Source organism: Embiotoca jacksoni, unplaced genomic scaffold (genome assembly GCF_022577435.1).
Source record: "Embiotoca jacksoni isolate LCO1_2020_lvr unplaced genomic scaffold, fEmbJac1.0.p SCAF_11, whole genome shotgun sequence".
Classification (NCBI taxonomy): Eukaryota; Metazoa; Chordata; class Actinopteri; family Embiotocidae; genus Embiotoca; species Embiotoca jacksoni.
Window position 1 is genome coordinate 14,936,474 of NW_027185241.1, and position 140,412 is coordinate 15,076,885.

Sequence of the window (140,412 nt, forward strand, 5' to 3'; positions counted from 1 at the left end):
ATTGTTTTAAATATGTTTTGTTCCTTTTGACTTATTAGTGTCTTAATGGAGTCCACCGTCTTACATACGCTGGCACTGTCTCTTTTGTCATAAGAATACCAAATGACATTGTTAGACTTGTTAGATTTAACGTTAACATTGGAGGAAGACAGTAGATTGTCTGCACAATAAATTACAGCTCAAACATTTATTTGACTAAAAAGAGACACTGTTTTGACCCTTTTGGGTCTTTATCAGTCCAGTTTCACAAAAATGTCTGTTGAAGCAAAGCTGTCCTTTATAAGAGTGTGAGAATTATCAGGGACTACATTTTCTTGTCGGCCTTTCAAATAGCTCATCTTTGTTTTTAGATGTCACCTTTGCCATGTTAACTGACTCTTTCAAACTTGCAAGACAACAAGACTGGCTCTTCACAAAAATGTAGGAAGAGTCACTGAAAATTCTCCTCTCATTTGTTTCCCAATTGTCCCATCAGGTTGGATCTGGACCAGGGAGTCTCAGAGGGAGATCCAGAAGGTCAAAGCGCAGTATGACATAGATGTGTTCACAATAAAAAACGACATGGAGACATGTTACCGGGATACACTGACAGAGAGGCGCAAGGCAGTGGCAACACTGGAGCTGGAGCTGGAAAAAGAGAAACAGAGGGTTAAAGGCTACAAGCAGGCCATGATCTCACAGAGTCAGCAGGTTATGGTAGAACGGAAACAGTTGCAGCAGGTAAAGATGTTACCTATTGTTTGCATCTTGCTTATATAAGCACCTTAAAAGAGAAGAGGGTGTCTCCCCTTTATTATAACTCGAACCCTGTCTTCCTCTCACTTTGTCTACCGTCCCACTTCCACTATTGTGTATTTGTCCTGTTGCATCTTCTCCTTAACACAAAACTCTGTCTTCTTCATCCCAAGGAACGAGAGGCCTTGGAGGAAGAGAAGCAAAGGTTGGTGAAGTCTGGAGCTGCAGGTGCTGTGCTGCATCACGCCCTGAAAAGAGAGAACGACTGGCAACAGCGAGCCACCGCCACTCTAGCGGAGCTCGAAGGTCAGCTGGTGGAGCGGCAGAACGCCTACTGCTCCCTCATCCAACCTCGAGATCAACGGCTGGAGATGGAGAGGAACATGCTGCTGAAGGTCGTCAAAGAGCCCATCGGTGGAGAACTGGATCTCGAGTCTGACCTGAAGGACATTTTTAAGAGAGACAACCATTGTGCGGACCTGCTAAACACGAACAAGAGGAAGAACGGAAGTCTCATGTGGGTGTACCTAAAGTACTGGCAGCTGCAGATCACCGTCCAGAAACACAAACGAGCTGAGGACGCCATACTAAGAGGGAAAATCCCATCTAACACAAAGTGACTGAAGACAAAGAGAAGCAGGTGCTTTCATTTTACTTGAATGTTGAAAGTTTGTGGATCAGGAATGAATAATACTTGTATTTTTCAACCATGTGTAATTATCTTCACTTGATAGGAATGACATGCAAACACACAATCAGTCATCAATAATGATCTTATTGTCTCAATAAGATAATGTTCAATATGCTCCATCTATTATCTCAAAACTTATAAAAGATGGAAGATTTTGATCGGGCAACATTATCATAACTGAGGAAACGCTAACTAAGACACGTTAACCTTAAAAGAAGTGTGTGAAACCTTAATGCAACAGGATAATCCAGGTTACACATATTGAATACACAAATGGTGGTTAACTAAATATAAAGATATGATTTATTTGTTTTAGCGCCCTGATAAATTGTAAACTTACATTCCCTAAATGCCATGAATTAATGTTAATTATTTCTGGAAAGAGGATATTTTTATATCCATTCATCTTCGACACAAATTCAGGGCTTTCATAAACATAAACATTGTCCCATGTGATAATCCTCCTTTCTGGGAAAGCACTCTTTCTCATCAGGAAATTACAAAATTAATATTAGATAGTAAAAATGAGTGTCTAAAACACACTGTAATCACTGTTATTGCATTTTTCACAGAAAAATCTTTTATTTTGGAGGGGATTTCTTTTACATACATGTTGGTTGATTGGTGTGGGAGATATTTATTAGTAGGACCTTATTTGTTTTTTACCAACTCTTCTGTCTGTCTTTGCAGTCTTATCTGCTGCCATCTAATGATGTAGTAATGCCTCCAGAATAGCCTGACTGTCATTGCTGGTTTATAACTGTCAGGGAGACGGGACCTTACTGAAGGTGCATGTGTACAAAGTAGTGCTCAGTACTCCAACATCTCGCAACAAAAATACTATTAACCAAAACGCTCAGTTCATTTCACACTGTGACGCTCCAGTAATGAAAGGATTAACTGAATCAGTAGCATTTTTGTTTGGTTATCAGGCCTCTCCTCTCTGTGCTGTTATGTTTTTGTTTTGACCTCGGTGAATAAGTGCTGGATGTAATGCCATGAACTCCAATATAATCACACTGAACACTATGTACAATCTTTTGACTATATTCTTGGTTTAAGAGCTTTTCAGGTTGTCTGTTTCTCCTTAAGAGATGTCCCTTTGCAGTGTTGTTGTCTTGCCACTGGGGGGTGCTGCTGCTGCTGTTGGATTTGCTGGAAAATGATCTTTTGCTCAGACTGCATAAAGTACAAAATAAAAAAGAATGAAATAGAGAGTAATGAATAATAATTAAAATAAAGGGTTTGTCTGGGTACTATAGGGAAACACATTAACGCCCATCTAGTTATGTAAAACAGTAGGAAAAACAAGCTTCCAGTGTTTAGTGAAGCTTTAATGACATAGAAATCACTGACAATCATGACAAAAGTGTGTTGTCTTCCTCAAACATAGTTTACAATCATTGTTCAGAGTGAGTCAGAATGTGTTTATATCTACAGTACAGTAAATTATTACACTTTTTTGCAAAGTACAGCACATAATTTATGAGTTATTTATTTACCATTTTAAGTGTCTTTCTTGAATGATACTGAAAATGCCAAGTCAGCAGATGAGATATCCATTAGCTTGATGTACATAAAAACGATATTTGTTGGATTCATAATATCATCAGGAAGAATATATTTTTCCTCGGTCACAATTTAGAGGATTTTATTTTACTAACACTAATATATTAATTACAAGAACAAAGCCTCTGTTACATTTTCTGAAATACAGTTTTAAATTCTCTTCCGCCTGCTTGCTTCACTCCCTCCTCTGCACCCGATGAGAGGTTTCCCTTGGAGAGGACATCAGACTCGAGGCTCTGAAGTTCACTTTGATTGGCTTGCTGAGGTCCTGAGTTACGCCAGTCATTTCCTGTTTATCCACACCTTTATCCCCCTCCCCTAGCATACACTCAGACGTGGCAGTGGCATGAAGTGGGATCCTGCTGGTGTTGAAGAGGGGCAGCTGGTGCTTTGTCTTGGCTCCACTGCTGCCGCCCAGCACCAGAGTCTGGCTGGGACTCCTCTCGACCGTCAAGTGGACCACCTGCTGCTGCTTATAGCTCTCCCTACGAATGCTGTCTGTCTCTGACAGTGTCAGCCTGGAAAACATCATGTACAGATGCATGATTTTTAAACAAATCTTTGAAAGACACTTAAGTAAAGTTCTGTCATCAATTCACTGACAGACTTAAGGGGAGTGCTGGAAGTGAAAAAAATAAGAACTAGTACTTATTCACGTGTTAGCATGTGCTTCGACAGGTAATCACCAAATCATATTGTAAAGTAAAAATGACTTATGTTCACACAAAAAAATGGTTTAATCAAGGGGACAACCATTTCAATGAAAGAGTAACAAAATAAGATCAAAACCTAGTTTATGGTTAGATCAAGTATGAAGTTCTGGAAGGCTTTTAATTTTAAATGCAAGCACTTAATTTGAAAAGGATACAGGAAGCATTATTTAGCCAACCAAGAGTGACTTCAAGATGACATCAACAGGCTCTTCACTTCACTTGCTACTCTCCTGCAGTTAGCGCTGGTTGGGGAGAGCTCGACGTTCAAAGCTCTGTTGTGTCTGAGCAGACTGTGTGATTGTTTGGAGCCATGCTGACGTCATTGGGAGGTTAATGTATTGTTACTTTGACGAGCTGGCAGCGGAGAAAAGCAGACAGGTAAAAAGGAAGCAGGTGAGAGTCACTTAGTGCCTCCTGGTTCGGCCTAACGCAGTTTTTTGGGGGGCCATTATGGATCATCCAGATAACCTGATATGGACAGATTGCTAGAAGTGCTGGTTCCCAAGAAAAAGTCGTAATACACCAAATAGTAAAATGTAGAAGTGCCGGTACTGTGTACCGGTGAGTACCGGCCCACTTTGACCTCTGCTTATGAGTAAATCCAAACTCAAAAAAGAAAACTACTGCTTCACTGCTCTTTGTCACTTGAAACTTTGAAGCTGGGTGTATTTTTGACCGCAGGACTTCACATATTAGATGTGTTTTCCTTTAGCTTTTCACGACGCCACTGATCAGGATGAGGTTATGAAGTGCAACTCGTCTGAACGCAGCAGATTTTACCTTCAGTTTACAGTAAAAACACAATGAACACAAAGCGCTGCTTCATGTCTTTTACCTCCATCACACGTGCTGCATATTACAACACCACACCAGCCTACAGATACTTAGTAACAGCTCACATTAACGTATCAAGAGAATATAGTAGAAAACAGCAATAAAGCATGTCATGCAACAGTTCGGATATATAGAGCAAAGCAGAATTTGTACGACTTACTTGTACTGTGGTCTCGTTTCAAGGACCAGGCTCAGCCAGCAGGCTTCATAGCTCTCTTTCTTCCACTGGTTGTACTCCTGAAGATCACAGTAGGAGTTCACCAGGTAGCAGCATCCTCGGCTCACACAGTGCATGGTGGGGTTGTGTCAAGAGTGTAATTGTATATCTGTGCCAAGAAAAAAGTCTTCTGTCGCTCAGATCCTACTGGAAGTGAATAAAACTGAAGTGAAAAGAGCTGTTAAATCATGTGTCGTCATCAATGTGTGTTTCCCTGTGTGTGTATCAAGCAGTCTGAGATGTGTGTGTGTGTGTCATGCAATGACTTAAATATCAAGTCTTGTTTCTATTTTTACTCCCCTGTGTCACATTGTTGTGAATGTGGTGAACGTCCTCTCTTCAAACATCCTGAAGGTTGGTTTTCAGCTGAAAAGGAATTTAAACTCTTTCCATGACGTGAGCCAATCAGACAAATGCAGCTTAACATGAAATCCTCTGAATTCATCTACTGAACATGCAACATTTTCAGTCCTTTTAATCTAATCATGGATCAAATTGAGAAACCTTATACATATCATTTATATGGCAACATGTTTATTTATAGTCACTAGCAGTGCAACTTACACTTGAGTACTTTTCTGTGTAGTTGAATGTGTTGGCCAGTGTGCGTGATCATTGGTTTGGGGACATGTGAGCGTGTGAGTGTGTGTGTGTGTGTGTGTGTGTGTGTGTGTAATGATAGAAGTATGAAATGACTAATCTGTGTTGATGAGATGGATCTAAGACTCATATCATCAAGTCAGAGAGTCTATCCTCCCGCTCCTCAAATGTCTCTCAAATAGAGAACACGTTGCAAGAAGAAAACAGCTGAAGGCAATCGGAGTCTGGCTGACAGTCACGATCTAGCTCAATAAACTCAAAGCTACGTCAGCTCAGGGGCCGAAATCATGTTTTTAGCGACAGCAAAAATCATGTTTACGACTGTTTGTTCTTTAGAAGAAGAGCTCTGCCACAGTTCTCACCAGCAACGGCTTAAAATATCAATCAAGCAATTATCTTACTGGTGCCTGGAAGATGTGATCACCTGTGCTACATTTTAAGAGGGACGTATCTCACGCATAAACCATTTTACATGTTATTCAAGCAACTAACCAACAATGTAACTGACAATTTTCTATACCACCTTCCCTTATGAGTCATAGTCTGTTTTATGTATCTTTGTCTGTATTGAAATGTTACCAAACTGAATGATTTAAAAAACAAAAAAAGGTATTTTTCTATCCATCTCAGTTCTATTTCAATTGGCTGCTTTATTCTCAAAAGTTACAAAGAAATAATTAATGCTGGGAAACGTCAGCTTGTCTTTCTAACAACCTTGCTGACTGTCATTTGTACAAACTTGTGATGACATCTTGGCAAGTCAACCTTTTAGCAAGAAGCTCTTCAGCAAAGTGAAAAGAAGTCAGCAGCATAGAATAAATGTTTCGGCAAAAACAACAATATTTGCACTGGGGCCAATCACAGTTGTTACTCACCATTACAGTCGGTGTGATGGTCAGTAGAGCGAATTGAATCTGTGGTTGCTTTACTTTAACAAACAGAAGAATGGACAGTGAGCATTGACAATGATCTCAACAGATGTGCTCCCAGTATCCTTTAATTTCAGCTATACAGATGTGAAGGAAGGTTGGAAGGCAGATTAAAAACCTCGCTGAACGTGTGCTGAACGTTCACTAAAACAGTTACTGTCTATGTGTGTAGCCATTTACAAGTCGCATCAATCAAATTAAACACTCTAGCAAGATGTATTTATGTGATTATTTGTTATTCTTTTTGTTTAGATTGCTCACTGCCCGCAAGCTCCCTTGAAGATGTGACTATATAACACTTTGTCACTTAAAACCCTCTTGCACTCAGGGGGACGTTGGCAACCCCGGCTTTATAAATCTGTGAGGGTGAAACTGAATCAGAGGGAGTGTGGTGGCATGACGGAGTCAGCGGAAGGTATGCTGGACTCATCCCAGCAAAAACAGTCTGTTCCAGCAACACAAGAGCCGGTATCACATGACTTCGGTTTGATGCTGAATCCTGACTAACAGATGTTGCTATGGTAACACTCATGTACATTCACAGAACAAATAAACAAGTAAACAGGCATCTCATCCTGTTCTGGCGTGGCAGTTTTTCACCACAGGCAACTCTGCAGCCAATTTATTAGTTTGTAGGGATTCATATATAATCTGGATAAATATTATTGTGACACAAATGCTCATCACTTGTCGTGTTGATTTGGCATCAAGTATTTCAAGTCTTAAGACATTAGAGTCCAGATGCATGTAGTTTCTCCATTAATGATGGAAGCACTTTTTTTTTTTTTACTAATGAGATTGTGTCTATTTTCCATTCAAGTTCAGAACAGGAAAAGACCACGCGAATTAAGTTTAAGCAGAAGGTGATACAAGTTTTCTTAATAAAAGCAGATTTTTAGAGGGTGCGAATAATTTACATGAATTAATAAAAAGTATGAATCCTTTACCCACAATGCCACTAGCACTGGAGAACATTTCACAAGCACTTTTTTTTTAAACTGTGTAACGAAGCAGAAGCAATTGTTCACCTTCACCCGAAGCATTTAAGGTGAAAAAAGCAGATAACTAATACATCTCTTTTTAAAAGAATGAATTTATTGTCAAACATTGAAATATTATGCAGTAAATGATGTGCCAGACTTGGCTTGAAGTCTAAAAAAAAACAGCTCAAACAGTTACAACAAATAAACCATGATGTCAACAACTCCAAAGACTTGGTGGATATTTTCTACAGTCCCCACCTTAATGATACACTTTGTTTACAGAGATAAGTGAGAATATCTGCCGGATGTTTGGGTATTTATGGAGACTCTAGTTCTGATCAGACAAGCAGACTGCTTTATGAATTGTAGAAACAAAGCTGGTAGATCAGCCACTTTAATTTATGCTGTTTACCCTTTTTCAAAGTCAAGGGGTGCATCACACAGCCTCAACAGCACCTATCACACGCAGCATTAGTAGCTGAACCAGGCCGGCCTCTTCCTGGGCCTCTCCACTATCCTCTTGTCTTTGTCCTGCTCGCTTGGTGTTTCACCCTCGTACAGGACCACAGTCTCCACAGTCGAGGCCCTCAGCGGGCCGCCTTCCATTGTTTTAATCTGCTGACGAATCACAGCGGTCTCCCTGGACACTTTAGCGTAACAGAAGCCACACAGGATGTGTTTTTGCTTCAAGTGGCCACACTCTAAACACGGCTCGATGTTGTTCTGGGACGGAGGAGACAAAAACATTAGCTTAAACAATGTCTGACTATTACTGAGTTTTTCTTAAATACTTGAGATATATATATATCTATATATAGATATATATATATCTTGGCATTTCTGCACTGCAATTGTTTGTCACCTTTTGGCCAACGTTGCTCACACACACACACACACACACACACACACACACACACACACACACACACACACACACACCAATACTGGTTGAATCATATTGGAGATATTAATATTTAAACATCTTGGTTCTATTGCAAGATGCTCTATTGTTGTTCCAGATTACTGGGATGAGGTCATGCTTTAAAATAATATCAATTACACTTTTACACTGGAAAAGTTATCAATACTGCAAAATTTGAAATGTGAAAACTAAATTTTTATTTACACACAGACTGTAGTTTACACACCATTACATAGTTTAAAAAAAAGGGGGAATTTCGCTCATAAAATTGCAGTGAGTGGAATTATTGTTTATTGTATAGCCTTAAAAATAAATAATGATTGTTCAACAGCAAGTGTTTCTGTAAACAGGATCATTGCTTTCGACTGAGGAACTGAAAACTGTCCAGTGTGTTGTTCTTCAGTGTACAGGGGTGACTGATCACATCCAATCAATCATCTAACATAAGTGGTACAACAGAAATCAAATCATTCACCGTTCAGATTGGGGGTGAAATGACCCTCTGAGATGACCCGAGGTCAATCAAACGTACCTGGACCTTCGGATGTTTGCTGTCGGATCTCCTTCTGGTGCGGTTCACCTCGATGGTCCGTCTCTTCTTGGGCGCTGCCATCCACAGGATGCTGTCGAGGAGGCCGGGAGGCTGCTCGGGGCTCCGCTGCTCTTCTGGCTGGCGGTCCTGGTCGAGCTGAGGCAGAAGACCGGGACCGTTCACCGCCAGAGCTGGAGCTGCACACACCAGGGGAATCATGTGACATCCACTACAGAGCAGGACAGACCGGGGGACCAGGACACACAGAGCAGGACAGACCGGGGGACCAGGACACACAGAGCAGGACAGACCGGGGGACCAGGACACACAGAGCAGGACAGACCGGGGGACCAGGACACACAGAGCAGGACAGACCGGGGGACCAGGACACACAGAGCAGGACAGACCGGGGGACCAGGACACACAGAGGAACACCACTGTTGACAATGGGCTAAATAACTGTGTGTGTGTGTGTGTGTGTGTGATTTAGTAGTAAGATGAGCAGTAACTAACGCGTCACTAAACTCACCCAGGTGCCCATCGAGTCCGGCCGCCTGCAGGAGTCTGCTTTCAATGTGGAGCAAAGAGCACCTGAGGCTGTGTATCAACGGAGCTAAATTCATCATTGTTGTGAGAAGCACGCTTCTTCTCCTTTCACCATGTCAAACAGCTCACGGTCACCGAGGCGAACACGTCATTAAACAGCGACAACGAACTGCACTTCGTCTGTTTAATTTCCGGTAGACGAGACGGGATTTGGCCTTTGGTTGCCATCTAGCGGCGAATAGCAGAAACTACACATCAGAATCAAAATGAGCTTTATTGGGCCAGGTATGTTTACACATACAAGGAATTTGACTTGAGGTTGTAACTTCATCCAAACCAAGCCTGTTCTCAAAGAGCTCTTACTACTACTACTAGTACTACTAATAGTACTACTACTACTACTAATATTACTGCTACTGCTACAACTTTGAGAGCCAAATTATGAGGAGCATAGAAATGTAAATCTGTGTCTTTCAGTCATTATATTCTGTCTATATGGTTATTTTTATATCTTGCTTGATAATATGGAGTTTTAACGTTCAATTAAAGTATGTTATGATATATATATATATATATATATATATATATCAAACAGTATATATACATATATATATCAATCTGTCTGTCTATCTATCTATCTATCTATCTATCTATCTATCTATCTATCTATCTATCTATCTATCTATCTATCTATCTATCTATCTATCTATCTATCTATCTATCTATCTATCTATCTATCTATCTATCTATCTATCCAGTATAGTTCATCAGCACCATAAATTACAGTCTCCAAAATGACCATTCAAATAAATCAACACTTCTCTCAATGAGATGGAATAATAAATGAACATTGTGATCCTTATTAAGGTGTGTGTGTGGGGGGGGGGAGGGGGGATTATGTTGTATTATACTTAACGTTTCGCCTTTTTTAATGTTTTGTCTGATCGGTGTATCCATCTAATCATTGTTGTTACATGAAGTTCCCATACGGGCCGCAGGGCGGCGCTCTGCATCAATAAGTGATTTGCATGTTTCCGGTCCACACGGAGCAGAAGAAGAAGAAGAAGAAGAAGAAGAAGAAGAAGAAGAAGATGGCGGAACGAGGCTACAGTTTCTCCCTCACCACATTTAGGTAAACTTTGTCAAAAATATTGATAAAATCTTAAAAACGCACACAAACTTAAAGCAGACAGTGTTTGTCGTCCAGCAGCCGTTTGATCACGTGTATCATCGCCTCGTTGAACGTGAGGTTTGGAGCCGCTGTGACGCGTTGTCATCCCGGCTAACGTCGCCTGTTAGCACGGCGGCTAACGGCTTTATAAACTAAACAGTCAAGAAACCCGTTTCTGAAATATCAACATTAAAAACTCTCCAACTTATTTATCGCCGGACAATAACGGAAGTGACCAAAACGGCTCTATGAGCGGACATGTTGACCTGCTACCGACCAGTTTAGCTGAGCGGCAGGTTAGCTCCGATGAGTCGGTTGTTTTAGTTTTTACTTTCTGTTTCGTCTTTGTTCTTGTTTTCTCTCTTCTGGTTCTCTGGACTTAAAAAACACTTGTTGTGTTTGCGTGTGTTCCGGTTCTTCATCCGTCCGTAAACTCTCCATCTCCTGTTTCTCCCGCAGCCCTTCTGGTAAACTGGTCCAGATTGAATACGCGCTGGCAGCCGTCGCAGCCGGAGCTCCTTCAGTCGGCATCAAAGGTACGAAGTCCGGCAGACCTCCGGACCTCCGGGTCCCCCAGATCCCCTCCGGACCTCCGGACCTCCGGGTCCCCCCGACCCGCTCCGGGTCCCGGGGGGGGGGGAGTCTGAGCACCGATACGTCACTGATGGATACGTGACATTTTGAATATCGTGCTTTTAATGAATGGGATGTAAATAAACAATATTACAGGTTTATCCTCTTATTCAGTGGATTAAATCTATCACAGATACATATTGATGGAAAAAGGTGATCTGGGAAAATAGCAAGAGAGAGAGAGAGACGTATAGAGAACAGCTGCTCTCTGCTGTAAAGTTATATTTCACTATTAATTGTCAAACACATAATTGTGATTGCCTTTTTCTGCCGTAAATCTTCTGCTATAAAGATTATAGCTTTATCATAGTTTAATTATACACCCTAAGAAGAAGGACGTATATAGTATTATTATACAGTCTAATATAGTATTATTATACAGTCTATTCATCAATTATATAAGGAAATTACTGACAATGACAGGACCAGAAATCAAAATAATAATTTCACCATGGTGGTGCTAATTCAATCCTCATGTACCATTAAACTACAGCAGAAGAAGACATTCAGTGAGACAACGGTATTAAAAGAACACCTGCCTGACCTCAAACAGGTGAAAACAACATGGAAGTATTGATGGAAATGTGACATTTCTGTTAGTTTCATGCCGTTGTTTTTATACAGATGAATAGAAACGATTCTCACTATAACGTGGAATGATTTTAGTCAGCTCGTATAATTCTTTGCACCTATATTGCTTTGTAACTAATGGAGGATGTGAACACTTTCAGACAAAGTCTAAGCGCATCAAAGCGGAGTTGAAACCGGCTGTAAAACGTGATGATTGGTTAAGATTTGCGGAGACACTAACTGTGGTTTTCTCTTTTGTTTTTCAGCTTCTAATGGAGTTGTCCTGGCAACAGAGAAGAAACAAAAGTCCATACTGTATGACGAACAGAGTGTCCATAAGGTGGAGCCCATCACGAAACACATAGGCATGGTCTACAGCGGCATGGGGCCCGACTACAGGTGGGCGCTCTTTGTGGGTCTGGAAGCAGCTTGTTTTTCTTTCCTAACTTAAGGCCAGAAGTAAAAGGATGCGCTTCACATTTCTCGCCGCATATTATATTGTATATTACTATTTACATTAGAGAAGTTTGCATTTATTATACTGCATATATTTTGCAGACCGTACTGTAAGTTTGAGCACTGCAAGTCTTTTTTTTAGATTGATGTCCTTCCTGTCTTTTATGTAGCTGTTGTGATATTCTGGGTGATTGTGGGTTTGGAGAATATCCTTGTCTTTGTTGGCTCTATGTGAGAACTCTAAAAGATGTCTCACAAATACATGAATGAATTGTTTCACCCTGGCAGGGTTTTGGTGCGACGAGCCCGGAAGCTGGCGCAGCAGTACTTCCTTGTTTACCAGGAGCCGATTCCCACAGGCCAGCTTGTCCAGAGAGTGGCCTCTGTAATGCAGGAGTACACACAGTCTGGGTGGGTACATACAAACACACACTAATAACACACACTGCTGTTAAATGAGGGCTGAATGAGGAATGTATTCAGTCAGATTTGTTTTACATTTTAATTATGACCATGACTGGATTTTCCTCTGATGTTTTCTCAAAATATCATTCTGTGCTCCTAAAACTGTGTTACTCATTTTTTCATTTAAACATCTGCAGAGATCAATAAGTGGCCTTCACTTTTATCAAATTGTGCCAGGTAATTAAATCTGCATTCCCCTCCCCCCTTCAAGTGGAGTGCGTCCCTTTGGCGTGTCGTTGCTGATCGCTGGATGGGATGAAGACCACCCCTACTTGTTCCAGTCAGACCCATCTGTATGTTCTGTTCTTTATTTTCACAATTGCAAAGACACAATTTTGCAAACTTTTACAGCTCGAAACTAAATGATGTTTATTCTTCCGTCTGTGACTGGCAGGGGGCGTACTTTGCATGGAAAGCCACAGCAATGGGGAAGAATTACGTCAATGGCAAAACATTCCTGGAGAAAAGGTACAAGCATACAATTAAAGGCAGTATTTGAAAAATCTAAATTATGCTCTATGTGATAAACATATAGATGTGGATTGTGTATCAGTCAATCTCCCACAGCAAGAACTCTGTGTTTACTGTAGTCATCTCAATGATTAAGACACGGGTGTCGGAGTGTACTTGGAGTGATATATCTCACTCGTGGTTCATTTTGAAGCATTTTTTTACAACATGGTTGAGTCACTGAGCAACAATCGAACCTTGTGACAAATGTCACAATTTGTCTATAATCTCTTCATACAGTTTAATTCCTGGAATATTGTTTGAATGGTTAAAATATGGTTATGAAAAACACCACGAATGACCATATCTAAGGTGTATGACCATTTTGTTTTCGGTCTGCAGATATAACAACGATCTCGAATTGGAAGATGCCATCCACACAGCCATCCTGACACTAAAGGTATTCTGTTTATAATGAAACATACTTTGAGCATCAGAATCTGTCTTGAGTGCGACTGTGTCTTCCCTTTGAGATCACTTATTTACACTCTCTAATCTTTGTGTTTCAGGAGAGCTTTGAGGGTCAGATGACAGAGGAGAACATCGAGGTGGGGATCTGCAACGAGGCCGGCTTCAAAAGACTCACCCCAGCAGAGGTGAAGGACTACCTGGCAGCCATCGCGTGAACACAGCCTCCCTGGTGACGGAGCTATCCGGCCACATTTCAACACAAAGATTTAACAGCGCAGTAGCCAAAAGCCTCATGACACATTTTTGGGAGTCCCAGTTATTGGGATAGTTCGGCCACACTGTGTTACGGTCAAACTTTTTCTACCCTAAAAGAACGAGCAGACACCCACTGTAACTTCACTGTATTCAAATGAATGCGGTGTGAATCGGACCGCCTGTCGAGCACCACTGTAGGCTTCCCCTACTCGGTTAACAAACAGCCCTGGAGTGTGTGCACGGCTAATGTGGCGGCCTCTTACAAATGCATTTACTAAACTCCCATCAGAGGCTGAGATGGCCCGTGCATGGGATATAAACTAATTAGGCTTTGTTGTTTAGCATATACCCCGGGACTGTGAAATGTGGCTGTTGGCTATTGTGCGATTGAAAAGAAATGTGGAATCTGATGAGTGAAATCTCAAGTCCTCCATTGAATCCTAGTTTTCTTTTTGCTCATTACCCTATTAAAAATTCTGTTGCTTGTTAAGTGTGATATTTGGCCTCTGGTTGCACAAAGAGCAAAATATTCAAATAGTAATGAGACTTATACTTACAGGAGGCCATGGCAAAGCCTTAGGGTCACATCTGTCAGAGGGTCATTTATTCATCTTGAACCCTCAAACACACTAGGAAGGAGGGTAAACAAAAAGATGCAAGTAGGGAGGGTCTAATGGAAAGTTTTGAGATTTTACAGTCAGGATCTGGTTGCCTGTGCAGCTGTTTTACATGATGTACTTCTTCTTTTTTTTCCCCAGACTAGAAATAATTCTCGTTTGTATTTTCTCTTCTGGTTTCTGTCACTTATTCAAATAAAAGATGGTGAGTAGGTGTCGACTCCGTGTTTTAAATCAATGTGCTTTTCTTTGAAAGTGAAGCTTTATTGTTCATACGTCCGCGCAAAGAAACGAGCGCGTGTTTAGAGCAGAAACGCGCGCTCTAACACGTTGAACCGGAACACCTTTCCAAACGGCCCAGGTATCCCTCCGCGTTGTTTATACTTCAACAAAACACCACGACGGTCGCGGTATCGACACTAAACGGCGACCATTTAAAACGCGCTGCGTTGTCAGCGGGCTGAAAACACAACGACGGCTTCAGTTTGTTGTGTTTTACAAGTTTCGCCAAGAGATCTATTTTTCCCAGCGGCAGCTCGGAGCTGCTTTCCTCACAACCCCCGGTGACGTTTATGGCGCCAGAAATCAAGGGTGTAGTAGGACCTGGTGTGTGTCAGCTGGAGGGTATTTACCGCTCGCTCTGCCATGTCGGAGGCACCGTGAACGTACGGCATTTTCACATTTTCAGTCGGGGTGGGAGGGTGAGGTGAGGTGGGGGTGTTAGCCGTCGTCCGTGCCGCGATCAGGTCGGTGAAGAGTGAAGATGGTGATACTACGCAGTAGCAGCGGTGTCGGAGCGGAGCCCGCCGCGACGACCCCGAAGAGAAGGCACACGGAGCTGGATACGAGCTCCGAGTTCCTGTCGCTGCTTCCCGCCTCGCAGAGAAAGTCCGCCCGCCTGACTCGGTCCTCCCGGGCCCCGGACGACAGCTTCAGCAGCCCCGAAAACAACACGGCGAATGTAAGAATACGCACCGTGACAGCTGGTTCGGAGGAGCGGAGCTCCGTTTGTCCGATGGATAAAGCGGTCTGTGAACGCAACTCCGCTGTGCTAATCCAGCTAGCACGCTGAGCTAACTAGCGAGCTATCTTGTTAGCTTGTCACTTAGCAACAGACATAATGTAACGTGCGCTCGTGGTCTCACTAATGTTCGGCTGGAAAACACGTGGACATTTGTTGATTCACGTGAAATGATTATAATCGCAACTGTCGAAAGGTTAAATCATTTCAACGTGTTGTTGTTAAGCATCATGACTAAATAACAGCATTATAAGTCATAAGACCAGTTTGTCGGGTAAATGTCCAGAACTGTGTACAGGTGATATACGTAGTTGTAGAGCATTGCGGGGGCGTGTGTCGGGTCATTCATGATTATATTAACTCAGTCATTCATTAACCTTAATCTCAGACCTGTTACTTAACAACAAAACATACATCATTGCATGTGCTTATCAGACCTACATTTTCTATTTCGCATCACAGGCTGCTGCAGCTCTCTTTAACATTCAAATTGACCTCAGTTTAAAATGTGTGATTTATCTAGTTCATGCATGGCATTGATGTCTAAGTATATTGACCTCAAACTAATAGTTAAAGCATATTCTGAGAGTAAACCTGTTATGAATAAAAGTGTTATTTTTAGGAAATTGTATCTAATATCAACAAAAACAACCCTCTGATACATAACAAGCCTTTCATCAAAGTCGCTGCAGGGATGGAGGTCTGCAGCAGCAGCACTGGGGCAGACAAGTTCACATGCTGAAGAACAGTTGACACATTTACTGCAGCCTGTAGCTTTCCAGTCATGGGACAGCCACTGCCACCTTGCAGGCTTGTGTTTGCATTTACATAAAACTTATGTGTTGTAGAAAGGAAAAGGGTTTTAGTTAGTTTTACCTTCAAGTCCTAACTCATCAGAGCAGGGACTCATGAATTCCTGCTATATTTGCTGTGAGCTTTAAACACATTGTATCTGTGTCAGGGACATGCTGATATGAAGCAGGAGGAAGGAAGTGGTTTCCATCGGTCTCTGAGGACCAGAGGACGGGTGAAACTGGATGTCTCTTTTGTCGACATGGGGCCAAAGAGCAGCCCCCCTGTGGATGAAGACATGGGTGGAGGCTGCTGCACCAGGTAATGCAGGATCAGTGATGACTGTTATTTGTGGTATTATTGAACTGACTGGCCTCTATCAGCAGACTTGCAGGTTAGGTATTAAATGTGGAAAACTTGTCACATGCTAAAAATTAGCCCACGGCCATTTAAAAAAATAAATTCCATTCAGACTTTGTTACAAGACTGATGTAAAAAGATTCTTTGTTTGGAGCCTGACTGTCATTAATTATATGGTTCATTATAAACATATGTTTACTAGTAGACGCATGCCTTTGACCTACATTTTATAGTTATATTATGGAAAAATCATCCAGCAGAAGGAGGGATTTACAATCTACTGCATGATTTACATCAAAGTTATACCTTTCAAAATATAAAAAAATTTTACACATTGGTAAAACAGACATTTTCAATAATGTTAATATAAAGAACTATTTTTCAAATTTCATATGTGCTTTCTTTCCTCCAGGAAATCTTCCCGGCTGCAGAGAGAAGGAAAAGCATCCAGTGGCAAGCAGCAAGCAGGTACAGCACACTTTAGATTTCTGTGCAAAGAGCGAAGAAGCTGTTCGACTATATGACCCATGCAGCCTATTGGGCAGCAGTTAGTTTTTAGGAGGGTTTCTACTGCTTAACAAGTTGACAAAAGCTCCTGTTCGTACCCCAGATGTTCCAGATGAGGTGGAGGGGTCATCCACTCCGAAGAGGAGCCGGTTTAACCTACAGAGCCGAGAGGTGGAGGAGGAGGAAGAGGAAGAAGAGGAGGAGGAAGAAGAAGAAGAAGATCGCTCGGTGCGACGTAGCTCTCGAATCACCAGATACAAACTGGGTTCTCGTAACCAGTCGGTGCTCTATGACCGCCTCATCACCAAGTGAGTCCAGTCCCTTTTCCTACACTTCTGCTTCAGTTAGAAAAAAAAAGTCCAATTATTTAACAAATACGACAGTATGCTGTGGACATGGATTTTACTATAATGAGTGATTAATTTAGTGATAAACTTTGGAAAAATGTGATAAGTTGTTGCTGAAACTGCCCCTCAGCACCGCTGAAGCTGTTCTCCAAAAGATGGATGACATGAAGAAGATGAGACGCAGGCTGAGGAGCAGAGACAGGGACAGAGACACTAAAGAAGAGGTAATAACCCACACAGGAAACCTCTTACTCTGTCGTCATGGTATGATGTTGACAGTGGGCCGTTATGCTCACACACTTCAAACGTGAATTAATCAGTATTTGTCCTGTTTCGTGGGAGCAGCTGGCCGTCTACACCAGTGGCAGAATAAGAAGGTCTCTGAGGACGAACATTGAGAGTAAAGAACCAGAAAAAGAGAACCAAGGTGACGTGGGTTTCAGATTGTGACCACTTCAGGGACATCGCTGGGGAATACTGTATAAAGATGCTGCCAACAGCTATCTTCTTAAAACCTCACTAAAAACACATTTGTTGAGCTTTAAAACATTTTGGTCAATTTGCTGAAATGATTTCAGTAATTCAGTGGCAGTGATGTTAGTTGTCAGACCAGCTCTCCAGTGTGTCTTTTTTAGGTAACATAGCACCACGACTACTTTTTATGTCATACATTTTGTATTCCGATCCTTTGATAACAACATAAAAACCGTTTGTTCATTAAGATTTGAACAGCAGCAGCATTTCGATATCTTCTTACTCTACTCACTATTTTTTGTTTCACTCACAGGAGGGGATGAGCATGATAATGATGAAAAGGTGGAGGAAGACGGCGAAGATGAGGAGGAGGAGGAGGAGGAAGAAGATGAGGATGGCGAGGATGAGGAAGAAGAAAATCATCAGCGCTATGACTTCAGACAGCGAAAGACTGTGGTTCGCTACCAGGCCCCACAAGATGGTACCTACTCTGTTCAGGGTTACGGGTCAGCTCATTGGTCAATACTGTGAGAGGTAGACGGAGGCGCCAACATTTGAAAGGCTTGACACCTAAAATCTAACATTTGTCCTAAATGTAAATTTTGCCAAATGAGATTTTTATTTTTATTCTATAAGACCAGTTTATGAGAATATTTGCTTGCATTACTTTGGTATCAATCTTTTGAGTGTTTGAGAAAGTTTGTTGATCAATTGTCAGAACCCAGAGAGCGCAGGAAGCGCAGCATGTACTTCAAGGACCACTCGTCTCCTGCCAGACGCAGGTTCAGATTCAGTTCCACAGCACCCAGGAGCCCCTACAACATACGCAGAACCAGCAGGTTAGTGTGACGGCACACACGCATCTAAAAGAGAGAAATAATACATCTGGTATCAAGGGATTGGTTTGCTCAGTAACATATGATGGTCTGATTAATACCTTCAGACATAGTTTTCCAAATTTACAGCAAAAATGCTCTGACCAGAATCACAACCACATTCAACTTAACTTCATTAGTAAAACAAATGTTTTAGCAATAACAGAAACTGTCCACTTTTTTACCCACTTAGGGTTTGTCCTGTAAGATAGAACTTAACTCATTAAGACCGCTGCCCAGAAAGATGTTCAACCAAAAGAGCGTATCGTTCATAATCGGACCTATTTGTTGATCAGTGGATTTTTTTTTTAATTTTTTTTAATTCGTTTATGTTTTCTCTCGTGGGGGTAAAGAACGTTTGTTGCTCTTCACAGCAGATGTGACTAACTCTCCAGCCCATGTGTCTATATTCATTTCTCTGTAACTTTTTCGTAAACGTGATGTCTCTGAGTATTTGCTGTATTTTCAGTGCATCGAATCAGGAGCTTCCCTGACTTTTATAAACATTTGAGTATTGTGGTTAATTTGTCACGCTGAGACTGTAAAATGACACGTGGGGGTCAGACCCTCATCGTGTGCAGTTCAGGTGTTAGTTTAGCGTTGTGTGTGTGGTGACGGTGTGATGCTTGTTGTTGCTGTACATGATGCAAATCCATGATGCAATTATTACCTTTTGTATTACTGTTGTATCAGCAGTCAGTGTTTCTGTAAAAGTACAACAGTGTTACCTACTAATGACTGATAGGAAACACTGATGTGTGATTTTGTTAGTCAGAATTTGTGTTGAGGAGTCAAACTTAGTTTTCTAATCTTAACTGTCTTTACTGATTAGCATCAATTGCTTTGTTGTTGCACAGAGTGACATACCAACCTTCATGCAGTCACATGTGTTTTTCAAATGAGGTGTTTTTGCATCTTTTGGCCTCACAGAAGGAGACATGCCATCCACAGCAGCGACTCCACGTCCTCCTCTTCAGACGATGAGACATTCCAGAGACGGAGGAGTAAGAACAGGAGCCGGTCAGTGAACAGGTGAGAACACAAGCACAGCGTCTGGTGGATGAAGGTGGATATTCAGTCAAACAATAAACCTTTTTTTTTTTCTTGTAACCTCATGATTGTCTTTATCAGATTTTGATGGTCTCACAACTTATTTTCCAGTTGCGTTAATAATCAATTCTTATGGTGATTACAGATTAAGTGGGACTAGTGAGTCAATTAAAATTGATTGAACTTTGAACTTCTTTTTTTTTTTTATGTTTTCTACATTTTTCCTTCAGGTGTCTGCCTATGAACCTTGTGAAAGAAGACCTACTGGGGATCCACAAGGACAGGATGAAGATCGGAGCCAGCCTGGCTGATGTCGACCCCATGCACATAGACAAGACGGTAAACTGCAGCAAAGGATGGATAGATATTCCCAAAGTACTCTGTTCAAACAGGGACTTGAAAACCTGATAGAGTACATTATTGTATTGACTGAACTATCAAATGATCTGGTATATAAAAAAAATAAAAATACTGTTATAGGATTGCAATTATCCCACAGAAATGAGAGAATAATCCCAACATAAATCTTTCTACACCTGATTCAGGTTCGCTTTGACAGCATTGGAGGTTTGAGCAGACACATCTCCTCTCTGAAGGAGATGGTGGTGTTCCCTCTGCTCTACCCAGAGGTCTTTGAGAGGTTCAGGATTCAACCACCCAGGTAAACAATGTGTGCTTGTGAACAAGTGACATGTGCTAAGTTTATCTAAAGTCACACATCATTTTAAAAAGCTTAAACACATTTTTTAAGTTAGTACAAACGTTAGAATTTGGTTGAGTTGTGAAAGTATTTTGTTACAATTTAATTTTTCTATATATTCAGTTCAGCCTCACTGTCTTTATCGTATTCACTTAATAAATTAACATAAGTCCAGTATAAATCTTTATTCAAATTTTATTTAACTGTATATATACAGTTCATTTATATCTTTTTGTTAATACAAATTTCAAACCAGTGACCCTCATTCTAATAGATGTTCTCTTCTCGGGCTCATTCACTGTAAAGGAAAGAATATAATTTTGCCCATATTTTGGATATAGAGGGTCTTCTTTGGCATTCTTAATTAAAGATAAATATTGATAAATGATTTCTAAGAATAACCCAGAAACAAGCTGAACGACAGTGGTCGCTGTAGAAACATGCAGAGATCAAATTAGCTCAGACTTGTACAATTCTTCATGACTTGTTAAACTCCAGAGGTGTATGTGCGTTTCTTGCTGTGTATTTAACTCTGTCACTCCTTATCTGCTGCACTTTTTTTCTGTGCCTGTCCTGTCTCCTCTCAGTCTTACCTCGGCCTCACCCTTTACTCTGTTTTTCTCTCGTCTTCAGGGGCTGCCTATTTTATGGTCCCCCAGGCACTGGGAAAACCCTCGTAGCCAGAGCACTGGCCAATGAGTGCAGTCAGGGGGAGAAGAAGGTGTCATTCTTCATGAGGAAAGGAGCCGACTGCCTCAGTAAATGGGTGGGAGAATCAGAGAGACAGCTACGGCTGCTGTTTGACCAGGTAAACTAGATGTTGCCAGTGTAACTGATTACTTTGAAAGTAATGCAGTGATTTAAAACTCTTACTGAATTCCTTCTAGGCGTATCAGATGCGTCCGTCCATCATCTTCTTTGATGAGATTGATGGTTTGGCTCCTGTCAGGTCCAGCCGTCAGGACCAGATCCACAGGTCAGCCTTGCTCCTTTCTTCATCCTGTACATGTGTGGTGCTTAATGCTGTGCACCACTTGGAATTTGAAATCGGTGTACATCCTCTTTTTTTACACGCAGGATGGTGTTAACCAGAGTTTAAAAACATCATCTTTTCTGCCTCTGTAGTTCAATCGTGTCAACCCTCTTGGCTCTCATGGATGGATTAGACTGTAGAGGAGAAGTTGTTGTGATTGGAGCTACAAACAGACTGGACTCCATCGACCCGGCTCTGAGAAGACCAGGACGCTTCGACAGAGAGTTCCTCTTCGGCCTGCCGGACAGAGAGGTGAGAATTATTCATCCTTGGCAGCAATCGTAAAAGAGAAAATTGACATTCAAGTTGCAAATTTTCAGAAAATAGCTGAAGCGTGTGATGATATGTAGAGTGTCGTAAACTGGTTCCATTTTTTTTTAATATATATATATATATATATATGTATAGCAACTTTTTGAGATGTAAACATGGTCTTTTAAAATCTACTGGTTCTGAGATTATTCATAGATCAAAGAATTGTGTGAAATATACTTTCTATTGGTAATTTTGGTTATATTATCCTGCCAGTGGATGTTTATAATAGAGCAGCATCTTCTGGCTGTAGAAGAAGAGCAGCATCTCTAAACTCACTCTGTTTTTTGAGCTGCAGGATTACAGTGTTTTTATCTTGCAAAGTTCTGAACATGAAATTCTGTGATCTAATTTTTATGGCAGGCAAGAAAAGAGATTCTGAAGATCCACACCAGACAATGGACTCCTCCACCATCTGATGCTTTTCTGGAGGAACTGGCAGATAAATGTGTCGGTATGTTGCGTGCAATGATGGAAAATTATTGTTCACCTACAGCTTGAGAAATGCACATCTGGCTCCATTGGTCCGCTCCCCGTGTACAAATGCATACCGTTTTGGATTATAGTCGTTCATGCAGTATAACTGGCTACGAACATTGATAATTGTTATCATTTACATGCACGTTCTATCGGATGTACTTCCAGGACAAAGCTTGTATCTCACAATCAAAATTATCATTCAGCTCCATCCATGAATTTCTTCAGGAAACTCCTAATCAAAGTTTTGTCCACTGGAGATATACAGATGAAAGTTTACTGATTACCTTGGTGGCCTTTAACAACAAGTTGTTTGTTTTTTAAGGTTACTGTGGAGCAGACATCAAGGCGGTGTGTTCAGAGGCAGCCCTGTGTGCACTGCGGCGTCGCTACCCACAGATCTACTCCTCATCGCAGAAACTTGTACTTGATGTCAACTCCATCACCATCACCAACAGAGACTTTATGTCCGCCATGTCCAAGATGGTCCCAGCTGCCCAGAGGTAGAACCAAGATACATTGTTTTTAGTGCTGTCTCTTGTTTTAGAGTCCAAACCTTATTCTGACTGCTCCTAAGCCTGGCGCTCTGCTTGCAGATAGTTGTGAACTAAATATGTTGATTGTGATTTTTAGGGCAATAGTGTCCCCAGCCAAGGCCCTGATACCTGCCATTCGTCCACTGCTGAGCACCGCCCTGCAAAACATCCTCCTCACAGTCAGCAGAGTGTTTCCACACGCTGAGCTGGGCTTAAAGAGGAAGAAAGAACAAGGTGCAGTCCTGCTTTGCCCTTTTTGCTCTGTTGAATGCATTCTTTCATTTAATCTAAGAATTTCAAGTTTTAAAGTTGCATCAGTTGGCCATGAGTTGTACCAGCTGGGGTTTGCGTTTGTTTCCAGATGTGACCTGTGGTGTGTTTGAAGATGATCTGATGTTCAGCGAGGAAGAGGACTCTGACATCTGCTCCAGCGGACAGACCTCTCACTCGCAACTCCAAACACCTGCTGCTAATGGCCTTTTAAACCTCAACAGGTGGGTCACTCATTCTCTCACACATGCTGCTAAATTCATGAATTATTGAACATTCTTAAGGTTCACTGAAAAACACCTTAAACAAAACCCATCACCTGTGTCTGTCATCTGTCCTGTACAGAAGTGTGTTGAGTCAGCCAACATCCTACCGTCCCAGGCTGCTGCTGGAGGGCCAACCAGGCTCGGGTCAGAGCTCCCACCTGGCTCCTGCTGTTCTCCATGCTCTGGAGAAGTTCACCGTGTACACACTGGACATGGCTGTTCTGTTTGGAGCCAGTGCAACTGCACCGGAAGAGACTTGTGCTCAGGTAAATGTGAAAAAAAAAAAGGACATTGGCAAATTAATATATGTATGTAATGCATTAATGTGATGCTGCATTCAGGTTACATTTCTTTAAAATCAGACTGGTAGTCCAGAGACACTATGCTGTCGCAGCCTTGTCAAATTCAGTGTGTCCTTTTCAGTGGACCTCACTGGCCAAAGTGGCTGCTACAAAAAACTGTAGTTTATGGGCCCTGCAGCCTTATTATGGGCGGTGGGGATAAATATGTGCTACGGACAAATACTTCTGTATGTATGAAAGATTTGTGTTCAGGGCATGGAGTCAGTGAGCCATCGTTTCTTACCACAGATTAATTCAATGTTTTAAAACTGCTTATTAGTTCTGACCTACAAGACAAAGGTATTCATTTGACAGTGCAGTGGAAGCAGTAACTGTAAAAAGTATCATTTTAACTTGACCTAAGTGATTGTTAAAGTTATTAATCAAAATTGTTGCAAGTGTTTCTAGAAATGTTTCTTTCCATCCATTTCCTTTTTTCTTCTTGATGTGATTTCCTTAGTGTTACTTAACACATAAAAACAGGACTCTCGTGGATAATGGAACAATCTTACAGGTTTATGTTATTGCCACCAGTTGTAATTATTTCAGTTTAATTTCTGAGAAACCATATTTTGGTAATCATTGGTGTTGAACTGGTCTTTATTCTACTAAACTCAGGAATCTGTTGCAAAGAAGCTGTCAGAATTCTTTGGGACAAATCGAAAGTATTTTTTTTACTTCCAGAAGCAGGATCACCTGAAATAAATAGCTCCTCCCACTTCACAACTTCCTTGACTAATTGTTCCAGCATTAATGTAATATGCTCATATCCTCTCTTGCCTGCTCTTTATTATCATAACTCCCTCTCGTTTGTACTTTAGCCTTTGTCATTCAACGTTGATTTCAAAAACTGGATGTCATCTTTTCATCTTTCATCCATGTGTTTTAGGTTAAAGTACTACTGTATACCACAACCCTCTGTAGATTTAAATTCAATTATTGTATTTACCCACACACCATAAATATCTCCTCCTATTTTGTATGTTCTGCAGATTTTTGTTGAAGCCAAGCGGACCTCTCCCAGTATCCTGTACATCCCTCACATCGGTCAGTGGTGGGAAACAGTGGGTCCGGCCTTAAGAGCTACCTTCCTGAGCCTCCTGAGCTCCATCCCTGCCTTCTCTCCTATACTGCTGCTGGCTACCTGCAACCTCAGTTATGACCACCTCGATATGGAGGTATGGACAGAAGAGTGATGCTCCGTTAGCATGGCGTTGCTATTTATATTGACTAATGTGTTAAAAAAAAAAATTGGTCACTCGGTGAAAATAAGATGTCGTAGCATGTTTTGGATTGTCAAACATCTAGACCTACATTCATCTACAAGACTGACTATCACCGCCTCTCACCTCCCTCGTCTCAGGTGCAGGAGTTGTTTCGGGTCGAGTACGGAGAGGTTTTCCATGTCCAGGTCCCCACCAGCAGAGAAACTAGAGGCTTCTTTGAAGATCTCATCCTCAACCAGGCTGCTAAGGCCCCCGCCTCAAAAAAGAAAGCTGGTAAGAAATGGAAGAGTTTGGTGACAAAATACAACATCTTATTTAGCTTTATGTGGTTGTTGGTGATTTGGTGCCTCTTTAAATTCAGAGTTTAGTTTTATAGTCAAGCAAGCAAACTCCAGACCTGAAATGTTCTTAAACATTTTTGAAGTAATGGAGATCAGTAGTGGTTGAGTTGTGTGATAGAAAAGTATAATATTTATTTGAATAAGTGCATAATATTTTATAATATGTGTTTTACTTTGAATAATGTTTTGTGTTACATAACACTCAGGTTTGACCACAGCTGAGTAGGTGTGAGGTCTCACCTATGAGCTAAACACAGTAAAGTGATGTAGTTAATTTCACTACAAAACACCTGACATTTTTAGCTGTGGATCGAGAGGGTGGGCAACAAAATGACAAAGATGGATAATATACACCAAACGTTAGGGATTTGTAGAGGGAGAACCAGGACATAGTATGCTTCAGATGGAATATTTTGGTGGATAAACAGGAGAGAATCTATAGGACATTCATGTTGTGAATGAAGGTGTTACATAGGTTTTTTTTTTCATTGAGCAGAAGAGGACAACCAGTTGCAAAGTGGAAAATCCTAATAGGTGTAGAAATTTGATTTCATAACTAAAAGGAGGTGATAGCGTACATCATGGAGTTTAAATGTGTAACATTTGTTCATTTGGTGGCACAGTGGTACTGATCACCTTATTTAATTTGCCAGATGGCGACTAAAAGGTGGATGTTTCCAAGATGTATATAAATTTTTACCTCTGAATGGCAATGTATTTCACTTCTGACATTGTATGAATCCGTCATTTTCCTTAGTGCTTCATGCATCGGAAGTGCTCCCGGTCGCCCCACCGCTTCCTCCACGTCAGCTGACAGAGCAGGAGATCCAGCGGTTGGAGGAGCAGGAGGAAGGCACCCTCAGGGAGCTTCGCCTCTTCTTGCGTGATGTCACCAACCGCCTGTCCCAAGATAAACGCTTCAAGGCTTTTACCAAACCTGTGGATTTAGAGGAGGTAGCTGTTCTTTTTTTAGTCTGTTCCTTTACAGCGCCTTACTTGACACTGACTTATTAAAGTATAAATGTTGTACTGTCTCCCATCAGGCAGCTGTTTTAATGTGTATTTGTAACATCTCTAATGAGAGGAGCCATGACTGCTGGTCAGATTTGCACTGCTAAAGAGTGTTTTTTGATACAGCCCTTAGAGCAGCATAGTCTGACTTTTATTTACAGATAGGTTTTAAATGTAAAATAAATGGTTAAGCAAATGCCATATGCTCTGGTGCTCAAAGCAAAAGATTTTACTCTCTAACATGCAAAGTTAAGTTTGATCTGTTCAATCCCTGTCAGGTCCCAGATTACGCTGAGGTGATCAACAAGCCGATGGACCTATCCACAGTTCTCGCTAAGATAGACCTCCACAAGTACGGGGCGGTCAAAGAGTTTCTCCAAGATGTGGATCTCATCTGGCAGAATGCCCTCGAATACAACCCAGACAGAGACCCCTCAGGTATACACACACACACACACACACACACACACACACACACACACACACACAGATCCTACATAGTGTTAAGTCTTATAGTAACTGGTTGGTACGATGCTACTGTTTTCATTCCAGATCGTCAGATCCGCCACCGAGCATGTGCATTGAAGGACACCGTCCACGCAATCATCAGAGATGAACTGGACGAAGATTTTGAGCAGATTTGTGAGGAGATCCAAGTGTCTCGCAGGACAAGAGGTCAGACTTGGCACAGTCACTGATATTTAGTGTCTAATTTTGAAATGAGGTATCTTAAAGTTTTTGTTGCTAATGTCATGTCGTTATACATCTTTTTTTAATCACCTGTAATGGGATTTAATTGATTTAAGGCACTCAGCTTTTTAATAGAAATGACTACAACCTTGTAGATCTGTGACTGTACAGGTTATTTGTACTAAAACAGCACTGCACAATTATACCTGGTTAGTTTTAGAATGCATTTATAATGGTTGAGTAATGATTTTTTTCTTTTTCTTTGTTAACTACACTGAGAAATAAAAAAAATGCAATCTGCATCTCTTCTGACCACCTCAGGTTCCTCCACTGCACAGTCTGCTCCTTACTTCTACCACGTCCTTCCCAAACAGCCCAAATCTCCAGCTGATGCTAAGATCTTTGACGTGACCCCACAAAGAGAGCCGGCAGCAAGCACAACTGCAGTTACTCCCACGACATGTTCTTCAATTGTTACAACACCCAAGCACACAGGTAACAGGTTGTGTAGTGAACAGAAAAAATACATCATTTCAGTAATTCAGTTAAAGGACGACCACAAAAAAACATTTTTCTCCCGTCTTTCCAGGCCACAAGAAGAGACGTCGGAAGAATCGCTGGTCCAACGGTTATCTTGCAAAAAAGAAGTATTCCTTGTCTCCTCATGTGTCCAGAGATGATGCACAGTTGGAGTCTGATGAGTATGAAGACGATGGAGATGATGAGGATGAGGTTGAGAGAGATGGAGAGTGTGATGAGGGTGATGGAGCTGACGGGGATCACATGGTGCTTGATGCAGAGTCCAAACCTGCAGCAGCTCAGGAAGGTAGTTTTGAACATGCTGTAAGGGAGGAGGAGGAGGAGGAGGAGGAGAGAGGGGAGACAGAACCAGCTGCTGAAGATGAGGTCGTCCTGTCTCGATCAGGGAAACCAGAAAATGACAACCAGACACGGAACGAAAGAGAAAAGGAGGACGAAGCTGTCACACATCTGTCAGGACACTCAGAAGAAAACGCTAAGGGAGAAGATGAGAAGAGTAAAACCACTTCAGTGAACTCCAACAAGGACAGCAACACCGAGACTGAAGGAGAGACGCAGCACCCCGACAAAGTAGAAACTTTCACTCAAAATCTGTCAGATACTCAGCCTGAAGAAGGTTCGTCTGCAGGACAGGAAGGAAACAGTCTGGTAGTTGTAGTGGAGGAAGCCGAGTTAAAAAGACCTGCTGAGGCAATGGAGGTGGAGTCAACTGAAACCCCAACCACAGATGCTGCTACAGCTGTCAGAGGAGACGAGGACACCGGCACAGGTAGGATATCAACAGTCTGATACTCAGCTTGGCTTCTCCTGTTTGATATTATAACACATTTAACTAACAGTGTATCGAAGAGAGAAATGTTCCCAGATAAAGAAGATTACTAGTGTGGTGCTTCTGAAGACAGCAACGAATCGTAGCTCTTGTCTGTCCACAGAGGGAATATACCGGTAAAGTATTATCTGTTAGTGCTGTAAACACTTTGTGTGTACTTTGTGTTTTAGAGCGGAGCGGGAGGCGAATCACCCGGGCTTTGAAAAGCGCTGTGCTGCAGCAGCAGGTGATTAATGTGGACAAAGCGTTGCAGATCCTGGACCAGAAAACTCCTCTTCTGGTTGTGGACAGAGATAAATTAAAGGTGCGGGATACCGTCTGTGTGTGTTGACTGTTGTGAGAGTCCAAAACAAACGGAGAACTTGAGACACAGTTTATTTCTTTGTCATCCTTCTCTGTCTATCCTGACATTTTTCTCTCCAAAGAGAGCTACAAGAGAACTATTAAGCTACAATTTCTAAGACATATAGTTTTTTTCTTTGTTCCTTCAGGAGCTGTTGGAGAGCGTCGTAACCAAGACTGAAGGCTACGAGGTCTACAAGTTGGAGAAACTCTACGCTCTGCTCTGTCAGTGCATCTACAGACACCGACGGGACTACAACAAAACTGCACTAACACAGGTCAGTGGAGGACTGTACTGAAGAACAGATATAGACTGTAGGAAGGGAAGCAGAGGTGTAACTGAGAACCTTAATGATGCCTGTGAGGACGAGGATTCGGTGACTGATGCCGTTGAGTGTCTTTCAGTATTATTTCTTCTATTTAATGTTATTTTTATAGACTTTTACTTGTGTCTAATCTACAGTTCTTATCTTTTTCTTTTATTAGGAGATGCAACAAGAGATTGAAGACTTCTGTTGACGTTTCCACAAGTCATGTGAACATTTTTAGTAATTATTCCCACCATCCTGTCAGCTGTGTAAATATACAAACGTCAATTCTATTTTTATAGAAATCGACAAGCACCTATATTTGTGCATTACCTAACACTTTTTATTTCTTGTTTATATTTAAATAAATGTTTTTCCTCCGGATGTAATTGTTTGCCTTTTTGTGAGAAGAACCACGGGAGTATAAAGAGTTTGTGAGGAATCATGTCATGGCTGATGGATAACAACATTTGAGAGTTCATCGAGAGGCAAAGTTTTTGCAAAAGTTACACTAACACATGACCAAAATTTGAAATGACGGAAGGATATCTTACAGTTCAAAAGTACATTTTATTGTACAAAATGACATCAGTGGTCTGAATTCTTCCTTCAACCACATCTTTATATTGCCTTGGCCTCCAGCACCACTACGAGGGATCTTGGAGTCATTTTTGATGAGGATATGTCCTTCAACTCGCACATGAAGAAAGTCTCTAGGACTGCTGTCTGTTATCTACGCAATATTACTAAAATCAGGAACATCCTGTCTCAGCGTGACGTGGACAAATTTATCCATGCAGTCGTCACTTTGGGCTGGATAAATGTAATTCCTCTTCAGGATAAAAGCCTGCAGTTGATCCAAAATACTGCAGTGAGAGTGGTGACAGGATTTAACAGGAGAAAATGGAATTTAATAATTGTAAAAAAAAAAAAACTAATGCAGAAATTACACACAAATAGAAAGAAATTCTGAATTACCCAAAGAATCTTTTATTATTATTATTATTATTCTGTAAAAAAACAAACTATCATATCCTATCAGACAACATATAATGATGTATCTGTAGGCAAATATCGGCAATATTTGTCAGATAAATCAGTCTACTGACTCAAGTTAGCTTCTGGTATTTGCTCTTCCACTTTATCTACCTACAAACTGCTATCTGCATTTTATTTTCACATTAGTGTTTATATACGTGTAAAAAGGCATTTGCACAGCAGCTTTAGACTGAAGCCTATGAAGAAAAGAAAAGGAAAAAAGAAAAAAATCACGTTTGAAATGGTTGAAATAACCAACAGGGAGCCTGAACGAGCCTGAAAGCCAACGTTGCAGTGTCGGTGTTGTCCTTAAGTAGCTCCTCATGCTGCCTCCCGGGTCATGTAAGGACATTTTGGCAGACAGCCGGGTCGGGAAACCGGCACGTTTTCGGCCCCTCTTCCCTCTCACTGTTTTGACAACCAGTTTCTTTCTCCCCCAGATAATAACCTTTTAAAGATTCAACCAAAAATGCGAGAATATCGGACCTTTTTTTTTTTTTTTTTTTTTTTTTTTTTTTGTTGTTTTTTTTTTTTTTTTGTTAAGTTGCCCAAATTTTTTTTTTTAGAGCACCGAGTCGCCGAGGAATGACGTCAGGACGTATCACATTGAACGATGACGCCGTTTGATCATTAAAAAAAAAAAAAAAAAAAAATCTGCCGTTAAAAAATATCAGAGAATTAGGTCAGCAAACAGCACCGACGGCCCCGCTGGGAAGGTCCCCGCCGAGCCTTTGGTGGTATAACTTCAACACAGACGCGCCCCCCGCCGCACAACAACCTGCTCCGACGAGGAGAGAGAGATGTCCGGCGGGTCCAGCATCTGCAGACGGGAGCTGTAGCCGCGGGACCGGTCCGTCCCTCCGTCCGTCCGTCTGCCTCCCTCGGCCGGGTGGTGGTGGTGGTGGTGGGGTTTTTTTTGGAGGGAGACCCGCGAGTCCCGAATAAACGACAACGCCGCTACGGTCCCCGGCCGGGCTGCTGGGGCTGAACGGTTCTCCCGGGTGGTGCTGGTGCTGGTGGTGGGGCGGGCGGGCGGCGGGGGTGAAGGAGAGGCGCCGACGGATACCAGCGGACACAACCTGAACACGGAGACCCAGGAAATCGGTCCTCGCCTCGCCGCCGCAGCTCGGTAGCAACACGGCGCACATTTCAGGAGTTCCTGTAAGTTTACCGCCAGACGCGAGCAGGAAGAGCGACCGGCCCGGCTAACACCGGCTCCACGGCCCACCTCCGGCACGCGCTAAATGCTCCGCGGCTAAATCAAGACTTTATTGTGTTGTTATTATTATTATTATTATTTAATGCTGCAGACGTTACTTTAATAATAAGCTAGCTCACACCTCATTATTGAGTTCATGATGTCATGATGGCAGAGCAGCTTTCCGTGCAGCATCGTTGTTGTTACCCGCTCGGATCATCTTTTACTCACGTTTTTACCAGCAGTTGAAGTTGGTCCAAAGCAGATTACAGCGATGTCTTCTTCTTGCGCGTTTTTTGTAGCACTTGTGTCCCAGTGACTGACCCAGTAACAGGACAGTGGACATCAAGTTGAGCCATCGATACACAGACACCAGTACTAACCGGCTGTTGATCACATCACTGTCTTCCCACTCTGTTCACCAGGTAAATTATTCCTGTGCTGAAATTGCACCTGTATGTTAATTTAATTAAACAAGGATTTATGTAGGGATGTGCATCATGTATCCACAGTATCGATTGAACTAACAGTCTTGACATAATTCAACTTTTTATATTCTTTGCGAGGCTCACAGGCATCAATGCCCTTTTTTTTTTTTTGTCTGAAGGTCTTAGACATGCTCTTTAGATTTTGGCATGAAGACACCACAGACCTCAGAGAACCAGACTCTAAAGACGTCAAGAGGTTTAAACATGACCAGCTTCACTTGTCATCTCCTAAATCTAGAAGAGTGACAAGTGAAATCTGTGATTATAATTTGATGAATTCAAAGGTGTGATAAATGTGAGGGCACACCTACTTTTTGGATGTGACTGATCTGATTTTTGTTTTAATTTGAATTATGACAATGTGTTAGAAAAATTTACTCAAGATGCTTGGTTCAAAATCAAACACATTTATTACACAAACACATTTATTGCACCCTCAAAGAGAGGTGTCCAGCAAAGAAGGGGCCTTCCCTCCTCCGGAGGTCAGCTTTTATACAGTGGGACAAACAGTAGACCATCACCCCCATTCCCTTCGTACCTGCTTTTGTATGGTAGTACAGAGTTGGTTGTAGGTCACAAGATAGTCGTCAAATAGATGCGGAAATAATCGCTTGCAAATAAGACAGAAAACATAGGAAACTTTTCGGGGCCTGAGACTTTCCGGAGCCACAATGCAAACAAGAGGAAGAGACAAGTCTTTCCTTTCCATCATATCCCTCCTGTTTATACAAAGTATAACATAACATGTACATAAAAAGGAAAAAAAAATAATAATAATCTTTCCATCATATAAAAGAATCTTTCCATCACAATGGCTAAAACATGTCCTTTTTTTGTGGTTGAGAATCACCAGAGGCTGCATGATAGCACATTACACAGCATTTAAAATGGCAGTGATGTCCTGGGTATTGTCACAACATATTTTCAGCTGCAATTTTTGTCCCAAAAGAAAAACTTTGAAAACTTTATTTTACCAGATAAAAGATGTTTTCAGTCAGTTAATCTCGCTTTAGTTATTTTATTGCAACAAAATGGGATTTGTCGAGCAGACAGATTGACCAACACTGCAATAAAGATCTGTCATAAATGTTGCATGCACGTGACACTTTTTTTTTATTGCTACATTAGAATATCGATACTGAACATCCATGTATTGATAAAATATTGCCACGCAAAATACTGAAATACTATCCACTATCAATTTCTTTTCTCCATCACTAACAGTCACTGTTTGATTGTTTAAATATGTTAAAAAGTCAACAACTTCCACTTCTACTTATTTTATCAAATGACTAAATAGTGAGGCAACGGGAAATACTGAATAGTGTTTACTTTGTCAAGTAATTGTTTAGTCTTTAAAAATAATGTCCGTCGCCTGCCACAAAGCACAGGAGCGTGAAGTGATGTCTGAAAAATTCTTCCTTTGTCTGAGTCACAGTAAAAAAAAAGACAGGAAGCACAAATCAGCAACACTAACAGTGTTAACTGGTTTTCATTGATGAATTTACTGTAAACTAGCTTGTTGTTTATGGGAACTATTTTAACATCTAAACTTTAAACTTATGTTGCAGCTGGCATTACAACTTCACTGAGTGTGAGCAGCTTTAAATGTCTTTATAGAATGCGGAAAGTCTTACGGACTTTTATGGGCATTTGTGTGCTTTTATACATGAAATATTAAGTACATGTACATATAGATAATGATATATATATTTTTACAAGAGACATGTTTATCAGAATTAAGAGAAAGGAATTTTCTTTTGTACTGCCACCTTTCAAAACTTATGTTACAGTTATCTGAAATCAATTATCAGTGATATGCACTAAAGACATTGTTGTTTTTACTGTCACTATTTTAAATATGTTCCACTCTCTTTTTCCTAAATGTTGCTGCAAAGTAAACCATCGCTGATATGAACAGTAAACCTTCAGGACGAGTGGACTGATAATCTGTACAACATTTGCATAATTCATTGTTTTCTTTCTTCTTCCAGAAATACATGATTGCAGGACTCTAGCATGTGAGCTCATTTACCTACGATATGTGAGCCTCGACACTTCTGCCACAGATCTTCTTTTCCCCGAGCAGACGTAAACAAGAGTTTGGGTTGAAGATGTCGAGCCGCCGGAAATCCACCACACCTTGCATGGTGCTGCCCTCTGATGTGGTGGAGACTGAGGAGGTGGAGGAGAAAGCAGAGAAGACAAAGGAGGAAGAGGCAGGGGAAGAGGAGGAGGGGAAAGTGAAGGAGGGAGCAGAGGAGGGGCCGACTGCCGAGGAGCTGGATCAGGCAGTAGTGGTTGTTCCTGCTCCACCAGATTCAGGTTAGACCCTTTTTTTTGTGAATGACCATGGTAGTTTTTAAGCTTGGAATTGACTCAAATTTACAGTAAAACTATTATAAACCTGAGTTAACAGGAAATGACATGAAATCTTTTTTACTTCTACAGATGAACCCAGTGTCTCCGCTGTAGAAGACGGCGAAGTCCTCAGTACGTCACTGAAGCGCAGCGCTGCAGATCCACCCGAGGATCCGAGCAGCGACCAGCCGACCCAGGAACAACCGAGTGATGCACCTGAGGAGGGGGGAGCAGACCCTGCGGCAGTTGCTGCCATCTCTCTGAGCAAGACCCCGATCATGAGGATGAAGACCAAATCTGAGCCCAAGAGGATCACCGTGTCCCTGAAGTCAGCAGACGAGGCAGCAGAGGGTTTTGGAGGAGGCAGCGAGGGCGAGCTGGGAGGAGAGCAGGAGCCCATCGAAGCTCCACTGGGGCCGATGACGCCTGTGGAGATGCTGCTGCACGACTCCATGAAGCTCGGGGGAGCTGGCTTACTGCTCAGCCAGCCATCAGAGCACCACAGGAAGTCATCCATTTTAAACCCCACAGTGCTGCCTGCTGGCCTGGCGCAGGTAGAGATCATCAAGTGTTCAGTAAACTTATTTCAGCAGTATTTTAGAATACCGTGTTGCCTGAAGACCTAAAATGTTGCTGGAAGTTTTTGGACAAAGGCTTGCTGGGATGTTAAATATCAGCTCCAGCGAATAAATATTCAGTCTTCTTCAGGAGCACGGCCACTGGACAGCAGCTTGCGAAACACGCCTCGGGCACAATCTCACACCTCTGCTGCTCTGTAGCATCAACAGTCTCGACGTTTCTCACCGCCCTCCCTTTCCTCCTTCCGTCCAGGTTCTTTCTGCCTTCCAGGCCCAGCAGAGTCCAGCAGCAGCTCAGCCCCAGCTACTCATTCCCCTCAGCAGCATCCCCTCCTACAGTGCGGCGATGGACACCAACTCTCTGCTGGGCACCACGTACAAGAAGTTTCCGTACCCCTCCATGGCAGAGATCAGCTGCCTGGCAGCACAGACACAGTTCACAGAGGAGCAGATCAAGGTAGATGACTGTGGAGCTTCTATTTTCACAGTGAGTTACCACTGAGTGTCAGCTGATGTAGCTGTGATCAGATCGTCCTGGATGGATGGTAATGGATGGTAATGGATGGTAATGGATGGTAATGGATGGTAATGGGGGGTGGGAGTGGGACCAGAAATGTTCCCTGTCGGCCCGATGTGACCAAAAGCTACTTTAACTTGAAATGCTGCGTTTCATCTCTATGATTCTTTCAGCCAAATGTTATTGTCATTGTTTTTTTGTTTACTGTTTACATGCATGACTTTAACACTGTGGAGATTTATTCAACTAAAAAGCTACTTCAATCTTAATTCAAAATTTGCATTCTGAATCTTTTGACAGCAATCTTTTATTAAGAAATTGCAAATGTTCTTGATCCATGCCCAGGTGTGGTTCTCAGCCCAGAGGCTGAAGCACGGTGTCAGCTGGACTCCAGAGGAAGTGGAGGAGGCCCGGAGGAAACAGTTTAACGGCACGGTGCACACAGTTCCTCAGACCATCACTGTCATACCTGCTCATCAGCTGTCAGCTGCTGCTAACGGCCTGCACTCCATCCTGCAGACCTGCCAGATAGTGGGCCAGCCGGGCCTCGTGTTCACACAGGTGGGTAATGACAGAACGGGCTTTGACTGGCTCTGACTTTCCAAATATAATGAACTCGTTTAAAAAGACAGTAAAGCATCAAAGAGTGAATCCATACTAAATCCATCCAACAAAAACAGCAGTGATAATATGACCACGACCACATTATTGTGCACCAAAGCAGCTCAATTTGGGGCCTGCTGGCCAGGTTTGGCCTGCACCTTCTTTGGTTTTGCTTATTATGGCATTAGTCAAACTCATGCTTATCCTCCTCATTCTTAAGTGCTGTAACATCCTAACTAATGACTATGAATTGTACATTTTGTGCAACCAAAAAGTATGCAATATGAGTTTTATGGCAATGTAAGCATTGTGCTGTTAAGCTTCCCTATTCAATTTCATTGGCCTACATCTTAATTACAAAATTCATATAATTCATTAATGAGCTGTTTGGCTGATGTCAAAAACCCGGCGCTCGCAAAATCTTCTACATCTCAACGAAGGTAAAACAGATCTTGCTGCTCAATCCCTCTCGCCTTTCAGCTGTGACACCAGACAGGCCTTCATTATGTCCTGGCCCCATGACAACCCACTGTAATTTTCATATTAAGAATCTGGGTGTGATTTTTTTATTCATCTTTTTCTGTTGTCAAAGTCAGTTTCTTTCAGCTAAGAGCTTCAGCTAAGGTCAAATCCTTTCTCTCCTTAAAAGACCTGGAGAAAGATATTTATGCATTTATCTCCTCTAGGTTGGACTATTGTAATTCTCTGTATGCTGGAATTGGCCCAAATCTTTTATCACGACTTCAGTTGGTGCAAAACGCTGCAGCAAGACTTTTAGCTGGTCCACGCAGGTGTGAACACATTTCACCAATCTTCAAATCTATTCATTGGCTATCTGTCCAGTATAGAATTAATTTTAAAATCTTAATGTTTGTTTTTAAGTGTCTAAATGTAGCTTCCCCAGCCTATCTGTCCGACCTGTTGCAGCCCAATACCCCACCGCGCTCACTCAGGTCTCTCGACCAACAGTTATTAGTTGTTCCTAGAACTAAAATGACGACCCGGGCCGACCGGTCCTTCTCTGTTGCAGCTCCTCAGCTCTGGAACAGCCTTCCCCTTCATATGAGGTCGTCAACCACTTGAACAATGTTCAAAAGCCATTTAAAATCCTTTTTATTTTCACTGACCTATCCGATTCGATCTCTACTTGGTACTTTTGTGTGATTTGCATTAGCTTCTCTTGATTTCGATGTTAGTTATTTTTATTGATCCAGTCTGTTTGAATGCACGACTGTCTGTCTATGTACAGCACTTTGGGCAACCTTCGTTGTGTTTTAAATGTGCTATACAAATCCGTTTTGACTTGACTTGACTTATAGGGGGACTATATTGGGGTGGCTGTGGCTCAGATGGTAGAGTGGGTTGCCCACTAATTGGAAGGTTGGTGGTTGGATCCCTGGCTCCTCCTCCTCCTGTCCACATGCCTAAGTGTCCTTGGGCAAGACACTGAACCCCAAGTTGCCTCTTATGGTGCACCATTGGTGTCTGAATGTACTCCTGATGGTGGGCACCTTCGATGGCAGCTCAGTCTCACTGGTGTGTGTGAATGGAAAACCGTGTAAAAGCGCTATACAAGTCCAGACCATTTACCATAGTATATAGTATATATAGTATATATACTACATAGTATATAGTAAAGTATTCTCTCTCTTTCCTGCTAATGTCCATGTGCTGTTACTGATCACTGATTAAGTAGTGTTTTAACTATTCTGAAAATGTATTTTAGATTTACAATGTTGATTTTTTGTAAAATATATTACATTTGAATGAAATTTCATTCCACATTACATAAGCATTTATATTCAGATTTATTGTTGGCCCTTCGTAGGAATGAATTTGGGCACCTCTGTTGTACACTGTAAATACATTAATTCAGCTGTTTCACAGACCACCGCCATACATGCAGGGTTTGATTATTTCCTGGATTTTCATCTTTCACACACACACACACACACACACACACACACACACACACACACACACACACACACACACAAACTGTCTTTGTCATCATCCAGTGTATTATATTGAATTCATTCATACATTATACTGAGGATTATCGTATTTTAGGAACCATGGTCCTAAAGTGTAAATGTGAATAGGTGAACTATCACCCCTCTTTGTTGTTTTTAACTGAGCAGGCTGTTCTGATCTATGTTGGTTTTGGTCTCTGGCCAGATTCATAATGTACAAATTAGATGAGAGGAGAAATGTAATCTTGCTAAAAAAAAAAGTCCAGTTACACAAGTACATGAAAATGTTTTCACAGTATTTGGAAACAACTTTCCTTTATGAGTAATGACCAGAGTCTCTTTAAACAACACATACATCTCCATCTGTCCGTCTGTGAATAGGTTGGTCCTGGAGGAAACCTCCCAGTGACCAGTCCCATCACCCTGACAGTAGCAGGGCTGCCCAGTCAGTCCCAGAGCTCCAGCAGAGTTTCCTGTCAGCCCACCCCAACAAACAGTGAGCTGAAACGGGCGACCACTGTCCAGCCTCCCTCTCTTTCGCCACAGGTGGGTACAGCACTAAAAGCAGGCTTGTGCTCTTACTGATTTCATCAAGCAAGTTTTTGTCAGCGCACAAAATGACCATAAATATATGGTCATTTTGCGCGCTCATTTTGTGATCTTTTAGTTGTGATCTCTAAAAAGTTTCACCCATTTCAACTGTGGCCCTTTTTTCTTTCTCCTCGCACGTATTTGTACTTCTGGTTGCAAAGTGGTAAAAACTGTAAAAACACTTGATTAATATGTAACTTTTCCTTCTTTCTCTAAGGAGAACTCGGCCCTGAGCGCTGACACATTCAGTATGCGACCTAAGAAATCCAAAGAGCAGCTGGCGGAGCTGAAAACCAGCTACCTGAAGAACCACTTTGTCACGGATGCAGAAATTGCCCGGTTGATGAAAATCACCAACCTGACGAAGGGAGAGATCAAAAAGTGGTTCAGTGACACCCGCTACAACCAGCGCAACTCCAAGAACAGCCATGTCATTGTGTTCCACGACGGAGGGGGTCGAGGAGGTGGTGGCTATAGTAGCGCCGCTAGCACCACCATTGTTATTGACTCAAGTGATGAGACCCCCACCTCTCCGCATCCTGCACGCACTCCTCCTGTGAAGGAGAAGGAGACCCGGCCCAAAACATGGAACCCTTTCCCAGACTTTACTCTGCAGAAGTTTAAGGAGAAGACGCCGGAGCAGCTGGTGGTGCTGGAGGAGAGTTTCGAGAAGAGCAGCACCCCGTCAGATGAAGAGTTAAGCCGTCTGAGGATAGAGACTAAACTGACGCGAAGAGAGATCGACGCCTGGTTCACCGAGAGACGAAAAATGCCTTCAGTCAGCACCTCCTCCCCGGATTCTTCTGAGGGAGGAAAGGTGGGGACTGACGGGGCAACGGCAGGAGATGGAGGAGGAGCAGGTGGAGCAACTTCTTCTTCTCCTTCTGCCTCCTCATCCCGAAAGGGGAGTCAAACTCCTCCGGGAAGTCGCGGTAAGCTGCTGTCCAGCAGCAGCAAGAGAGACATGAAAGATAAAAGTAAAAAGTCTCCGGAGCAGCTTCATATTCTGAAAAGTGCCTTTGTGCGGACCCAGTGGCCCTCACCGGAGGAGTACGTTCAGCTGTCCGAAGAGAGCGGCCTTCCTCGCTCCTACATCGTCAGCTGGTTCGGGGACTCCCGGTACTCCTGGAAGAACGGAAACCTGAAATGGTTCTTTCAATACCAAAGTGGCAACATCGAAGGACCAAATGGCAGCGGTGGAGGTAAAATGGCCGTCGGCGGTCGAAAAAGACGTGGCCGAAACCGTGGTTGGGGGCGATCCCGAACCAGGAAGCAGCCGAGGAGGTCCGCCTCCACCAGTGTAGACATCGACAGACCGCCCCCGGCAAAGAAATTCAAGAGTGGACGAGAGATCCTGAGGGAGTACTACCTGAAGCATCAGTTCCTCAACGAGCAAGATCTGGATGAGCTCGTCACCAAGACCAACATGAGCTACGAACAGGTAAATAATACATCTTTTTCTTTATTATGACACCAGGTCCCATTTACGAAAAGCTTTACAGGACTGACGTGATCATAAAATCCATCTTACTGACTTTCTGAAGCTAATTTAAGACACAAATCACTTGAAGATGAAGAGTGTCTTAAACCTGCCGTGCAGAGCTTTTGTTTCCCTCCTCTGCCAGAGAGAGTAATTACAAAACCACCGTTCACATGAGCTTACATCAGAGGCGCCGCGATAGCCTCCTCCATCACTGTTGTGGCTGTAAAACAGTGGATGAATTGTTTTCAGTGTCACATCCGCTGTAAAATGTCTTCTTTCTCTCAGAATTTGATCCATTTGGTCCGTGAAAATTTGGAAAGTCTAGAAGCGCTGCACAATTTATTTCATCTCCATGTAAGTAAGCACAGAGCTAAACTGGACGTTAGGCAGCTCGGCCCGCAGACGTCTCCAGTGCACATGTTCGTGCCCCCGTTTGCATCCATGCAGCCAGCGTTTCCCCTGTGATGTACAGATGTGTTGTGATGTACAGAGAGATTTACCTGCCTGAGAGACTGAAGATGCATTGTGTGAACTGCTTTTGAGACGGCTTGACTGTAACAGAAGTTCATTTCCAACTAAAAGTCCCACACTGTAGCTTTAACAATCAGGAGAGTCTTTTCTTTTCATTTACAGTTGCTCTGTTGTTCTTCAACACATTTACACACAGTAGGACTAATACAGAAGAGATTACATACATATGAACTTTGAACTAACAGTCACCACATGATTTTACATGTAGCTGCAGCTCAGTCAATCAACATTTACTTTCTTAAACCAACATCAAACCAATAACTTCATAAGAAAAGGCCAACAAGAAAACTTTGGGTGTTTAACGCATGTGAAGCTTAGCTGAATACTAGGCTGTATTATATTTTATATTTAGCGCAGCTTACAGATAGATGAATATCACCTCAAATTGTGCTCATCATTACGTCCGGATCTAAAGTTAAGTTGACATAAAGAAGCTTTTAACTCCAATAAAAACTATTTTACTTTAGACAGGGTATTTCCTGTCAATTGTGTCTCTGCGTTATGGTCTGGATGTTACATCAAAGTCTTCTTAACGTCCAGGTATGCAAGTCTAGTGGCGGACACTAAATCCTTTTCATTTTTTAATGTATTGAATTTTCATGCCTAAAATAACCTCACTTTAAGATATTTAGTCCAAAAGACGATCAGAATTGTCCCTAAAACTGATAAAAGCTCAACATGTGAAGAACATAAACTCATCTTCATGCCCAGAAATACACCCAGTTAAGGTGTTCCTCTCTGTCTAAAGGTGAGGGAGTGGTTTGCCGAGGTCCAGCGGCGCTTGGACACGGGGTTAGATCCCTTCCAGGAGCCGACCGCAGGGAGGACAGACGGAGACAAAGCAGTGGAGGAGGATGCAGAGGAGGCGCAGGGAGAGGCGTCGATGGCCTCCGAGGAGCAGACCGGCACGGGGATGGGAGGAGAAGAAGATGACGATGAAGAAGTCGAGGAGGATGACGGCGAAGAAACGGACGACAGTGAGGTTTGGGAGCCGTCGCGTAGCGTCAGGAAATCTTTGTCGGTTTCTGAAGATTGAGGGTGAAACCTTCCTGAATGTTCCAGGAGAAACACTGGCTCGATCGATGCTGGAAGACCGTCAGCTAAACCAAGTGTTTTTTGCCACTGATTTACATGTCTCGTCTTTTACAACATTAATTCACTGTTTTTTCAAACTATTTCACGTCTACATGAGACTAACTGATGGACGATTAGCTTTAGCTCACTCTCAACACTGTAAGGTTAAGACGAGAATCTAACATTACAACTCTCAAGTGAAGCTTATAAAGCAGCAATTTTCACAATATTTAATCTAAAGAAACACCATGAAGTGCAATCGTCAAGCTGTAAGGAAGATGAAACAGGCTACGTTCACACTGCAAGGCTCAGTGCTCAAATCAGATTTTTTTTTTTTGGTTTAGCTGTTGAGGCCAATATCAGATTTCAGTGTGAAATACAGTCCTGGACCAACTAAACAACAATCGCAAACCAGCACCCTGTCGAACTGAACATGGTGGCCACTGAAGTCAACATTCACAGTTTAATTTGTAAGCCAATGGATGCCAGCGAATCCCTGAGAAGATGATAACGGAGGACAGACAGATTGTTATTTATGTGGAGCAAAAAAAAGATCTTTTTCATAACAATTTGGGCCACTTTCAAATGTCCGAAATCAGACAGGTCAGATTTATGATTTGTGCTGTCGACAAAAATCAGATTTGAGTCTCATTTGCCTGCAGTCTGATTGTAGCTGTACTAACCCAAAAATACATTGCACACAGACACATCTTTTAATCCTTCTTTCAAAACAATTGGTGAATCCTGAGTGTTGTAAATGACAGATTTCAGGAGGAGCTGATATTTTTAATGACCATCATGCTTTTTTTTTTTTTTTAGAAATTTGCACTCCTTGCTTGCTTAGATGAAGCCAGTAAAGGAGATTTATTCCCACAGTGTTTGCGTTACTGTTCTGAGCACAGCCCTAAAATCGAAACTTCGATCTCCAATGTGATGAATGTTTTCACCCCTGGTCCCGATCAAGCAGCACACAGAGAAGAAAGACTCACCTGTTGTATTTCGAAAGGTGCTTGAAAACACGTCACACCTAGATGTCACTGCTGAGCCATTTTGCCCCGTGACACCAGCATGCGTCGAACCGTGGGTTTGATTTGACATGTCTTCTCCCGAGCGCCTGTGATGATCACCGCAAAGACCTGATCATCCCAATCAACAGGTCGTTTGAGCCGACATGGATTGATATTGATGAAGGCCTAACTTGATAGGAGAGGAAAAAGTACCTTAATGATGAATGAATGAATGCCAATGCCGTGATGCTTTTAACTAACACAGGAGTCTTCCCTTTGTACCGGCTCATTGTTTCACTGATATTATAGAGTTTGAACTGAACACCTGCAGATCGGATGGCAAAGATGCCACCGAATGTGTTTATATGCACTGCTAGTAATGTGTTTCACCTTTTCATCGAACACATCCTGTGCTGTCCTGACACCTTTTTTTTTTTTTTTAAAGGAGGTTATGTACAGTAGATCCAGACAGTGGGAGGCTGTTGTGCCAAAGTTGAATGTGTCGCCTCCTGAGCAGTGAGCTACAGTTTGCAGCTCTATTTGTGAGCTGCATAATGGCCACTGTGAGACAGACCTCTGGATCCACGGAAAGAATAATAGAAACAGAACAAGTTAGCTGCTTTGTTTTACTGGTGGTGGGCCTCTACTGGATTGAAGTAGAGTTTACCCCAAGACATGTAAATATATTCATCAGCTGCAGATCAAATGTGTGTGAAAAAAAAAAAAATCAATCCACATGTTATCACCTTAACACGACTGCAATCAGCACCAAAATCACCGACGCGAGGCCTGTGAATCATTTGGGGTCTTGACCCATACTTTAAGAAACACTGTTTGACAGTATTTCAAATAGTAATTTGACTCCATTCTGCACTGAAGAGAAACAAACTGAAGCACCTAAACTAAACTTAAAAAAAAATGCACTTTGTCCACGTGTGTTCATGGCGGACTAAATCCCGATTAGGCACCTTAATCTCATCTTTTATCATGAAATGTCTCTGAGAGACCAAACCTGTTTTGTATGTCTACAAATTGAACCAGTATTTTGCCTTTTTTTTATTCTCTGTGTTTTCACGAGTATTATTCCCCGTCTATCCACTTTTCTAATAATATATATGTTTCATAGTTGGACGTTTAAATGGCTCAGAACAATAGAACAATCATCCACCACTTTCTTTAACTAAATTGCACAATTTGAGCCCCATTTTTAATCGCTTCTGTTTCATGTGGTATATTTGTTCTGGTTTGGATTGTTGCTTTATATCATGAGAGTTGTCTCACATCTCACGCCCCTCTCGCTCCCACACGCCCTTCACATTTCTCCTGCAGTCCACTTTTGTAAAACGAATGACTCGACTCATGATGTGCACTCCCCGAGGCTGTTTCTGTAGATGTTAGTCCGTCACGTTGGTCTCATGAACCCCCGCATCAAAGACAGACACACAGACGGGCTGAAGGGACACAAAAGGCTGAAAACTGTTCCAGACATTCTTGGAAAATTCTCTCACAGAAAGGAATTGTTGTGACGAAGAGACGGCACAGCAGTCCCTCTGCGGTGGGAAGTCTACCAAATAACGCTCTTCTCTGTTTTCTTTCCGCTTTACTGCTTTAAGATGGCAGGACAATAGACTGAAAAGGGTCTGGACTGCTGTTCTTCGCTGATAGGGGAGAGACTCTGATGAAGCTTTGCAGGTAAACCTATGTGCCTCCATGGCTCGAGCACTTGTTTGAACATAAATCCAACTGTTGGCTTCGAAGATCTTTAGGTGACGATGAAGGAAGGCTTGTTCAAACTAGTCGTGATGCATGACTGAGCTCTGCTGACGCTAAAAAGATGCCTAGATACTCTGAAGTTGACGTTGGAAACTTCTGATGTAAGTCCTTAAACGGATACCACGGGGTTCCGCATTTCACCAGGCACTTGTCACACTAGATGCCGGCACCTTTGGCTCTCCGAAAGTCATTTTAACGAACATCTCTGGAACTAATATCGGAGAGCTGAAACCTTTGTCCACTTTGTTGTACTGTGACAAGTGCCTGGCCATTAAAATAACAAATTCTAAATGTTAAGATGTACCTTTGTCTGATACTGCATGCAATAACCGAGACAAACAACAGCTCATTTTGTACATACAATATTTTGGGTTGGTATACTTGGCACAGTCGAGGCCTAAACTGCTTGTTTAGCTTTAAAAGTAACTGGTTACTTTTCATTACCAAGTTGACGGTAACCATGGACCTGTTTTCTCTTCGAAATGTTGTTCAAAAGTCTCAGACTCTAGAAACATTTATTCAAATCTAGCTACTCCTAGTCTGGAAGGGCTCCTTGCTACAATTAGCCAGCTTCATTTTGAGCAACATTTCAAAAGAGCCCTTTGCTTGGAACTATGTTATCACCCCAAGTGCAGTCGCTACTCGGCCGCCGTTTTGTGCCCTTTTATAAGCATTTGATTCTTGGTGTTTCACGTGTCCACAATTAGCTTGGTTTAGTCCTCAGGTTAGGCTTCCTCCTGCTCCAGGTATCCAGCCCACAGTCTTTTACAGTGTGCTCTTTCTTTACTATAGTCAGTCTCTTCTGAATGGTTTTATATGTTTCTATCTATGAAAACTGTGTCATTACAACTCTATCCAGACATCAGTGGAGTGCTTGTTAACAAGACAGACTCATACAATATGTACGATAGAATAGTGGTTTTGAAATAGAATCAGTTTTAGAGTTCAGTCAGTGTTGCCCGAGTGGCTTTTTGGTACTTTGGTTGCAAAAAATATAAAATCAGAACTCAATAGAAAAGACATGCACCTGGTTGAAGGAATAGAAAAACAAAAATTCCATAATGAATTTGGGAATTTGGTCCTTTTTCTTTTTTTCTTTTTTTTCTTTTCCTGTTGACAACACTGGGCAACAACATTTTAACTTCTTCTTTGGCTCCCACATTAAAACATCTGGACCGTATATAACGGTTTTTTTTGTTTTGAAGTAACTAGTGTATTTTATTGATTAAAAAATAAGGCTGTTGTGTACAAACTGACTTTAGTCAGTCTTTAGTCTACAACAGTAACTCTGCAGTCACAGAGGTTCTCCTGCTAACACATTTCCATGTGACTGTACTGGTACAAAAAAAACCTGATAGAGACATTTTTGAAACATTTAGATTGATGTGCAAAAATACACATGAAACAGGCATTGTTTTGCTTGAGACAAAATCTCTACTAATCAATATAATGTGTCCAAATTGGAGGATCTAAACTGATATAAAGATAGATTAATTGCAACAAAAACATGATTTAAAATCTTACGAGTGATCCGGTTGCTTAAAGGGACAATTCCCCCCCCCCCCCCAAAAAAAAAAAAAAAATTCAATTTTCCTGTCTGTACTTGAGCGCTAATCAGCCAATGAAAACTGTACAACGGTTTATGTGGCTCTGGTGGGATCTTTCCAAATTTTGAAAGTAAATAATGACAGTGTTAACATTTTCTGTCCATTTGGAGACATGCTGTGACCAAATTCAGCCATCCTGACGGGTAATGAAATTTCCATATCTCTGAATTATAAATAAAACGGCGCCAGCCTGGCTCTTCTTCAATGTAACATGCATTTAAATATTTCCCTCAGGTGTGTTGAGGTGCCATGTCTGTTCCCTGAGATGTGATTTTATATCCAACACTCATCATGTATCCCAGTTAACCTTGCGCAGTAGAGCTAAGAGCTAACATTGTGATCAGAGTAGTTTAGCTGCTGTCTTATACGCTCATGTGTCATATCTGTATCCTTCACTATACTTCTGCTACAGTCCTCACTCTTTTTCTGTGTTTAGACAGTCAGTTGAATGTTTCTTACAGCTGTGAGAGATCGAGATGTTTTCACTATATAGCAGCCGGCTTTTTGGTTAAAAAAAAAAAATTGTGATATTGTTAATTTACTCATTTCCAGTGGAAGATTCCCCTTCTGTTTTCTGACGTTTTTTTACCTGCTGACACTTTTTACCCCAAGTTATTGCTTCTAATGGGCGCAATTTGCTTTTAACCCTAAACTAAACAGTTTTCTCTGTATTTACATACAGTGAACAATTTCAGACACAGATCTCTTGGCTCTTGTACTAAGTTACAGTTGCTTCTATAGACACAGATAATACAGGAAGAATACGATAATCTAACTGAATGATCTGCCTTAATAAAGTGGTATAAAGTGTAGTAAATGTGGTAAAAAAAAATTTAAACAATACCATTTCTGACTTTTAACGTAGTCTACAGTCTGTTTTTTTTTTTTTTTTAAAGAATAAGCTGTGATCTCAGTCCTGTAAAAATGTACCATGAACCGAATCAATTCAGGTATTCGAAGGTCATACAGACACAATGTTCTCGACCAAACGTGTCAACTAAACAGTTCAAATTGGGTTTTTATTCTGTGTCCATGGAACTGACATTTCCACTACACATCTGAAGCGTGTAGAAAACTGAGAGGATCCGTCATAAACTTTGATCAAATATGGTATGTATGTGTGATCGCTTCTGCAACGTTGCTTTTAGAGCATTACAAACAAACAAAAATCCTCTGTGGCCCCTGCAGTCCTCAGCTTGTTGCTGCCAGCAGACAATTTGTGCAATGTTAAGTTATGAAACCCCAGCTGTTATTGAGAATCTGCTTGATTTCTAGCTTCATTTAGAAAAGATTTATATTTTATACTTGTTTGAGGACAAAACCCAATAAATTTTGATCAAAAGATATCCACTTGTGAGAAGCGTTTTGCGTGTTTTGATGTTGTTCTATGAAACACTGGCCTGAATGTGGATGCAGAGCAGACAGTAGGTTACTGCATAATGTCCTTTGTTTGTTAATTCTGAGGTTTATTCAACATGTATTCACCTATTTAATTCACCTATTTAATGAGTGATTGCTTCTGTGACTTTGCAACAAACTTCCTGACCAATGAAAAACACAAGAGTGGAAACCAGGAGAGATGACGCCGAAGCTGGGATCATGTTGGTGTCAGTACTGCGAGAGAGAGGTTACAACAACCTGATTTTTTTTGTTGTCTTTGACACATCTGTCAATGCTTCATCTCTGATTTTCATCATTTATCTGCTGATATTGATGCTTTTGTTTCTCTTCCAAACTAAAGATGCCGTGGAATCTGTTATTCCTCTCTTTGATTGGTAAGTGGCTCATTTACTTCACATGAATGTCCGGCCCAGTGATATTTCAAATGAAAATGAAAATGATGGTGACACACCTACAAGGTGGTTCATTTTGCTGTGAACTGATCCACACCAATGAAAGACAAGTCATTTAATTATTTGTAAAGAGGATTTGACTTAACTGAAGGCTTAAGTACTGAAGGACGGGTATCATGTGTTTACTGCTGTATATCTTAACAATATTATAGCTGGCTGTAGCTTTGAGATAACAAAAAACAAACGTGCATATATATTTTGTACACCGTTGCTGATCGAAAACAGTATTTGAAGCCTTCAAAATGTATTTTTACTTGAACAACATTTGCGGAAAACGCATTTCGCTATGACAGGCTAAATAAAAGCTGAGCTGTGTTTGAACAGTTTATTCCCGTCATGTTGATGGAAATGCCGAAAACTGAGTGCACGTGTGCTGCATTTCTCACTCGTCCATCGTAGGCCGGAACCCTCTAGCCGGAACTATAGTAATTGGACACTGCATTCGTCGTGCAGTTGCCAGCGAAGGACTGCGCGACCACGCGGGTGTAAACAAACACACCTGACGTGTCGAAACTGGAGGATTCGTGATATTCTTCGGTTCTAGATGGAGATTTTAGGCAGCACGTTTGACGACTCTGTGTTTTCGGAGGTTAAAGACCGTGTTTGTGTGTCTCTGTCTTCATACAACGCCAAACTATGTGAACCTGAGGTGAGAGGCTCTTTAATAAAGACTGCAAATATGTAATGCAACAAGTATTTAAGGCGTTATGACGACAAGCTGGAAATAAACGACGCGTTTAAACTAGCAGGTTTATTTTTGTTGTTGTTTATGATTGAAATTCTTTTACAAACAAATAAACGCATGAGTATGAAATCTAATTATAAAACCAATGTAATTGTAATCAGTTACAGATGTTAAAAAAAAATTATATATTACAGTTACTTTTAAAAATGTTGTTTATTACAACGGGGTTACATCTGAATATATTATTTTCAATAAAAAGCTCGTGGTGAATATAATATTCTTTCTCCTGCTTTGCATCTTTTCACGTCTGGACAGACTCCGTTCATTTGGCTGGACGTGCTTCAATTTTGAGCCTTTCTTTGATCGGCTCTCTTGTTTGAATTCACATCATTTGTCAATTTGAACAATCATGTCGTCAGATCAAACCACGATATTTTAATAAAGAGTCGTTCGGGGAAACCATTGTGAAATAAAGAGTGAACAGCTGGCAGCCCTGTCGGTAGATGTGTCATCACTAAACCCCGGCATGACCTGAATGTAGAAAATAGCATGTAACACAACCGAGATATTATGGAAAGCGGGTATTTCCATACCAACATATCCACAGCCTCCCTCTGTCTCTTGAAGTCATTGTTGTGTGTCACATCTTTGTTTGAGCTCCGTCAGTGAGCTGTCTGTCTGACTGTCTGTCTGTCTGACTGACTGACTGACTGACTGTCTGTCTGACTGACTGACTGTCTGTCTGACTGACTGACTGACTGACTGTCTGTCTGTCTGTCTGTCTGTCTGTCTGACTGACTGACTGACTGTCTGTCTGTCTGACTGACTGACTGTCTGTCTGTCTGACTGACTGTCTGTCTGTCTGTCTGTCTGTCTGACTGACTGACTGACTGTCTGTCTGTCTGACTGTCTGTCTGTCTGTCTGACTGACGAGGAGTGAAGTGTTTTAAACTTGTACTGTTTTCTCCTTTGGTGTCTCTGCAGTGGTTTTGTGAGAGTGCAGCTCTTGATACTGACGATTCTTTGGAGAAGCAGAAAATCTACAAGTTCAGAGGTGACCTGGCTGTGAGACGTGGGAAATATCAGGTAACTGACAGTTTAGTCTGTTTTAAGACTATTCTCCAGAATTACTAAAAAAAAAAAAAAAAACGACGCGCAAAGTAGGTGGCAGCAAAAAGAAAAACACTGAAAACTCTCAGATCGTGGTCTTTGGGGATTTATATTTTATCAGCCAGCTTGTCTGAAATTTAATTTTTTTTTTTGTAATTTAAATTGCGATTGTAATCCACAGCATGTTACACAGCAGCAACATTTCCAAACAACATTGAAAAGACTCCTGAAAACACACATAGCCATAACACACTGAAACTCTTCATCAAGTTGGACCAGACTGAAGGAATTAAACATCAGATTCATCTGTAATCGGCTGGATTTCAACAACCCACTTTCTTGTCTTAGATATAAAAACTTGAATCTGACTTGAAAATAAATGAGCTCCTCGATACTTTTACAGTTCGATTTAAAGGAAGTTGACTGGAGTCACACGGCAGCCGTTCCACCTGCTGCTCTTCATGCCCTCGTCAGCTGTCCGCTTTGACGTGTCTAATGTTAAAAAAGTGTGCTTGCGTTTCTCTTCCTCGGTTTGTGTCCGGCTCAGAAAGCCTTGGAGGCGTACAGCAGCTGCCTCCAGTGGATCGCCGACAACAACCTGACCATCAGACGAGACGTGCTGGAGGGAATGGCCCGATGCTGCACCCATCTGGGGCAGAGGGAACGGTCGCTGGAGTTGGCTGATTTGCTGGTAATTTTCTTCAACTGGCTTTTCCTTGTGACAGTAACCTGTACAAGTGATCATCACTGGAACAACCTGCTGTTACTGTCATATCCTTTTATATAAGCCACTTCGTGTTCAAGGAAAAAAAAAAAAAAGCTATTACACTGATAGATATTTTGTTTATGAAAATACTTTTGTTAGCTTTTACTTTGAAGTGAAAGCGTTAGTGCTGAATACTAGGATGTAGAGATTTTGAATACAAAACACACTATAGTTCAACAATAACCATAAATATTGTAACTTTTAGATAATAAAAAAAAAAAACTTGTTCTGTAAATAGTTCTCTTACTCGTTAAACAAAAACATTGCTCTGAAGCTCAATTATGGGGCTTTTCTGTAAATAGTTTGATAATAAATTTAGCAATTTCTGATCCACCCAAATCAATTTCAGGCTTCATTGAAAAACCTCCAGTTAGTTCCCACCCACTTCTAAACCACGCACAGACCCCTTCCGGATTAAGCCCCGCCCCCTCTGAGTAGGGCTACAGATAATTTAGTTGGTTTAACAGATACAGATATTGTGCACTCGTTCGTCCCGACTGAAAAGCATCATTATTATGAGAACACAGTTTCAATATAATCTGTTCTCCTGTCACTGATGGTTGTTAGTTGCTGGTTGGAGGAGTAGAATTTGCCACATCGACTAGAAGTTGGAATTTGATCAGACTTGTCTAATCAAAAAAACATTAGACAAAACTACAGTTCATATTCCAGGTATTGTGTCAGGAATAGGAAGTGAGCAGTGGGTTTTTTTTTGTACTGCAATACTCAGTATGTGTGATATGTTGCAGTCGACAAATTGCAAGCTGCTGTTTTTCACCGCGAGTACGTTATATTCTTTTTTGTATTAATATTATTATGTGATCGTCGACGTTCCAGTCTCCTTGGTGCAGCTTTAATTTCCTCATTTGCTGCAGCGTTACCTAATGAAGTAGGATGTGGAGACTGTTTTGCGATTCATACTGAAGACGGTAAGACGTCGGTCTAAGAGCTCGAACTTACAAAGAGGCCGGAGCGCAGCAGTAATATCTACATGATCTCTCTCCAGAGCAAAGAAGCCTCCAACACCTGTCACCTGACCAGCCTCCTGCTGCTCAAGGTCAGCAAGAGAAAACGCCCACAAACACAAATACACACGACCTTTTTGTTCATAATCCAAATCACCCTGTAAAGCTACAATAGTTTTCTTGAAACGGTTTACGAACTTCTCCTAAAGGTCAACATCTTCCAGCATTTTGGAGCCGCAGGGTCAAAGATGTCGTCTTTGCAGCAGCTGTGCAACCTGCTGCCCTTCAACCCCTGGCACTGGTTCGGCCTGGGACAGACGTGTCTGCAGCTGCTGGAGGACAACAGAACCACAGGTAGGCTTAACTGCACTTCCTGCCGCAGTCAACACTCTTACCCGTTCCCTAAAAGCCACTTCTGCAGGTGTGTTGTCGTTGTTTTTTATTCGCCGTGGTGAATGAACTACATGAAACATAATAAAAGTTATGTAAAAAAATTCCAGGACCGTGTTCCTCCGAGGGAGGAGAGCAGGATGATGGAGAGACCGAGGCGCAGCAGGAGGAGGCAGCAGAGCTCAGTGAGGACAGAGTCTGGCTCAAAGCCTGCACCGGTTTCATCAGGACAAGGTACAGCATGTGACTCTAACCACCACATAAACACACGTATGTCACAAAGAGATCAACTGGTTTCTCAGAAGCAGCAAGTAGAAATACAGTTAATGACTTTGTATTCGTTGAAAATCCCTTGAAAGAGAAGCTGCTTAAACTGTTGTTTGGGACAAGACCAAATCTGAAGAACTTTTACTTATGCAAGAAAGAAAACTTGAAATACGTCATCAACGTTAGTGACCACATAATCTGTGATGTCACTGTTGAACGTGTCTTTGCATCAGAGATTTGCTGAGCTCTGAGTGTCTTCGTGCTTTCTCGCGTCTTCAGGCTCCTGTTGAGAATCCTTCGGCAGCAGCAGTCCTCCTTCGTGTTGCGGCGCAGTGAAAGTGCCCTGCACACCACAGAAGAGGCGTTACAGCGTCTGCATCCCCAAGAAACAACACTGCAGGCCGTCACGGGGGTGAGGACGCGCTCCTTACTTTGTGCGGACCTGCTGTGTCCAGGCTTGAATTTGGGGCCGAGTTTAAGTGGGTCACCATTCTCTCTCTCTCTCTCTCTCTCCCAGGTGATGTCAGAGGACCTGATCCCGGAGAAGATGAGGGAGGACTACCAGGATGGAGAGAGTCTGGCCAGTGTGTGTTTACAGAGCTTCAGAGAGCGCTGGTGGAAGAAGATCTTACTGACGGGAGTGTTGGAGACGGACGGATGGCGTAATCACACGGATACAAACTCCTGAAGCTCCGCCGTCGAATGTTTACAGAGAAGTCAGCAGTCTGCAGAGAACCTGCTGAAGATTGTTCAAACAAATATAACTTATGATGCTAAAAATCCTAAAATGCACAATGTTGAAAAGTAAAACTCGCACACGTAAAATGTAACCGAATCCATCATGATTGTCTTTAGTTGAACAGGGAGAGCAGCATGGTGAATGTAGTCGTCGTTACAATATCAAACAGACCTCTGAATAGTTCATCCACTTCATTCTGTATCAAAATATATTGAATGATTGTTTCCTGTTTCAAGTTAGAACACAATCACTAAGTGAGTCATTTTAATTGTGTAGTTCTGCCTAAAATGTAACCGATGCCTTAACATGTTCATTAAACATTCAAATGTTATTTATGCTTTTGTTATTGTTACTTTGAATTAAATGTGCACAGAAAACAAATCAGGGCTTCAGAGACAGGATTGGAAATGGTCCTGCTGCACTCCTGCTGGAGGATGCTGATTGATTGATTGATTGATTGATTGGTTGATTGATTGGTTGGTTGAGTGGCACCTGATCTGGTTCATCATCTGAAAGACAGCTGAGGACTGAAAGCTTCAAAACTTGAACCTCTCAGTTGATGTTAAAATTGTTAATTAGTCCATTGAACTTCTTTCTGTCAAATTGAACCTTTTTCTGTGAACAACGCCACAAATTTAACACATTATTATATTATATTAACACTATTTGAACATGTCTCTCTTTTCTTTCCCTTGAGAAACAGGCCCTGTGTTTGGGAAACAAAGACGAAAGAAGGAGGAAATATAGAGAAAGCCTAAAATGTGTCAATGTCCAGATGAAAGATTCAAAGGTTACAAAACACATCGGACTATTCAGTTTCTAAGTGAAATTTCTGTCGAACCTTATTTTAATCTGACATTTTGCTTCGCTCAACCCAGAGACGTGTTTTGGAATTTTTATGAACTTATTTTAAACCACACCTCAAAAACTGCATATTAAACATGTTTTATCCAAACCATTTCCAAACCTGGAAAAGTTATTGTGATGTAATATCTTTCCCATGAATTTCATAGCCATAGTTTCCTATGGCTATGAAACTAAATATATTTGTTTAACATTTTTATTTATTTTAATAGTTGTCGATTGTATTTTTTTTTAATATAGTAGATCAATCCATAGGACTATTTGCTTATATTTCCTAACATTTTTTCTGGCTGTAGATAAATCAGGACTCACTTTTTAACAGTATTTTGACAATTTGTTTTTGATGTGGTTTAATATCTGTTGAAATATCATTGAAGTCACATTGATCTTTATAATTTCAACATTTCATTATTAACCGAGGGTACAAAAGTGAAGAATTAACATCAAAGTTTGTTGATTTAAACTGATGTTAACAGCAGTAGTTCGATTAAACGCACTATGAATAATTGGTTGCTTTCTGGGACATATTTTACAGAAGCAGATGTCACTTACCTGCCTGATTACACTCCCTGATTACATCATCACTCCTGGAGTCACTTCACATGAACCTGAGCAGGATTTTAATTAGCTGCTAACTAAAAACAGCTGTGCAGAAAAAGCCCCTTGAATATTCTACAAAAATATATTTAAAAAATATCTTATGGAAACATTTTATAGCCCTTCTCGGTTTACTAACATTAAACTGACAAAAAGCCCCGCCGACTGTATTTCTTTTTTTTTTTATTTTTTTTATTTTTATTTTTTTTACAAAATACAGTCAACATTTTGTTTGGAAGAAAAATATGGCTTTTTTTTTTTTTTTTTTTTACCCCAAATGATTGTAGTTCTGCAGCAATAACACACCTGCTAATAAACAAATAACAAACTTGCTCCAGTCTAATATCATTTCACAAGTATTTTTTTTTCTGCCATAAAATATTCTGTATATTTGACACACTCAGATGAAGGTCCTGTGTTTGTATAATTACAGCTCCTGTGTGTCTGTGATGGGGATAATGTCTCCAACAAAGGCTGGTATTTCTCCACAGTTTGTATATTTCTCTCAGGTTCTGTTTGGATTAAATCCGGCTGCGTGCTTCTCAGTCATGCTTTTGCTTCTTCCCAGTGACGGATTCAAGCTGATCTGAAATGGCCTCCAGCCCAGCTGCCCCCCCACCGTCTGTCCCATCCCGTGGGCGGCGCTGAAGGAGCTGTGATGAGCCACAGCTCTGGGTCTTGCAGCATGAGGAGTCCAATTAAGCCTTGGAGGGGGATTTATCTGCTGGGAGGGGGGGCACTCTAGATGCATCTTGGCTTTTGTGCCTGGCAGAAACACTTTGGAGTCTGTCTGGAGCTGAGGCCTGAGTCGAGTTCCCAGTCCTGCAGTTGCTGGCTTTGAACCTGGGAGCTCTGCGTTGGGGTGTACCTGAAATGGGGGCTGGCGGTGGCTCTGGGGTTGATCTCGCCTCCTGGTTTCTAGAAAGGAGACTTTGGTTTGTAGCCCTGACATCTGTCCTCTTGAATGGGTAAACAGGAACTGAAAGCTGGTGTTGGCTTGTATTTTCTGTGGTGAAGAGGAAGACCGGAGTTTAGGATTATCAGGTGGAAGCTCCACCTTTGGTTTAAAGTTTAGTGAGTTGAGCAAATGTCCTCTTTGTGCGTTTAGGCCTGCAGTAATGCCTGAAGGCTTTGTCAAAATGTTTCTCCTCCTTTGCTGAGAGAAATGTCCCTCAGTACCTCCATGTGGGTGCTCAGGATTCAAATTCTTCTTCAAAGTTGGTTGATAATGTCCCGTCCAGTTCTGTCCATGTGTCGGGGAGGCAGTGCGTGGAGGGTTTGACTCCTCAACTCTCACCTCCTTCTCAGCTGCGGTGGTGATGGTCAGACTGGCAAACTGAGACTGAACAGATGAGAAGGAGGTGTGACCACGAGGGTGTGAGTTACTGTGGATCTGGTCTTGATTCTCACTCAGAGGTTCCACGCGTGTTGTTGCGTCATGCTCGGTGCAGGCAGCTCCCACTGTGTGTTCAGCCGGTTCCACAGATCCACGTTGCACTCTGCAATCCGGTCCCGGGTAACCAAAAGGCTTCGGGCACAGTTGTGAAGGTTTTCTCTGCGTCTGTGAACCGTCGTCTGCTCTGTGCACAGACTGGTTATCCCCTTTGCTGCTCTTCAGTTCTGTTCTCCGTGGATCGAGTAAAACCGCCACTGTTGCTTTTATCCGAGCGCTTTCAGCATTTTCATTGCAAGCCCAGGGGCACACCGTGCTGGTCTGGTTTGACTTCTGCTTGCTGATACGAGTGTCATCATTCGGAGCTGCGCGTGTTGAGGAGTAAAGATGAAGACTGTCTGGCACCGTGATGAAAGTGACAAAGCCTGCGACTGGTTTGGAGCTGGAGTAGAGTCGGTGGAACTCTTGATGGAAAGGTACAACTGAGCTGCCTTTAAGTAGAACTGCAAGACTCCGATGGACCTGCCAGGACAGCCAGGAGAAACTGAGAGGACGACACACGAGGTGATTAAAAACACAGTCGATGTACACTCGGAATATCCTGAGAATGCTTTTTGAGTACATATACTGTATATGTGTGTGTGTGTGTGTGTGTGTGTGTGTGTGTGTGTGTGTGTGTGTGTGTGTACCTGTATGAACCAGTCAGTACCTCAGTCCAGTCAGTGATGATAAAACTCTCAGCAATCTGACCTGTCAGCTTCCTGCCTGTCTTGGCACAGTAGGTCTGTCCATCGACACTTCGCACGGACAGTTTCTGTACACGCAAACACGAGACAACAATTATTCAATATGCAAAAATTTGTCCATTTTTCATTTGAGGAAGCAGAACAAATGTATATTTCCCTTTGCTTTCGGCAGAGTGGCCATGCGAACCAGCTGTGAAGTTGTGATGGTTGTGTTATAGTTTGGTTTGTTGAATTAGTGGATGAATAAAATGTCTTCATCTCCCAGTTTAGTTTTGTTGCACAAAACAAACCGTATATATTCTTGGGGGAAAAAAACCCTAGCTGGTGACTTTAACAGCAAACTGAAGCTATCTGAAGACATCCCTGCAGGTGACTGGATGGATGCTGCTCTGAAACTTCCAGTTCAGCCTTATGCTAACTTGAATGGGGGAAAACAATAATCCAATCATGCAGCTCCTCTGGACTGTTCAAGTGTTATCAAGCACATTCAGTCTTTCGATCCCAATAATTTACGCAGTTTCAAGCAAATCTCTGCAAACTTTACGGGAGCTTGAAATTGTGCAAAATGTAAATTTGTTTCATATTCAAATTTTTTTTTTTTGGAGTTTAATTTTATTGACTGTGTTCATCACACATTAAAGGTCGAGCTGAGTTCTAATCACTTGTTTTGGGTGAATGAGTCGGTATCAGCCGGCCTGTGCGTCAACAGAAAGGTCAAAGGCTGGCTCATACAAGAGAGATCGCAGCATGACCGTCGTCTATAGATGTTCGTGTTGTTTGTTTGGTCGTTTGATTTATGGCTGCAGAGTTACAAGAGAAATAAGACGAATTAATGGCCACATAGTCGTAGCCGACGTCAAATCCACTCCAACAGCTTTTAGTTGAAGCAGTTTTGGATGATTGTACTATTGCCAGCTTAAGCAGATATAAGGAACCTACAGGGGGAACGGCATGGTGAATGGAAACACGGAGATGAACAGACTCACAGGGAAGTTTTTGCCGTTGAGTTTGAGGTCCTGCCACATGCTAACAAACAGGTTCAGGTTGAGACGATCCAGCAGCAGATGGACGGACACGTTTCTCTTCCTGCTCGCCTCCAATAGGTCACACAGCAACTCCACGTCACTGAAGCTGTCCATCACTATGGCCAGGGCCTAAACACACGCACACGCACACGCACGCACACACACACACACACACACACACACACACACACAAACACAAGGATCACTGTACCTGAGACCTGCACAGACACATAACACTCACTGTGGATCTGACATTTCATCACGAGATCCAATAATAATTTTCTCTCGTCACGTACAGGCATGCATGACATAATCAATCTTCCACACACACACACACACACACACACACACACACACACACACACACACACACACACACCTCCCTGCATACCTGTTTAGCCTTCCGGATGAATTGTCTAACCCGGTCTTTCATGCCGGCTGCCCTGCTGTCAGACTGGAACACAAACTCAACGCTGGACGCACCCAGGACAGGATCACACGATTTCACATCTGGAAGGGCAGAAACATCATCAGAGATCGCAGCAATTGAAAAGCTGAACTCTGTACAAACATCTTTTAACACCTCAAATACCAAGAGATTTCACCGCAGTGATTTGCTGTTCTTGGAGTACCTTTCCAGCTGCTCTGATCCAACCCTGCCAGAGTACGATCACTGTCCGCAGACTCTGCAGGGCAACATGTGGGAGAGAAGCAGCCAACAGATACGCTCTCAAACTCTGTGTCATCATCATCTGCTGCAACAGGATCATCTGTGTAAAGCACAAAACTGTATAAAGCCATGATGAATAAAAAGCTACCACAATTTTACCCAGTGAATCTGACTCATTCAAATCTTTTTTTCAAGCACAAAAAGCAGGAGAAAATGAAAAAAAATGAAAAAAAACATCTGCATATTAATGTTATAAACAAACATTTACAACCTGTGTTGCCATCCCTGCCGTTCTCCAGGATGTAATTCTTCTCCAGCTCGGACAGAAAGTCTACTTCTCCCTCTTCTCTCAACACCTCGTGGTATCCCTCCAAACCCCGGCTCAGCAGACAGTCCGCCGCAAGTCGAGCGCTCTCGTTGTGGCTCAGGTCCAACGTGGGTCCGCTGGATGTGAGGTCCGAGTAGGAGGAGGGAGGGACGCCGAGGTCCTGAACCCGGCGCCTCACCTTCCCCACAGGCTTGGACCTCCTGTACGACAGCACAGACACACTGTCGCACGCGTCCATTGATGACTGGTACGTTGTTGTTCAGGTTAACGTGACAAAAGGGAGCCTTCAAGTTCAACCACTAACAGCCTGAAGTTACAGCCTTTCTCAGAGGAGATGTCATTGATTGAAACAGACAAGAGGTGAAGAGGAAGGGAGCTCCGCCCCCCCCGCTCAGGGCGGGGTGGGTTCTTAACGTGATGTGACAGGTGAGCAAGGAGAGTAAATGTCATGCTGTTAGTTTCAGGCAGCGACCTTGCAGGATGTAAAGATGAAGAAATACACAGGAAAGTGTGTCTCAGTGTAAATGTCAGGAATAAATGCCCCGTAAGTAATTGTAAGAAGGTGACGTGACAGCATGTGTAAAATTAATGAATTCTAAAAAAAAAGTCTTCTCCAGTCGAGAGATTTGATCATTTTTGGAACCAAGTCATGAAATATCATGGAGCATGTTTACGTTTTAGTTGCCATTAATCAGTAGTATTTTTTATAGTTACTTAACTTGTCTCCTGAGTGGTTTAAGTCAAGATGTGCTTTTTACCTGTAGCTGCTAAAGAAGGCAAACATGCCAGGTAACTGTGTCAAGGGCTCTGGCTTTAAAACAATGACTTCAGAGATTGGTTGAAAAGACGACAAAAAAAAGAAAGATGTAAAGTTTGTATAAATACTGTTGATCTTATTAAAGTGTGGGAGAAGGAGGCCTGCATGCTGCGGCCCAGCGGAGGAGGATCTTTAGGTGGGGCAGCCTGAGGAAATTCATTCATTTTATTCCCGTTTAAATAGAAACCTTTTGTTGTTTATTGAATGTTGACTGAAAACGTCTGTGAACGAAGTAGCTGGATTTTTTTTTTCTTCTGATGATCGTTCATACTTTTGACTCAGTGAAAGTCAGAGAATTTGGCATTTGACCTGGAGTGGGAACCCTGAGACACGGTTCTACGTATCCAGCAGGACACGGTTTGGGTTTTTGTGTGTTAATCACCCAGGTCAGAGATGACAGAACAGATCACGATGGACTTATTGTTGCGGTTTCCCTCCCAGGGCCTGAGACAAAGTGAGCAGGTGATAAAAGCTGGGTGGAGGGAGAGAAATGGATGAGTGACAGGAATGGAGATGCTCTGTCGTTTCAGCTCCTGTCAAACAACACCTGAGAGCAGAGACGGATGGTTATGGACACACCCAGACAGAGCGCCGAGGAGCAGAGACACACACTGTTCTACAGTCGAATCAAACCCATTTCTGTCTTCATACAACCACGCAGCGGTCCCATCAAAACACAGTTCCTCTAATTTAGATCCTAATCCGATCTACGTGCATTTTGTGTGTAGAAAATGGCACCTGCCGCCAGACATTTTAATCTACACAGGAACGTCAAAATGAACCAGAAAGATCAATCAGGACTTTTAAAATCATTTTATCCAAACAGGTTTTAAATACAACAAATTAAAAAAAAAAAAAAATCATTTAAATAAAATTTCTAATTCAGCGAACGTTTAAAAAAAAAGTTACAACCGTGAATGATGGTAATATAACCATAAATTCAGAGGTGTTATAGTTTGTCTTTGTGGTTGCCATGGCGACCAGAAATTATACTGCACTAATTTACTTTGTTAAGTTGGTGGACTAAGGTGTGTGTGTGTGTGTGTGTGTGTGTGTGTGTGTGAGAGTGTGTGTGTGTGTGTGTGTATGTGTGTGAGAGTGTGTGTGTGCGTGCGTGTGTGTGTGTGTGAGAGTTTGTTAGTCACAGACTAATGTTCACTGGCATTAGACAGACCTCGAAGTGAAGTGTGTTCAAATGAATGAAGCTACTTATTGCTTGCAGGAATATGATGAGACACGACTGCATGTGTTTCAGGTCGACTCGGATCCTCCAGTCACCATGTGCACATCACATGACGCAACAACACAAGAGGACCGGGGGTTGACACGTGTTTGACTCTGGTCCTGTTAATAATAAAGGAATAAAGGATGGAGTTTAAGCACTTGGAGAGTATTAACCAGCAGCTCGCCCCTCAGTCTGAGTCACGGTTTCTGCTCTGTTGTAGTGAGTCTGTTGACTCTAAGAAGACAGAGAGGAGCATGTGGTCACTGGGACAGTGTGTGGACAGACTGTGAGGAGACAGTGCTGCCCTCTTTGGCTCTGGCTGCCAGCCGCTGCCTCAGTTCTCTGATTTCCTTCAGCAGTTCCCGCTCGCTGCTGTCCAGCTGCGCCCGGCCTCGGTCCAGAGAGACTGACATGGAACGAAGAGAGAAAACAGGATTATTGATGAAAACAAAATGAAACCGACTTTCAGTGATGATGGGTATTCAGTTTGTGGTCTCTGCAGCGGGTCATTGTCTTGCTGTGGTGGCACTCAAATGTGTCACAGACCACAGCGCTGGCTTCTGTTTTTATAGTCCTACTTTTTATTTGTGAAGAACTTTGTGGTTTTGCTCTGTAAAAGCTGTGATACTAAAACCCCTTTATTTACTAATTCACTCACACAACAAAGCCTTGTGCTTCTTTCATTTGTTTTATTAGACATAAATATTACCTTTTTGAACAGAACACACACGTTGGTGGAGTTTAAAAAAGAAAAGAAAAGCAGTGGTAAAGAAATAGGAGGAAATAACTGGAACCTCTTCATTTGTTTTAGGCTGTAAAACATGGTAACTAAAGGGACTTACAGTTGGTGGAGGCGCTCTCTGGAGGTGAAGTGCTGTTCAGACACACCGTGTTGCTTCCTGCCGGCCTCGGTGTTGTGGCAGAGTTGGCTGCTGTTCCTGCAACATCAACAGCAGTGATGATAAAAGGTCTGTGAGGAAGTCCTCCAATCGAACACGGTGACCTGCTCCTCGTCTGTCTCTGCACATCTGACACCAAACAAACACTATTATTAATACATGTCTGGATAACAGACTGCATGTCTATGTGTGTTTGTGTACTGTATGTGTGTGTGTGTGTGTGTATGTGTGTGTGTGTGTACTGTGTGTGTGTGTACTGTGTGTGTGTGTGTGTGTGTGTGTGTACTGTGTGTGTGTGTGTGTACTGTGTGTGTGTGTGTGTGTGTGTGTGTGTGTGTGTGTGTGTGTGTACTGTATGTGCGTGCATGGAGTCGTACCTGCGTCCGCTGAGCACCAGGGCTGTTGCTGCTCCTGTAACTGAGCTCTGCTTCTCATCACTTCATCCCACTGCAAATGAACAACGCGCAATTATTCCTGAGCTGTTTGGTTGAACTGAATCCCGCTAAAAGCCCACGAATTACATCACTGCAAATTGTGTCATGTAATGGACGAGCCAATACATCACGTAAACGTGTTGACAAACAAACTCCAGTCGTTCGCACCTTCTTTCCTGCCACATCTCTCACAGTGTCAGCCAGTCTCTCCTCCTCTGCCAGGGTTTTCCTGTGAAGCTCCGCCAGCCTCCCCCTCCTCCTCCCCTGTGAAGCGTCGACCTGCTGCAGGCGCTCCGCCACCTCTCCCTGCCAGTCTGAATCCGAGCCCAGCTGGCACGCCTCTGCCAGGGCCTCTTCCAGGGCCTATGTGTGTGTGTGTGTGTGTGTGTGTGTGTGTGTGTGTGTGTGTGTGCGCGCGGTGGAGAAAAGATCACATGTAGCTCTGCCAACATCATAGTTTGTGCGACTGTGTTGCTTCAGTAGTCTCCTGTGAAGCCAGACGGACACACACGATCACGTGTTGACAATTATACTGGGATGTGTCACCAACCTGCATGTTGGTCTTTGCGCTGTGTGGCGGCTCCGTGAAGCTCTCCTCCACTTTTTCTGCATCCCTCATCCTCATCTCCACCTCCTCCTCAACATCCCAGCCCACACGCTTCTGCTCCTTCAACAAGTGCTGACACAGCAGTCACCATAAAATACAACAACACAAAAACACAGGTCTGATTACGTGGCGGAATGCTGGAAACACAAATTAGATGAACATCAGCGAAAGCACGTGTCACGTATGAACAGAAAAAGGTGATTCTTATCTGCAGAGGTTGACATCCATGTCTGTCCAGACAATCAATATATGTAGTGAAGACTTTGAAGGAATTCGGCCATAAAAACTAAAGATGATACTCCAAAAATGTATGGTTTTGCAAAGAAGCTATATATTCTAAATTGCGGATGCTTCACACACATCTTCAACCCGACAGCACAGAAGATATTTACAACCAGCCCAGTTTCAAGGTGGACACTCAGGATAAGTGTCACTAAATCAGGATCTCAATGTGAGATATGGTCACAATCTCCCCTTCTGCTCCTGAGCTGTGGTGTTGAATAATGTTCGGGAAAGTGTTTTTACAGAACATTTAGGTTGATCTTTGACCTTTTGCATATAAAATGCCATGATTTCACCATTTGATCCGATTACACACGTGTGATGTTTTGTTGACCACCAAAATCGAATCAGTTCATCCTTGAGTCCAAGTGAACGCTGGAGTTTGCAGAAATTCCCTCAAGGTGTTCCCGAGGTGTCGCGTTCAAGACGCAGAGGCGTAAAAAGAGATGGAAGCATGACAGCGATGGGAGAGGTGGGTAGAGTCACCTGTTCAAGTCGTTTCCTCTGAGCCTCCATCTCCATCTGTCTGATTTCCACATCCTGGACTGCTGAGGCCGTCTCTTGATCACGCAGATCCATCTGCGGCACGATTTAAAGGCTTATAAACTTCAGAAAGAAAGTTGCTGATGGTTTTTACAAATATTAACAAGCACATAACTCTTTGTGGTCAGTCTGATGATACATCGACTCATTCTGGGATTACAGCCCAGAATGTAATAAACTGAAGTCAGCATAAATGTGTCCCATAGACACATACATATAAAAAATGATTAGGGACAAGCAAAGTGTTGCTTCCAGCTAAATTCATCCAAGTGAGCCCTTTTCAGTTGAAGCGTTCAAATATTTACTTATATTTGACTTGTAACAGATAATATCTCAGAGGTTAGTTTAAGCTCTTTTATAAACAAGTACAGACACTTGACATCAGGATTTTGATGCTCTCTGGGGTCCCAACCAGCATTTTAATTACTTAAAATCTTCTCAAAAGTGTGTATAATTATACAACATTAAACATCTGATGGGATAAATCACTGAATCCTAACAAAGCGGGGGAAAAAAGAACCACAAATCATATATCATGTATGACCAGATAGCGCCGGGTTCACCTTTCTGCTGATCTCCTGGTCCAGTCTGTGGATCTGTGACGCTCGCAGGTCCTGCTGGTGTTTGAGAAAGCGTCTTCTGGTTGCGTCGAGCAGCTGTAACTCCTTCACCTTCAGCTCTCTCTTCATGGCTGCCAACCTGAACAGGACGGAGCGGTGTCAGCAACCAACTCCACTAAAATCACCATCATTCTTTTTAGCTGTAATAAAACTGTCAAGGTGAAAGTGTGTTGTTTGTTGTTTACTTTGTCCTCTGCTGTGTTAGTTTGTCCTCTTCTTGTGCCAGGATGTTTCTGCGCTGTTCTTCTGCTTGCTGCAGCAACTCCTGTGTTCAAATCAATTAACAGTCAAATTTATTTCCATTTCAGGGCTTGTTTTTCATAAACTGATGAACTCTCTACAGTCGGGGCGTTGCCGTACGAATAAATCTATGCTTTAAAAGATTTCTGAAATATACCTGTTGTGTATAATAAGCATCCTCTTCAGCCTGGCGACGCACAAAATCTACACGAAGCGCTGACACTTCCTGTCTGAAGAAACACGCACACACAGATTTACATGTGGTACCTCTTTTCTCACTACTTTTCTTCTTAATATCTAATTCTATCAACTTAAACATGAACGAGTGCCTCTGTTATTGAGGTTCATCTATAATCTCACCTCTCCCGGAGATACTCCATCTCCTGCAGTCGTATCTTCTCCCTCTCTTGGCTTTGGTATTCCACTATGAATTCTGGGTAATGGTTGAACACTGGGTACTGGCCTTTGGTCAGTGGCGTAAAGTCAGCGAGCATCGTCCTGGGATGGACGTCAGCTGGTGTGCTGCCCACGAGTCGGTAGGCCTCCTTTATCATGGCTCCAACATCCAGGTTGTTCCGATGGTGAAAAAAATACTGAAGAGGAGGAGGAGAGTCGGAGACGTTGATTGTGGGACTGGGTTTATTTTCAGACGAGATGAGAGGAGACGGAAGGAGCTACCTCGAAGTCCTGCTTCTGGGCGCAGAGCAGCAGAGGCTCACGGCAGCAGATGATGTAAGCCACACAGGCCACCAGCAGGAACGATGGGTGATTGGAGAAAACGTTGTCGAACAGTCGGAGCCACTCATCGCGAGTCAGGACCTCTGAGAACAGGGTCTCCAGCAAGGGCCACACATAGACCTGGGACAGACGGAGGGTGTATGAATGAGGACAGAGACGTGGATGTGAAACTGAGAGGACAGCTCCTCCAGGAATCTGCAGCTGCTGTTACCTGTGAAGTGATGCCACAGTCCACCAGGTGCTGCAGCAGCTCCTTGTCGTGATGACCCAGAATGTTCTCCACCATGCTCAGGATGTTCAGAGGAGGGTTGGGGAAATACTCGAACCAGTGCTGGCACCAGTTCACTGTACAAACAAACATCCGAGTCAGCAGAGATTCAACTAACTGATAACACATCAACTCAGCATTCAGATACCTCATAAACAGAGTTTAACAGCCATTATTCAAAAACTTGGAACAGTTTTAGAGTTAAAATCGTTTGAAATCCTTCGCTTTCCGTATCATGGAGCGGCCAGCTCGAGTTGCGGAGCGGTTGCTATATGCATCTTCATGGAGCTGCACGTACTGCAGGAAGGCAAATTGTTGAGTCACATCTAAGACACTGTTAGACGGGAATTTTCTTTCTTGGAAAAAAAAACAACTTATAAAGATATGACTTTGATAATCCGGGATGAGCAGTGCTGTCAAGATCATGAAATCTATGTCGACGATTAATTATCATACAAATAATTGCGTTTAACAATTTTATTTTATTTTTCTGTTTATTTTATCCCTAATCATAGTTTAATCATACATTGAAATATGACATTTCTGTTGAGTTTCTTCCAACTGGTTTTATACAGATGAATGGAAGAGATTCTGACGATTATCGCCTGATCACAAATATTTGTGTCAAATGATTATGTAATAATTGTGACAGGTGTAGGGATGAGTTTTTAGAGGTTTAATCAATTACTGGAAAGGGACTTTAAAACTAACTAGACTCAACGCAGCAGCTAAATCTGTCTAGCTGTTAAACTTTCAAATGTGTGAGGTTGAAATATATTTGAAAGCTGTGATAAGAAGCACTGTGTAGAAGTACCTATGACGGTGGCGACCACCTCAAAGCAGAGCATCGGATTGTTCTGGAAGAGCTTGACGAAAGGAAAGGCGACCAGAGGGAGGTACTCCACCTCTCCAAAGATGGCTGCCCAGTGAGCTAAAGCAGACAAAACCCTGCGGAGAACATGAAAGGAGCCAATAAATGATTTGTTGAAAATGATGCAAGTCTGCGATGAAAAAGTATTTAACGAAAGTTAGTTGCACTTGCGTGCGCGTGTATGTGTGTGTGTGTGTGTGTGTGTGTGTGTGTGTGTGTGTGTGTGTGTGTTTACCTCTGCAGTCCTCTCTGCAGTTTGTGACTCTTGATGGGGTATTTATCATGCAGCGTGAGGAAGGCTGAATGAAGGCTTTTGTCAGTCAGACTGCTGTACGCTGCGTGGTTCTCTGGGAGACACAGCAAAGACCGCCACACAAACATCCTGCAACAAGAATGAAGGAATTATCGTTCACACCCTGATGGCATACAGTTTTCAGTTGTTAAGATACCCTGCATGAAACTTCTGATTTGTACCTGTATTTAGCAGGATACTCTCCGAAAGCCTTGAGCAGGGCCACCAGTCTCTTCTTATTCAGCCCAGCGGGAAGTTCATTCTGTTCCAAGAAAGACACAAAAAACAAAAACATCTACATCCAGTCCCATTCAGAGAAGGGCTTGGTGTGTCTGTGTGAAAACAAAATCTAATAAATAATCCACAAAAAACTACAAGCAAACACCCTGGTGGAGAAAATAGTTTGATGACTTCATGTGTGTTGTTTCTACCTCTTTATCGTCAGCTGTCAACCCAGCAGGGGGTCGAAGTATCTTCACCTGTGTCCGCCTGCCGTAGCTCTTGGCCGGTCTCTGAACGACCTCTGACCTGACTTTGACCTTTATGTTAGAAAAGTCCTGATGAGCTTCACCACCAGAGACCACTGCCACCTGGGATGGGGGAGGCTGTGCAGAAGGCGAGAGAGAGAGAAACACACAAAAACAAAATGTGAATACACACAGAAAAATCCCTTATTATCAACAAATCAGAAAGCTCTTGCCGCCCCGTGCGTCATGTTATCACAACAGACGGTCACCTTGTTTAATTCCTGTGTGAGACTCTGCACACTGTAGATGTTAATGCTGCCATTATCCATGATAGCCACAACGTGTCGGCCGTTGGGGCCGACCGCCACCGTAGTAATGGTGTCGCCGTGGGAACCCATTTGGAAGAGAAGCTTGCACGTGTGAATGTTGATGAAACGCATCACGCCGTCCTGGCTCAGTACACCCAGTGTCTACGGAGACCAAAAACAAAAGCCGTAAACACACAGCACAGCCTCGGCTTTGAACGACCTGCCAACCAAATACCTTAAAAACACTGGAAAACTGGATCTGTTTTAAAGGCAAAGTGTTGATAAAGGTTATTTTTCTTCACTGCACTTTGTATGACGTTAATTGATAAATACATCTAATGATGGAATTATTTTTGAAAACATCCTCACTTTAATGCCTTATAATGTTTTCTCTGTACTGTAGATGTGTACGGAAACAGACATAAATGGCAGCAAACTCAACACAAGCTGAAATTGGAAAAAACAAAATACAAGATTAGAGCAGGACAGTGACTCCCAAACTGTGGAGGCTCCACCTGGTGGCACCTTAGAGCCTCGCTGAAAAGATTAACGATTGCAGTCCAACTGACCCAAGTCAAAAAAAATAATTGTGATTTTATTACAGACAACAGCTGTTACATTCATACTTCACATTAAAATGAATAATGGTCGTTGTTAGCTACGTAGGGTGGCGTCACATCACATCTGATATTTGACGGAGTTACATTGGGACTCCAAAGTCATTGATTCTAACAAGCAGAATGATTCGAAGTTTAAAATGGCTGCAAGGTCCAAAAAACAGGAAAGTGACAACATTGGACCAGGTCAGACAAACTTTTTAATGCTAAAGAGGAGTCGGCAGTCGAGCCACCGAAAGGTGCTATTTCTGGCAAAATATGTAAATGTTTTCTTTGAAACAGTAACTTTACGGTGTTGGTCTTTAGCCTTTTTGAGGTTTATAGATTATTTAAATCAGTGAATCCTATTTTATGTGAAAGTTTGTTGGTGTCTGCAGTGAGAAGTGGTTCTTGGAAATTTCAGTTTGGTTCATATGGCACATGGTCTGAAAAGTTAAGGAAACTCTGGAATAAGAAAACAAACGAGCCAATAAAAAACGGAGGAACTAGACATCATTGTGTTTGTGTCTGTACCTGACTGGCTCCTCCGTCAAAGCTGTCAGGCAGGAACTCCAGCTGTCTGACGGTTCGAACCTGCGTGGGCATCTGAATCACCCTCATCAGCTGTTTGCTGTCCAGACACCACAGATGCAGCAGGTTGGAGCGTCCACCCGCTGCGAGGCTCTTTCCATCTCTGTCGACACAGCGCACGCATGTACGTGTTGGTTAAAGACTTCTGATCCCTTTTTACTTCGTCTTGTAATGTGCTTGTAAAGTGTTGTGATTTTAGCATGCTGTAAAATGTAATCCTGAGTAATAATAGTGAGGAGCAACATGATCGCTGGGGTGGTTAGTAGCGGTGATGTGAGAGACCCACCGAGTGACAGCGAAGGCCTTGTAGGAGATTCTGGGTCCACTGTCAGGAACAGGGAGCTGGTATTTGCAGAAAAGTGTGTCGCTCTCCCACGCAAAGATGGAGTCATCACTGAAACAGCTGAGGATGGTGCTACTGAGAGGGAGGAAAAACACCTGCAGCACAAACAACAGCGTGCCATTACAAAGATAGCAACACGAAGAGGGAGCAGATTTAGTGCATAAATCCTCAAATGACAAAACAACACAAACAAACTCTCTGAATCCCGACTGATTCCATTCATGAAGTGATCAGACTATGATTTGCGTTTCTTTTCGTGTTGATGAGGCTGGCAGTTGCTTTGGCAGTGTGTCTGCATGTTTACCCTCTGTATGCCAACCGACTGCCTGATGTTGAGCTTCCTCTTCCTCTGGAACGTGTCCAGGTCCCAGAGCTGAGCCGTGTCTGAGGACGTGGTGATGGCGTAGCGGCCGGAGCTGTGCACAGAGATGGATGAAACTGCTCCCTCGTGGCCGCGCATCCAACTGACCAGCTGCTTTGTGTCTGCGTAATGAGACATACGGCAAAGGAAGGGAGTTTTATTTTATGTGGACAGAAACTGATTACACACACGTCACTGGTTTTGCATTAAATTGACCAGCTGCTTTGTGTGTGACAGAAAGGTTGCGCTGACTGTTTGTTGTCCAATGAAGGACAGTCTGACATGAAATTAAAGCATAAGTGAGAATAAAATTAGAACAAACGACAAATTAAGAACAAAGCGATGCTTTGAGTGGATATATCCATCCGACCTTTGTCAAAGCATTTGATGGTGTAGTCGGACAACGCCACAAGGAACTCTGTGGTCCTGCGGAGGCTGAACGCCAGAGCAGTGCAGGCCTGTCCTGTCTTCCGCACCAGACGAAATCTACCCGAAGAAAGAAGCGAAGAAAAACACAACATCAGATAAACGTGAGAACATGCAGAGTGTCAGAGTGTCTGTGTGGTTAGGGCTGGACACTTTGAGGTCATCCTCTGTTCCAAATTGAAGCTGTACCATTTATGGTTGAAACACTGACATCACATTGAAGAGGAATCAGGAACAAGACAGAAGTGTGCGTATTATTATTTTTTTTTTCATGCTTTCCTGCTCTAAATACCGTAGATCCAATTCAGCAGTCAGTCACCTGTTTCTACTGATGTCAAAGATATAGATGTTGCCATGGTAATCTCCAGCCAGGAAGGAGTCTCCCGTGTTGTCAAAAGCCACGTGGAGGAACCGCACTGTCTTGGCCTGCTGAACCGTGCGGATCACCGTCACCAACACACTGAGGAAGAAAAACAACGTTCATTTCTGAGGATGAAAGATGAAAAGCAACACATTGGTGTGAAACTTTGCTGCTCTCTAGTGGTGACAATGAACCCAGGGAAAAGTAGTGTATAAGTAAATACTGTCTTTCCACAACAGATTGCCATGTTTTAAAGGATCTGCATTGCTGCTGTACAGAAGGTTCACCTGTAAAACAACCGTCTGACTCCTTACCTGCGCAACTATGGAATACGAATGAGTGAAAAGGTCAAACAAATGCTAAAGTGCCTTTGTAAGATGTTCCATCATCAAAGATCAGTGCTCATACTGGCACACATTCTCACTTAGAGATATAAAATGGATTTTCCTAATTAAATTCCTTAATTTAATGTCTTGATGATGGTGGTGGAAAGAGTCTCATTCATAGTTGTTCAGTTGGTTTGAGAGCCACAAAATGTGGTGTCCAAAGTACACAATTAAAATCACTTTCCTATTCATCAAGCCATTCAGCAATCCCTTGTGTCCCATATGAAAGAGACCTCATTCACGTTTTCACATTTGTCCTGTAAGATTCAACGGACAAACTAGAATATTGGGATTTTATGTTGAATAAAGTTTTGATGTGTACTTTCATGGTGTTATATACCTGCATAAGAGAGAGACACAATCTTTGACTATTACACCACCAGATGTCACTACCTGTTGGGATAACAAAGCAGCTTTACAACTGAGTTCATGTAGATCAGGGTCCTTCAAACCCCTGGCGTGGGGATGTGGGGGGGCCAGATACAAGCCTGTTTACAATGTCAACAAATATGATTATGAAACTGCTATAAACACATGATGTCAGCTTGGAGTTGTTTTGATCATACAAACAGCAAAACACAAGATGAATAGAGTAAACAGTATGGACCTGCCGTCGATGTAATACATGAACATTAACAGTATATAGTGAGTACATAATCAAACCTACCTTTTCCCCGGTGCTGGTTTTCGATGCCAGACTTTACCCTCCTCTTTGTTTCCGATGTCCGTCACCTCCATTTTACGGAAGTCTAAACAACCTCACGGCATGAATGTATAAAAAAATAATCCCCGGATTAACTTAATGTCACCGCTGCTGTTGATGTCCCTCCTCGCTAACAGGTTAGCCGGCTAATCTCCTGACAGGCGGCGCGAAATTTAAAAGGGCAACAACATCCACTGTGTTTAACTTCACGTCACAACGAGGGGGCCGTAAAGAGCACACAACATGTCCGGTAATCATTAGTCCAGCGGTGCCCTCGATGTTTAACAGATCTTATGCTGAATACTTTCCTCAATTTGCATTTTGGGAAGATGTTTTGTTTGTTTTGAAGACGGTTATTTTGTCGCCCCAAGGTGACGTAACAAGGAAGCCGGTGTGCATTGTGGGAGTTGAAGTTCAAACCTCAAGGAGTCTTGTATTTTTGGATTTCCAGGTATTCCCCAAGTACTGTAGACGAGCTAGGAGTTATTTGGCAAATTATATCCACACTGCCACGAATAACGCTTTGGATATCATTCACATGTAAACTGCTGCTTCCATCCGCTTCCAAACTTTATTTAGTTTCTCAGGGTTATTTTCTCAGATTGACAAAACTCCTCTGTGATGACTCAAGGCATCAAAAACCTTCTTTGTTAGACTTTCCCCTGTCAAATCACAGGTGCTCCTTTTCAAGAGAAGTCTCATTAAATTGAAAAATGTCTATCTTGTTCACATGGTTTTTAAAGCAGAATTATTTCTTAATTGTTTATGACCACTTTGACTGAGTGGAACAAGCTGTAAGAACATTATCCGCGCTTTTGCCTTTGCAAAATTGTTATGCTGAAGAAAAGGTTCAACTTCAGCCTTAATTTGGAGCTATGTTTCTGGTCACCTGTTGAATCCAAATCCAATAGTCACTCTTTCTTTGATTGCTCTGTTTGGACTTCCACCGACTCCTGAGTGAAACATCTGGTCCTGAGGGACTTCTTAACCAGTTGCTGACTCTCTCTTAATGTTCAACTATGTTCACTCATCAGTCATTAACCTTCGTTCTCTGCTGTTTGGTGCTGGGCTTGTCCTGCATTGTCCATTTATAAGAGCTTTTTTGACTAAAGGACGCAAGGACAGATACAGGAGATCATTCCTGCCGACCGCAATAAGTCTGTACAATAACTCACCTCTGGCAAAATCCATCACAGTACAATAACACTGTTGACTGTGTTTCTTGGTTGTTTGTATATAATATATATAGATATATACTGTACTGTATATACTGTGCATTTTATATTTTATATTGTTACTGCTATTTTACTGCTATTTTATTGCTTTTCTATTATTCTATTATTTATTATCTTATTGCTTCCTGTATGCTGCTGTAGCGAAAAAAATTTCCCCTCGGGGATTAATAAAGTAACTACCTAACCTAACCCTAACCTAAAATTGCCTGCTACATGTGGAAAAGGATGGGTGAGAGTGGTGAGGCTGAACTACAACAGAAGGCTGGAAAACCTAAACTATGAGCTGAAAGTTTCTAAAAAGCTACATAGATATCAAAGGAACTGGAGAGTTAATGATCATATTATGGTGGCGCATCACTTGTTCTTTCCTGTTTTGCATCATTACTGTGTATCAGAGTGTTTATTGAATAAAACATGGATCACTTCTCTACTTAAATTGGGCCCCAAAACCTGAAACCAAAAAATGTCCCCTCTGTCCGAGTTATGAAATAAAGGGAGAGCATGAGGTTTAATAAAAAGAGATAATGTACATCAGCATTGTTTTGTCTGTTGTATGTTTATTATTTTTAACATTAATTCCCTCCTTGCCATCCACACCCTGTCACTTGCCCATTTTCTTCTTTGGGTTCATCACAACTCCTCACAGGTGCCAGTTGTAGGACAAGTAAACAGCTGCGTCTGGCACGCCTCTTTCTCTTGGTGGCTGCCTGTGGATGCTGAAGCAAAGCTTTTCTTTTTTGTAAATATTACAGGAAGTACTATAATAACCCAAAGCAAAACAAAACATGGTGGTGACAGTGATAATAATACATCCGGTTTTAGCATTTTCCCTTCAAATTAAGATGAGTTAATATAAACCAGCCCCCCAATAAAATACAAATACATTAAATGCATGAAACCCACAACTTGCCAAATAAATACAAAAAAGTATGCAAGCCTTCATTACTGTGGCCACTGTCACCTTAATGTCAAATGTGAGGATCCTAATTTGTATCGCTGACGGAGTGATTATTATCACTTGTGCAATAATGTCTGATAGGAATGATGTAAAAAGTCCTGAGAAAAGGGCACTGGCCAGTTTTCTCTGCCTAATGTCAAAAAGAAAAGTGATGTTTCTCTGGTAATTTTACATAGTGTGAAAATGAATACCTGTAATGTTTCTCTAAAATGAATTTAGACCATTTATCATATCATAAAAGTATTTGTCAACAACAAGCTTTTAAACTATCTTTACAATCAGACTAATATTACAGCCCTAAATTAAAAAAAAGGCATGATATTTGATTTCACATCAGCTCTTATTGACAATGAACATGATTATTGGACGTCTAGTTTTGAGTTTAGGTTCGAAATAAATAGCTTTCACCGGGTACTTTAGTCCCTGGCAGAGTAAAGAAAAACTTGTTTTGCAGCACTTACTTTCCTAGAAAAAAAAAATCTGAAGTGGCTAGTGTTTTTTTTTTTTTTTTTTTTTAATTCACCAGCCAATTAAAAGCCTGAATGAGAGTTTAGCTCCCCCGCATCTGACCTTAGCACGGAGTTCAACAGGATTCAGACTAAACAATCATCCTCTGCTTTCAGTGGTAAGAATATTATGTTGACTGCTACTTTAATTATTGTTGTTATTTTTGTTAATTTTGGATTGCTAACTTTTGAAAGGTATTGTAAAGCTGAGTGCAATTTTTGTCATTTTTCTAAAATATAACTATTAATTTATTTATATATATTTATATATATATATATATATATATATGCGTGTGTTATATAATTCTAGTCATCATTTTATTCTGTTAAACATAATACATGTCCTTGTTTCAGTTCATTAGTAGTTTCTTTTTTTGCTTGTTCTTTGTATACTTTCCTTAGTATTAGTCTAATAGACTCCTCCAGCTCCGCTGTCACAAGGACAGATACAGGAGATCATTCCTGCCCACTGCAATAAGACTGTACAATAACTCACCTCTGGCAAAATCCATCACAGTACAATAACACTGTTGACTGTGTTTCTTGGTTTGTTTGTATATAATATATATAGATATATAATGTACTGTATATACTGTGCATTTTATATTTTACAGTTTTTACTGCTATTTTACTGCTATTTTATTGCTTTTATATTATTCTATTCTATTCTATTATTTTATTCTATTATTTCTATTATTATCTTATTGCTTCTGTATGCTGCTGTAGCGAAAAAAATTCCCCTCAGGGATTAATAAAGTAAATACCTACCTACCTACCTATTCTATTCTATTCTATTATTTTATTCTATTCTATTATTTTATTCTATTATTATCTTATTGCTTCTGTATGCTGCTGTAGCGAAATTTTTTTTCCCCTCAGGGATTAATAAAGTAAATACCTACCTACCTACCTACCTATTCTATTCTATTCTATTCTATTCTATTCTATTCTCTTATTCTATTATTTCTATTATTATCTTATTGCTTCTGTATGCTACTGTAGCGAAAAAAATTTCCCCTCAGGGATTAATAAAGTAAATACCTACCTACCTAGTGGTTGTGTTTCTTTTATTGTGAAAAGCTGAACCGGATGTTTCCGCTCTGACGTCAGTAACTGAATCATGTCCAGAGCTAGCTGCCTGTGATTAGCCACGTCATGTAAAACTTAGCAGAGGGAGAGCGGTTGTGATTTAAAGGCAGAAGCGGCTCGTAGTTTAGGGATTTATTTTTGTGTGTGTGTTAATCTTTGAAGAGGAGTTTTAAGTTCATAAAGTGTCAGTCATCCTATGGAAAGATGTCAGACGTCGGGGACTGGTTCAGAAGCATCCCTCTCGTCACCAGATACTGGTTCGCCGCCTCCGTCGCGGTTCCCTTCGTCGGTAAACTCGGACTGGTTGACTTCAGGAACCTCATGCTGTTTCCGGAGCTGGTCATCAGCAGATTTCACGTACGTTTTGTTGTTGTTGTTTTCATCGGCTCTTGTTTTACTTGTGTGCGCCGGAGCGGTCGTGCTTGTTTCGGACGTAAAGTCTGCTGAGCTCGCGGCTAACTAGCGGCGGACCACTGAGGCCCGGAGGTGTGCGGCGACCAATCAGAGGGCGCGACGTAGGAGGAGCGCATTTCCGGTTGCTGTCAAAATGCCGCTTAATGTAATAACACTAAAACATGGTGTGTATTAAACACCAGTGGAAAATCATAGTGGTGTAACGACCAGAGATGGGTCGAGAAATGTTGCACCGCAGAGTATTTGGTGATGTAACACAAGTTAGTTTTAAAGTGCTGTTCCTTTAGACACCACGAGGCGGAGACAGTATTTTGTCCTTTTCTTTTAAAGGAGCTCCTCAGGCAGTGTGTGAACTATATATATATATATATATAATAACTATGACGTTATTATGAGTAAGGGGGGTGGACATGTCAAAAGACACATTCAGAGGGAAACAAAAGTGCTTCTTTACTCCATAATTAATTTTATTATCATTATAAAATATTGTATTATCAGTTTAAGTATTAGATGCATTGATACAGATTAAACTATTTACATCTAAAAATAAATATAACGGTGTATAAAGTAGTGTCCTTCACCAGCCACAGCAGTTAATGCCATAGTAATACCTTACCATACCTGTTAATACATATGTACTTTTAAGGGAAGACTTTTAATGTGATTTAAAAAAAAAAATAATAATAATCTTTTATGTGTATTGAACTTTTTTTCTGCAGTGGTATTGCTACGTTCGGGGTTTCAACAGCCTTCTCCCACCACTGGTTATTTGAACAATCATTACACTTTACGTAGAGGTGTATGACTGTATTGTTTAACGTGACAGTTATCAATAGGTTATAGATATCTCAGAGTAACACAAGCAGTGTTTCAGCTGAATTTTACTCCATTTACTGGCTGTTGTTAAACTTTGGTTCTTGGCGGCCATTATGAAATTGAACCTCAGTTCTTTGACTTACTGCAGACTGAATTTTAAGGGAAGCGATCGATTAAAACCACGATACATTTAATTATTGCTGTGCATTTTATGGCGACATAGTAAGCCCTGTGTTTGGCTATTTAAAAAGTGAAATCAATGAAAACAAAATTGCACTGCAGTCTGGTTTTTAGGTTACATTATAGAACTTCCTGACCTTGTACGAGTCAATAAAATATCAGACATCGTAAAGAACGGCCGACACAAGCAGCGGAGGAGCATTAAATCCTGAGAATCAGAGAAGGATCGGTCTTTTTGCTTCAATAAACAGGAGGTTATTAAACCCGTTGCAGATTAACTTTTGGGCAAGTCACGATCGACAAAACAATCAATCTAAATTTGTTGGTGCTAAAAATCAAATACAGATGCTGATCCTGCACGGCATTGAATGTTGTAATTGTATCCTGTCCTTTTCTTCCTAATTAATTGTAATTTAACAGGGAAGAGGCTTTATTCTTTCATCCCCTCTTTAAATGCTGTATTGATCTGACTTGTGTTCCCATCAAAGAACATCTTGGAATTGAATTGTGAGGTTGAGCGCTCTGCAGGGGAACGCCAGCCGTCTGTTGACAGTTTTAATTGCTCAGAAGTTATCGTTTGTAATCCACATGGGACTAAACATGTGTTGGGAGCTCAGCGGTGAAAGTCTGGATCAGCTGCAGATGGTGAAGTCTTACGACATTTCTATTAGGTTCATGTCTCTCTTGTTTGTTTCAGCTCTGGAGACCAGTGACAGCCACCCTTTATTTCCCAATAACCCCCAACACTGGGTTTCTGTACCTGGTCAACCTGTATTTCCTCTACCAGTACTCCTCTCGGCTGGAGACAGGTGAGACGACGGGTCTAGATACACTCACTCTTTGTCAGGCTATTTTTACTCTCGATATTATCGTGATGATCTTCTTTTTTTTTTCTTTTTTTTTCTTCCCAGGGGCGTTTGATGGCAGAACTGCAGACTATATCTTCATGCTCTTCTTTAACTGGATCTGCATTGTTGTATCCTTTGACTGGCATCACAAAATACCCTCCCTTTAAATACAACATTGTAATCCACCTACAGTGAATCCTTCCTTCACCAAATAAGGCCACATCATCTCTGTTCCCACTGATTCTAACACTGCTGCCTTCATTCCTTTCTGCATTTCTCTTTCATCTGTCTCTCTGTCTCTCTGTCTCTGTCTCTCTGTGCCATGTCACGGTGGCTCTGTGCCAGTGGCCCAGTGTCAGTCTACCCCTGCAGAGCACAGAAACCTAATCTAGGTCACATGCAGCACCAGCAGCACACTTCGGCCCACATCTCCACACCCTGTCGTTTTGTCAGGAGTTCAGCTCTGATTGTCCGCTTGACAAAATTGCGACATTATCTTAAGGTCTTTATATCTCACCAAGTGTTTATGGGAACGGGTGAAAAAGAACAAAACGTGAGGTGTGATCTGCCAAGGTCAGACGCCTTGCTCCAGTTGGAAAAGGCAGAGGTGACTGCCAGGTCCTCTCAGGGCTGGTCGGGGATTTGAACTGGCAACCTTCCAGCCCCCAGCTGCTCTAATCTTAAGGCTCAGGCTGTGATTGTATTGACGTTGGTCGTCCTTGACTCTGTGGCTGTAGATGACCGGGCTGCTGATAAACATGCAGGTGAGAAGCCTCGTCCGCCTCCTCTCTCTCTCTGCCTTGATACCAGAACATGAGTTATGACCACCGTAGTGTGGATTTAACACTCGCTTACAACTATCACTGGAAATCTTAGGAGTGTTTCATAAAGCAAGAAACCCACTTAAAGCAGTTAAAAGGTTGACGTTTTGTTCAAGAGTAAGTCAATAAGTACGAAGCTACCAGCTTCACCTCTAAAGTACACTAACTTACATGCAATGTTACAGAGGTTATCCAAACGTCTCTGTCGGATCCTGGCCAAGAAATAGTCCAGTTCTCGCACTGATTAAAGAACCACATACAACATATTAACGGGTGACCTTTAGATGTCTTTGGATAGACAAACTGTATTCCCCATCGAAAGAAACACTTCTCAGATGTGACAAAAATGAACCTCCGGGTTTGAACGATTACGGTGAAAACTTCTTCCACGTGACTTGTCGATGCTGATTGGCTGGGCTACCAATGTTTTTGTTTGTGTTGTTTCCAGCTGCTGATGATCCCACTGATCATGTCAGTGCTGTACGTCTGGGCTCAGTTCAACAAAGACATGATCGTGTCCTTCTGGTTCGGAACAAGATTTAAGGTACCCCATCTCTCAAAATGGTCCATTTACATCTGCTAACAATCCTACCTGATTATGAAGCCTTTTTAATACTCAGCATTGAAATAATCCCCAATATTCACATTAGCACGCAAACTAATATTGTCTGCTGCTCTGTCCCAGGCACATTATCTACCCTGGGTCATCCTGGGCTTCAACTTTATCATCGGAGGCTCGTAAGTACAAATTTAAGTCAAAGTCTTCACATTAATGCTCCAAAGTGGTTGATGACCTGATAAGCAGCCTGATGTGTGTTTAAACACACTGTTACATCAGCACTGCGTAATGGTGTTCCTGTGAGGGTTAATCATACACTGTATATAAGAATGGATGAAGTCTGCTGGTCAGAAAAGTGAAGTTAATGTGTATGGGACTTAAAGTGCAATACCACTGATGGCCATCAGGGGCTGGATCCAGAAAACACATGGTTCTAATAGAGTCCAATTCAAAAAGCACCTAATTCTCTCATGAAATACAAAGACAATCTTTTTTTTTTTCCACAAATCATAATGACGTCATTTCGCTAAATTCACGCCTTCTGATCAGTGTTGTGGCGGTCCTTCTGAAAATGTTTCCAGAATCAATAAGATATTAGGCCTCAAAGAGAGGTATGTTTGGGGGTACACCTGGTTTGATTGACAGGCCTGGGGTGCAGTCAGGCTGCCAGTAGAGGGATGCGGGATAGTGTCCTCGGGTTCTCGGTCAGATCGACCCCTCACTCGACCCCCGTTTGTCTAAATATGGTCACTTCTTGACCCTAAAAACCAAAATGGCGACGGCTAAAATGCCAAACTCAAGACTTCAAAACAGTGTGTCACAAAATAATGAGGGACGTCACAGCGGATTGTGTTTGATTCATCTTCCTCTCTTTGTTTTTGTGCAGTTTTGTAGATGAACTGACAGGAAACCTGGTGGGCCACCTCTACTTCTTCCTCATGTTCAAATACCCCATGGACCTGGGAGGACGCTCCCTACTCACCACACCAGAGTTCTTGTAAGTTTTTGGGCACGTTTCGACCTAGAAATGACACCTTGTATTATTCCTTTTCATTAAGGGAGTATAACATTATAGCAAAGCTACCTTAAAGGATTTTTTTTCCCCCCCGCCTGGGTCTTACAGTATCACTTTACCAACAACTTTATTTCTGAGATTTGGGCTAATTGAGGATGAGAATATAAAGCTTTAAAGAAAGACTATGTGACTTTCCAAAGAAGAAATGACATATTTCACCTGAATATAGCCTAACAACAAGTAACGTGTTGATTTGTGACTGTTTCTTTGACTTGTTTGTTATAAAGCTGCCTGTGCTGCCATGTAACCTATATTTCAAATTTCCTTTCATTACAAAGTTACTACTAAATTTTCTTCTCATAAAAGTGGATTTTTTGTTGTTGATTATGTCAAAGATTTGACCGTCTGTGTCCTCCTCCCTCCAGGTATCGGTTTTTTCCTAACAGGAGGGGAGGAGTGACAGGGTTTGGAGTCCCTCCAAGCAGGAGACCGGTCGTCCAGGAGCAGGCAGGAGGTGGAGGCGGAGGCGGAGGTGGAGGCGGAGGAGGAGGAGGAGGAGGAGGCGGCGGCGGAGGACGAGGACGTCACAACTGGGGACAAGGCTTCCGCCTCGGGGGTGAATGAGCGGGAACTGCTCCCCCCTCAGCTTCCAGTAACAAATGGCTGAGCAGCGAGATGGTTCAGGTTAAAATACTTGCTTCTTCACTTTCTTTTCCATTTGAGGGAATGAAAACCTCGACTTTGAATCTAAATCACATTTAGTTTCAAAAGGATGACGTTTGAGGAAGCGTGCATTTTAACCAAGACTGCGCCGCACAGCAGGACTCAAGACTCTGGCTGTAGGCTCAATTCATCAAGTAAAGGCAGCGCTACTATAACTACGGATGTGTCCAAGTGAAGCAGATTGAAAATATGAATAAATTGTTTTGTTTTGTTTTTTTTGTAATGATTCTTTAGCTCCCCTCCCATTTTCTTCTTCTTTCCCGTCCTCTTCCCGTCCCTCCTCCTCCTCCTCCTCGTTTCCACATCCTGCCATTGGTCTGTCAGGATGAGACGTTGCAGCTGCACACCAGCACGCTGTTGATTCTCATGTTCCTCCCTATCTCTCTCTGTGATGCCATATCAGATTACATTGTAATTACCAACGCACTGGGAGCATGCTTCCAGACATCCCTCAGCAGAACATGGCCAGAGCAATTTAGAGCAACCGTTTCCAGGTCTGAATTTACACGGGTGTGAAATGTTCGGGGTGACTCAGAGCTCAGATCTTCACCAAACTGAGGTAAAGATGGGATGTTGCTCTTTTTTTTTTTGTAAATATAACAGTTGTTTAATGAAAGGATGAGTGTGTCTCTGTGTGTAATTATATAACTGACCGGGTTTCCTTAATGCAGCACCGACACTTCGATGAACTCTTTCCGTCACAAGACACAAGCATTCAGCCAATCACGTGTCACAATGGCTCCATGGTATATGAACAATACACAGCTAGATCGGACACAATATTTCCATCATGAATTCATCTGCCACCTATATTGGGGGATATTCAATTGTTGTCTAAAGGCCAAAAAAAAAAAAGAGCAAAAACCTCAATGATAGTTAGCTTACCATGACAATAAACTGAGGCTTTGTGATGCCTCAATTCTCAGTTTTGCATTTGAAACATTAAGAGAAGCAGAAGAGATGCAAGAAATAAAACAGTGGAAATTGCTTAAATCGGTCCTATCTGTAATCCTAACCACGACCCTCAACACGATGCAACAGTCTATAATAAAATGGCTGTCCCTCCCGCTGATCCAAACTAGCAACAGTTGGCAGCCAATATTTATCCCTGCCGCCAGGTGTTGGACATGTGAAAATATTCTGCTTTCCGGACACGAGGCCTCCATCACTGAAAAGTCTGTTTTTAGTATACGTTTTCAAGATGTTTCACGTTTTCAACATGACGCTCAGATTTAAGTTCTGTTCCATTTCAACACATAAATATGTCAAACTAGTGCCAAACTCTGCACCGCAGTCACTCCACACAGTGAAACTCAAGATCAAGTGCCAATACACAAAAATAAAAAACATTTTTGTCAATGTTGTATATGCAACGTGATAATTTATGTAGTCAGTGGGCTGTTGGCAGAAAGCCGTCAGCTCTCAAGTTCCCACTTGAGCTAAAGAGTTGAAGCTGATGGAGCGCTTTAATTCTGAAAAGCACCTTTCTTTTTTCATTTATTTTGTGCAGAATTATTTTGTACTGAAGTAAAAGAGCAATCTTCACCAGTCTCCTTGTATCTTGTTCAAATCCAGGTTTAAGTCTCATTTTGACGCACGTCATTAACACCGGTAGACCAAGGGGAGGTTTTACAGTTGGTTGTGTTTTTATTGAGTTACAGCAGACTTAAAAGTAGAAAATGAAAATGCAAGCGGTATTCCGCACTAACCAACCAAACGTACAGTATCCCAGATACTTGTCTGAACATGAAAGTAAAGCAGCGGCGGCGGCAGCAGCAGCAGCAGCGCCAGCGACAGACATTCAGCCAGCAGACAGCCAAACACCTGCTGTTCTAACCGAGGTTAAAAGACAGCTCAACTAAACTTCGCCTGCACAAATACTGCGTGGAAATCACAGAAATCCTTTGAAATCACCTTTTGGACAATGAGTTCAAAATGAAAATTGTCGACGCACATGCAAGCAGTTCGTGACCGTCTGCTGTGACATTCAAGGAAACCAGCACGTTTGGTCATTTATCTCTGCGTCTCGGACGTTCGTCGACCCCAGCTCTGAGCGTCCTGAACCGTCTGTACAGAAATCAGATGAACCCAGTCCTGCTTTGAAAAGAACCTACTGAAGCCAGAGCGCCTTAAGAGAAGACAAGAAGTGTGCTCACGGATCACAGCCGAGTAAAATGGGCATCTGAAATGGCTCCCAGAAAAAAAAAAAGGAGCTTTGATTATTTTATCACGCGTGAAATACTTTCACCAATATGCTCTGAGCAAGTTCAGTCAAGGAAATTTCTAGTTTAAAAAAAAACAAAACAAAGAAGTGATAAGCTGTAGGTTTGCTCTCTACCCACATCTGGGGCAGACAGGAAATGTCAGATAAGGGAGCTGAAAAGGCAGCATGGTGCGATCCAGCAGACTCTGCTGTTTGCAATTAATCATCTCAAAATCAGGAAAATGAACATTCGGTACTGTTTGAGCCTCTTGAACGTCCCTCAGGTGCTGATGTGAGAGGACACTAGAATCTAGGATGTATCGTGTGTTCATGCGTCCGGCCTGATGCTGCCCGTGTGCTCGTGAAGCTGTAGCTGTGTTCAGACTTGCCCTTCCGGCATTTCAGACCGACTTCCGCCTTTCGCTGTTGTAACCGCGAGGGCGAGTCAAGGTGACGCCGCAGGTGAAAAGGAAATGTTTCCGTTTGCGATGAAGCGGCCTACGATCAGGATTTCTATCACGACTACAGGCATGTATGCAAAGTGCCGTCGAAGTCCGCTCATAATGAGCAGTGCGCACGTCTGATCTTCACAAAAATAGGACTGATTTTCATCAAATAACAGACTATAATAAACATTGATCTTTAAACAACGAAAAAAAAAAACATTCCAGGTTTTTGGGGCAACGGTCATTTAAAAAAAACAAAACAAAAAAAAACGTAACAAAACTTGCCCTCCCCGTAAAATTGTACAAACTTTTTTTTTTTTTTTTTTTTTTTTGTAATACAGAAAAATATTTACACGGTTGTTTCTTTTCAAAAAAAAAAAAAAAGAAGAAAAAAAAAGCGTAGTAGCAGTAAGAACAATGCATCAAGTCCAGCTTTGGCACTCCTCTTCATTTCATGTCAGCGTCTGCACATCACATTCAGTGCTTTAACAGTGGAAAGTCCCTGGCGCTTTGTGATGACATCACAGGCAGACGTTTACATCACTGGTTCCACGTTTGGGTCTCGAGTTGTCTCATGGTGGTCGGTGACTCAGCAGTCAAAGATTCACTGTGTTTGGGACAGAAACACAAACTAAACATGATTATTTTCAAATTTTAAATGGTAAAAATCACAGTTCTTTCTCTGCTCTGTTCAAAGGAAATACATTCAATCTGGTCTCAGATTAGAATTTTAAATACTTGAGAAATGTAGACCTTATCCGCTGTAGTGCTGTTTTATGGACCTGCAGTTAAAACAAAACCATCTTGTCTTCAAAAGTACAAATTATTATCAAAAAGAACGAAATAGTTTTCAGTCCTTCTGCCTTCCTGTGACCGTAACGACGTGTGTGTTCCTCCATCTGCACGACTGCTGCTAATGATGGTCTGTGCCATCTCTTTGAAGGACCAATCAAAGGTAATTACACACTAATAACTTCCTGGGTAGCAGGAGGCTGCAGCTGTGGCATCTTAAAGGAACAGTTCGCCACTTATTCTCTGCCTTTATTTAAGCCAAGTCACAAAGTGAAACTTTCAAAAAAAATCCATCTCTTCCCGCCAATAATGTATCCTCTACAGCTAATCATGATCAATTACTGAATTCATAGATGGCTGGAACAATGTTTGACAGGCACGAACACGCCAGTAAACAGCAGCAGCCGTGCGTCTCGTTCCACCTAAAACTTACTCTTTTGTGACCAGTGCAGTTAAAATAAAAAAAATAAAAAATGTACGGCAGACTTTAAAGCTGCACTACTAAACATTTGTATATTAACAATGGATCAAATGTCTGTCTGTAATGTGAAAAGTGTTGCTTGTAGAGATGATTCCATAAAGTTTTATCACCCAGCTCTGCAGTTCAATCAATGCTACTGTTGCTGGACGCATGAACAGGAAACACAAACAACTAAATCCTGTGACGAAGCTTTAAACTTTGTTCAACTCATCAGGTGTTAGGAACAGCAGCAAAAAGTGTCCCTTATATTTACAGGAACGTCTCGGCTCCTTCACTCTTCAGTCTCCTCTTTTTAATGCGACGTATTTGAGCTCGTGGCGGTTCCAGTTAAAGGGCCGTTCCACCAGTTCAACCTACCATCAACCGGTGACCCTCCCCGGCTGCTCCAGAGTCAGAACGTCCGTGTCCGTTGCCAGCGTCTGTCTTTCCACCCCTCCTTCACTCTCCTCTCCCACCGCCACCGTCACTTTTACCCACCTGGCAAGAAAACAGACGCAAAGTTTAAACACGAGCAGACAGCTTTTAGAAACTGGAAACGAAAAAAAACCTAGCTGATGCAACAAATAAGTGCAAAGAATGCAGTAATTTAGCTCGTTATGTCCATATCTGCTGTATTTTTAGACTCCTTCCACATAAAAATAACTCCTCAGATATCCTTATGACAAATCAAATATTGGCAGGAGCCTCATCTCTTTTTGTCTGTGACACCAGTGCGACAGCAGAAGATAAGAGATTTGTCTCCACCCACCTCCCTTTGTCAGCGGTATTCGAACTGGTCTGATCCTGCGGGCTTCGGCTCGGGTCCGTCCCACCGTGTGCTATTCTGTCCGTCAGCCGCTGGACTTCGTCCTGCTCAGACGGTTTCGAGCTCTCTGGAGCTGCTACATTCTCACCAGCCTCCTCTACTGCACGCGGGGGGGTTGTGGGATTAGAAAAATGGAGGCAGAACAAAAAGGTAAACAAAGATGTCAAGATACTTTGCAAAATGTTATATATTTTAAAAAAAACAAAAAAAAAACAGCTGTTCTCCTCCAAAAAAACCTCACCGTTCTCAGCCTTGACTTCGGGGGAAACACTCTGCTTCTTCTCAGAGCTCTGGCCGTTCTGTTCCTGGCCTGCTTTCTGCAGCTGTGCAAGGTTCTGGTTTTGGAAACTTTCCATCCAGTCCAGCGTTTCCCCGTTCTTCAGTGCCGAGCGGTGGTCCTTGAACCAGCGGACGATGTTGGTGCGGCCCAGACTCGTCTGGACCTCCAGCTGGCTGTACTCATCAGGAGAGGGCCACTGGGTCCGGCAGAACATCTGTCATGACAAAGTCATGAGAACAAGGAGGACAAATATTTGACCCATTTTTAAGGGGTCAAATATTTCTCTAAATGCTTCAGTGTCTTCATACATTTCTGACTTCTCAACGAGTGTGTTCCAAAAAAATTCAGCAAATTTTCAGTTGAACGGACGTTGAGAGCCCAGAGACGTTTGAAGAGGTTATAAAAATGTAAATAGTTCAATATGTACAGCATGTGGCGCCCCTGCCCCCACTTTTCCAGTATTGGTAGCACTTGTGGGAACTTGGAAAAATGTATTTATAAATTCCAACTTTTTTTTCTCCGATTAATCCAATTACACTTTTTGTTCTTTTATGATTTCTGACATCAAAACTGTGTAACACGGCACAAAAGACATGTTTGAGTCCTCCGTCCTTCTGGCCGTGATTGTGCCGTTTCTATAGAAGTGCAGGAAGAATGAGACCACAGTGAGTGAATACACCGTGGTCTGTTCAGTGTTCACGGAGACATGTTTTCATCACTTCTTACCTCTCTGAGCAGAGTGAGCGAGCGGCCCGTGATGGGAGCCGGGCTCGTGGAGGCCGACAGGACGGGTGGGTGGGGAGAGGACGAGCAGGACGAAGTGAGGATGGGAGGAGACGCGGAGGCGGAGTGGGTCGGTGGACGAGGGGAGGACGCTGCGAGCACAGGAGGGGAGGAGGAGGAAGAGGAGGAGGAAGAGGAGAGGACAGGCGGGTGAGGCGAGGAGCGGTGAGATCTGCCGTCCTGCTCTGGATGAGAGGCCCCGTTCAGCAGCGCCGCCGGCCGATCCGCTCTGTCCTCTGTGCTCTTGGAGGACATGGTGAGCAGAGCCCTCTCCATGTTGTCCCTCAGAGCCCGGCGCTCGGAAAACCAGCAGTCCACCTCCGTCTTGGACAGCCGGGTCTCCTCGGCAAGCTGGTCTGCAGCAGAGCAGAGTTCAGTGGATCAGACGAGCTGCGTTACCTCAGTGTGGAAGGTTTTTTAGAAACCTTCAGACTCTCTCCAGGGGACTTAAAAATGGGCTCATTAAAAACATTTCTGCTATTCCTGTCATGCAGCCAACCACCAGAGACGGGCGAGCAGCTCCTCTGGGGTGAGAGAAAATTAAGTCGCATGCTGTGAACTGGGATAAATAGAATAAAACACTAGTGTATTTCTTAAGGAAATCAAAACATCTGAGGTACAGTGAGGGGTACTCAACTTGGCAAGAAAACAACTGGCCAACTATTTCTCACCTAATTTATCCCACTTCACTTTTTAACAAGCGGTTTTAAAGTTCTGCCAACATTTTTCTCTGGAGCTTCACAACATTTTCTGATCCTAAATAGAGACGTGTCTGTGAAGCTCAGTTTGTGCATCATTAGCTCTTGATCTGCAGGAGGGCCGTGCTCACATGAAGCATTTGGATTTGGGACTGGGGCTGCAACCACGGAGAAAGTCCGATTGTTAAATGTACAAATACACATTCAGTACACGGACGTGGACTTCACCACATTCAGGAAGTTCTTAGTTTCTTATACCAAACTTTTACATATTTAATTCATCCAGACGGGTTCGAATGAGTAGAACTTTATTGCCAATTGTGAGATGAAGTTTGTCTTTGATGTGGCTCACAAAGTATAAGTAGAATATGAATATCACAAATTATTTAATGTAACCTTGTTTTTAGCTATTGATTCGCAAAGTTGTCCAACCTCCTGACATGTCTTAAGTTTATGTCCGAGCTCGTTTTAAGGCATAGTTTTCAGACAATTTCTTGGTTAACAATTCCTAAAATTGCATCTATTTCCTCGCCATCATTTGAAAGCTCAGATTTAATACCAAATCTCAACGGCTTCCATCTCAAAAACACGAGACGCGAGAGCACGTTCGCGTGCATGCGAGAGGGTCGGCTGAAGGCTTTACCGAGCGCTGCCTCTGTTGGAGAGCTGCTTCTCTGGAAGCTCTCCTCCAGCGCCTTCAGCTGCTCCGACGACTTCCCCTTCACTCTCTCCAGCAGGGGGAACTGGCTGGGGACCGCTTTCTTCACGGGGCGGTCTTTAGGCGGTGGAGTTACCTCTGCTTTCACCAGCACGGGTGGAGGAGGAACACCTCCAAGAGACACAGAAAAACAGACACTTAAGGATCAGTGCCAGAGAGGTTTTAGATACAGCACAAAGACCGTGCTTAAATATCATTAGTACCTGATTACTAACGACGATGCATGCTACGTGTTTTGTTTTTAAGGGTTTAGCAATTCAAATTCATCTCTAAAACAATCTTTTTTTAAAACAGTGTTGAGGTGTTTCATCACTTCAGCACTGAACACGTACTTTTGAGATTGAGGAGTCTCTGTTCACTGAACCACTTCTTGATCTCTCCTCTGGACAGCCCAGTGGTCTCTATCAGCCTGTAGATCTGTCAAAGGACAAGACACAACTTAAAATGAAACGAAGGGTGTGGGTGTTTCTCAGTGACAGCTGCGGGTTTGAAAAAAAATAAATACAAAGGTAAAAAGTAAAAGCAGCGACCAAAATCTCTCTCCATGTTGAACTGTTAAGGCATGGCACGAAAAGTGTCATTTCACTCACTTATTCTTACCTCATCTTCCTCGGGGAAAGGACACTGAGTGTAGCTGGACCGCAGCACTGACAGCTGCTCGGCGGTTTTATTGGGGTCGACTGTGAAACTCAGCAATTTGGGCGACACCAGCTTGGATGTGGGCATGGGTGCAGAGATAGTTTGAATGATGGAGGGCCGTTTACTCTCGCTGGCGATCACAGGAGAGGCCAAAGGTCGTTTGAGCGACTGCGCCAGCTGCAGTATCAGTGGAGGAAAAGTTAAGACAAGCATGCTTCAGGCCTGATGTGGGATACATAGCAACATTTTTGTCTTTGGGCTCTGCAGCTTCATGAATTACATTCCAGTGCACTATTTTGTACCTGGTTAGCCACTGTGAACGCCAGCGGTGCACAAGTGACTGTAGAGCCGTTGGCTACAGTCGTGAGCACCAGGCTGGTCTGTCCCAGGAGCTGACAGGGGAGGGACTGGAGGACAGAGGCTGCCGGCTGCTTGGAGGCTGTGGTGGGGACGGACTGGATGGTGGATGACTGAGGAGCAACCACGGTGAAAGTCTGAGGCACGGAGGAGATGGTACCGTTGAACATTTTCTTTCTGGCTTCTTCCACCTGTCAGAGAAGGAATGGACGCGTTAAACATGGTAATTACTTTTACCTGTTATATTTAAAAAAATATTAAATAATTCTACTTTCTCATTTGTATGCGTGACATCATGCCCGCCATGTTGGTGAAATGTTTTGATTTTAATTAACTGTCTAACTGTGCTCTATAATTATGCTTTCACTTTATTCTATAGTGCAATATAGTGCTTTAAAACTGCTAGTTTGATCGAGTAAAAATGGAATGATTAGGCATAATTTAACAACATGATACAAACTGATCAGCTGTTATTGCAACAGACAATCTGCCTTCTGTCACACTGAGATAAATCTTCTTTCAATTTGGAATCTGAATAAACGTTAATTAAGGTGCAAGAAGAACAGTTTCCATCACCATTATTGGTTTTTGCTCTTATCTGAATGGTCTGTTTGAGCCCCTGAATGATGGAATAAGGCCGCGGCAAATACACAAAGACAGACTTAAGAAGAACAATTCGAGATGCAGCGAACCCACTTTTCTCTTCCTGGGCTTTGGGAATCAACCAAGACCGACAACCGATCTGATACCAGAGAGTAACTGATCAGATGTATGTCTCACTGTGTGGAAGAGACTGGGACCATCTTTTATGTCGAAGGCAACATCAGGCTTGACTTAACGATGTGAAACACCTCCACTAACCACTTCGTTAGCTCCGGCATGTGCTGCACACCTCTTTAACTATTGTTATACAAATAATTACGATTAAGGATTTATGTTGTATTTTACTGTTTATTTTACTCTTATTTCCCTCTTTTGGCTGCAGATCCAACAAACCGTTCATTTTGAATTGCCTTTAAACGGAGATGTGTGGACAGCAGGGCTGTAGTGTTTGATTTTGCAATTAAATCCATGATATCAGTGTCGGTTGAATATTAAAAGGTAAGCGCCTCAAGATAAACAGTTGGTGCAGAAGAAGAGGAGGCAAAAAAAAAAGGACGTCACTGAAAACCACCAGCCAAACTTCAAATGGTGAAAAACAACATGGAAATAATAATGGAAGTATGACATTTCTGTTAGTTTCATCCAGCTGTTTTTAAACAGACAAATGGAAATGGTTGTAACAATTATCCAAAATGGTTGCAGTCAGATCAAATAATCGCGATCAGGCGATTACAAAATAATTGTGACCGGAGTACTGCCATGAATATTCCTCCATTGGAGGGACTCATTTGAACTGAATAGATGGGCCTTACTGACCCCTATACCTGATCCAGCTGTTTGAGTCAGGATCAGATCTGTGCGTCCCTCCCTCAGATATTATTTATTATCATCTTACCTCCTCAGGTGACCAGCTGATGCCCTGTTTGAGCCTCTGTGTGGTGAACCAGACTTTGATTTGCTCCTCAGGATGCTTTGAGGCTGCGGTGAGCCAGGAGAGCTCTGCCTGTGTTGGGTAGGGGAACTTGTTGAAGGAGGAGATGAGTGTCAGGTTGTCGTCCAGGGACGGGTTGTATTTGGTTGTGTTGAGGGGCACTGCGATCTTCGGCACCTGGAACAAATCAAGTCAACAATGGCAAATAAATGTTCTCTTTTTCTCCACAAGAACAATAATGATTTCCACAAGGACTCTTTACAATTACTGTCTTTACAAACCAGAACAATATTCATTACGGTGGATATGAATAAACTGAAATGCAACACATTATTTGACTGTTTTGTTATTTCGTTACTATTTCCGAGCAAGTTTCCTGAACAGAACTATTAAATTTGGTACCAATTCAATAAAAGGTTACTTATATCCAAGTAAATATTTGTTTAAATAATTTATTATCAGAAGCTTTATTCTCCATATATGCTAGAGTATGATAGGACTGTATACAAATGTTATATTTTTGCATGAATAGCTGACCTGCTGTGCACCGACTTTCAAGCAATTAATTGGAATCAATCAAAATGTACCAAATTAACATAATGTTTTTAATTCTTATGGTAAGCACTAAATTACACTGTTCTTTCCAGGAAACTGCAAACCCAGAAAATAAAGCCTTAACAGCAAAACATTCAAATGTTATTTGCTGCAACTGCCTTTTAAAAACTAACTTTTATCGCAGAGGCAGAATTTAAACAGTCGGACATTCATTCTCTTATTTTGCCACAAGTTAGAGTTGGAGTCTAACCAGCACTGATGTCATCACTGTCCAGTAAACATGAAGGTAAATCCAGGAGTTACAGTTACAGCTAGCATATAAAGACTGCAAGCAGGAGGAAGCAGTTAGCCTCCTAATGACCATGTTAAACCTTTACCTCCCCTGGAACCGTGTATTTAAGAAGAATTCTCCCTCCATGTTGTCCTACCTGGGTATAGTTCAGAGGCCGCTGTAAGGAAGGCATGATGTGAGAAAGGCCGTCTGCTTTGAGGAGCGTCGACTCGGGGATGATGACTGTCCCGTTCACATTGACCGCTGTGATGGGTTTCTTGGTGAGATCAGCGGTCAGTTTACCAAACTGAGACTCTGTCCGTTTGTTCTCTGATGACATTATTTTTGGTTTGCCGATCTTGACTGTGGCGGGTTTGCTCAGCGGCAGCGTGCCGAGTTCGTCTCCTTTGCCAGAAACGGCTCCGAGCGTGTTGTAAATGACTGCGTTGTTACTGCAGCCCTCTATTGTCTGTTCCAAGATCGTCTGATTGTTCATTTTGATGCGTTTGAATTTAAAGTTGCTCTCCCCTGGGTGACACCTCTCGTTGTGCTCCGTCAGGGTGTCGAACTTCTTCGTGTTGAAGTTACAGACGGCGCACAGGTACAGGGGGTTGAGGATGACGTTCGGGTGGTTGGCGTCCACGTGCTCTTTGAAGGTGTTGAGGTTCTGTGTGGAGAAGGGGCAGTATTTGCACTCGTAGCCCCCCTGCTGCCTCCGCTGAGGCTTGGAAAGGTCTGGTGGCTCTGTTGTTTGTTTATCAGGAGCCGTCGGGGGGTCCGAGGCCTGGCCCATTAGATCCAAGTCCATGGATGGCTCTGCTTGTGTTGATAGATCTGTATCCATAGGTCCCTCCGGATTGTGGTTCTCTGTTGTTGTCTGGCAGAAGAAGAAGACACAACCTCACTAGAAATAGCATTTTCAAATCTGTACACATCAATCTGTTAGTTTAATCATCCCCTATCTTTAGAAATTCAGAAATAAGTGCACATTCACTGAACTCCACACCAAACTAAAATCAAGTAATTCAACATTTGGAAAGTATAAGAATAATTAAAATTACAAATTTAGGTTCAAAATTACAAAAAGCCACAAGCCAGAACCTGTTTCTATGATTGTGCATAAAAAAAATAAATCTATTATCACTTCTTCCTTTCACATATTATTCAATATGAATTCATGAATTTAATCCAATAAAAAGCCATAATTTCTAACACAACCTGTTACTGCCCTTGGCAGACATACTGAGAGTGTACCTCCATGTTGTGTGATTCCTCTGCATCGTCATCCAGCTCCACCATGGTGTGGTCCGGTCGGATCATACAGGGAGTGGAGGCCTTACGTCGACTGGACATGATGGTGGGAGATGCTGGGTTTGTCCTACCCTCACTTGGTGCTTGTGCTCGGCCAGGGATGTTGTACAGGAGGCTTTGGCCTGAGGTTCCCAGGATGCAGGGCCACCGAGAAAACGAGGCTGAAGGAGGACGCGGACAGTGGCCCAGGCTTTTTAGGAGAGGTAGCAAGCACAGTTTCTGAGACTGTACTCAGCAGCCAAGGAGTCTGTAGAGCGGTGGTCCCCCGGGCTGGGATTAGTGGCTGGAGAGAGAAGAGGGCAGAGGGAGGTGAAGGTCTGGTAGAGATGGGACTGTTGTGTAGGCTGGGCTCGCCGACGGTGTCAGCTCCAGTGCTGGCTGACCTCCTGGAACTGCATGACAGGATGCTACCTGGATGAGAGACAGAGGAGGAAGACTAATCATTAGAAACATTCCAGAGACATTTTTCATTTTGGTCTACTTTGGTTTAAAATTGGGTGTTTTATCCATTTCCTTCATTAATTACTTCAGCGCGCAAAAAACCTTGTTAAAGCTATGATCCCAACTTAACTTCCCTTTTTATAGAAAAATATATTTACACAAACAAAACATGGGTGCAGAAAAACATAGATCTATGCCCTTTTTCAGTTGCCCTCAATACGTGTTACAGCAGGCACCAAACAGGTCAGTTTGAATGTGTGAATAAATGCAACATGCTGCGTTATTTAGGCTCAACAGTGTCTCATGCGGCTCGACAGCAAGCCACCACCCATCAGAGGTTGAGCCAACAGCTGGCCAGAGAGCAAAAACGGCTGAAAATGAAAAAGGTGTCCGACAAGCAAACAGTGCAGCTGAGCAGACAGCCTACAGGTGGTTAGACGGGCACAAAGCTGCTTCTGAAAAGACTCGGGAAAATGGACAGAAAAGTGTAACATGCTTTGGTCAAAATGTCGTCCTGCCAGAAACCTATTAGAAGCTTAACTGCAGTGAACTCAAGGAGCAAACACACACACACACACACACACACACACAAAAAAAATCATTCGATACTGGAGGACTGGAAATGCACTGCAATGCTTTAATGAGGGTTTGCTGTTTAATGCTGACAGGAGGACGGAGAAGTGTGTGAAGAAAACCAGACTAAACCAAGAGAAATCTTTTAACTCACAACCTCAGACAAGGCTGGAGTCAAAACAGGGGTCAATGGCAATATGGTGCATAATTTCAAATCAATCAAAAACTCTCAGGAGGAAGTGGGACAACACACGAGCAAATGAAACAAACAGTGAATCAAAAGAAAGGCAATTGGCAACGAGCTGAAAACTGGCTAAATCATATATTAACACAAAATATCAATATTTGTGTTTCTTAGTACTCTAGAATCAGTGATAACAATGATAATCATTAGTTGCAGACCAAGTTCAACAAATCTTATATTTTTTTATGTTGCGTTACATTTAATATTTTTGCAGACGTGTTGACGTGATGTTCTGGAAGTGCGACCTTGTCCGTGAATATTAATATGTCCACTACAGAGCACTTTTTCATCTAATGTTGTGATGCAAAAAACACCCATGCACTGCTAGGCCTGAGTATTTGTATTGGTGAAATAACCATTTGCTGATCAGACCTTTCTGAGTGTTAGTGGTGGAAATACGTAGTGGAGGATCAACATCAGCTCATTAACAGGTGATTACAGTGTTTCTAAATGGCTAACAGTTGAATAAGTAAGCTAACCTGTCACATGGACTTCGTCCAACACACACCTGTCTTGGCCATCACAAGTCACAACTAACGTTTTTTTTTTTTTTATTTCAAGTTTGACAAAAGTGCTCTGCTGGTGTTTCTTTATCTTGAGGAGAAACTTCTATGATCACTGTGGTTTGATAATCTAGCTGGTATGCAAATTGTGTGCAGTTGACAGGTCCTGCTGCTGTCATTAAGACAAGTTGTTCTGAGAAATATTGACTAATCATAAATCAGATTGTACTGCCAAGTGTGAATAGAGTGAGAACGCAGAGATAAAGCAGCTTCTGACACGTACAGTATCTTTAAAAGCCAAGAGATGCTTATATTTTGGTTTTGGTGGGAATGACAGCCTCGTCAAGAAATTGCACTTCAAAAAAGCTGAGGGAGGGTGAGCAGGGGAAACTTTCCCCAGGTGATATTGTAATGAGGACAGACGGACAGAGAGACGGACAGAGAGAGAGAGACAGAGAGAGAGACAGACAGAGAGAGAGAGAGAGAGACAGAGAGAGAGAGAGAGAGAGAGGGGAGCTTATCTAACTGAAAAAGTCTATTGATATTCTGGAGGCCTAACGCAGAAGCTTCATACTGATATTCACATGAGGAAAAATCAAATGCAGCAGCGCTGCTCTTCTGAGGACATGATGAGGCTCCATAAAACCAAATTAAAATCTCATATACAACACCACTTTAATAAGTGATGCTTACGTAAATATGCATATGATTTGACTTCAGGGTCTTCAGTCAACTCTGGATGCACTGTACTTCGTAATCAAGTTAAAGTGTTCCCATGTTTAATTTGGACCTCTCCAACAGCTACACATCAATCAAGCAGCGCCCTTCAAGGCTCGAACGCTGTCATTCGCTCGCCGATTCATTGTCCCGAGATATCTCAACTCCTCAAACAACCCACTGAGGCATCATTAAAATGCAGACTCATTACCATCGTGTCACTATAGCAACTGCGGACGTAGAGCTGTAGTCAAGTGGCTGCTCCATCCGTGTCACTGACAGCAGCTGTATATGCAGGCATCACCCAGGCTGTGTGTGGGACTGTGTTTTGGTTGTTTTCAAGTCAGCAGAAAAAGAAAAGAAGAAAAGGAATCCTCAGAAAAATCCTCAGAAATAATCATGAGGCTGTGTTTTCTGATAGGAAATCCCACTCCTGCAGGATGAATAGACTGGTGCAGTACTGGTGGGGTTTCCTCAGCTTGACTCACAGAAAGCAGACAAGAAGGGTCAAGGGACAGCCACAAGGAGAAGACTCCACTTTCCAGAATAATCACAGCAAGTCATGAAGAGCACTTGTTACAAGCTTCCTGATCCTTTCTGCTCATTTCGCTGTTGGTTGCTGAATAGATGTAAAGACCAGGGCACGGTGTCAACACACAACAAAGGTGTCACTATAGCACATTAGAGTTCCTCAAAGTCTGGGCCAAAATGCAGCAATGAAGCAAACATCTGGTAAAAAAAAATGGGAGCTGCATCTGTCAGCTGCATCTGAAGTCCCACTTCATATGACTGGCTGAACTTCTGCTGGCTCACTGCTGACACAGCCTGAACACTTTTGAAATGTGCTGGTAGGCGATCGGTGCAGAACAGAGAGAAAGCACCAAGCTGGAGCTGGATTTGTTTTACCTCCTACTGCTGTGTTGAACCCACACAAGCAGAGCAGAGAGAAGATGAGCAATTTCATTTATGCAACGTCTGTATTAGGAAGTTATAGTAACTCCTGTATCGATGAATCAGTCGATAATGTCTCAGTCGTTGCCCAGAAAAGCTGCTGCTGCCGGTTCCTCAAAACTGTCCTTCCAAGTCACTGGATGACATCAGACATTCGTTTGCATAATAACAAGGTGCCTACTGAGTCATTTCAAAGTGCTCATAAGGAGTCTGACATTGAGCAGAAGCTGACTCAGAAAAGCAAACAAGAACTTACACAAGATAAACACCAACAGCTCTGCAGTGTGAGTTGTTGAAGTCAAGTTAAACATGTGCGCTGAGTGTCTCAAACAATGAGAAAAGCCTGTGTAAATACTGATGAACACTGAGGACGCACTGGAACAGCCTCCTCCTCCTCAATCAGTGGAGGAGGGAGGGGCTGCTCTCCTGCTGCCCTGGCTGCCTACTTGAGCACAAAATGCCATCATGGAAAAGACGTGTGATCAATAGCTGTGGCAAAGTAGAACTCGATCGAACAGCCACTCAAAGTTTGTCAGAATAACTTGTGTAGTGCCTCAACAAGAACCTCACTAATAGGCTCCACTCTCGTGGTTGAAAAATAATCACTTGGTGTCCTTGAGAGAATTATTCTTTTGTGTCTGAGCTGTACGTTTGTTTAAGTGTAAACATGTGGAGCTGAAAAAAAAAAATGCACTCAGTGCTTCCGATTGCTGCTTAACTGAGCTTTCCACGCGATAACTTTCACTTCCCTCGGAATAGCAAAAATATGAATTAATTGTGGACTTTTTTTTTCTTCTTTTCCATAACCCAGGTCAGACGGTCAGTCTCCCACCTGTTCGTTAGTGCGTCTGACCTCGTCAGACAGTCAGCTTGTGTGTGCAGTGAGCTCAGTGCCGGAGACACACGCTCCCCACTGCCTGGATGCTCATTAAACTTGTATGAATACTCAGCCTGGCAGATCCTTGCCTGCCTGCCCGTCTGTACTTTCCTGTTGTCTGTCTGTCCGTCTGATTGGTGCATTATATTAATGGAGCCATTTCTCTGAAGGACTTGCATTTAATGCTGCCAGGCAACAAATACATTTATCAGCCCTGGCAGTAATAAGTTTAAGCTCCACACTGGCATACATACTGAGGAGAACACGGGGGAAATCAATACAAATCCCGCGTGCGTACCACTGAGCCTTCCTCATATGTAAAGACAGAGAGATGATCTAATATGATGGAAACATATGGGTGCTATAGGAGGGACATCTATCCGAAAGTGGGTGAGATCAGCAGTGAGATGAAAATGATGCTGAACAGATGAGTCACAGCAGCACACGCAACTCAGCTCCCAGTTCTGGGTGTCATTAATGTAATCTCAAAGTGGAGTTGGGAAGCAAAGAGTCTCATTGTGCTTGAAAAACTGGAGTTTCGTAAAAGCAGCCGGGCCTTTTGTTTCAGATATTCTCTTTGAAAAGTGGACGAGAATAGCAGCAGGAGGCAGAGGTGAAATTTCTATCCGACTTATCCCCGACCATGGAATCAATATAAAAAAGGACAAAGTCTCCGGGTCTAAAAAGTGAAGCCAATGCACAAGTGCCTTAAAGTGTAAATATCACTGAGGGCCACGTTATTATGGTGTCATTCTAAATTCACCCGTTCTGATCAGTGTCCCGGTGGTCCGTCTGAAAATAAATCACTAATCAATGACACATCAGGCCTGAGAGGTCTGTTTGAGGACATGCCCGGTGTGATTGACAGGCCTGTGGTGCAGCTATGTTGCCTCTAAAGGTGGCCGAGCTCAATGTCCTCTGGTTCTCATTCAGTTCCACCCCTCTCTCTTCACCAGCTCCAACCTGTCATGTAAATATGGTCTCTTCTGGCTCCAGAAAAACAAGATGGTGACGGCCAAAATGAGAGAACCAAGGCTTCAAAAATACAGTTCACAAACCAGTGGGGGACGTCACGGTGGGCTACTGCCTGATCCCAACATGCAGATGTTACCAATGATAACCTCATGATTGCTATCACCTGATCAAACATCTGATCCATAGAAACTTGTCATTTTACATGAAGTGAAGAGATTTTGATTTCGTCTGATTTTGACAAGAAACTGTTTTCAATACATCATTGCTCTAATCTGTTGTATATTAACATTGGACGAATTTAATTTCTTTCAAGTATTTTACACCACAAAAACCACTGGATCTGTACAGATTTGAATCTCTGACTGTCTGAATAAGTGACAGATCACTAATGCTATTGTGAAATTCCATATTCCTTTTCAAGTGGACATTAGCACTTTAATACAGTTCCTTACAGGCTGAGCAAAGATGGAGCTCAACAACCTGCAGATTGTGGTGGGGTTCATTGTTGAAAGAATAAGTTTGGAGAAAGGCAGCGACACAGCCAACTCAGTGGCAGAGGTTCCAGGCGTGCAAACACAAAGGCATATGAATGGCAACCTCTGCCGCTCCCACACTTGAAGCCATGCATGAAGTACAAACCAGCCAGTCACACCAGAGCGCTACAATAACAAGCACAAGGCAAGAACGCAGCAGACAAACCTCAAGCTGACTGGAAGAGTGACACGACTTTAAAGGAACAACTTTAACAACACCATATTTTATATCACAAAGCATATAGTGTACAGAGGGAGTGCACACACTGGTTTGTTGGCTTTTCTGTGTGGGGTGTATTCCTCTCTGTGTCTGCCTTGTTTTGAGAGTGTTTTCCCTCCTGACTGCTTGTTCCACAAGTCCACCACTGCAGTGAGGACTATGCGTGTCGGACTCGTGTGGGTGAGGAGAAGCACCACCACCGTTAATACGACGTGTCCCAGTAGGATGGGGGAAGAGGAAGGATTTCGGACCGTCGCAGAATTAATTTAAATCTCATCACGCGGCTCCTCTCGAGCAAAGCAAAGTGCTGCACTGTGTTTTGAGTGCCTGGTATGTTCTGCATAGCAACAGAGCAGCACTACTTTTGCTGGGCTGGTATGAAGATTAAATGGGAATCAATGATGAAAATGGTCATTTTGTTACTGAAGTCTGTCCTGTACTACATTTTTGATGCCAGTAACTGTTTGATCAATATTTGAAACGATACATTAGATCAAATCAAAACATTTAAAAAAAAAAACACTTTTTGAATGTTACATTTCTGACAACATTGTGTCAGATATAGTGTAGTAAGTATGAATGGACATTTTAAGAATATTAAAAAATAAAAACCTATTCCATAATCGCCGGTAACTGTTCAGTAATTATTCGAAGAGCCCTGACCCTAAAGATAGTACGCTCTAATGAAGTATAGCCAGTCTGATGTATAGTAACCAAGTGGAAACCAGCGTTACTCGCTGGTTTGTGAACTGCTGTTCTGAAGGCTCGATTTCAACATTTCTGCTATCGCCATCTTGTTATTATGGAGGCAGAAGTGACCATATTTGGACAAGCTTGGGAGGAGTGATTGTTGGATCTGACTTGATCTGACTGGGAACCCGAGGACACTACGCCCTCCCACCTATAGCGGAAAACTGACTGCACCACATGCCTGTCAATCAAACAGACCCCCCAAACATACCACTTTTTAAGGCCTGATATCTGATTAATGATGGGATAATTTTGAGATGGGCAACCAGAAAACAGATAAGAAGAAGTAATTTTAGCGAACAACACTATGATGACTTGTGGAAAAACTTTATTGACTTTGTCTTTAATGAGAAAAGTTGAATGGGAGTCTATGGAAGCAGAGCCCTTCTGGACCTCTGGTGGTCCTCGGTGGTATTGCAGTTTAAGGCCTTTATGGACTGATTTTTTTTTTCAGACGTGGAAGCTATGTACAATTTCATATGCAGTCTATGATTGTAACATGTTCTTCTTCTCCTTTTGCCGTTTGATGACTGTGAGCTAACAGCTTTAAGGTGCATTACCGCCACCTTCTGGCGATAGTAATGCATGACTACCAGGCACCAGTAAAAACAAGCACAATAAGGCATTTTTTTAAATCAGTATTTGAAAATTAGACAATCATGACTCATCTCTAGTACTGAATGGCACATTGTTCAGTGGAGTGTAGTTGGTGTCAATAGGTGTTTTAGGAACAAACAGTTCTCCGGACTTTCTTTGAAGGAGCTACGCCCCCACTGATTTTCCCCCAGAACAAAAAGGGTTATAAGGCCTTTTGCTGTTTGCATTCGCACCACCAATAGGAACTGTGAAATGACTCTCTGTTGCTGGAGCGACGCTCCACCACTTATTTCTCTAATTGAGGAAATACAGTTTTCAGTTTATTTGATCCGGTTGAAATTCATTTTATCTGTTTGAAGATCCAAAGCTTGTTTCATTCAAGAGGGCCAATAAAACAAAGGAACAGTCACGGTACTCATGATTACATTTAAGATGTATTAACTGAGTCACTTGAAGGGTTGTTATGATCCACTACCGTTTGCGTTGTCAGTTTTGCATTATGGGTCAATAGAAACTCAACACTTCCTGTATTTTTCAAACTAAAAGCCCTATAGCCTTTTATAAGAAACAACCCCCCCCCGCTTTTATTGTGAAACATTTGCAGGAACGTGTTGTGCCTGAAGTCAGACTATCACACTTTACATGAAAAATCCTCAACAACCTCTTGTGCATCAAACAGCATCACACTGCTGCAGCAGCACGTCAACGGAGTGACTTTTTTCTTTATTTCCCTTTGTTGAATCGAAGTCACACTGTATTTCCCCTGATGTGTATCGGCTTAATAAAGCCGGCACATTTGTTGTCGGCCCATCTCCCCATTTTGTGCCTCCAGTTGAAACTTTTTTCTGCCGTTTTTAAAAGGCTTCGTTCGTAGCTGTAGTTGACCTGCTTACTGTGTGTTTTCAACCCGGCGGTTGTCTGTGCTCCTGTGTGTGTCACGACGGTTCATATTGCAACGGGGGAGAGAACCTAAGCAGAGGTAGGAGCTAAAAAAAAAAGTCCCCACAAAACACAGTTATAGGAACAAAAAGGTTCCAAGTTCGCCCGGTGCGGACACATAAAAAAAGGGGGAAACCCCTCCCACCGCTCTTAGGACGGTGAAATCCTCCCTCCGGTCCGAAAGCACCTTATGATAGTCCAACTGAATGAACACTTTTTCTACAATACTTTAAACCCTCATTTGGCAGTTCTGTAATTTTTCAGTATCAACACATGCAGATTCAGGTATATTTATTAACACGACTAAACCGATAGCAGATGGTTCAACTTGAGTACATGATTTGGTCATATCAGCAGGTTTTCGTCAGTGTTGTGCACAAACCACATTTTCAAGTTTTTCAAGATCAGGGTTTCCCTCCACTGTATTTTCTTTAATCTACTAAAGTTGCACGGGCTCAAGAAGGGGTTTTAAAATATATCACACACCCATCAGGCCTTTGCGACAAGCTGCCAAACGTTCGCACGGAAGTTACGCGCAACTATTTTGAGCATCACTGCTGTGACCTTTTTCAATCTCGGGAGCACTGTCAGACACACAGTGGCCTACAAACTCTACGGGATACTGGAAACACTGTCAAGCCGGGTGCACTGCATTTGACCGAGAATCCAGTCTTCCATCTAATCCGGTTCGCACAACACTGAACACACACTAGTCTCACGTTGCCAGACTTGTCTCTTCACTGCACACACACACACACACACACACACCGTCACACACCGTCACACGCGCACACAAAGGGCAAGCTATAAAAATATCCGAGTGTCACCCACTCTGCGGCTGATGGCTGTGTTACTATGGTAACACTGTAACCAACAGAAAGCGTGCGCGAGCGTGTGTGCGTTTGCATCCAGGAGCAGAAACCCCGCAGAGGTCAATCAGTGTCACGACGGCAGCGATGTTTTAAAATCCTGCTCGACTTTAGTTTTTCTGCGTGGCAGTAAGGTTCACACTGGATGAGTAATTCTGCGCATGCTGACAAATCTTCTACATTATCAGTACGTCTGAATGACATATTCAGAGGGAAGAAACCTTATCCGTGATGAATACTAATGTTTTTTTTGGAAAGAATTTAAGACAGATTAGAGCGCGCGCTACGTTTCTTTGCACCGTTTATGAACATTTCTGAAACTAAACAGCCACTTCACAGTCAGCACCGTAGACTCAAAATCCACTATTTCACAAACACGAGAGTCAAACCCGGGTTGGATTCAGGCGTCGTGTTTCCTGCTGTGTGTCGGGAACGGACGTGTCGGCCACATGAATATTGTCGTTCCACATCTCAGACAGTCTCCGTTAGCTTGTCGCTGTAACCCCTCCATGCTCACACAGAGCGACCCCGATGACCAAGGCCGGCAAGTCAGCGACCATTCATCCGCTGCAGAGGCAGCGAGGAGGAAGGAGCAGCGGACTGGATGTGGGGCAAAGGTCCACTACAACAACAAAAAGAAATGCTGTTCGCTTGAACATTTTAATGCGGCTTTAATAGGGCCGAGTACAGAACATACTTTTATGGCACCGACCAAATTGTTATCGTACAATCTACTATTGAAATATACCTTGTCATTCTGGACCACTTTTTGATACCGAGGCTACATCCACACTATCATGTTGTCGTTTGTGTGCGTTGCAGTAACTGGAGGTTTCTCTGTTCTCAGCTGGGTAACGAGTGTCTACTGATAGCACATGAGGCGTTTAGGGACCGTCGGTAAGTCACAGTGTCTGATGATAGCTTCTGTGTGAGCCCTTGTGGGAACATTGTCGATTTGTAGCATCGAGGCATAGCTTCTATGAGAGGGATTCAGGGCACGTCTGTTTTGTAGCTACAAGAAACAACACATTTTACACTCTAAAGAATTGTACCGCAGTAAGTGATGTAATTTTCCATTTCCTAAAATGGATTTTAGAAAATTAGTATTGAAGCGAAGTATCGTTCAGAAACCAGTATTAAAGTCAAGATACTTTTAAACAATATCCTACCTTATGCTTTAATGATATTGGCCCCCCTTGACTTTGTTTCATTGTCCTATTTTCACCCCCGTTATCCTCCTCCCCCCTCCCATCCTCCTCTCTCGTGGCCTTGTGCAAAGCCAGCCAGCCACGTCTAAACATGCTCCTGTAGTCTCTCTCGTTTAAGAGGGGCCAAATGTGACTTTTTAGTTACAGTGAGTGGAGTAGCTACAGTAAAGGTCGCCTTGCACCCAACCAGTGGCCTGGAAATTAGGTCAACACCGGGAACATGGGAGAAGGTTTAAAAACTTCTGTCTGAAGTTTAACACACTAATATCACTGCAAATGAAATCACGTTGTAATGCAATGTGATGTCAGGTTTACATACAGTATCTACGTGCATGACAGGCAGAGGCGGATCAATGTCTGGACAACCTTGTAAAAGAGTACGAGCATTTTTATTTTCTGTTCGACACGAGCCTCAGCGAGCATGCAGTGCTTCTGTGCGTCTGGATTTCCCACCTGTCAATCTCTGCCTTCCCTGCAGTGGGTGTGGCTTGTGAATCGTCGCCAGCCTCTCCTCATTGGTCGCAGGCTGGCAGGCGGGGAGTGTCTGAGCTCTGCCACTGGCTGACGTGGTGCAGTGCAGAAGGCCTTTTAGTAATCTCTCCCCCTTCTTTCCCACCCCCGTAAACCTGAAATTCGGAGAAGGTAGGATGGGAGCAGGGAAGCCAGGTTGCACACGAGTGACCATCTCACACACACACACACACACACACATGAGTGTAAAGTTGGTCAGTTCAGAAACAGAGGATTTATTTTGTCAACAGCAGAAGTAGTTTCCAGTCCTCCAACACTGCGGAGGCTGTGAGCAGCGAGCCCTCTGATTGCTGGATGATGTACACTAGTTTAATACCTGCTTACACATACAGACTCACACCGCTGTACAAACTGCTATGCGCCCCTTTGCTTAAATAATAATCAATGCAGCAATGAAGCAGCAAGGTCTTTAATAAAGTACAGTGATTCAGTGCTTATGAAATGACTGACTGCAGGTACTAATGGTGGGGTCCAGTGTACACACTCGTTCTACCCACACACACTTCTCTCGCAGTCTCAATGCTGGGCCGTCTCCTGTTTCTCAATCACACCGCTTAGACATCCTGACTCTAGTGTCCTCTTTCTTTTCTTTGTCACTCTCTGGCTCGCTCAGTGTCTCCAGCTTTCAGTGCGACGCCATCAGTTCGGTTTGAATTTCCCACATGTGAAGTACCACAGATGTGCATTCAATTCTTTCCATTTATCCGTGATTTTTCCGATAAGATTTCCAAGGGAACTATAGCTGGCGACACCATATCGAGTGCACCGTCGGAGGTGGAGTTTGTCTTCGCGGACACATGAAACCATCATACGTAAGAATGACCTTCTGTGTGCTTTACCTGGAAATGCTGCTGCTGTTGTGGGAGATTTCCAGGAATCCGACTAAGTCCTGAGTTCGCAAATCACAGCCTTTAACGCTGAAAATCGACCTGACCCTTACATGGAGGGATGCTTTAACAGGTTAAGGTGCATGTGGGGTTTTTAGTCCCCATCAGCTTCTCACTACTGTTATCATTCTCCTGCAGTGCCGTTAAATCACACTCTAACACAGGGTTGATTTCATGCCTCCCCCTCCGTTTGTCCCTGTGTAACTCCTCTTCTCTGCCTCTGTAATTGTCTCCTTCCCTCCATCACACACTCCCCCTCAGCCCCACCTACAGGTGATGAGCTCATCTGTGTGGTTGCCTTAGTCACACGTCTGAGAAGCCGGAGGCGCAGCCGAGAAGAAGACCCGAACCGAAAAAAAATAAACCCACCCCTGGAACAAAGCAGAGTGTAGATGTTGATGATGTCATCACAGAGCCAAGCGAAGCACGACAGGCCGTGATGACAACAACTTCCGTCCTCCAAACCGTGATGACTCATTCCAGTGTCTCACCAAGAGAATGGACAGACATTATATAGCTCAGGGTTGGATGTGGAAATGTGATGTGCGCTTAGGAAACACTGGACTTTTCTGACGAATATGAAAAACAAAACAAGGAAATATGTTGAAACCCACCACAGGTCGGCCAGCAGGACTATAACAGCCATATATGATGGAATAATTAAGCCCGAGTTCAAGACAAATAAAACTGACGAGTTTCTGTCAGCAAAGCCAAAACATGTAGTGATAGTAAAGACATTAAGGAACATGGGTTTGTGGTTCACTTTAATATACGGTCAAACACAAGCCCATCATCCAGATCAAGGAGTTTGAGCAAACCACAGAGCGTGCCGCTGCAACAACGACCCCTTTAACACATACAAGGTCCTTCAACTGCTGCGGATATTTTACAAACACTCTTTTGTGAGTGGGTCAAACTACAAAATGTGCTGGTACTGTAGTCAACTGGGAAACCTGCATCACAAGCCTGCAGTTAATGAACAGTCAAGCGTTCGCTGCTTGTGCACGTCATTTGAGCATTGCAGCTGTTACTGCCAACACCATTAGATAGTAAACAACAATGCAACAGTTTTATATTCCATTAATATTAATTCAATGACTTCAATGATTATAGTCAGAGCTGAGAAGCAGTTTGTTCTGTCAGTGAAATGATCATGTCTGCTTATGCAAGGCGTGTTAGCCCAGCAGCTAAAGAGGACACAGAGCTGTCAACAGGAGTGTGTTAGGTGACATCTGATGTTTTTATTTATCCGACGTGAGTGACCAGCAGACATAAGTGGAAAACTACATGGCAGTCATCATCTATAATAATAAGTAATCAAATCTAATAACAAAATAATTGTATTAATGTAATGACTAGAACATTTTTATTTTGGTATGCCAGTAATGTAGTTATTATCAATAAATGTATTAAAACTACAGCAAACTAGAGATATGTTTGCTGGAAATAAAACACCAGTTTAAGAATCTATTGATTCATTTTAATTGATGAGCCAGAAGTCTGTGGTGCAGTTAAGCCTTAATAAAAGGAGAGCTTTGTATCCAAATGTTTTTCTAGTTACTTCACAGCTTTCTTTAATGTGAAGGAAAATAAAATGAGTTAAATCTGATGTTCTTTGTACTATTCCAATATTATTTTGTCGCTCTTGGTACAGCTTTAAATGTGCTGTTTATTGTCTTTGAAGAAACTGAGACCCCTAAAAAACATTACAAGTTCAATGTGTTTAAAACCATCCTGAACGCATGCATCATTAGCAGCGCGCTCATCACACATACTACCTGCCACCTGCCCACTTCACTTACCAAAAACAAACAGAATTTCCCAAGAAAAAGGTGCTTTGCTGTCAATCTCCTGCTCCAGATTATTTCAGCGAGCAGTCAGAAGATTTTACCCGGTCATGCTTTCATGATTGGCACATGCAACATCTGGCGGTTTGACTGTCAACAATAAGATGTCACTTATGGAAATCATATTGGACTATACTGCACTATACACACAGCACTGGTCTCAGATGATTAAAAAATAGTTTTGACGTCTTTCAGTGTGATTTTTGCAAAATGAAAACCACCAATTTCACATTACCGCTCTAACAACACACCTTTAGCTTTGCTTTGATTTTGAACAGCTTGTGTACAAGCTGTCTGAATAAATCTGTCGAAACAGAAAGATCTTTGTGTTTTCATTCAATTACTCTTTTAATTTGACTCCAACTCCTGAAGCTCTGTGATTCTTTTTTTTTTTATCTAAATAAATATGACAAATTGATTCTTGTTCATTTCCCACCATCTGAACTACAGTAAACAAACAAGCAACTCTAGGAACAAACAGAGCGGATCACCCCACAGCTGGATGTTTTGGCTCTGACATTCGAAGAGGTGACAGTACATTGAGAAAGACTGCATGGTTGGGCAAGATTGAGGAAAATCAGCCCTTGAATGAGGGCGGATTTAAAAAAAAAATTTTATGCCACTTCTTCAAAGAATAGTAGCAGTCAAACAAACACCTCATTGTAAATAAACCAAATGATTTTAGGCTGCATGTAGTATGTCTGAAATGCCAGTGTAGTGATGGTGCACCAATCACTGATGTTGTGGCCAACAAGGTAGGATACTGACATCTGTGCATTTCTCTAATCCCTTGAGCAATACTGAGAATAACAACCCCCCCCCCAAAAAAAATAAATAAAAATAAATAAATAACAAGAATTAAACAGACTTAATCTTGCATCTGTCAAACTATAAAAACAATTCAGTAATGTTGTCCGGTGTACCTGAATCTGGACAACAATAGGGATTTGAAATTCTCACAGCTTCTCTAGTACACTCATAACAGTCAATTTGCAAAACATGAATAATTAAAAAGCATTTTGTTATATTTTGGTGAGTCATTTGCCAATATAAATATGGTAATTTCTTTCATAATAATAAGGCCCATATTAGCTATGTTTCCTCCGGTGTTCTGTATAAAAGCTTGGCTACACAACTGTCGGTGTGGGATTTAAAATGTGATTGTGTGCTTTTATCCACAGAAGCACGTATGTGCTTTGATTGTTCAGACACCATCAACAAAAAAAGGATCCGGCTGTCATCCCAAATTATATAACATTACCTCTGATTTGGCAGATCACACGTGGAAACCATGTGAAGAACAAAAACATGAGCCAAATTTCTCTTCACATGGAAAGAGCAAGAGTGCGTGGCTTAGTGCGCGGAGCCAAGTTTATCCCCAGAGGAATTGCTGGTAACGGGTCTGACAGGAGGGTTAACTGCACTGTGATCAAAAATCACTTACATCTTTTACAAGGGGGTGTGGGAGGGGGGCTGTTGATCAGAGGATGTCTGGAAATACAAAACATCAGGTTGTCCCAGTGCTGAGAGAACATCCTGTAACGAACATGATGCTGGGGGAGAGCGTTACGTAGAAAAGCAGCATCCAAAACAAACACGACATGCTTCTATTGTTTTTTGTTTTTTTTAACTCAACGGACCACTTGAGTGTTTAGGCCACGGCTGAGACCGCATACCGCTGTACATGTGCTCTGGATGATGACAATAACCAACACGAGATGAATTACTATTTTCATTTCAATCTCCAAGCTGATAAGAGTCAACGTGCTACTGCAGCTGGCACCGTGAGCCAGCTGGTGTTACTGTCCCCGAATGCCACCGTTCCTGGAAATGTCACGGTCATGTGCTAGCTTTTCCTCGCTCACCACATCAATATTTATGCTACGTGTATGTTGCTCATGCAAGACTTGTGTCAAACCCTCACCCTGTCTACGGACCCTTAATAGAACAATTTTGAGTCAGTAGTTTGGAGGCGTGCCCTCGTTTGACTTTCCCTGCAATAAAAACACATCAACCAACGTACTAATCTGATATTAGTGCTCCCTGTTGACAACATGTAAAATTTAATTGGAATCCTTTTCTCCAATGAAGACTGGGCTGATTGCCCAACATAACTGAATGAATAACAGAAGAAACATGACATTTTACTGCAGCGTTCACAAACTGTATTAAGCTGCGGCCAATATCACCAGACCCTTAACAATGAAAATCTGAGGTTCTTCAAAACTGTCTCTGGGTAGAGTTTAGATCTATTGTAGGACAGTATATCTTGTCCTAATCGTATCAAATCCCCTTCAAAAAATAAGACAAATACCAGAGGTGCAGTTTAAGTAGACTTCCACCTCAATAGGGGGGTCAGTAAGTTTATTATGTCTCATCAGCCTGTAATAAACCTATGACATGGTGCTGTTTGAGTGATTTACTGTTATATAAGATAAAAATGAAACTGATGTGAGATGGTACACACCGGGCTATATTTTAAGAACATGAATTTATTTGCATTTAGCGGTCTATGTGCTCATAATTATGGTATGCAATGTATTTGGTATTAATCACAATCAGTCTATGTGCATATATCTCCTACAAGTGCTTTCCCCAGCAGCCACTAGCCCTCCACAGTGCGGTGCAGGGTGCATTGAGGACACGTTTCCCGCTGAGTGTGTTGTCAGGTACAGTCCGGAGTACAGAGCTGGGCTCAAAACCAAAGTTGATATTCTGAATTAAAAACGGAGCAACGTCAGACTTTCACAGCCTGGTCTGTCTGTCTGTCTGTCTGCCTGCCTGCAGTAGGAGCCGTGGTCTCGGAGGGAAGGAGGCATCACCAGGGGTAACGTTACGCCTACATCGCAGAGTCGCCCAAATCAAAGTCTATAAACAACGTAGGAGTCTAAAAGTTGCACTCAAACCTCAGCACGGCTGAATGCGAGGGGGCACGCCGGCGGCGGTGCGGACTTTGGCGGCCGTTTCCACCGGCCAACCCCGAGATGTGACAGAGGGGCGCAGAGAAAACACTCTCCCCAAATGTTCCCCCTCTCGCCATCGACGTAACAACATGTCGGCAGAGGACGGCCATGTTTTGCTGGTTATGTCGACACGGGGAGGAGGAAAAGTAGACACGATGGCTCTCCTGTCTGCCTTCTCCCGCCGCGGTCACAACATATCAAAGTGAAACTTGAACACGGGGGGCGAAAACGTCCAATTAAACAAGTTGGCGGACACATTGTGTCAGTAGGCAGGTGTAAGCTGCAGGGGCAGGCAAAGTTCATGCGGCTAGACAAGTTAAAATATTTACACAGAGGCGTGCGGGAGCCACGCAAAGGCAGCTCGAGCCGCCGGAGGGACGCAAACAAACATGCAGTTTTAACTTGAGGGACTTCTGAAGGAGGGGAGCCGTGTGAAAAACAAGAGGAAAGACTTTATCCTTTTTCTTACCTGCCCACCGTTTTGGCGCGACGCTCAGGTAGTCCGGTACAATAATCCCAAAGCCTCTTCTGGACCGAGAACCACGCCGAACCCGCTTCAAACAGTCTCGCAGCGGCCCAATAACCGAGCAGACAACAGGCGACAGGAAAGGAAAAATTGGCGATCACAAGGAGGATCTACGCCAAAAGCCACATGACCGCCGACGTCAGAGTACGTATTTGCATGCCGTACCGAGGCGCCGGTGTCCATCCACAGCGGCTCCATGGCCGTCAAAAGTTTAACAGCAGGCCGGACAAAGTGAAGCAAGTCTGCGTCCAAACAACAGGAGCAGGGCTGGCGTCCCAATGAAGCATGCCTGCTGCTCTAAAAATGAATGAACTGCGTCTTGTTGCCGTCAAGTTGCCCCTGCCTGCCTCTCTGCTTGGACCTAATTGAATATTAAAGTATCATAGTCCCGCCCTCCCTCTGTAGCCCCGCCCACCCCGGTATCTCCCTGTATGCAACGTGCATGTGATGTGAGGTGAGGTGTGGAGCTGCTGCAGTGCCTTCTCAGCTGGAGGCTGTCCTGCACCACGCAGTCGAGGGAGAAACCTGCACGCGCCTGTGCCTGTGCATCACACACGGAGAGCACATCTGGATCTACAGAGGTTAGTGTGAGGTCAGCTGATGCTCAGAGTTTATGTTGGTGAAAGCTGCCCTGAGGTGACACTGACAGCTCAGTGAGCTCACACACAACAGTGACCTCCACTGGATCCGTTTCAGAATTGATCCTGACCTTGGCCCCAGCATGTATTACATTCTTCATGTAAGTCATGACATGTTGATGGGCCCATTTAAAAGATATAGTGCAGCGATTCTTCCTGCTATTCACAAAACTCTGTCAGAAAATGTTCCATGACCACAGATGAACATGTTATTTCATTAAAGGTGAAGGCCTGCGAGGAGGTCACTGGAAGGCAAGGTACAGATGACCCTGAAGTTTTCATTGTCTTTAGGGACACGAGCAGGATTCATACCATCAACTTCAGAAGCTGCGACTGTTGTGAAAACTTGAAGCTTGCTTCGCAAAAATACTGAGAACGGTCTTCAAGTTAAGTCAGATACATCTTGTATTCGGGAGTTTTAAAATGCAAAACATTTGAGTTTTCATAGATTTGGGATTTTTCAACAAGGGAGGAGGTGTGATTGTAAATTTCAATGGAAAAATCATACAAGACACTAATTATTCTTGTAAATTATTGTATTATATACATCATTCACTGCATCTGGAAGGGATCTTTAAACATATTTCCCCCCAATAAAACAGTGGAAACCAACTATACAGAGCTGGTTTCAGTATTTGTGTCATTAATGTTATACTGTACATGTGCATTGTAGGACTCCGGGAAAAAAAATTAGCGTCCTATAATTGGCAGCACAGAAAAATGGTCAGGTCAGACAGATTACACCACCAGCTTCTACAAAATGTTGATAATTGAAACATCACGCATGCAAAAGGTCATGCAGATTAAATGTATGTGTTGCATGCAACGTTTCAGCTGTCAGACCATTCTTATATCACATTTACATGACTGAGGGATTCTGACGGAATAATATTACATATGCACACTCATTGGCACAACTGAGGTTTGGAAAAACAACGATATTTGTGGCTTTACCCAACAATTAAGACACACAAATGTGGAAAAGCTGTGTTCCACCGTTTGTCTTTTTTGACCCTTTTGCCAACTTTGACTTTCATTCATAGGTGTGAATAAGTAAAAAAATATGGAAAACTCACTTTTGTATTCTCATACATAGAAAAATCAAGCTTGTGTTTGGGGATCCTTTATTCTGTACGAAGTGTGTAGAAAGCAGTCTTGAAGGTTTAGTCTCCTCTTGATTCTGTTTAATGAAAGAAAAAAAAGGTATAAAAGGGCACAACCTAACAAGGACATCAGCTTTGACCACACAGACAATCCAATAAACCAGGAACATTGGACAGCCTGGCAGCATTACAGAAATGTACAAATGTAAAGTGGGGAAGGTATTACAAAGTAAAAAGTCCTGTTTACCTTCCTCACAGCTAATGTCTCCTCAGAGTGCTTCCAAGGTTTTGGATGGACATTAAACTCTGGACAAATCATCAGCACAAAGGAGGAGCAGTTCCTTTAGAAGACATCTGGTTCTTTGCTAAAAAGGAAGCCCACATACATAAAATTGTAAGGAAAGAAGCTGTACACTGTACAAAAAAAAAAAAAAAAAATCCAATTACTGTGCTTTAAATTCTGTTGCAAGTTCTGCTAAAAGAAAACCAAGACTAACGGTTTCATAGACTTCTGAGAATATGGTAGATTCAGCGCCTTAAACTTGTCCTCTTTCATATCGTGGATGCTGTCGCTGACTGTGGTACAGTGTTTAGTTTCAACAGAGAAGCATACTGCAACAGCTCTGATTTGTACATTTGTCTTTTCCCCGTGAAATGCTGGCTGAAGCTTGTGTGTATTGTAGCAGGCCTGCAGTAGAACCTTTTATGTACAGTCAATGATATAGAGCCATCCACCACTATAACAATCTAGCAGTCTTTTTTTTATTTTTTTTTTATTAGAGATGGCCAGTACCAGTGTTTTTATGTTGAATATTGATAGTTATACAAGTTGGAATCATATACATGAGAATAAATGGTTACAAATCACAATTTATAGCTATGGAATATCATTTATGTAACATGTTTCATATATACTGTAAAGCAAACAGGCTATTTTAAGTTTCCTTGGTGAAAACTTCCTCTGCTTAAAAGCTAATTCAGCTCCTTTGTTCGATAGTCATTTCATTTAAAATGATAAGTGATGACATTTTTTTTCTTCCACTCCACCATTTTCTTTTATCCTCCTACCATCGGCACACAGTTTTCTCTGGAAAGATCACATCCATCCCATACATTTATTATTTAACAACCCCGATGAAGGAGAATTGAACTTATTGAAGGCAATCATAGGCTAGCAGGGCCGCATAAGTTTGCATGACACGATGGATTTGTTTGTCTTTTTTCCTGAGGATTTTTATTTTTTAAATATCTTCAACTCCAAGTGCCACATTTTCACATTTTCATTTATTATCATTAAATATATATATAAAAAAAGATACTTTCTGCACTATATTTTATCACATAATGCGTGTGTAGTACATTGTGTGTCAACATCAGAGGGAGATGACCTTCCCTCAAGATAATGTGATAAATATGACAGGTCACTAGATGGTGCCAAATGGCTGTATCACCGCTCCAATAACTGGTCTGAACTGAACTGACGTGTGTATGTTGGATGTGTGTACGGTTTATTGTGGAGGTGTTTATCAGTGTGTTGAAATATTTTTAGAACAAAGTGGGGTGAGTCTTAATCTTTTGATAAACCACTACGGTTGCTGTTGCACAGATGCAGCCCTGTACGAGAACTTTAACTTATTACTTTCTTTGTAACAGGGCAGATTCTGACAGGATTAGAATCAATGGAAGAATGAGTTGAAAAGAGCTTGAAGGGGTTGTTAGTTAGAGAGAGAGTGGGTTGTGTGGTATGATGGAAGCTGGCACACAGGGTATACATGACTTGGACTACCTCTCCATTTATATGTCATGATAACATTAATGAATGGCTGTCCTTCTTTCCTTCTGTCTGTTTGTCCGTCATGTGATTTTGCTTCATAGACGCTGCTGATTGCCGGCAGGCTGTTTAGTTTAACCCTGTCCTCTGAACAGTGAATGTTAGGAAATGGTAACAAGGCCAAAATTACTCGTGTAATGCTTTTGATTCCTCAACGTGCTGAAGAGGACTGAGTGATATGTAGTATACAAAAAGTTATTTTTAAAATGAATTTGAGTTTGTCAGTGAGGCTATTTGACAGCTGTATCTTCAAACCTTCCTAAGACCTTTTCACTTTTGCCAAATTTTTCTTTTATTGTTTGCATTGTTAGATGGTACATAATATCCTGCCCACACCAGACTATTGCTCACAGCTTCTGTTTTCTACTGTGATTATAGTTTGAAAACCCTGTTTGCATTACCGTTTGATCAGCCATCCTGTATGGACCAATTAGTGACCAGTGTCAGTGGTTACGTGTAATTTTTTTTTTATAAATGTAGTTGCAGCAGTGGTAGAGTTTTGGCGCATATAGGTTCATTAAAGCTGCTCAAATAGTTTCAAAATTAAATGTTTCATCAAGGAGTGTAGCCAGAACCATACATGTATATTCATGCAGTGCATTTGGGTCTGGTATCACCAGGCTAGGTTCAGAGTGATGTTGCACAGAGCTAACAAATACACATTTAAGAGCTCATTTTCAGATCAGTTGCTTGGAAAGAGGGCGGCATGGTGGTGCAGTGATCAGCCCTGTCACCTTACAGCAAGAAGGTTCTGGGTCCAAACCTAAGCTGGATCCGAATCTTAGCTGAGGAAGGGACATTTCTGTGTTGAGTTTGACTGTTCTCTCCAGGTACTCTGGCTTCCTCCCACCATCTGAAAATGTGCATTTTAGGTTCACTGGGGATTCTAAATTGGTGTATATGTAAGCGTGCATGTTTTTGTGTTGGCCCTGTAATGGACCCAATCGGCCAAAGTCAGCCCCCCTGTGACCCTGTTCAGGATAAAATGGATATAGATAATGGAAGGATGGATGCTTGGAAACAACCGACTTCCAAAGTTTATGTTGACCAGTTAGCGAGCCACATTTGATATAAATTTGCAAATGATAGCAAGTTAAAATAACTTTTATCCATCCTCAATTAACCCACCGTTTAAAAAAATTACAATAAATCTGCCACAGTTATTGTAAACTGTAAATGTGTCATTCTAGAAAGCAAAGATTTAAAGGTGTAGCAGCTGTAATGAAGGGATATAGGTCCTAAGGGAATTGGTGGATTAGCTCCTTGAAAATGACAATAAATAGTATATTTGTAACTATTGGTCCATTGTAGTGTTTTATTGTTGACTTGATTAACTGCTTTGATTGCACTTTGAAAATGCTGTAGTTCAAATAAGTGCGGGCGAGTTAGGGTGCAGTTGTGAATGTGTGTCAATGTGTTTATGCGTCTGTTGTGTCTTCAAGTTCCCATGTGAGCACTTTTGGCCCATTCAGACAGCAGACAGCTGGAATGTAATCAAAAAGCTGTTTTGGTAAAGATACATTCACAGACTGCTCATGCAGTGGGAGGCCATAAATCCAGTTATCGCTGCAACCTTAAGTTGACTCCTCTTCCCATGTTCAGGTCCAACCACGATGACACAGCTGTTGATACAACCATGACACATCAAATGAAGAAGACAGGGTACAGTATAGAGAGGGAAATGAAAGCAATGGCAGAAGAGAGGATTAGCAACAAGGGCCCGACACAAATTTTTACGGACACTGTCGAAGTCATAAGAATATAAGGATCAGGAAAAGATGGCTTAAGAAACCTTCCTTTCACAGCTGTTCCGCAATGTGTTCTGGCAAACTAGCTTGCTGAAGTGTCAAAGAGGTAGACAGCAAAAAGGACTAAGAGTACATTAGATGAACAGTGCAGCAGACTACGTTTTTTGGAAAAGACTGATGTTCACCGTGTTGGTAGATTTTACAGTGGAGTTCTTTAAACAAAAGGAGCAGAGGATCTTAGATCATTTCTTTGGATTTCTTTGGATGATTTGTTTTGATGTGAGAATATACAAATGCACAATTACAGTTATGTTTTTGAAGAATCCAATCTCCTTCCATTACCTTCATGAAGAAAGATCTCAAATCATGCAAGTCATAACAAGGAAGAAACCAGATGAGTGTTCTTCCTCTTCTCCCACTCCCTCTACTCCTACCTCTCTCCTCTCGTTGCCTCAGCTTTCTTTGATTTTAAATCTACGTAATTCTTTTGTTTTGGAAGACAAAAACAGCATTCTTTCTAATTGAGCAAAGCAGCAATGCACAAAAGCTTGGCAGTATCATGTTTTCCCAAGCAAAAGAGGAAGAGGGCCATTTACCCAATGATTCATCACCCCATTTCCATTTCTGTGAAACACTTATCTTTGTGGTTGTGGGTACTGTCACTTCACAAAACCATGATCTGAAAATATTTACCACAATTTCATGACTTGGGCGGAAATACTTTGAAATGGCTTCCTCTTCATGTTTGAAATGTGCGTCTTTAGTCTGGAGTCATTGCCGGCATGATGCAAGTGTGTTTGTGTGTTTGTGTGTGAGCATGTGCATGTCTATGGTTGCCACCTCGATGTGTTATTGTACAGTTTCTCAGTCTGACAGAGCTACCAGTGTAATCATCAAACACACACATGTTTACAATTAAAACCATATGGCTTCAAGTAGCAGAAGGAGAAGGGGAAAAGGAAAGCGGAGGGAGAGATAGCAGAGGCAAAGCAAATGAAATCAGAGGGATGTGTAGAGTAAGATGGAGAGAAGAAGGGAAAGAAAAGAGGATGAAGAGGTGGAGGTGAAGACGCTGGAGTTGGAGATTGAAAGATAAAATGAAAAGGGCAAAGAATAAAAGGATAAGCAAAGAACACACATAAGGAGGATGAGGGAAGTTGGAGAGAAAATAAAGACACAAAGAGTGAAAGTGGTTCCAGGCAACGTCTTGTTAAGCCTCCGGACTTCATGTTTTTGGATTGTCTGTCCGTCCATCAGTCCGTTCCAGGCTTGTGACCACAATCTCAACACTGAAAACCTTCAGGAAATTTCTTCAGATTTGGTACAAACGTTCACTTGTTCCCAAGAATTACTTTGGTTATGGCCAAGGTTCAAGGTCCCAGTCACATCACACTGTCCCATTCTTGTGAACATGATATTTCAGGAACGCCTTGAGAAAAGTTCTTCAAATTTGGCTCAAATGTTTCCTTACACTCAAGGATGAAAATATTATATTTTGGTGGTAAAAGTTCAAGGACGCTTTGACCTAACATCTGTTCCATGCTCATGAACACATTGTCACTGTGACCTCATGTCCATCCCATCCATTTCATGAATGAGATATCTCAGGAACACCTGGAGGGAATTTCTACAAATCTCGACAATTGTTTACTTGGACAAAAGGGTACACTTATTAAACCTTGGTGGTCACATGTCACCGTTATCTCATTTCCTTCCCATTCTCCTGAACGCAATGCCATAACTGAGGGACAGAAAGGGAGTTTATGATCATGCATATCTCACATTTGATCAGATAAGGACCTGGTGACACAACTCGTGGGTTTCTACCTTGAAACCGTGGTGATTGTATACGTATATACTTTCAGGTGTGGGCAACAAAGTGCTCTATTTACTCATCATCATATAACTTGAGATGAGTTTAAGTTTGGTGAACTCTGAAGCAAGTTGGTTTGACAGTGTTGATCTATAAAGAGAGAGCTGAACTGTCTGAAATAGATGACGCTATCATAGCTTTGTCTGAGGCCATGGTACTCTGCTGGAAAATGGTTATAATTAGGTGAGGAAGATTATGTATTTTTGGGTCTTGTTCAAGAGTGAGGAAAAGGGTCAGGAAAGAACAATTAAGAACGAGAAGTAGAAAACGGCTGAATGGAAAGACGAAGGTTTGTTCAATGTTCAGCATGAGAAATGGTGGAGAAGATGAGAAAGAAAACAAGACGATAACGAGGAACACTTCTTGCACTTCAGTTCTATTTACGTAGTGTTATATTAAATAAAACATCTCCAGCACAATTTACTGTATGTTTAAATATATTTTATAAAGATCTTCTGCCTCCATTTATCCATTCTCTACAATATGTTGGATTCATGTTAATGTGTATTTAAAGACATTTAAATTTGTGGAAAAAAAAAAAGAAGAAAAAAAAGAAAACTTGTCTAATCAACCAAAAATTTCACAGACCCCCCCTGCTGAAGACCTCTGAGTTAAAGCATTGTAGTATATAACATTTTAATGACTCATTACTATTGTTTGTACCTATAGCCACTTTGATAGGTTGTTTCCTACCCCTGGTCAAGACATTTGTACGCACACATATCCTTCACTTCCCTCGGTTGACATTTGCACGATGCACTTGGCCTGCTGGTCTGTAATCAAAGTATACAAGACAGATGTTATGTTATCTGTTGCAATATGCTGGCTATTTATGGAGAACATTTCCCCTTTCATTTTGTTGTATGGATGGTTTCAGAGAGCCTCTCTCTTGTTTGCCTGCTAGGAATTGAACTTCCATCCCACAGTTGAATTAAGACAGGGCTGTAAACAGTGCTGTAGTTGTATTTTGTAAATACACAGCACAATAGTTTATATAAAGTTTTTATTGCAGGGCTTTGGGAGTGAGGCTATAATCTCCTAAAGAACACTACATCCTCACAGCACCTCTCTGCCATGCTGTTTCCGCCCGTCTCTGTTTCTATTTCTCATTGAGTCATTCAAGTGTTTCCCTCCTTCACTCTCTCTGTCTTCTTCTCTCCTCTGTAATATGGAAACCACAACCATTTTTTGGGGGGTATTTTTCTGTTTGTCTTTGTTATCATTTTGTTATCATTTTGTTCCCTGATTACAGAAGTCCTGACTCCATTTTACAGTTTCAACTTTCAGTTTTATTTCTGTGATGTCACTTTATAACTGGCATAAAATATATATACCGTACCCAGCTCTATTAGAAATACTGTATCGACTTGTATTTTTGCTCTTCAACTCATGTTTTGTCTTGTAGACACTGACAGAATGATGCCAGTGTACATGTTGTGAATTCAGGCATGTCAGGATGCTCAAAAGTTCTCCAGTACGGCTGAATATATTACAAATTACCATGGAATAGAGAATAAAAAAAATCACTGAAGTTCTGCTTCACTGCCTCACTTCCTTTCCTCTTCTTTTCCCGCTCCTCCATAACTCTTAACTTTTTCGGTCTCTCCTTACCTGACCTTTCTACCTCTCTGCTTCTTCTCACTTCCAGCTCCTTCCTTCCACTCCCTATTTCTTTTTCATCTACCCCACAGCATTAACTGTTGTGACAGTGGCACCAAAAGAGGCACTGTCAGTCTTTAATTAGGTTGCCAACACCACACAATGATAGACTTTGTGCTGAATGAAAAATGTAAATGTTAAATAAATAACAACTTTCCACATTATGTTCCCCTCTCCTTTTCTCTTTGTCATTGTAAAAACCAAAACATGAACCTTCCAGCTGAATGTGTTGCGTGTTAAGGAAAGTTAATTGGCCTAAAGTGGCTTAACAACCCTTCTGGCTAATGGTGTCCGTTTACAGCCAAGTGAACCAAACCCAGCAAAGAGTGAAAAAGGGCACTGCTGTGACCACAGCCTGAGCCGGTCAACTTGAATCGGGCTCAGCTTGGAAGCAGGATATACTCCAGCTTGATTCGCTCAGATTTACTAGTTTAATTGAATGTCAGACCCGAGGTCACGGATGCGGGTTAAACAAGCTTCCTTGAATAATGGACGGGAACAGGAGAGAATAGATATGTGGTCAGTGAAGGGGAAAAGTGTTTGAACCCTGAGAACACCGTTTGATGTCCAGTATGGGATCTGGAGTGCTATCTGACTTCATGCTGTTTCCTCTTGGTGTTTTGTAACAAATTCAGTTTTGTCTGGTTAATTAAGAGGTGGCCACAGAGCTTAAAGGGATGGATACTCTGCACTGTACACCTCCAGTATTCTGGCCTTAAAGCTGTACACACGCTAGTTTACTGTTGCTGCCTTGATCTTGACTGCAATTTAACTCTGTCAAAGCAGTCACAATTAAATGTGGTGGATCTTTTTAGACAACATGATGCTATCTTAATCTTATCCAGCACTATGTATAGAAGGCACACTGTGGCTTGCCGAGGTGAGTACAAGAGGAGGTAACACAGTTACCTGTGGATTCCCCCGTGCACAGTTCCATCACATTGTGTATGTGACACTATTTTGTTCACTCTTCTGTACGGCTTCATTCCCACCAGGAGCATTTCAGAAGTGAAGTGTTTTGCCTGCCTGATGTTGTTCACTTCCTGATTTGGTATTTTTTTCTTCATTTTTATACAAGGGGGGATCAAAAGGTTCTGAAACTGCTCCTGTTGCGCGTGAACATTCTGGGATAATGACTGACCAAAAACGAAAACACAATCCCTCTTAAACTGAGATTATAGGAAGCTGTTGAGTCGAGTGTTCTTGTAAATATGACCACAGTTAGCCCCCTCGTCGTCACTTTTTAGTTGCACACATGTAAGCCTGTGTGTGTGTGTGTGTGTGTCTGTGTGTGGCAACTAGAGGAAGTGGAGTAGCATTCTGGTTTCCTTTCCCCAGCTCTATAAAAGCTGGAGGACCATTTGTTAACTGTCAGCTTGTTCACCTCCGTCCCCACTCTAACCTGAAATAAAAACCATTGGACACCTACACCAGCTTTGAAAAGGTGATCTTGCCCGGCTGTATCGTCAACATCTGGAACATTTTATGCAATTAGCTGTATTCTTTGATCCTGAGTGTTTTCTCATCATTGAATTATCTTTGTCCACAGGTGATTTTACAGTTTCTGTTGATGATGACACAGACTGAACATTACAATGGAGAGTGTTTCACATCTGTATTTGTTAAAAAAAAAACACACACACACACAGACATCACGGTCACCCTCTGGATGTCTTTTTGGCCTTGTACTCATTACCAAACAGATGCACTGCAGACGTTTTTCTGGTCAAAACCAAATGATGTCACTGGATAGCAAAATGGCTGCAGCAGTCACTGCATACTATTACTATTACTTCTTCCTCCTGAAGCAGTCAACTGTTTGAATACAACAATTTCTGTTTGAGCCACTGACAGCTTTCACTTCTTGTATGCAAGATGAATTTCATACTACACTGCTCAAAAAAACAAAGGGAACACTTAAACAACAAAATGTAACTCCAAGTCAATCACACTTCTGGGAAATCAACCTGTCCAGTTATGAAGCAACACTGATTGTGAATCAATTTCACCTGCTGTTGTGCAAATGGAACAGACAACAGGTGGAAATGAGGCAATTATCAAGACAACCCCTATAAAGGAACGGTTCTGCAGGTGGTGACCACAGACCATTTCTCTGTCCTCATCCTTTCTGGCTGATTTTTGGTCATGTTTGCATTTTGCCAGCGCCCTCACCACTAGAGGTAGCATGAGGCGGTTGTCTACAACCCACAGAAGTTGCTCAAGTAGTGCAGCTCATCCAGGATGGCACATCAACACACGCTGTGGCAAGGTTTGCTGTGTCTGTCAGCACAGTGTCAAGAGCATGGAGGAGATACCAGGAGACAGGCCGGTCCACCAGGAGACGTGGAGGGGGCCGTAGGAGGACAACAACTCAGCAGCAGGACCGCTATCTGCTCCTTTGTGCAAGGAGGAACAGGAGGAGCGCTGCCAGAGTCCTACAAAATGACCTCCAGCAGGCCACTAATGTGCATGTTTCTGCTCAAACTGTCAGAAACAGACTCCATGAGGGTGGTACGAGGGCCCGACATCCACAAGTGGGGCCTGTGCTTACAGCCCGACACCGTGCAGGGCGATTGGCATTTGCCAGAGAACACCAAGATTGGCAGCTTCTCCATCGGCGCCCTGCGCTCTTCACGGATGAGAGCAGGTTCACACTGAGCACATGTGACAGACGTGACGGAGTCCGGAGACGCCGTGGAGAACGTTCTGCTGCCTGCAACATCCTCCAGCGTGACCGGTTTGGCGGTGGGTCAGCGACGGTCTGGGGAGGCATTTCTTTGGAGGGCTGCACAGCCCTCCATGTGCTAGCCAGAGGTACCCTGACTGCCATTAGGTACTGGGATGAGATCCTCAGACCCATTGTAAGACCATATGCTGGTGCAGTGGGCCCTGGGTTCCTTCTGATGCATGACAATGTTCGGCCTCATGTGGCTGGAGTGTGTCAGCAGTTCCTGCATGATGAAGGCATCGATGCTGTGGACCGGCCTGCCTGTTCCCCAGACCTGAATCTAATCCAGCACATCTGGGACATCGCGTCTCGTTCCATCCACCGACGCCACATCGCACCACAGACTGTCCAGGAGTTGACTGATGCTTTGATCCAGGTCTGGGAGGAGATCCCTCAGGAGAACATCTGTTGTCTCATCAGAAGCATGCCCAGGCATTGTAGGGAGTGCATATAGGCACGTGGAGGCCACACACACTACTGAGACTCATTTTGACTTGTCTTGAGGAGTTTCCACAGAAGTTGGATCAGCCTGTGATCTGATTTTTCCACTTTTATTTTGAGTATGATTCTGAATCCAGACCTCCATGGGATAATGATTTTGATTTCCATTGATCATTCTTATGTTATTTTGTTCTCAACACATTCCACTATGTAATGAATAAAGATTTTCAACTGGAATATTTCATTCATTGAGATCTAGAATGTGTTGTTTAAGTGTTCCCTTTATTTTTTTTGAGCAGTGTATGTTATAACTATGAAAAGCCAACATTAAGGTCCAGATAACACTTTTTATGATATAAATCAGTAAATTAGCAACCAGATTTATCAGATATAATCTTTTGTCTTTTACAAACATTACCATTGGGATTTACTGTATGCTGCATGACTCACTAAAATGTAACATGACTGTAAACCCCACTTGTCTCTGACCAATTAAAGCTGGATTTTGCAACTGCTCATCTTGTTGGATACTGCTGATCAGCAAAACTTCCTCCACAGCTGTTCCCCAAACAAGTGATGCCATCAGTGATTATATTATCAGACACAAATCTCCAAACCAGAAACACCAGAGAAACTGTTTGTAAGTCTGAACAATAATACATCCATAAGAACTGGAAAGACTTAAGATGGGCAGAGAGAAGTGACAACGCAGTAAACTTCATATCATAAGAAGTTTAAAGAAAGAATCCTCATCATATTATGTATATAGAGAGTTTGATGTAATATGAAACATACCAGGAATTTCTACAAATTTTAATACATTAAAAGCAACAGCAACATCCTGTTCAATTTAAAAAATAAACTAGAAACTAAATTCGGAAATCCTTGAAGCCTGAGGCTGCAACAAACAGCTGTGATCTGACCTTAATCTAAGATCAGCTGCTAAAAAAAAAGAGGGATTTTAAGCATGTTTTACCTCTGGTAAAAAAAGATAATATACAAAAAACTGAAAGCTCTTTAAACTGGTGACGTTTATTTGCCAATGATATTTGACCGTGTGATGCATGCGATCATATTTTAGTTTTTTTCATGATGATATCTGGGTAAACAGTTCAACTGGGGCATTTACATGCCAGAAATGTGCGCATGTACTTTGCTGGGCACTGCAGTGCCTTGCTTGCAGTAAAACTAAAAACTCTTTTTGCTGGACGACCCTGCGTTGTTTTGCTGAAGCCTTTTGTGTTGGCATCCAGCTTTGTCCACAGACTGGTTCCGTTAAAACAAAACAAGATGACAGAATTTTGTCATGCAGGGCTACTGTCGATATGAATGTGGCCTTGGTCATGTTTACCCTTTCTAAGGGACTACGAAGACAGCTGTTTTCCACCTTGGCAAAAAATGGTTCAACATCCACATACCTCTAATTCTCAACTGCACTCCTCTTTCGAGTAAAGTCTGTTTTTATGACCTTTTCATTTACATTAATAATTGAATGACAAAGAGATACAACAGGACGTGAAGTGCAACACAGAGACATAAATTCAGAGGTCAAACGCTGTATCCATCATTGGGTGGTCTGACACAATAGGGACTTTATGTGATTCAATAAGTGCTCATCCTGAGGGGACCCCTGGCCAATCAGAGTAAGTACAAACACCAGCGACCCAGAGAGAAACTGAATTAATAACTGGAATAATGAATGCGTGTGTATGTGCTCGTGGTGATGTCATCATGATAGGAAAGGTCACAAAAGTTAAAACAACCCCTTGACATGTCACTTACAGAGTCACGTTCAATAACAAACAGTTCCCTATACACTCACGTGGAGAAAGGTATTTCATATTCTAACTAAGTATGACAACATAACAACTGACCATGTACAGAAATGTGACTATAATAAACTACCAACTTTTCATTACTTCCTTATACACAACTATGTTTGGTTGATTCCTTGTGAAAATGGATCACCACAGAGCCATCTTTTGATAGAACATATTTCTAATACCATGAAGTGCTTATTATACCCATGCAACGATTTACAAACCTCAACCTCTGGGCACCTCCATGGACTGACTAACTGTAGGGGCTCTGTTCAGTCTGTGAGTATGTGTACTTATGTCTTCAAATAGACAGGGGGGTACTGCCTTGGTGGTGGCCTGTTATGGAAAAAGGCAGCGGGAGGCTATGCACACACACACACACACACACACACACACACACACACACACACACTATATGTGCCTCAAAATGGACACAGATTCATGTGCATCCACGTAAGTATCCTTTACACACACACACACACACACACACACACACACACACACACACACACACACACACACGCACGCACGCACGCACGCACGCACACACACGCACACACACACACACACGCACACACATGCCCACGCACACGCATATGCACACTCATCAGAAAGGTTACTGGAGGTAATTGTGTCAGAGATGTTTGGTGTAGGAAGCTGAGTGAGGGGCTAAGCCGTAAAGAGAGAACGGAGAAGGGAGGGAAGGAGGAAGGTAGAGAAAGAGGAAGCTGGAGCTAGAGGGGGCTGCATGCTAATTGGAGCCAAATGGGCAGCAGATGAACTGAAGTGGTTTGCCATGTAGCCTCGACACTCAAACACATGCTACATCCTCATCACTCCTTCTCCGTCTGTCTTTTTCAATATATTTCTATATGACCGAGTATTCACCTGGACTCAGTTTAATTCAAATAAAGATATACTTAAGATATACATACTGTGACGTCACTGACTGGTTTGTGAACTACTGTTTTAAAGCCTTAAAGAGTTCGGGATTTTGTCCATCGTCATCTTGGTGTTTTGAAGCCAGAAGTGACCATATTTGGATGATCTGGGGAGGAGTGAGTGGTGGATCTTAATGAGAACCTGAGGACACTACATCCCGCCCACATATAGCGGAAGCCTAACTACATCCCGGGCCTGTCAATCAAACCAGACACAACCCCAAACATACCGCTCTTTAAGGCCTAGTATCTAATTAACTACAGAGTTATTTTCAGAAGGACCACCAGCACACTGAACAGAAGGAGTGAATTTAGCTAATGACACGATAATGACTTGTGGAAAAAAAAATTGATGAGACATGTTGAATGGTAATCTATTGGAGCCAGAGGCGTTTTGAAACCAACCCCATAGCAGCTCTTGGTGGTATTGCACTTCTTAAGCACTTATGCACTGGCCAAAGTTTTCAGAAGCTAAAAGTCCATTTTTGTATACAGTCTGTACCTGTTATATGTGTCAGAAAACAGACATGCAGCTAAATTACCATTTGGAGTGTATTTGCTACCTGACATAAAACTCATCATCCTTTTTACCTCTGTTTGGTCACCACCAACTCTCTCTACTGAGTTCAATAGCTATAATGGGTAATTTTGTTCATTGTCTGGTGCAGCTGGAAACCAAGTTCACAATAGTGCCGAGAGTGACCCAAAACAATAAAATCAAATAAAGAAAATACATGCTCCTAGCATGTAAAATACATGCCCCAGAGCATTTATTTGACAACATATGACAATAACTTTCCCATTACATCATTTTATCCATTGTTAGAATACAAATATTGGCAAGTGCAGCAATGAGTTGCGGTGAAAAATAGTGAACTGATGCAGAACAATGTCTTTCAGGATTGTGGTAATAGTTGGTGGAAATGTAGTTTGTATGGCATATTATAAGACTTTCCTCTCAATCGACTGAGATTCTTTAAGTGTAGCAAGATTTGGCATACAGCGGGCAGCCAAGGCGAAGCAGCTGCACTGATGTTAAGGTTTTGAGTGGCAGGCTAGGACCAGACGTCACTGGAATCCTGGCATCAAATCTTTCAGCCCTTGGAGCAGGCCGCTGGTAGTGCGTTGCTTAGGAGGTGGTGAGGAATACAGGGTTGTCCAGTCAGAAGTGAGGCCCAGTCTAAAACCACAAAGCTCCCCCTTTCGTTCCTGCTGGCCGCAGTCTCCACCAGCCGAGGTCTCCCTCGATCTGGAAAAAAGGGGGTAAGCCAACGACTAATGGACACCTCTACCACACACTAGATGGTAGACCCTTAGTGAACTACAAAATTAAAAAAAAGAAAGATTGAATCTTTGTATTCAACAGCCAGATCATATATAAATGCAAGGAAACAGCAGCTGAGATCTTTAGTTGTCAGAGGAAGCGACATTTCATTGTCTCTCCCGGGGAATTGACTTTGATTTCTGTGTTAGTTTCTGCTTTTATAAAAGAATTTCTCAAACACACAGAAGACAAAACTAGCAGAGAGGATAGGGCAACAAAGAAACATGTTTGACTCAGGACGAGTAAAAGAAAAATAAGAAAAAGTAGAGGAGAAAAAAAGGAAGCCTAAGAGAAAGATTGCTAAATCAAAGACACAAGTAAGGGGTTGTAAAAACAGTTAACAGAAATATTTGACATGTTGGTTTTCCAGTTATGGAACTGCAGTTGAAACAGGGTTTCCCATGAGCTCCAGCTGTCAACAAAGCACTTAGCGGACTCTTTATCTTAACTCTTAACCCATAAGTGTCTACATACTCAGCATATAAAATTACAAACTCCAGCAAACTGCATACAGAACCACATTATCAAACAAGAGTATGATCACCAGTATGAAAATAAGATTTGGGTCAAAGATTACTATAGCATTTGTGTAAGATTGTGCGGATATGTCTTTACTCTGTGTTATATGTAGACAGGGTGTCTGAATGCATGTCTGCTCGCATGAGGTTTGAAAGGAATTTTAATTTTGCTGCAAATCATTCCATGAAAAGAAACTCTCAACACTGATAAGAATGTGAGCAATTGTGTTGATCCAATTAGGTGCTGGCCTGCAGTGCCAGAGCCAATCAGGACACAGAGCACTATGGGGTCGTTAGAGAAACCCAAAGGCCAAACACTAATTAGCCCCCTAGCTTTTAATTCTAACAGGCTCCGTGTGATGAGGAAGAACAGACTGTAACGCAGGCACAAAATCCACTATCAGACACACTTCCTCTTGCAGAGACTCAGACTCACTGGAGGCAGTAAGTGTGCACACAGCATTCACCTGCTGTGTGATTTCTGAGAAGCACGCATAATCCACCTGTTAACGCTTGAGTTGATGATCAAGGTGAACAGTGGACTGCAGCCACCAAATCAAAGAGAACAGCTATACAAAATATCCTACTGGGACAAAATGAAAAATGTCAAAATTGTAGAAAAGAAACTCACTTTGTTCTCATGTGTGAGTGTGCAAGCAGATATTCTAATGTTTGCTGTGCTAATAGAGTGCAGAGCCTTCAAGCCAAGTAGGTTGTTGGATCAATTTACAGTCATGTGTCAGGTGAAGTCTGTATATCAATTATACATATTTAAGTTTAAAGGTGCAATATATACAATGTAAATATCCTGTCCTGTCTTGTAATACCCCTTAACTCATTAGGAGGCGATAGTGAGTCACTGTTGAGTCCCGGCAGTCTGCCCTCTGTCCAATTTGGCTTATTATTGCCCTGCTGTTATGTGTTTATTTTTTAAATGACTGATCATTGTAAAGTTTTATTTTCTGTACCCAGCAGCCGATTGCCAAAAAAAAAGGAGAAAAAGGTGGTTAAACCTGTCATTCACACAACACAACAGTCTTTAGCAAGGTCATAGTAACACCACGACAGCCACATCAAAAGCATGTATATATTTTTGATATGGCTTTTGTTGTCACAACATTGACAACCTGGAATGATAAGGTGTGCACCAGTAAAACTTAGGAGAGGAAGAATATATATCAGCGGGATATAAAAGTGAACGTACCTTTGGAGTTTGAAAAATGAGGCCAATGCGGAAGTGCCATAAACTGTAATACCACCGAGTGCCACTGGGGCTCCAAAAACCCTCTGGCATCATAGACTCCCATTCAACTTTTGTCAGGAAATACAAAGTCACATTTTTTTTCCCACAAGTTGTTATAGTGTTGTTGCTTAACACCCTCCTTCTTATTAGTTTTCTGGCAGTCCATCTGATAATAATCCCATCATTAATTAGATATTAGACCTCAAAAAGTTGGTGAGGTCAGGTTTCCACTATAGGTGGGCGGGGCATAGTGTCCTTGGGTTTCCAATCAGATCGAGTCAGATCAACCACTCATTCCTTCCTAGGTTGTCCAAATATGGTCATTTCTGGCTCCAAATTGCTCCAAACTAGCAAGATAGCTACGGGCAAAAACTTGAACTCTGGGCAGTTTACAAACAAAATGGTTGACATCACTTTTGGTTACTGCATGGTCAGCGGGCTACTTTGCCTAATCTTCGAGGGATCTTTAGACTGCTATGGAAACGCAGATAAGGATGGGTCGAAGGAACTTTTGAATTTCTTTAAAAATAAAATCCCTGGGACTAAAAGTATCGGGAACTTTCAGTGGAAATGTGTCAATTTCCCGGTTACTCTAGATAATTCAGAGACCTTGCTTTCAGCAGTTTTTCTTGGCAGTATTTTCAGCAAAAGAAAAAGTCCCAATGACAAAAGTCCACATGAACCAAACTGTCAAAACAAGTTACAGAATATGTTTTTGTGTAATTTGGGAGAACTGACCCTTAAAACAGCACTAAGCTTTTCTGTCCAACACTCAATACTGCACTTGTGTGCTTCACTTGGCTAAAACTTGGATTTGGGTTCACTGAGGTCAGTGTGCCTCCCTCTGCAGGGAGATCATTAGTGACAGTGCCAATCCTTTACTGGATATATTTTCACTTTATGAAACAAAATATATCGGTTTAGCTGTTCGCAGATGGCGCTGGTTTTCACAATGGTTCAAAAGAGCCCAGCGCTGGCTGTAGCAATAATGAAATCCTTCTGCATCAGAAGAAGCAAAATAAAGTCTCTCCTGCCTCTTAATTCTCTGATTATAGATAGAAGTTCAATACTTTAACTGCTTCCCCTCCAACACAACTACGTGACCATTTCAGATGGAAAAAACATAACTGAGCACAATTATGTTTTATGTAGTTGATGAGTTAAGTACCACAGCTGTCATTGTTTGTATTATCAGCCCTGTGCATCACACGCAATATCAATTACAGCTGGACACCACCAAGACATTTTACCACTTAAACCTAATAATCTAAATTATGATAATAGTAATTCAACTGGCTTCTTTTTGTCAGCCTCATTTTCGAGCTTTTCTTTTTCTGTCTATCATGGCTTCCTTTGTTGTGTAAGGATGCATGACTGACTCTCTTCCTCAGTGTCTCAAAGAAAACATCCAGGACACTTAAGCCAATTACATGCTTCCTGACTCTGAAACAGAGATGCCGCCAATGAAGGAGGTGTAAAAAAAAAAATCAGATGGAAGACTCAAAATTCTCAGTCTTTGGCCACAAAATATTCAAAATCAAAGTAAATCACATGACATTATACGTTAATAATAAAATATCTATCTCAATTTCATATATGCAACCCTGCTTCTTGTTTGTGTGTTTAACTCTTCCAGCGTGAAAAAGAAAAAACATCATGGCCATTATTTCTCCACTGCAATGGTGTCACTGACTCATCTATGTCTCAGTCACACCTTTTAATCCTAAGAGGCCAGTGAACACTGTGACTAAAAGATAAAAATGATTAAAACCACCCAGCCCTGTTTGCACATATCATTCATCAAATAACAATAGAGACACATGGACCCAATGAATACAATTCATACATAATGATAATTTTGGAAGATTACATCAAAACTCAATTAACATTAAACTCATAAAATATAATACAATTAATAAATACATGAAGTTATGGGTTTGACAATAAAAAGATTGGTTAGACAATGGAAAGATTAGCTTTGGTGAGTATGTTTGGGTTATTCTGTCTTCTACATCATGATGATGAAGACCACATCTGGGTTTTTGGAAAAACTACCACCATCTATTTTTCTGAAAATTGGATGCTTTGATTTGTGGCTTGATTGTAAGGCATATGAGACACAAATTAATACCAGCCTGGGGTCGTGATGCAAGTTGTGCAAGTACAGTATACTTATACAAAATGTAAGACAATAGCTGAACACCAATATCTGTCCTTTGTACACATTGTGAACTTCAGAACTGTGGAGCTGTGTGCTCAGTCAGCAAAGAGGACAGAAGTCATGAAGCCTGTTTTGCAAGAGCCAATCCTTCACTTAAAACCTCTTTAGTTTTAACTCCCTCCTATTAGTAAACTTTTGACAAAAAAAAAAAAAAATCACATTCAACAATGAGCTTGTGTCTTTAAACCACAATTTAGTTTGTTGCTGTGTTTTACTATGATGTGTAGGTGGTGCAAAAATTTGCTTAAAATGTGCTGAGTTTGTCAGACATTCAGTGCAAACCAACAATTCCCATGACGGGTAATGAATGATGTTGTGGGGTTATGTTAATGAGCAACGGCACCAAAGGCAGTGTGGTGTCCAGACAGAGATGTGCAAGTTTACACACATGCCTTTGTGTTGGAAGCTTTTGGAAATGACACTGACTGCACACATTAAGTCGACATGGGGCATCACAGTAATTTCTGAGGAATTCAGTGCATTTCAACAAAAAAATATTTTCTGGCATGTCTTAAAATGCTTTTATTACAGAAAGACTTAATGCATAATGACAGAAAAATCATTATGGTAATATTTACAATGCAACTTATTTAGACTTAACAAATCATGAATTTGTTTTATGATCTGTTTTTTTTTTTTATTATAGCAGGACCCAGTAAGCCCTGTTATGAATCAAATGATTATAGGTAATGCAGCAGCTACGCTGACCGGGTCAGATATTTCTCAGATGCCATTAATTTTATCCCAAACACATTGACAACAACATATTGATACAAAGAAAGAAACAACAGGTTGAGGTTTCAGCAGAGGAGGTATACCACTTGTATTTACATCCTGAACAAATCTGACTGACAGATTCATAGCTACTCACAGAAACTGCAAAAGAGGTTCAGTTGACGTCCTCCTAATAACCAATAAAAATAAATGCAGCTCTGTTGAAGAGCCACTACGCCCTTGCACAGTTCATTTATCCACAGCAGCATCTCCTCTGGCCTCCACCTATTTGAATTTATGGTGCAATATCTCAAAATGACAGCGATGCAAAGACAATAATCAAATGGAATTGAAAGCAATGCTGTGGTGGTTGGGACATGGTACTGCAATTTCAATGGTTCAAAATGGCTTCCAAATATCTGTTCCCTGTAGTGGATACCATACATCTTCTGTATGTATACTCCTATGCTTACTGAAATTCAAGAAAACTGGTCCGTAAACCACAAAATACACACTAGCTACACTAGGTGTTTGGTTGCTGAAATGAAACAACTTGTGAGGAGCTCTTCGCCTCGATGGAAACGCAGTGATGCAACGTCTTCTGTCTTGACTTTTCAAAATAACAGCATTCAAAAAAAAGTATGCGCATTAGGTTGAATTTAAGCTGTTGTGATCCAAAATGTGTCTGAAGAATATACATTTTTTAGTGTTCACATAAAAGAATCTTATTTAGCTGGTTTGGGTGGAGCTCAGTGATGTAAATAAATGTTACTAAACACGAGTAGCTCTTGCACACTTTCACCTTGTCAAAGTAGCTCTAAAAGGACCCTCTTGTTGCTTTGGTTTAAACTGGAAGGTTTCAGATGCTGCAGGCCGGTGAATTTTGAGATTTTTTTTTTGTTGCAGGTTTCACATAATCTCATCATTAATTTTGGTCTGAACTGGGCTTTATACTAATCAAGCGTACATTCCACCTTCTTATCAGTTCACCCTAACCGCTACCTACAATACACAACTTTAAATCCAAAAGTCAATAAATGATGATTCAGCAAAGTCCTCTAACAGTTCACAATAAATAAAGTACACTACAGCCTCTCTCATACTGTTTTGCCATGTGCAGAAATTCATAGCTTGACCAGCCTGTAGTGCCTAATTTAGTGGTCAGTCCGTCCTTCGTGTTACTGATCAGGAAGTAAACTGGCTGTGGTAAAATATCACAAACCTTTAACAGTTAGTTCTCTTGTTTTTTCATTAGGGGAAGTCTTAGTTAAGGTTTTTCAGGTCTGTTTATTTGTGAATGTGAGTGTGTCTCGCTCTGTGTGTGGTCTGCTCTCTTATTCCCAGAGTAACACTTCCACTAACACAGATGTCATCAGCAGTCAGACAACAGACAAACTGCCATTGTGAGGTGATTACTTGTATTGGTGTGGTCAAGGAATGGAAATGTATAATTTCTAATATTGTAACTAATAAATTAAATTATTAAATTAAATTAGTTACATGCCTAATCTAGTGGATTAACATAGTAACTATTTATGGAAAAAATAAGATTACTAGTGATATAAACCTGTTGCGCAATTTGGAAAAACAGGCAGTAGAGTAGCAGTAATATTCCTAAATTAATACAAATAAAACCTTATATATTCATGTGAACCCTTACTTTTTAAAAGCTTCTCCTTTTGCACGAGAGGGGAGTAAACAAATATGCCATTGTCAGCCTACCATATATCATAAGAAACACATAGTAACAAAATTTACATGCAACTTTGGTTCAATGAATTTCCTGCAAATACATCAACAACAGAGATAATGTCAGTAGGAATGACTTTTAATACAGAGGTAAATGAGAGCTGTGCAACATATAAACAACCTCCTTGGCAGTATTCATGAAAGCTTTCTCTTTTTCTGTCTTCCTGTCTTTGTTTATGTGCATGCCTGTGTGCGGTGCAGCGTTGCATGCTCCATTAAACAGATCTGGATGGAAGCCTAGTCCAGGAGAGAGGAAGCCAGAGCAGAGATAATGGGAGGAGTAATGTGAGGGATTACAGACAAAGTATTGGGACAGTGAGGTAACAGTGGGCTTCTTAACAATATTTGTGCTCGCAGCTTCGATACTTTATGCCAGTCATTGTGTTGTTGTTCAAAAACACAATGTTACAAAGCTGGTTACAGTTGTTGGTGTAATTTAAAGGACTGTTATTTTGAGTGTATATGATGAATTTATGACACCTTAATGACTTGTGTGAAAAATTCATTGACTTTATATTTCATGGCACTTTTTGAATTGGAGTCTTTTGGAGCCAGAGGTTTTTTTTAAGCGAGGCCCTTGTGGCCCTTGGTGGTATTGCACATTGGGGCACTTTGGCTCCACTTTTCAGACCTAAAGGCTACAAACATTTTTATATACAGACTGAGACTGCCTGGATGCTACTGTGACTGACTATCGACATATAAAATTGCATTACATGATGCTACTTAATTCTTACATTAGAGTAAAACAGAAATGTAAAACTGGCCCTTGCCATTGTCCCATCTTAAGGCACAGCTAAGGCAAAGACCATAAGCATCTGCATTGCCTACTAGTGTTAAAATTAAACTATTCTTCCGCAGCAGAACTACTTCATCTGTCATTCCTGTCTCTTAAATTTGCTTGCTTGATTTAAATTCCTAATTGATTTTCATGTTATCTAATGAATGTTTTCACTTTTGTATTAGCTGTTATGGCAATGAAAAGGCCCTGGCACTCTGCTGTGGATTACTCTCACGGTTGCCATCAGCCAAGAGTTTGCTCACTTCATGGGAATGAGACAAAAAGAGTCTCTTTTGGTCGCTTTATTGCAGCCACAATCTGTCAACTGGTCATTTAATCAAATTTGCATTAACAGTTACAGCTCTGGAGAGCCTGCTTTTGGTTATAGTTGATAAAAGCAGTTTTGTTATTGTGTCTGCTCACAAAAAAAATAGTTTGACTCTCTGTAATATGCTTATTGGTTGTATGTAAGCTATGTACTGAACACGTTTCATTCCTTTTTTTACATTTGTGAGTAGGAAGTGCATTTTCATCACAGTGTAAGGATGCATTCCTTCCGTAACCCATGACATCATCCTAATCTTTACCAATCTAGGTGTTACCATCGCCATTAACCATCACATTATGTGGTTAGATTCTAGCATATGTATTTGCACAGTTTCACAACTATACATTTTCTCTTGGAAGCTCCTCTTAATGTGCATTTAAATCACACAGGAGTGCTGTTCTACGATTGCCTAATGGTGATAAATTTGTGCAATAGCACACAACAAGGCTCTAAGAGCACTGGTCTTTGCAACTAATGATGCAAGGACTCATACAGGTTCCATACAGTTTCATGGCCAGTGGGCTGAGGAGAGCATGACCACACTGTGTATACAACCCACTCAGAGAGAGGGGCGGGGTGGACGAGTGTGAGGCGAACGAGAGAGAGAGAGCAGGAGGTAAAGTGGGGGTGGGAGAAAAGAGTGTGTGTGTCTATGAAAACTGATTTAATGGCTACAATAATAGAATTAAAGAACGTGTTACCCTGTCACTCAGCCAAATAAGGGAAAGGTGCTTTTGCATTGTTACCTACAAGTCATCTATTTCCTGCCAACATATACAGCACAGAGCATTTATTCATCTGCAACAACCCACGAGGGGAATTGTAATGCACCAATTATTTCAATTACAACCACTCGTTTAACTTAATCTGCTTCATAACTTTTAAGTTTTGTTGATGGAGTTTTGTATAGCGCTGTATTTGTTCCTTAAAATAATGTTAACAATGATTTACTTAAACTTTTAATATGAAATACACACACTCAGCTCACTTGAGTGAGTGTCAACTTAACTAAACTTATGAATTGACCCAAAGCTGCTTTAGCTCAAATATCTTTGGCCACTAGGGGGAAGCAAAACAATCTAGAAACAGATTGTCTGACACTGAAACAGATATTATCATTTCAAGATGTTCTGGATGAAAATTACATCTATGTTTGTCACTAAGAGCAAAAGCTTTTACATTACCCGTGATCCCTTGATATGGAGTTTTGCAGTTCTAATATCTTACTGAATATACTGCTAATGAATGTACATTTATGTATACAATGTAAAAACATTTGCCTTAATTCAGTGGTCTCAGAGAGGCCAAAGTCAGGGTTCTGCAGCAATAAAATGGTTCTATTAACAGTGGTGATGACAACATATACAGCACAGAGCTGGTGATTTAACAGTGGTGATGAAGCCTAACCTGTTAAATGTCACTGGTATTGATGATAGTACACAACATATACATGACAACTGGAACAGTCACATCTCAGCACAGTAAATGTTTATGAAAGTAACTTCACACCTCCCCTCCCTCTTTCACGCTCTGCTCCGCCCTGGTAATTCAGTCAGAGGACTAAGTGTTACCACATCAGCTCTGGATTTGGACAATGTTCCTTTTTTGTCACTATGGAGCTTGATTGCTTAATAAACACAGAAAGAGAAAGTTGGCTTCTCCCTAAATGTCACAGACCAACACCACCTCGTCTGCTGAGATTTAAACAGCAAGATCAATTTTGCGATGCAGTGTTTAAAAGTAATAAAAAACATGAACTGGGCAATTTGATGCAGTCATGTGAAAAAGTGAGTGAAAACCTTTTTTTTTTTTTTTTTTTTTTTTTTTTTTTTTACACATTTGGACAAATAAATATTTGATCCTCTTTGATACGGTGTAAACAGATAAGGGTGACATACTTGGACAACACCTCAAGGACAATTAATTTTTTTAATCATTCAGTCCACAGAAATATCAATAAATTTAATATTATGCAGTAGAAAAAGAAACTACACCCTTGACCCAGAGGCTAGTTTTGCCTCCCTTTAGCAGAAAAATCTTCTGGTAGGGCTTTTGCATAATTGTCCACTAGTCCATCGGCTAGCTGAAATTTGTCACCACTCTTTCATGTTAAATTCCTTCAGTTGCAAGATGTTTGAGAGTTTTCTTGCCTGTACTGCCCATCTATAATCCTCCCACAACATTTCATAATTTTTGTGATTTCAGTTGTTTTTTTCCACCCTCCATAATAATGCACCTTATTGCAAATTTCTTGTCCTGTCTGCAACAAGTACAAGCATGTTTACAAATATTCCCTATTTCAAATATTTATCCCTGAAAGGAGTTCTGACTCTTGTCAGGTAGGGTACCATACCTTTGGAAGTCTTGACCTTTAATTACAGAGACCAGAAGTAAACTGAAGTGAGTAGTCTCTTTGTTGAAAGCCTTCAGGAAGTTGACTGTAAATCTCCACTAATAGCCTGCTTTGTGACAGGATTAGGAGTACATTGTTTATTTTCCATTTAAAAAGAAATCTGTACACTTCATCATCTACACTTCAAGATGGACAAACACCAAATACATACACTTATCGCAATGCAGCGCAAGTTCACATGATGAATGTGGAACAAGTGTTATGTGTAGAGGAGTCGGCTGCAGGCCAGATGCTCTACAAACTGCTTCATATAAAGTGACAGTTAACTTGAACGCAGTCTACATGGAGACCCCACTGGATCAGCTTGTGGGTGAGTATCGTAAATGCCTGAACTACAATGTTGAATTTTATGTTGACTTCATTTCCCTCAAAGATTTCAGATTCATCTGTAATCTGAGACAATTTGCCTTATTTTGTATGCCACAGACACAGTATATCAAACATGGGCTCCAATAGGCAATGAGGATGTATATGTATGACACTGTTCTTGACTGGCATAGTGGGTGCCATCGAACAAAGCATCCTCCTCCCAGGTTGTGAAGAATATATTTTGAAAATACAGTACAAGATTGTAGCGCCCTCCCCTTAACATGTGAGTGGGTTTATCGTCATTGGGTATGTTCTCAAATTCACATTGCAAGACTACGAATGTCAAAGAAAACCCAGCTGGTGGCACTCCTGGCCTGACACACCTACTTTGGTCTTGGACAGAGAAGTTTTGCAACTCTTGAAATATGAATGCCACTCAAAACACCTTGCTTGGCAAATTGGTTCGTTGCTGTGGACTTTTTGAAGTATTTTAAGGGCACGTACTGCTATAGTCAAATATTTATCAGAAAAATGCAGCCCTGACTAACTTGTCTCCGACAGTCTGTGTTCCTCATCACCATCAGTCACTGTCACTGTATTAACACAGTTATGGGAAAAGTTATTTGATGCTTGATGATTTTTACTGAATTAACAGGAGGAGAAGTAACGCGAGAGACTTTGTGGTCGAAAAGTAACTTTGAAGGAATGATGTGCATTTGACCCACCTTTGAGACAAAACACACACAAACACACACACACACACACACACACACACACACACACACACACACACACACACACACACACACACACACACACACACACACACACACACACACAGACAGACAGGGTCATGGAAACTAGGACAATGGAAAGCCCCTTTTCTCTCTTTACGCTCTCACACACTGTTATTTAGTCGACTGCAGCACTTTCACTCTTGTGCAGTGGAGCTGCTCGCAGTAATGCTGTTATAATGTGATTACTGGTGCCCCAATTGTAAATTTTAACTCTTAAGTGCTTCATGGCAGAACTGCCCGTTCTCAATCTATTCAGCAACAATTGCACATCAGCAGCCTGGTGGAAACTCTCCAACCTCCCCCGGTCATACGTAGACCTCTGTAGCCTATTGCTTTTATGTGTTTCCAGCTGAGACGCAATCTGAATTTTCTGAAAATTTCCTCTGAGATGTTGGATGAGTTCAATATTGACAACAGAAGAAACATACAGTCTTACATCTGTATATTAGAGCTCCGTAGTGCATGAGTAAAATAAAATGCTTCAGGCGGTTACTTTCTTCTGCACCACAGTGTCACATATGGTGCCACAGAACAGTATGGACATGTGGTTGCTCTGTAGGTACTTATTTTTTCTTCCCATCTTTAATCTCTCTTGTTTTCTGGTGAGTTAATCAGGTATAAAACCTCATAACTGTATCAAGCTGTTGAGTAGTGACAGGATTTTTTCTGCTTTTGTCTCCTGGGTTAACTTTTAATCACAGTGCACTTTTGTATCCTCCCATATGCTAATATTGAACCAATATTTTGGCACAGAGATTTGTGGTCAATGTTGTTCCTTTCAACAGATGTTGAGCAACATAAACACGCAGAGAGAATATAACACTTCCATATGTGCATTCGACCCAGCTTTGGTCTTCTCTCTGATAGAGACCAGAGTGATAAAACAAAGGATGCCAACCCTTAAAACAACAAACCACACTGTACTACTGTCCAATTTTTGATGCCCCTGCTTCCCGCGCATTTGCTGGGTTTGATTTGTGACAGAGGATTGCCTCATGAAACGTATGCCCCTTTCCCCTTTTCCTGCTGGAGCCAACTTCAGTTGATTGCACTAAGTCCCCTGTCAAACTCCATCATGGTTTATACTTAATTTTTTAGCAATCGTATTGTTTGGTTAGAAGAAGTAAGTTTTGAAAAGAACCATTTTGTTGGGAACTGCAACAATACATTTTTGTTCCTATGCTGCAAATTGCCACAGTTGTCAAACAAGGCTATGATGTCATTATGGTAAAAGTGACATGAGATTACACAGAGCTTGTATTTTGTTCAGTCCATGTCAAAGACTTGAAATACGCAGGTCAGTAATATTCACTCACTGTTAAACAGCATGTGAGTCTGGCAAATGTACGCAGTGTTTATTCATTTGGACCAGCTGCAAGTTCGCACAGTCCACATTTCAGTTGTATGTGTGTTGCGGCATTTTACTGAGGACTCCATTTTTCAGGAATCGATTACCTGAAAAGTAATCACAGATTTTTGTGTGTTTTTATGTTGTATATTTTTGTCCAGGAAGTGTCATCACTTACTGGGTCTGGCTTGTATCGCTGATAAGTTTGCTACACTTTCATGACTAGACTCCTTATCGCAGGACTTCCTGTGACGCAAAGGTCAGAGGTCTGGAAATTCCAGTCTTCCGTTATTGGCTTTGCGAGAATGAATAATAACATCTAAGATTTCACTGCAACCCAGAGATGTGTCTGATAATTATGTGACCTAAGTAGTCAGCCTGTTCTTATTCCCATTGCATCAAATGCTGTTGGTTTGTCAAGCCATTGGCACTGAGAGATATGCACAGGGTGCCCTTTGGTGTTGTCACCGTGATCACCCGGGTTGAAGATGGAGGTCATGTGATGGAGTAGAAAAATAGATAAAGTCTGAACAAAGAGGAAGTCAGAGGTGGCTGGACTGAACAAACACAGAGCTTTCGTCAGGGAGACTGTGAGAAAGCAACGGTGCATTTCTTTTATGTAACATAAGTAAGTTACTGAAGGTCTTAAACTTATAAAACATACGTAAAGAAACTTACATGACGTAAGGTAACTTGAATGGGTTGACATAAAGCACAATAAAGCTGTCAGCTAACCACTTGGTCCGAGTTTCTCCTGAACAGTTGCACTATTTTTTGTATGTTAAAACTTGAATGATTAAGCTCATCAGGCTACATCCTGTGACTCAGAGGGTTTTGGGCCCAGTTTTAAAGGCAGTTTAACGTCCTGTGGAAACACGATGATTCCTCCACCATCAGGAGGACTTCTAAAACTATAGCTTCCAGAAGGAACGCGAACTTCAAGAACTTTGAATACTGTTTCATGAAGTACAAAATTTGCTGTGCAGATAACTGTAGTTTTGTTCCTACCGCTGAAAAACTCTTCACAGGCAATTATCGTCATCACCCTGTCATCTGCCCAAACTGCTCTTTGCTGTATGTGTTAAAGAACAATTCAACGGAGAATGACAAAGTGCAGAAATCCTCGACGGTGGGCTGAAACCTCAGTGATGTCACACAGCAGGTGTTTTTCCTTTAACAGTTGATGGGAAACACCTGTGGCCCCACACTGAACCACTGTAGGTGTGGTCACAAGTCAGTGTTTCTGCTCTCTGTGATTCACTGTTCATTCAACCTTTAAAACGGACATCGTGACTGATGCGCACCTACATGAGTCTGACGTATCACGGAAGCCGAAAGTTAACGTCATCCATTAATCCATGGAAGAAAAAACATATTATTTGCTCCTAAAAACAATGCAATGCCCTGTCATCCCCGTCACAGGAATCAGTCCTTCCACTGTAAACTAAACCAGTATTATCCTCCAAGTTAGAGTCTTCTGTCAATGATGTCCATTTACAGAATACTATGAATAAACTGCATAAAGACAAATTACCCTTCATGCTGTTGGCAGCCTTTTACCATCGTATAAGGACTGCAACCTGCCATATATTACATCTTGCTGACACAATAGAGTATTGTTGCAACAAACCACTTTGGGGGTATTGCTAAATCTGTTTCTAGAAACAGATTTTCTAGAAATGAGAGGGCCAGAGAGGAAGAGGGAAGAGGGGAGGAAGATGACCTTTTCCACAAATGTACTCTCACTAACATGGTTTTATTTATTAACATATGCACACTGTGAGTTGCAGTTCTGAAACTCTTAAGAAGTGGACATTTATCTTCTGGGTCTAAAAATTAGGGCGATGCAGAAGTGCCTTAAGCTGCAATACCACCAAGTGCCACTAGATGTTGGCTCCAAAAAGGCTCTGGCTCCATAGACTCCCATTCAACTGGTCTCATAAAATCCTAAGTCAATAAAATTGTTCCACAATATATTTCGATTTTGCTAGCTAAAGTCGTTCCTTCCCATTTGTTTTCTGGCTGTCCATCCAAAAATATCCCGTCAAAGCTTCAAAAAGCCGTATTTTTGGGGGAGTGTCTGTGGTCGAGTCAGGTTACCGCTATCAGTGTCATCTGTCACTGTGACTACTGACCCGGGATCCTTCCAATGTCAGTACAGGAACTCTGGCAGAGTCTGGAGCGGAGAAGGTCCCTGAGACCTGTGCAGGCTGGCAAGAGTGTCCCCGTAATTCTCACCGGAGCTGAGGCTACATACTGGGCAGTCTGGGTTCGGGCGGAACCGCAGCGACGGCAGGCAATCAGACAGGTGGCCTTCGAGGACCGACGCTGAGCTAGGGGGCGGGATACCTGGTGATCTCCGTGGACCAACGCAGGACAGGGGGCCGGGTCAACAGTGTGGCTTCCCGTGGACCGACACAGGATTGCCAAGAGACATCATCTGGTGATCTCCAAGTAACGACACTGGACGGCAGGTACGTACCACAGGGTAACAGGCAGACAGGCACACAGGTAGGACTGCAGCAGGCAGGAGACAGACCGGGGGTTAGAACCAGAATTGTAGAACAAGCAAGCAAACAGACTTACTGAACTGCAGCGTGGTACCAGGTGAGATGATTGGATGGACTGATGCAGGTGGCATGTAGGACCGGGGTTCATATACTGTCAGAGGGTGATTACTGAAATGAGCCACAACTGTGCCAGCTGATTGAGATGTGGTAGTGGAATTAATCCACACCCTCTAGACACAGACCAAAACATAAAGCACATGACAGACAATAACAAACAGGGAGAGAGACAGGAACACAAAAGTGATCAGGGAGAACAGAGGGAAAAACACACAGGGACGGACGGGGATCCTGAAAAAATGCCTGCCAGGTCATAGGCTGGGAGTTTCAGATACAATATTTATTTTGTTTCTCTAGCATATATTAGGTTTTGGTACTTATGTTCAGTTTATTAAGTCAGCATAGTATAAATTGAAGGTGTGTTGAATTGACCTCTTTTATGGGCCCATAACTTTTTTTCTCTCATCTTTTATGAATCCTTTCCTGTTTTTGGGTAAATAAAACCCTCCATTTTGATAAACTGCC

At 42.0% G+C, this 140,412-nt stretch overlaps 11 protein-coding genes and 1 non-coding gene across 16 annotated transcripts in view; 7 read left to right on the forward strand and 5 right to left on the reverse strand.

Moving 5' to 3' along the window:
* The window catches only part of LOC138194517 (coiled-coil domain-containing protein 127-like), a 3,265-nt gene extending 810 nt beyond the window's left edge, over positions 1-2,455 (forward strand). For both annotated transcript variants that reach the window (XM_069143311.1, XM_069143312.1), the window contains 2 exons: positions 476-720; positions 909-2,455. In XM_069143311.1, coding sequence (XP_068999412.1) covers positions 476-720; positions 909-1,355 — 692 coding nt within the window. In that variant the 3' untranslated portion in view covers positions 1,356-2,455. The remainder of the gene's footprint in view (positions 1-475; positions 721-908) is intronic.
* A 284-nt stretch (positions 2,456-2,739) lies between these two features.
* LOC138194518 (telethonin) lies at positions 2,740-5,135 on the reverse strand. The gene is made up of 2 exons (XM_069143314.1): positions 4,703-5,135; positions 2,740-3,513 (listed from the first exon to the last, which is right to left on the reverse strand). The coding sequence occupies exons 1-2, from the start codon at positions 4,834-4,836 to the stop codon at positions 3,171-3,173; spliced, it is 477 nt and encodes a 158-aa protein (XP_068999415.1). The 5' UTR covers positions 4,837-5,135; the 3' UTR covers positions 2,740-3,170.
* A 2,226-nt stretch (positions 5,136-7,361) lies between these two features.
* On the reverse strand, positions 7,362-9,439 carry mrpl32 (mitochondrial ribosomal protein L32). Its single transcript, XM_069143315.1, has 3 exons — positions 9,255-9,439; positions 8,726-8,922; positions 7,362-7,994 (listed from the first exon to the last, which is right to left on the reverse strand). Exons 1-3 carry the CDS (start codon positions 9,349-9,351, stop codon positions 7,743-7,745), a joined length of 546 nt encoding a protein of 181 aa, XP_068999416.1. The 5' UTR covers positions 9,352-9,439; the 3' UTR covers positions 7,362-7,742.
* An 868-nt stretch (positions 9,440-10,307) lies between these two features.
* Positions 10,308-14,573, forward strand: psma2a (proteasome 20S subunit alpha 2a). Its single transcript, XM_069143317.1, has 8 exons — positions 10,308-10,403; positions 10,902-10,978; positions 11,912-12,044; positions 12,390-12,512; positions 12,778-12,859; positions 12,961-13,034; positions 13,419-13,476; positions 13,586-14,573. Exons 1-8 carry the CDS (start codon positions 10,363-10,365, stop codon positions 13,700-13,702), a joined length of 705 nt encoding a protein of 234 aa, XP_068999418.1. The 5' UTR covers positions 10,308-10,362; the 3' UTR covers positions 13,703-14,573.
* A 329-nt stretch (positions 14,574-14,902) lies between these two features.
* LOC138194520 (ATPase family AAA domain-containing protein 2-like) lies at positions 14,903-29,390 on the forward strand. Its single transcript, XM_069143316.1, has 29 exons — positions 14,903-15,320; positions 16,342-16,493; positions 16,945-17,000; positions 17,143-17,347; positions 17,517-17,610; positions 17,732-17,813; positions 18,174-18,341; positions 18,579-18,699; positions 19,666-19,767; positions 20,016-20,124; positions 20,331-20,446; positions 21,119-21,293; positions 21,373-21,461; positions 21,611-21,770; positions 22,194-22,284; positions 22,633-22,810; positions 22,941-23,077; positions 23,205-23,337; positions 23,459-23,645; positions 24,713-24,898; positions 25,084-25,219; positions 26,045-26,241; positions 26,577-26,736; positions 26,851-26,973; positions 27,310-27,483; positions 27,578-28,297; positions 28,528-28,661; positions 28,849-28,977; positions 29,186-29,390. The coding sequence occupies exons 1-29, from the start codon at positions 15,123-15,125 to the stop codon at positions 29,216-29,218; spliced, it is 4,545 nt and encodes a 1,514-aa protein (XP_068999417.1). The 5' UTR covers positions 14,903-15,122; the 3' UTR covers positions 29,219-29,390.
* LOC138194608 (small nucleolar RNA SNORA5) lies at positions 23,769-23,902 on the forward strand. Its single transcript, XR_011177938.1, has one exon. It is a non-coding gene; the product is annotated as a small nucleolar RNA SNORA5 (small nucleolar RNA).
* A 1,255-nt stretch (positions 29,391-30,645) lies between the features above and the next one.
* On the forward strand, positions 30,646-47,173 carry LOC138194526 (zinc fingers and homeoboxes protein 1-like). Of its 2 annotated transcripts, XM_069143328.1 has the most exons (9): positions 30,646-31,206; positions 31,546-31,668; positions 33,726-34,056; positions 34,183-34,646; positions 34,924-35,127; positions 35,533-35,748; positions 38,145-38,309; positions 38,572-39,795; positions 41,117-47,173. In XM_069143328.1, exons 3-9 carry the CDS (start codon positions 33,846-33,848, stop codon positions 41,402-41,404), a joined length of 2,772 nt encoding a protein of 923 aa, XP_068999429.1. In that variant the 5' UTR covers positions 30,646-31,206; positions 31,546-31,668; positions 33,726-33,845; the 3' UTR covers positions 41,405-47,173. The 2 variants fall into 2 exon arrangements, with proteins under 2 accessions (XP_068999429.1, XP_068999430.1); XM_069143329.1 differs by lacking the exon at positions 31,546-31,668.
* Positions 47,174-48,144: 971 nt separating this feature from the next.
* cunh8orf76 (chromosome unknown C8orf76 homolog) lies at positions 48,145-52,987 on the forward strand. The gene is made up of 8 exons (XM_069143334.1): positions 48,145-48,331; positions 49,352-49,453; positions 50,025-50,168; positions 51,250-51,300; positions 51,418-51,562; positions 51,709-51,832; positions 52,145-52,277; positions 52,383-52,987. The coding sequence occupies exons 1-8, from the start codon at positions 48,227-48,229 to the stop codon at positions 52,551-52,553; spliced, it is 975 nt and encodes a 324-aa protein (XP_068999435.1). The 5' UTR covers positions 48,145-48,226; the 3' UTR covers positions 52,554-52,987.
* A 1,295-nt stretch (positions 52,988-54,282) lies between these two features.
* On the reverse strand, positions 54,283-58,465 carry LOC138194529 (protein FAM83D-like). Its single transcript, XM_069143333.1, has 6 exons — positions 58,171-58,465; positions 57,862-57,999; positions 57,621-57,739; positions 57,191-57,358; positions 56,148-56,272; positions 54,283-56,002 (listed from the first exon to the last, which is right to left on the reverse strand). The coding sequence occupies exons 1-6, from the start codon at positions 58,463-58,465 to the stop codon at positions 54,571-54,573; spliced, it is 2,277 nt and encodes a 758-aa protein (XP_068999434.1). The 3' UTR covers positions 54,283-54,570.
* Positions 58,466-59,842: 1,377 nt separating this feature from the next.
* tbc1d31 (TBC1 domain family, member 31) lies at positions 59,843-70,946 on the reverse strand. Of its 2 annotated transcripts, none has more exons than XM_069143327.1 (23): positions 70,570-70,946; positions 69,475-69,615; positions 69,100-69,215; positions 68,673-68,851; positions 68,312-68,463; positions 67,969-68,128; positions 66,800-67,000; positions 66,495-66,668; positions 66,246-66,325; positions 66,007-66,153; positions 65,715-65,848; positions 64,844-64,977; positions 64,573-64,752; positions 64,255-64,487; positions 64,052-64,124; positions 63,840-63,919; positions 63,598-63,733; positions 62,978-63,070; positions 62,153-62,281; positions 61,771-61,965; positions 61,546-61,615; positions 61,112-61,207; positions 59,843-60,675 (listed from the first exon to the last, which is right to left on the reverse strand). In XM_069143327.1, the coding sequence occupies exons 1-23, from the start codon at positions 70,638-70,640 to the stop codon at positions 60,530-60,532; spliced, it is 3,120 nt and encodes a 1,039-aa protein (XP_068999428.1). In that variant the 5' UTR covers positions 70,641-70,946; the 3' UTR covers positions 59,843-60,529. The 2 variants fall into 2 exon arrangements, with proteins under 2 accessions (XP_068999428.1, XP_068999427.1); XM_069143326.1 differs by having other exon boundaries at positions 61,112-61,297.
* A 3,466-nt stretch (positions 70,947-74,412) lies between these two features.
* derl1 (derlin 1) lies at positions 74,413-79,982 on the forward strand. Its single transcript, XM_069143336.1, has 8 exons — positions 74,413-74,750; positions 76,501-76,612; positions 76,715-76,779; positions 77,389-77,415; positions 77,921-78,016; positions 78,158-78,210; positions 78,918-79,028; positions 79,472-79,982. The coding sequence occupies exons 1-8, from the start codon at positions 74,598-74,600 to the stop codon at positions 79,668-79,670; spliced, it is 816 nt and encodes a 271-aa protein (XP_068999437.1). The 5' UTR covers positions 74,413-74,597; the 3' UTR covers positions 79,671-79,982.
* Positions 79,983-81,392: 1,410 nt separating this feature from the next.
* zhx2a (zinc fingers and homeoboxes 2a) lies at positions 81,393-109,131 on the reverse strand. 2 transcript variants are annotated; one of them, XM_069143330.1, is made up of 13 exons: positions 108,737-109,131; positions 91,586-92,053; positions 90,489-91,208; positions 89,470-89,682; positions 87,917-88,162; positions 87,576-87,791; positions 87,308-87,392; positions 86,901-87,086; positions 85,503-85,915; positions 84,738-84,990; positions 84,440-84,596; positions 84,049-84,168; positions 81,393-83,025 (listed from the first exon to the last, which is right to left on the reverse strand). In XM_069143330.1, exons 2-12 carry the CDS (start codon positions 91,682-91,684, stop codon positions 84,051-84,053), a joined length of 2,706 nt encoding a protein of 901 aa, XP_068999431.1. In that variant the 5' UTR covers positions 91,685-92,053; positions 108,737-109,131; the 3' UTR covers positions 81,393-83,025; positions 84,049-84,050. The 2 variants fall into 2 exon arrangements, with proteins under 2 accessions (XP_068999431.1, XP_068999433.1); XM_069143332.1 differs by lacking the exon at positions 108,737-109,131 and adding an exon at positions 102,493-102,651.
* Positions 109,132-140,412: the final 31,281 nt, after the last annotated feature.

What these genes read in the sequence shown, in the direction of transcription:
- LOC138194518 (XM_069143314.1), bottom strand. Translation starts at nt 4,836, where the DNA reads ATGCACTGTGTGAGCCGAGGATGCTGCTACCTGGTGAACTCCTACTGT. An exon ending in GAAACGAGACCACAGTACAA is followed by an intron (nt 3,514 to 4,702) that starts GTAAGTCGTACA and finishes GATGTTTTCCAG; the next exon opens with GCTGACACTGTCAGAGACAG.
- mrpl32 (XM_069143315.1), bottom strand. Translation starts at nt 9,351, where the DNA reads ATGATGAATTTAGCTCCGTTGATACACAGCCTCAGGTGCTCTTTGCTC. An exon ending in CGGACTCGATGGGCACCTGG is followed by an intron (nt 8,923 to 9,254) that starts GTGAGTTTAGTG and finishes TGGTGTGTGCAG; the next exon opens with CTCCAGCTCTGGCGGTGAAC. An exon ending in GCAAACATCCGAAGGTCCAG is followed by an intron (nt 7,995 to 8,725) that starts GTACGTTTGATT and finishes CCTCCGTCCCAG; the next exon opens with AACAACATCGAGCCGTGTTT.
- psma2a (XM_069143317.1), top strand. Translation starts at nt 10,363, where the DNA reads ATGGCGGAACGAGGCTACAGTTTCTCCCTCACCACATTTAG. An exon ending in CAGGAGTACACACAGTCTGG is followed by an intron (nt 12,513 to 12,777) that starts GTGGGTACATAC and finishes CCCCCCTTCAAG; the next exon opens with TGGAGTGCGTCCCTTTGGCG. An exon ending in CAGCCATCCTGACACTAAAG is followed by an intron (nt 13,477 to 13,585) that starts GTATTCTGTTTA and finishes TTTGTGTTTCAG; the next exon opens with GAGAGCTTTGAGGGTCAGAT.
- LOC138194520 (XM_069143316.1), top strand. Translation starts at nt 15,123, where the DNA reads ATGGTGATACTACGCAGTAGCAGCGGTGTCGGAGCGGAGCCCGCCGCG. An exon ending in AAAGAGGAAGAAAGAACAAG is followed by an intron (nt 23,078 to 23,204) that starts GTGCAGTCCTGC and finishes GTTTGTTTCCAG; the next exon opens with ATGTGACCTGTGGTGTGTTT. An exon ending in AACCTGTGGATTTAGAGGAG is followed by an intron (nt 26,242 to 26,576) that starts GTAGCTGTTCTT and finishes AATCCCTGTCAG; the next exon opens with GTCCCAGATTACGCTGAGGT.
- LOC138194526 (XM_069143328.1), top strand. Translation starts at nt 33,846, where the DNA reads ATGTCGAGCCGCCGGAAATCCACCACACCTTGCATGGTGCTGCCCTCT. An exon ending in CGGGCCTCGTGTTCACACAG is followed by an intron (nt 35,749 to 38,144) that starts GTGGGTAATGAC and finishes GTCTGTGAATAG; the next exon opens with GTTGGTCCTGGAGGAAACCT. An exon ending in CCAACATGAGCTACGAACAG is followed by an intron (nt 39,796 to 41,116) that starts GTAAATAATACA and finishes CTCTGTCTAAAG; the next exon opens with GTGAGGGAGTGGTTTGCCGA.
- cunh8orf76 (XM_069143334.1), top strand. Translation starts at nt 48,227, where the DNA reads ATGGAGATTTTAGGCAGCACGTTTGACGACTCTGTGTTTTCGGAGGTT. An exon ending in CCAAACTATGTGAACCTGAG is followed by an intron (nt 48,332 to 49,351) that starts GTGAGAGGCTCT and finishes GTGTCTCTGCAG; the next exon opens with TGGTTTTGTGAGAGTGCAGC. An exon ending in CCAGCCTCCTGCTGCTCAAG is followed by an intron (nt 51,301 to 51,417) that starts GTCAGCAAGAGA and finishes CTTCTCCTAAAG; the next exon opens with GTCAACATCTTCCAGCATTT.
- LOC138194529 (XM_069143333.1), bottom strand. Translation starts at nt 58,465, where the DNA reads ATGGACGCGTGCGACAGTGTGTCTGTGCTGTCGTACAGGAGGTCCAAG. An exon ending in TCATCCGGAAGGCTAAACAG is followed by an intron (nt 57,359 to 57,620) that starts GTATGCAGGGAG and finishes GCGTGTGTTTAG; the next exon opens with GCCCTGGCCATAGTGATGGA. An exon ending in GTACTGACTGGTTCATACAG is followed by an intron (nt 56,003 to 56,147) that starts GTACACACACAC and finishes TCGTCCTCTCAG; the next exon opens with TTTCTCCTGGCTGTCCTGGC.
- tbc1d31 (XM_069143326.1), bottom strand. Translation starts at nt 70,640, where the DNA reads ATGGAGGTGACGGACATCGGAAACAAAGAGGAGGGTAAAGTCTGGCAT. An exon ending in CATCAAATGCTTTGACAAAG is followed by an intron (nt 68,852 to 69,099) that starts GTCGGATGGATA and finishes CTCATTACGCAG; the next exon opens with ACACAAAGCAGCTGGTCAGT. An exon ending in CTGCAGAGAGGACTGCAGAG is followed by an intron (nt 65,849 to 66,006) that starts GTAAACACACAC and finishes TGTTCTCCGCAG; the next exon opens with GGTTTTGTCTGCTTTAGCTC.
- derl1 (XM_069143336.1), top strand. Translation starts at nt 74,598, where the DNA reads ATGTCAGACGTCGGGGACTGGTTCAGAAGCATCCCTCTCGTCACCAGA. An exon ending in CTCCTCTCGGCTGGAGACAG is followed by an intron (nt 76,613 to 76,714) that starts GTGAGACGACGG and finishes TTTTCTTCCCAG; the next exon opens with GGGCGTTTGATGGCAGAACT. An exon ending in CTCACCACACCAGAGTTCTT is followed by an intron (nt 79,029 to 79,471) that starts GTAAGTTTTTGG and finishes TCCTCCCTCCAG; the next exon opens with GTATCGGTTTTTTCCTAACA.
- zhx2a (XM_069143330.1), bottom strand. Translation starts at nt 91,684, where the DNA reads ATGTCCAGTCGACGTAAGGCCTCCACTCCCTGTATGATCCGACCGGAC. An exon ending in AGGAATCACACAACATGGAG is followed by an intron (nt 91,209 to 91,585) that starts GTACACTCTCAG and finishes TTCTTCTGCCAG; the next exon opens with ACAACAACAGAGAACCACAA. An exon ending in CTTTCCCCGAGGAAGATGAG is followed by an intron (nt 87,393 to 87,575) that starts GTAAGAATAAGT and finishes GTCCTTTGACAG; the next exon opens with ATCTACAGGCTGATAGAGAC.